At 46.2% G+C, this 144,179-nt stretch overlaps 2 protein-coding genes and 1 long non-coding RNA gene across 6 annotated transcripts; 2 read left to right on the forward strand and 1 right to left on the reverse strand.

Annotated features, from left to right (window-relative positions):
* Positions 1–37,357: 37,357 nt before the first annotated feature.
* LOC146172315 (monocarboxylate transporter 11-like) lies at positions 37,358–84,722 on the forward strand. 4 transcript variants are annotated; one of them, XM_084586078.1, is made up of 7 exons: positions 37,358–37,595; positions 44,425–44,683; positions 66,326–66,469; positions 67,470–67,771; positions 68,645–68,728; positions 72,434–72,896; positions 81,635–84,721. In XM_084586078.1, the coding sequence occupies exons 2-7, from the start codon at positions 44,455–44,457 to the stop codon at positions 81,784–81,786; spliced, it is 1,374 nt and encodes a 457-aa protein (XP_084442204.1). In that variant the 5' UTR covers positions 37,358–37,595; positions 44,425–44,454; the 3' UTR covers positions 81,787–84,721. The 4 variants fall into 4 exon arrangements, with proteins under 4 accessions (XP_084442204.1, XP_084442203.1, XP_084442205.1 ...); XM_084586077.1 differs by having other exon boundaries at positions 37,585–37,694; XM_084586079.1 differs by lacking the exon at positions 37,358–37,595 and adding an exon at positions 37,665–37,727.
* A 4,710-nt stretch (positions 84,723–89,432) lies between these two features.
* On the forward strand, positions 89,433–93,237 carry LOC146172316 (uncharacterized). Its single transcript, XM_084586007.1, has 3 exons — positions 89,433–90,024; positions 92,508–92,709; positions 93,068–93,237. Exons 1-3 carry the CDS (start codon positions 89,981–89,983, stop codon positions 93,131–93,133), a joined length of 312 nt encoding a protein of 103 aa, XP_084442133.1. The 5' UTR covers positions 89,433–89,980; the 3' UTR covers positions 93,134–93,237.
* A 2,141-nt stretch (positions 93,238–95,378) lies between these two features.
* LOC146172317 (uncharacterized) lies at positions 95,379–99,038 on the reverse strand. The gene is made up of 3 exons (XR_014702569.1): positions 98,933–99,038; positions 98,634–98,699; positions 95,379–95,628 (listed from the first exon to the last, which is right to left on the reverse strand). It is a non-coding gene; the product is annotated as an uncharacterized LOC146172317 (long non-coding RNA).
* Between the last annotated feature and the right edge of the window lie 45,141 nt (positions 99,039–144,179).

The following is a 144,179-nucleotide window of genomic DNA, read 5'->3' on the forward strand; positions in this document are numbered from 1 at the left end:
GTTTAAGGTTTTGGCTAGATATTCAAGGCAACTTAATTCATGCGCGATAGTGAAACGTCGTTTATTTGTTCCAATATAACGTATGTAAGTGGCGGTATAGAGGCCTGATAGAAATCTCCTTTAGATTACGCTTCAACAACCACAAAGTCCATGTTCAAACTCGTTCCAAGCGCTCCCGTATCAAGACACGTACATCTTCACGGTCAGTCCTTTGATAAGATATCAGCTTCTTTTTTTCGCTCTGGCTCATGAACTCATTATGGCCCGCAAATAAAATTTTTCCCGTCTAAAATTTGAATAAAGTGTCATCTGGTTTAAATGAAAGCAGATAAAAATTATGCTCCCTAACATGTTTATTTTCATGCCGGAATGGTAACCATTAATACTGCTATTTAATCCCCCGTTCCTTCTTCTTTGCATTTCTATGTTTGCACACAATGTGCGTCTACGTTTTGTTTTCACTTCTTGATTGCTCGGGCGAAACATGCTGAGAGTACCACGAGGCGCCTGTCATGGTGCAGCAATGGATATTCCCGCTTGCTTTGCGTTTCATTGCCACCGTGTTTTCCTTAGATCATGTATGAATTGTTATCTTGTGACTGATAGGATGCAAGTTGAATACCCAGCCCTTTAATATTTATCTCCTTCCACCGGGTTGTATAGCTTGGATACACAATACGCTATTTTCAGCGCAGCTCCAGTGACCGATACCGTCACCCGCAGCTGCGTGTCTGCCGTTCTTGTCCTTGTCTTTACTATTCTGCATGATTTTTTGTTACATGTTGTTTTGCACCTAGCTACATATACTGCGTCCTCTTCTTCGATCATGAGACTCATACGAAGGGCGATCCAACGACCGAAGCCTGAAAAAAGCTCTTTGAAACTTTGGTCTTGTTTTTCATCGAATGTAAGATGGATTAACACACAGTTTAAAAAAAGGAACAATATTATTTCGAACTTATCGACTAGGCGCCAGATGTTGGTCAAAACATAGGAAATAAAGCTAATTGTTTTCTTCGTTTTCTTTCTTTTTTTTTTTTTTTTTTTTTTTTTACTGCGCATCAGTTAAACTATACACAGTGTCTGTCCTGAAAGCAATGATGCAAGTCGTGGGGTTGCACGTGTATACATGAGTGCAATTGAGAAACCGGTTTCGGGGGATCGTGAGAGATCCCTTAACTTCCAATGTAAACAATTTAGTTGAATTATTTTATTCTGTGCTTGTTTTCGTGAAAACTGAATTGTGTTTAAGTGTCCTCCTGCCTGTAGGATCTCTGACTCTTCTGCAATCACAGAGGCACTTAAATGCCGAATAGTTTTCGGTAAAACACGCGTACTGCAGTAGTTATCGGTGTCCATAGCCGTCGTTGACAGGCCCCCACACCGTTGCTGGGCTGGATGCCTTCACAACCGTCACTAAATGCTTTATGCCATTTGAAAAGTCGCAATCAGTACACCGCATCATGACGAGTGCCTCGGTAGGGTACTTGCCCGGTTAATTGCAAGACTTCATCGCGTATTGCTCTTCCGACGTTGGGTCCAGTTTCCTAAATGCAGCTTTTAAACAGCGGTACACGCTCAAGCCCCCTCATTAGTTTCGCCTATCCAAAGCCAACTGAACTCGTCACTTTGTGATGTTGAAGAGTCCCCCACCATCCTTCGAATCCAGTTCTCCAATCGCGCTTATATGCGTGCAACGCCCACGACTTGTCTCATCGTGCGGGTGCATGTGTGTGTGTGTGTGTGTGTGTGTGTGTGTGTGTGTGTGTGTGTGTGTGTGTGTGTGTGTGTGTGTGTGTGTGTGTGTGTGTGTGTGTGTGTGTGTGTGTGTGTGTGTGTGTGTGTGTGTGTGTGTGTGTGTGTGTGTGTGTGTGTGTGTGTGTGTGTGTGTGTGTGTGTGTGTGTGTGTGTGTGTGTGTGTGTGTGTGTGTGTGTGTGTGTGTGTGTGTGTGTGTGTGTGTGTGTGTGTGTGTGTGTGTGTGTGTGTGTGTGTGTGTGTGTGTGTGTGTGTGTGTGTGTGTGTGTGTGTGTGTGTGTGTGTGTGTGTGTGTGTGTGTGTGTGTGTGTGTGTGTGTGTGTGTGTGTGTGTGTGTGTGTGTGTGTGTGTGTGTGTGTGTGTGTGTGTGTGTGTGTGTGTGTGTGTGTGTGTGTGTGTGTGTGTGTGTGTGTGTGTGTGTGTGTGTGTGTGTGTGTGTGTGTGTGCGTATGCGTGTGTGCGTGTGCGTGTGCGTGTGTGCGTGTGCGTGTGCGTGTGCGTGTGCGTGTGCGTGTGTGTGTGTGTGTGTGTGTGTGTGTGTGTGTGTGTGTGTGTGTGTGTGTGTGTGTGTGTGTGTGTGTGTGTGTGTGTGTGTGTGTGTGTGTGTGTGTGTGTGTGTGTGTGTGTCCCGGGGCTAATTTGTAGGGTTAAAAAGTTAAATATATAAGATAGGCCAGGGAAATTAGTTGCATACAGTTGCCAGCGGTCTTGCGCATCCCAGGCAATTTTTTCAATAATTGATTAGTTATGTTAATTTTGGTAATTTACCTAATATTGACTTTAGACTATAAATATGATTTGCGAGTTGGAGAGGAGATTCAGAAACCCCTATTCCATTCATTTGTGATAAAGTCACGCGTGTGTCTTTTCCGAGCTCCAAAGAGAGCCTGCTCAATCCTCAATGCACCGCTTCGAGCAGCACAATCGTGGCACGCGAATGCGCTTGTGACGTGATTGTTTTTGTATTTCGCTGCCTTTTTTGGAGCTTGGAAAAAAAGATGCACGTGCGTCGCAAATAAATGGGATGGGAATTTCTGAAGGTGCTTTCCGACTGTTTGCAAATCACATTTTTGTCTAAAGCCGATATTAAGTGAATTAGAAAAAAAATAACCTGATCAATTTATTCACCATTTCCGAATGAAAAAATCGCTTGTGGCACGCCAGACGACTGGCAGCTGTATGCAAATGGTTTCCCTGGGATCGCGGTGTGAAGCCGTACTGCAATTATTAGTGCTTCGTTCGTCTAACTCAGGACACAAAAATCTACTACTTTTCAGCACATCCTTTGGTATTTCCTATGGTATTTGGTATAAAATACCAGCACATCCTTTGGTATTTTCTATGGTATTTGGTACTCGTGCTATGGTCTTTCCAGTTGTGATGTATGGATGCGAGAGTAGGACTGTGCTGACCGCCGAAGAATTGACGCGTTTGAATTGTGGTGCTGGTGAAGACTCTTGAGAGTTCCTTGGAATGTCAGAAGATCAAATCAGTCGATATTGTCGACCATAAACCCTGACTGCTCATTGGAGGGTAAAATTCTAAAGGTAAAGCTCAGCTACTTTGGTCATCTGATGAGAAGAGAGGAGTCGCTGGAGAAAGATTTGATGTTGGGAAAGGTTGATGGTCGCCGGAGAAGGGGTAGGCAGCGAACGCGATGGTTAGATGGCATCCTCGAGGCACTGCAGATGAAGTTATGTGATGTTAAGAAGACAGTGAGAGACCGGAAAGCGTGGCGTGACATGGTCCATAGGGTCACGAAGAGTCGGACACGACTGAACGACTGAACTGAACTGATGGTATTTGGTATAAATACCAAATACCATAGGAACACCTACGGCGCCGCACACGTGCACTTATCCCTCCGTGTGCGGTATCCCTTCCCCGCGGTCTCGCCCGTGCAGAGGAGGTTACGCTTAGGAGGATCCGGGTCGGTGTTGCCCTTACACCAGCTGTCACTAGGACCTGTTCTTACTTCCGACACTTTTATCCCCGCCCAGGGTGCCTGATCTGTAAAAACGATGATGTTGAAGCCGAGATTCATCACTTGTTGTGGGACTTTCCAGCACTGAAACCGACACGAATTCGGCACCTGACGACAGCTGGCCTTTCAGCAACCAATCCTGCCTCATATATCGCTTGCACGCAGGGACCTCATCATCGCTCATTCCTGGACTTCATAAAATCAGCCAACCTTCTTCCATTCATTTAATCATTTAGTCATCCTTCATCTCATACCCTACTGATACCCTGAGGCAATACGTATCGATAAAAAAATAATAATTGGAGAGCAAATGTCTCGGCTACGCCACCGCACATTTACTTCTTATTGAAACCTATACGAACAGTAAAAACTTGAACTTCCATGAATAAAAACCGCGATGATTTTTCCCGTATATTTCTCTTCCCTCTGGTCGAATTTCGAATTTCACCCGTTTCTTGGTACTGGTTTGTTGTTGAATTTTCGCGCTGCCACATGGACCGAACCGGTAGCCCATACCTTCGCTGCCGGGTGCATGTCCTGCTACGGAGCCTTTTCAATAAAGATATGCAACGTTCAGGGATTCAGCGACATAAGCAAGCACGCAAAAGCCGCTTCCAACACCGGAAAAACAGGCGGCGTAGCAAAGTTCGCGTCAGGCTTTCACGTCACAGCAGAATAACAGGCTTACCGCTTCAGTTACCCGGTAGACGGAATGACCTCCGGTTTCGGCATGATTACAGCGCCTCGGCAAGGCTCGAACTCCCAACCTTGAGAAGGGAAAATTCTCAATACCTATAAATGTGTCCTTCCCCTTCAGCTGCGTACACGGAGCATATAGACAAGAAAGATACGGGCAAAACAAAGCGAGCGGCAGGTGGTCCCACCTGCTGTGTAGGGGGAAGCCTGTGAGCGGCGCGCGCGACAAACGGGAAAGCGTGGCAGGGACACGAGTCTGCTTGGACGCATGTTTTTCATTGCCAGAAGCGTTCATTCACGACGACTGCGCAGTTGAACGAAATGGGAAGGCATATGACGCATACAGGGCTCTTGTGGCGCAACACAGGAGGAATGGTATCAAAAGATGCTTCTCCGCCCAGGCGTCGACGCCATTGGCGGGCTTTCTCGCAGGTTCTGGCGCGCGAAAACATTTTGGAGCGGCTCTGGGGCATTTTTCGCAGAGCTGCGAATGTCAGCACCGGAACCTATATACGGGTGGAAATGGTTGGCCCGCTAAATGGGAGCGTCGTCATCGAGCTGGGATATCACGGCACTAAGGGTTTGAGCACCAATGCACCATCTAAATCTGGCACGGGAATCCCTCTAGCATGTTGTATATATCTAAATACTCCCATTGCAACACAGAACCTTATTATTAAATAACTGGAGTGTTGGAGACAAAACTGCAATAGCAAACGGGAACTACAACAACAAAATAAAAATATTAATTTAGCCATCTCGTGGGCTCTCTGACTTCTCCTGACGAGAAGTCAGAGAGCTCAGAATGAGTGTTCGTAACTTTTCAGTATAGTCCTTGTGCTTAGTCGACGTAAACATTGAGGTGTGCCGCATTAGTCTCGACCCACTAAGGTTTGTTAAAACTGCCTAACGAATAACATATCGAGAACATATCATTTTTTTTACCTCATACGTATGTTCAAATATCCAGAAGGCAATAAAATTGCAACATTTTAGTACAGAATGTTGATTTGACTTCACATTTCGGAATGATACCTATATTGATGGATGTTTTTCTCAGCACCGACTTATGAGCCTTTCTGCAATGTCGAATACGAGTAAATGCGCCCCATATTACGTGTGATGAAAAGAACAATAAAAATATGGACAGGATATGTTTAGAGCCTCTGGAGCAAGGGTCTCAAGCATGCGGCCCGCCGGCTCCGAAAATTTGATCCTTTGTTTTTGAAGCATGTGTAAGCTTCACGAGTCGGAATTATACCGCCAGACTCGTTTTCGAACTAAAGTCAACTAAAAGGTCTCGTTCCCAGAGGGTAAACATTCTTTGTACAAATGAAAAGAGGCATTCCTCCGTATGCGTATTTCGAACGTACATCAATTGCCCAGGAGTTAGGTGCCGGATAACCTGCCCTCTCCTTCACCTTCAAGTTTACTTCTTTTTCTTTTTTTCTTTTTTGATCATGAGTAACTGCGGTATTTAGTAACCGTCATACACTTTCATTGCCTCTCTCCTCAAGAATGATCTGAATCTGAGCTGGTTGGTGTATCGGGTCTTCTTGTCTCCCTTGTGCGCTTTTTTTTTTTTTCCTGTTAGGCTGTAGTTCCACATCTTGAAGAGGCGACCGTGCGGCGTTCAGAAAGAACGCAGCACTCGGTGCTTTTCTTTTCTACGAAGAATGGGAGGATGGTAACTCTTGGGAAAGAGACGGTCTGGTTGGGCTTAGTTTTGATTCTGTCTTTTTATTTTTCGGCTCAGAGCTACGTACATGAGAGGGCGCTATACGCCATGCGCAGCGCCTATAGGGGCGCCACTGAAAGCCGCGTAGCGGCGGCCGTCGGAACCCGAGACGGGCCTCACGCGTCAAGCGCGGCCGTGGTGCGCCCGTGCGATCTGCTGTTTGTGCGCGTCTCGCGGGCACTTCCGCGGTGTCAGCGTGCGCAAGGCGATCGCCCTTTATAATATTGGACATTTGTTCGATATCACGGCCGTCTGAAACTACATCACCTCCATAATGCATCAAGTGTCTCTTGCAGCTGCCATCAAGTACGAAGTGGAGCTCATTTTGAGTGCCCCGCTTTCATTACAACGCCACGCTAATTCGTTCATTCCTAGACCTATGAACCAATGTTCTTTCTTTGCTTAATGGTGCACGCTTGCTTCGTTTACATGCAATAAATTGCTACAGCAAACTAGGCAGCGTCGTCGAAACTGCGAGCGGTTTCGTACCGGTGCGACCGCAGCAAAAGCCAACGAGCTTGCAAACCAGTATTCTGAGCATCAGAAAATAGCGCATATTGGGCTCCTGTAGCAAGAGTTCAGATTTTCATGCCTGCGCTTTACCACTGCCTGTAGAGGATAGATTTCACCTATTCCGTCATCAAAAAGGCAGATCGGGTAGATAATTTCATGGGGGAGTGAGATATCAGCAGAGGCAATATCTGAAAAGCTGCATCACAGGTTAGTCAAGAGCATATTACATTTAAATTTTATATCCTATTTTATCATTGTAGTATCATCTTCATTTCATTTGTATCACTCTCGCGTCCAACTGCAGAATTACAGCGTACTTTATAACAAGCTCTATAACCAATATCAAGTGCAGCGACATGTTATGTTTTCGTATCTTGCCAGCCAACAGGAACACTGGCCCTGGTCTTCAAAGTAATTGCATGGCAAGTTTCAAAACGCATATTGGAAAATGTCTGTTCAATAACCTGCTGCAGCGGCTCAAGCTACTGAGAGAAGATCGAGTTATCGGGACTAAAGTCGACCGCGCCGCCCGCTTTTAAGTGGAGGCGAAAGGCAAAATGCAACCGTGTGCTGCGCGATGTCAATGCACGCTAAATATTTTCTGGCTAAGCATTTCATAAATATAATTCATATTGTATATTCCCTACAGCGGAGGCAACCAAGTTTAAACAAGAAGTGTGCACGGAAGGGGCAATGACAAGCAGAAAACACTGAAAACATAGTTATCACTCAGCCCTGCCACACGGCAAATTTAATACCTTTTCCATCGAATGACTTTCGTTCAAAATGATATTTGTTTGCTTCTACACGAGAAAGTATAATGACATTCGATGAAAACGACATTAGGTATCGAATACAGTTTGAGGTACTCATCCGCATGCGATCAACGAGGAAATGTGTTATTTCGAACCAGAGACTCGGTGAACTACAAACGTGCCACCTGCATTAAATACTACTGTGCTCCTATAATTGTGCAGCTAGATATGTTTGTGAAATATGCCAAATACCATCGGAAAAAAAAAGAAAAAAAAAACTGGCACCCATTCCTGCCAGCCAACCCGTAGCCACCGCACCCAGCGCGGGCGGAACAGGTCGCTCCTGCTGCCGCTGTCCGTCGGCGCAGAGTCGCAGACACGGCAAATTTCTTTCGCCCCTTTCAGAAAATCATGCTCTGCTGATTTTGAATAATAAGCGCTTAATTTGATGAAGGAATAAAAATATTTTACTACTTCCAAAGTGCTTCTAGCTACGGCTTTTATGCGAAACCGTTTAGGCGTTTAGGCATAGCGACGACTAGGGCCAGGGCGCCGTCGTCGGCCGCTTTCGCGGGCAGCGTCGTTGCGGTAAGCTCGCGGTATCCGATGTGGCAAGCGTTATGAATTTGCCATATGCTTTCTTGATGAGGCCAAACTCGTGCATTTTTCGCCGGGCCTTAATACGCCGAGCGAACGATCTGGCGAAAACGTCGAAACTCCTACGCGTTTCGCAGTCGAGCGCAGACGTGCGCACCTTCCGTGCCCTTTCCTAAACAAACGTCGCCGACACTGCCGCTAACTTCGTAATTGGTAGTCCTAATCAACAAGCTGGTTACAAGGCATGCAAGATATGAATGTCGATTTAAAGGCTGCTTTCGTTTACAGCGCAGTCATCTTCGCAACATATTGAAGGCGCCCCAACATTTGCATGTCCATCGCAGTTACCATAATTTAGAAACGGCATTGGCTTTCGTCGTGTAGCAACGCGTCGAAAAAATGGCAATAAACTGAACAAATGTCATTCGGTGGAATTGTTCGCTTCCTGCGTAATACAGCCGCGATTCACGGCCGCCGTCGTTCTTGTGAAGCATCGCTGGAAACTTAAACAAACCTGTTCCTGGCAATGTTTTATGTGTGTTCGAAAAACCAACTGCGCAGAAATTCTTTCCGGACATTGCTAAAGATTGACAGCGGCATATCTGTTAAACCACGACCAAAGACGAAAACACAACGCGCGCGCCTAGACGCTGACATGAACAACGCCCGACCGAGCCCGCCTACGCTTTGCGGCTTTGGCGACAGGCGGCGTTGTCGGCGTTTTGCGCATCGCGTATAGCTTTTACACAATAAACTTTCAACGTTACAACGAAAAGCTTGAATTAGACGCGAAGCTTATACGGGTCATGCTTACTCATTCCTTCTTTGCACCCTATCATGAATACAATTAGGCTTCGAGTGTATACTTATATCTGAGAATTGTAACACATAAGCAGAGATGGCGGCGTATTTCGCGTTATTCAAGAAGAATGGACTGAGTACCGATTAGGTTAGGTCTTGCTAAAAGCAAGAATACCAGCCTTCATGTTGCTTTTACTGACCTCGCGCACAGATTCCCTTGACGTATTTGGGCTAGTTTGAAAAAACAAAAATCAGCCTGGCAGATAGAAGCACATGAAGAGCGAAAACTAAAGAACACGAAGTAGACGAAAACAACACTGCATTCACGACTAAATTCCAATGCGAAGGGGACAGAATAAAGACAATTTTTTCTGCACGCTTCAAGAAAACTGCAAAAATGAAAGGGTCCAGAAGATGCAAAATCTAATGCGCGGAGCTATCAATGAAAGCCCCCTCTTTCGCGTGTTGTGAAAAAAAGTGGCTTGCTAACACACACACACACATCTCTACATTTGTGATTATGATATGCTTCCACCATTTCATTGGCACGCTTATGCCGATAAAGAGCTAATAATATTCGGAGGAAAGATCAGAACGAAAATCCAAACGATGGCTGTCGAGCAACGGAGCTACTTGCATGAGGCACAAATGCAAGAGAGGCATCCTATTAGTCAGTGCACAGTCATTTATGCTTCCACTGCAATCAATATACCGGCATACAATGAGATTTTAATGTCAGGTGGGCAGGGAATCTTCCAAAGTTATGCATAAAAATAAGTGAGGTACACAAAGATGAACGACCACTATTACCGAAACAGACGTGCACCACTAGCTGAAGTAAAGATATTTAAAAATTATGATACTGACAAAAGGCGAGGAAGTAAGTACGAAGCACCGGGAAGCGTAACAAAAAGATGCTAGAATGTTCATTTGAAATTCAGGTTTCGCTTCCCTAAAGTCCCCAGCGAGATAAGATAGCTTTTTGTTTGTTTTGTTGATTAAATTGTAGTCATTACAAATTTCTTGGATTGCCTAGACTTTATGCGGAAAAAAAAAAGACACTTTCGGAACAGAATTTCAAATTTATCTGAAATGTACAATGATTTCCCGTAACTTGTACCGCTCCTCACCGAAGTGCCTCACAGCCTCGGGGCATAGCCGAGCTGCCGCTGTGGCCTGCCTTGACTTTTGACGGATCTTAGCTGCAAATAAAAACGTCTTTTCTGAAAATAGACAACTTTTCCAACTGACGTGGTTTTCGAACGGTTACAATTCTTTTCACAAAGCGGAGCAGCTCTTCAAGGTCCCACTAGTTTTCGATTAAAGTTCTCTTTTTCCGCTGAAAACCGAAATTTCTTCGCAGATTTCAAGAAATGAAGTGCTGCACCTGCATCTGTTATTGTATTTTCAGTGTTGCCGTACCGTTCATTTCTGATGTTCAGATTGCAGGTCGTTTACGTATTCGGCATCCTGAAAATAATCTCCATATTGCTGCTCTCTCTTTCACGACTAATACTTTCTTATATTTTGTACAAGCGGTCCAACAGTAGTGGTCGCACTCTGAGGAATTCTTTCCGTGTGTTTTTGTTGGTGCATATTGCTAAAAATGCCCTGCGGGTGCAAAATGAACTCGGCAGCCTACATTTTATCCTTTTAGTTGTACCACCTCCGATACTCCAAAACGAGGGTGTGAATGTACCGCCCGGAAGCAGTGGTTTAAGTCGCGATGAAACTATGCGTCTTCAGCATAACAATACAGAATGTGAACAACGTCGTGTACGGGATCCAAAAATGTTTTCATTTCGCGATCATCTTGTAGCTATCGCGAAGAGAATGGTGAAAAAGTTCCACGGTAACCAAAAAACTCCTGGCCATTTTTGTATGCTTTGTTCGATAACTAACACGGCTACGGAGTCCACAAGCACACGTGCTGATAAAACACTAAGGATAAGCGCAAATATACAAATACTGCATGCATGTGCTGCGTCAGGACAGGCGTCAAAGCTGCAACGGACCCGGAAAAAAAGTTTAGTGAGTGTACGGTATCCCGTCGTGAGGCAGACTCGTGGTGTCAGCCAGTCAGGCACGCCTGTGTCTTGCAAGCAGAATACATTGGAAGCAGTTAAAGGCTCATTTTCGCATCTCTTTTTCCGAAGATTTTTGTCCGTCTGAAAAAATTGGGCAAGACAAAACACGTGGTCCAGTATGTTTTATGAAGATCCTGAACCCCCCCCCCCCCCCCCCCCCCCCCCCCTTCCCACCAGAAGTTTCAGTATGATGGGTGCAACACGGTGAGGTAAGGACGCCTGCGCCGACGCCAGCAGGCAGCGCTGCTGATTCTTTCGCCTATTGTTGCGACTGAAAGAATGAATAGAGAAGTGCACAGCCTGACCCCGGCTGCGTCACGGTCCCGAGGGCAGAGAGGAGAAAAGGCACGTGCGTCGCGTCGTAGCAGCCTCGCCCGCAAAAGCGATGACGCCGCACCCTCCAGCAACGGAGCCCCAACTTTCACTTGGCATGCAGGTCGTGCAAGCCTACGCAAAGGGTACTTGTCTACGTAATAATTCGCCCGCAAATAGCGCCACGTGAAAATTTGGCAGATACACTTCACTATGTGCATGAATTCGAAATCATTGCACTCCCACGGATGGCATGCTTTCGAGTGAGGTTTTCGACAAGTACTAAAGGTCTTTCTATTATGTATTGCATACGGTGTGGTTGTGAAGTATTCCAAGAAAACTACCATGCTTCAGCGGCTTCTGGGAGCCATAATCAACGAAACCTCGCTTTGAAAGCATGCGGTTGGAGGTGCATATGTCGTCAGATAGCCTTCAATATGATGTGTGCTATACACATGTACTATGGTGAGGCATCCCAAAAGTAAGGAAAAATAATATGCATCTGCCCGTACCGCTAGCTCTACACATACAGAGAGAAATCGTATGACGTCACTCGGAACGCTCTGCGAAGAACTGCTGCGTCACAACTTTGGTGCGAAAAGCGGGAGACTGGCGCCACATGGAGGTCGGCCAGTGGCGTCCGACCGCGATCGCAATACACTACCTGTAGCAAACAGCAAGTCATTCCATATCACGAAAGTGCGTGGTCACTTGTACAGCAGTATTTATAGTAACAAATTTGCTTAAAACATAGCGACTAGCTTAGTTGTTCTGCATACTGGACATTGCAGTGCAGTGGTAACACGGACGAGACGAGAAGGGAAACAAGCGCCTAGTAACAATGCTTGGGTCAGCGCTTTTGTTAGCGTTCTTCTCGTCTCGTCCGTGTTGCCACTGCACTGCGGTCTCCACACTCCGGTATTTATAGGTAGTCACGCGCGCCTGACGCCCACAGGACAAAAATCCGCGACTCCTCTGGGGCCGGTTCAAACATGGTGTTAAGCTCATTCTTACTGGCGATTTTGTTTTGGTTCGGTTTGTGGGGTTTAACGTCCCAAAGCGACTCAGGCTATGAGAAGCGCCGTAGTGGAGGGCACAGAAAATGTTTACCACCTGGGGTTCCTTGACGTGGACTGACATCACACAGCCCATGGGCGACTTGCTTTTCGCCTCCCTCGAAAAGCGGCGGCCGTGGCCGGGATTCGATATCGAATTCTTGGGCCCAGTAGTCGAGTGCCCTAACCACCGCGGCGGGACTTACTGGCAATATTAATTTACCTATACTCTTGATTGGAGTACGTTGAAAAATGGCAGTCGAGAGGTTAGTCATTCTGAACTGCTTTTGAACATGGCTGAGCTTTTCGTTATCTCACCTTGCCGACGAGCCAACAGGCTTTCAATGGCAGGTACACTCCATATTAGATCTGCTTTTATTTCCAACAGCTTAAAATAAGGGGCACTGAATATGAAGAGTTCGATGTCTGCTCCGATGTTCCACAGGCGTTTGTGCTGGGTCCTGTTCTATTCTTAATTTTCGTTAACGAAATTCACTCTCCTGCTGAACCTGCGTGGTATCATGGTAATTCTGTTTGCAGATTATTGAAATGTCTATATCACAGCGCACACCATTATCTACCAGGTACACCACTAAGCAAAAATGGAGAGACCACACGCTTTGACAAAAATGCACGGCAGCTTTTTCTAATGGTGGAGCGGTTGTTTCTGAGATATGCATAGTGTATCTTCCTAAATGTACTTTCCATCTTGTAGGACCAATTTCTCAAGCACATATTTCTCGACAAGACAAACATTAATCCTGTTCGGGTGTACATCTTAACTCTTCCTAGGCGAACGGAAATAAACATGAAAAGATCACATTCATGAGCATAACTCGAACGCGAGTTCCCCTAAAGTTTACATATCATTTAATGAATGAGCAAGTAACAGAAGTCGACACAGTTAACTATTTAATGGTGGCCACCACAAGCGCATTGAAGCAGGATGTTCACATCAATAAATATGCACGAATGCATACAGACAGTTTGGATTTCTTCGCAGGAAACGTGCACGGGCACCAGCCAAAATTAAAGTTACGAAGTATTAAGTCCCTTGCACGACCAGTCTTTGAATACGGCATTACAATCTATATAGAATCCACCCAAAGCGTACCTTTTCAATCAATTGCAAGCAATGCAAAATAAAGTTGTTCGGTTTGTTCTCTCACAGTATTCGCGTCACACGAGCACAGCCACACTACGTAACAGGGGGCCGACATTCAAACTCTGGGTAATCGGCGAGACGCTGCTTCTTGAACGTTTCTTTACCTTCTCTATTATGACTGCATGAATATCAATAAACACGGATACCTAGAACTACGATAGCAGAGCTCAGCGAGAACAAACCATGAAAAGACTATCACAGGGATTTTACATAGTCAAGAAGAAAACAAATAAGACAAGTGCTTAAGAAAACAAAAGATCAACGTTTGTTTTTGAATAATGAGTTTGGTTCAAGCGAGAAAGAATTCTAGCATCGAACACACCATCGTTGCTTATTTGCGAACAGTTATTTCATCAGTGTCATTTTTATTAAAGAGCAGCTACGTTTTATTCGAGACCAGTTGCAGTCATCCTTCGTGTAATTATAGAGGGCTTCTCCTCGGTGGACATTTGTGATCGATGTTGGCCACTCACAAGGAAGATATAGTAACTCTTTAACGGCGCTATACCACCGACGCTTGGTACACGGTCGCTGCCAACAAGCACCTTCTGGTTGTGTAATTGGCAAGAAAAATACACCATGTGTCCAGCCAACTGCTTGCGGTTTTATTCCCGTGGTGTTTATTATCTGTAGAGCTCGTGAGAGCAGCGCACTATGAAAAACATCACGGAGCTCTAATGGCTAGATTCCACTCCGGCTGTCGTCACACTGAGACGGAGTACAGACGACGCCACGTGGTGGGGCTATTATAAATGATCGCTGCGTTCCAGACAGATAACGTGCTTTGGCGAAATTACGAAACGGCTCACTATCCGAAACAGTTCATTAAAGTTGGGTCCGCATGCTTAGAGACGAAGGGTGCAGCGCTTTAATAAGGACAACTCGTAAATCAATAACACGGATTATGTGTTCTCACCACGTCACACGCAGCCTTTCACTCATAAGAAAAGTTCTGTCGCAAGTATCCAACAATCACAACTGCACGAAGTCATCGCTACACGGGTCACCTTCATCGCTTTACATTGGCTCCCCCGGTTAAATACCCCTTTTTACAATTTGCTGGCAGTGAAGTCGGAGGGACAGATGGTTCAAGCTGAGCATGGCCTGAATTTTCAGAGCCCTTCGCGAATTAGAACGCGATGCACGTGGTTATCAGCTCCCACTACTGCTACTGTACGACAGGCTTTCGCAATAGCTGACGTTACCGGCGTGAACTATTCAAGAACTTCTATTATATCCGAAACATAATGAGCAGTGGCTTCAGCAGAGCTCCAACGAAGCTTGAACCTGTGGCTATTTAATTGGCGTTTCGTTGCTATCTCGACCGTCTCGCTGCTATCCAACTTGGTAACTGCGAGCTTATGGCGTTCCGCAGCTCGGTACGTGTTCCCTAGTGCAACTGAAAAAGAATTTCTGTACAAAGCACGAAGAGAAACACAACATTCAGAGCCCAATACTTAGTGCAATCAGAAACACCACTTCGTATACCAAAGGAGCGAATTGATTAAGGCATCAGCCCATCCTCCAAAAGCGCCTGCCGTTAAGCGGCATGCGTTTATGCATGCGTACTTCATCTTTTTTTTTTTTTTTTTCATTCATCCATTCAAGATACTGGTAGAAGTATTGTGTGAGGGGGCGAGTACATAAATCGAAGGATATAAAAAGCAGGTCATGCGTCATGACATAAAATGTACCAACTAACAAAGGTGACTAAAGGTTGAATAACAACGTGCAATACAGCGTATGTAAAACAACTAATAAAACCATAGCAGTGCTCGCTCTTTGAAGACTGCAGGGTCATGAATGATAGCAATGAGATCAAGAAGATTGCATTGCTACTATTCATGGTAGCAATGGTTTGCTTGCTAATGCTAAATTGTACCATGGTAACCACTGGTAACCACTGACTACTGCGCCACCCGCGCCACCCTCGCCGGGGTGGCGCAGTGGTCAGGGCGCTCGACAACTTTGTCCAAGGGTGCGGGATCGAATCCCGGTCTTCGCGGTTGCTTTTATTAATACGCTCTGGGGCTGGTTGCTGCATGACTTTAAAAAAAAAAAAAACAGACAGCACGGAAGGAAGAAAGATTAACACATGCTTTTATGTGAAGGCGAAAAGTTAGGCGTCCGAATGCTGTGCGATGTCACTGGGGGTTAAATAAATACAGGGGGTAGGAAATTTCCCGAGCTCGCCACTATGGCATCTTTCATAGTGTGAGTCGCTTTGCGACGTCAAGCCCCATAAACTAAACCAAACCAACATTCATACGCTCAAGAAATATTTAAAAAATTTAACGCGACCGCTGTCAGAAAGGTGCCGGCCATCAGAAAAGTACCGAATCAGGTATGTACGTGGTGGCGCCCATTAATTGGCAGCTTCGAATCAACGTTCGTTATCCATTTTTTACGCGTAAGTAGCAACCTTTTTTGCAGCGACGTTGCGATTGCGGCATATTGAAAACAAAACTCTCCGTCCACTTTTTCTTCGTTTCTCTTTACAAGCGAGCAATGGCGGTGATATATCGATTGTTTGCCACTAATCGTTGTTGCGTGTCTCTAAGGCTAACAGCTTATCCCCTAGGGTTATAAAGTTAAAGAAAGGAAAGAAAATCACGCACTTCCTTAGCGCTGACCCTTTCAACTTCTCGCCAACCAGTGTTGAAGCACGTCCTATACATATTTATCCGCACGGTCAGTTGATCTTACTCGACGGTTCCTTTGTCGTGTTGTGAATAAGCGCCCACCCACCTCAGCACGGTTCTGCGCTTTTACTCTGGATGTAGGTAGCCCCTTGCGTTCTTAAGCGCCTTCATAGATCGTCAAGGATTTCCGCGAACCATGTTTTCTCCCGAAGAGTAACACATATAAGAAGCAGCATTGCTTGGCCTGGTTTGATTTGATTTATAGGGTTTTAAAGTCACAAAACGACTCAAACTGAGAGACGCCGTAGTGGAGGCCTCCGCAAGTTTCGGCCCCCTGGGATTTTTTAGCGGGGTGCACTGACATCGCACAGTACACGGAATATCGAAAAATGGCCGCCGCGGCCAAGCTTCACAGTCGAGCGGCCCAACCACATGGATTGTTCAGACTAAAACGATGAAAAAAAAAAAAAGGCAATTCTAGTAGCCTGTTCAAAACAGACCGATGCGAACAATGCAACACTTCGCTTACAATAGCGCATACGCGATGTGTGTGATCAAGTGCCTCATCCAAAAGCGGTGGTACAAATTACCTAGCTGCACCCATTGCAGCATTCATGGACAACAATGCATGAAAATCGCGACGAATCTCGCAACCCGGCTTCATACGAAACGCGCATCGCAATTTCGAGCTCGCTGTGGTGTAAATGACGGATTCGCGGGAGTGGCATCCTTTAACGTAATAACTATTTTTACGTCGGCAGTTGGAAGGACGCCGCTATTCTTGAGTGGACGAGAACGTCTCGGAGGCCCAGCCGGGCAGCCAGCGCATTGCCTGCAATGGTTCCAGGGGTACCATGTGCACATCCCCTTTCTGCGCGATTTTGCAAGCCGCTCCGTATATTAAGCGAATGGAGTTTAGTAAAATTAAAGCAGCTCGTTTATATGGCTGTCCAATGAGTGCTCGTTGCTGCCTTATTTATGATTCTATATTTTCATGACCTGCTGGCAGTTGCTGGCCGAACACTACGTGAAACCTTCCAAATAAAAAAAAAAAGAGGTTACCTTTCTCGTAACTGACGCAAACGGGTAGTTGAGCTGCGCTTTAGTTATGTTCGGTTTCATGTTAGCATATGAATCATACATCAAAACTTTATCCATCTGCAATTTGTTGCCATCAGAATGTTAGCATTTCAGGTTTTGGTAGCCTAACCAATACAGTTATCTCCTTGCCACACGTTTGTTCTTCTCATAGGCGAAGTTACTGCTCGTTCATCCGACGTAGCAGTGCTTACTTTTGCCATACTTAACCAGCCAAAGGACGAGACACAGGAAAGAAGAGGACTCGTCCTTTGGCTGGTTAAGTATGAACCCTTACCAACTTGCCCAGTCGTCAACGTTGTTGAATTACTTTAGCCAGATGTGGCAGCAAACGCAGTAATACGGCATCGGGGACCTAGTAGTTTAATCCTCCGCATCGTATGCCGGGGGGGGGGGGGGGGGGGGGGGGGGGGGTTCATTCTATCCCCAGTGATACCTGGCCCCCGTGACGCAGTGCGGCGCTATCTTTCCCCTGTCCAGGTGCTCGGCTTATCAGGGGTGAATTGGATGGCAAATCGATTTTTGGCACCGCCTTGACGCAACAGGCGATATGCTATATATGCCTTGGCATTCTGTGGAGTCAAAAGCTGCCATCGCGCCGTCAAAATTATGGAGGCTCGCCAAGCACAACAACCCGTCTTTCTTTGTTTAACTACGCTAGCTAGCAACGGAGGGCGCCTGTGCCTGCGCTGCGAACATCCGGCTCCGGAGAAAGGTGACCTGAGGTCTCTGGCTCGAGTAACTTGAAGCGCGCGTACAACCGCCCGCGCGCGGCACCTCTTCATTTTTTCTTTCTTTTTTTCGGGTGGATGCCAGTGTCGTGAAAACAAATCCCGCGCTCCCTTCGTCCGGCATCAGTGCATTGGCCTCGCCCAACCAGCTCAAACCTGGCCCGAGTGATTTTCGCTCGCGATTGAACTGGTGAGTCATCCTTGACCCTCTAGCGTAGCCCATCCTATGAAAATCTCCTCATTCGTCGCTAGCCGGTATTAATTGTTTCAGTAGTGATAAATTCCACTCGTGTCTGCACACTGTCGCGTATTCATTTCTTCCCACAAGCACGCGGTCCGCCGTTGTCACCTAGTATGCTGACGCGCTAGCAAAATCATCATGGTGCAACGGACCGACTTTCAGCCAAAGACGAAAATATTATTCATAGAGAACTACCTTTCTTCGTGCTATTCTAAAAACGTCACAAAAAGTCCATCGCCATCATGATCTCTAAAAAGTACAATTCAGAACCTTCTGTTCCCGTTGTCACAAAATTCTGCGTTTGTGCTCTGCTAGTTTTTTGGCTGCATATCTTCAAGTCGTACTCAACCTTCCAAATTTGGAGTTATACTATATTTATGTGCCACAAACGGCTAAAGTTTTACATTGATACATCTAGGTCTACTACGCATTTCATTTATTTTACCTTACGCGACTATACTATTCCCTGTTGCTGCGTTCCGATTTGGTTGGTTCTGACATATATGGTATAACGTCCCAAAGCGACTGAGGTTAATATAGGACGCCGCAGGGAAAGGCTCCGGTTAATTTCGGCCACCTGGGGATCTTTTCCGTGCTCTGCAGTACACAGGCGCCTTGTTTTTCACCTCCTATGACCAGCGGCTGCCGTGGACGAGATTCGATCCCACATCGTTCAGCAATCGAGCTCCATAATGATTGAGAAAGCCGCAGCGGTGGGTCTGTTCTCAGCTATTGGTTATTGAACTGTTGAAACTGAATCAGCTGTTGAATCCGTGTCCGTAACGGCCTCCTAATTCATGTTAATAACCTCTTGTTCATTGCCGGAAAGAAAAGATTGCGTTCGCTTTCTGCGCAGGTCACCGTATATCCCTGTCGGGATGGAATCTCATTAGCCTATTCTGCTATGTAGATCAGCCGCACCCCGCCACGCAACTCTGTGGTGCTTGGACGGAGTGCCCTTGCTTTCGTGAGGTAGAAGTATATCCTGGTCACAGGACTATTTTTAGAACAATTGAGACTGCTGCCGCGCGCTCAGAAGGTAGGTTTAATGTCGCATAGTTGTTGATCTCTTCTGGCGTGACCCGTATACCCACGAGGAGCGATTGTTCATAACTTTATGATTAGAGGAAAAAAAGGCCGTCACAGTAATTTAAAGGTAAAGGGCAGGGATGTAAAAGTAAACAGGGATTTACACGTGTATGAACAAGGTCGAAGGACAAGAAAAAGAAGTGGAGAATAAAGATAAACTCACAGAACTGTCTGGAAGGATAAAAATTATTGCAAATGAAAACGTGACGCCTTTTGAGACCGGTATTATGGCCGTCAAGAAGGGGATTTGTCGGTTGCAATGGTGAAATCGTGAAGTTACAAGCCAGACTCAACGCATAATCTGAGGCACTCGCATCGGAGGAGAGAAGAACCGGAAATGGGGGGGGGGGGGGGGGGGGATTAAGCCCATACCTTGTGCAGGGGACCTCCAGATAAGTCCCCCTCTGAAGTTTGACGCGCCAGCAGGTGCCCAAGTCATTGACTTCTTCGAATGGTCTTCTGAGATTTGCCATTTGTGAAGCGATATATCTGCAAAATACAACTGTAAGCCGAGGATTTTATATCGCAAAAAGGTCATAGACACCTTACACTGCATCCGATATCTTTATAAACGTACTATCGTGAAAAAAAGCTTAAAGGATGGCCCTTACAATACCCCTGCATCACGATCCAGTCGGATGTTGTCGATATGAGCGGAAAGAATATACAGGCCACCGCATACCTTGAGCTAATTCGAGAAGAACGGAAATCTGAGCTAGTTGGTGCATTGCAAGATCAAAAAACAGCGCGGCTACTTGGGACAAACAGAGAGGAGAATAACGGACAAGCGCTGACTAACAACTGAAGTTTATTCGAAAAAAGCACAGGTAATATGCACTTTTTTTCTCATGACACTGAGATTGTATATTTAGATTCCCATGATTAGACTGATGCTTGTTTGGGAGCGCGTGCGTCCTGGTTCTTGAGAAAAAAAGTGTATATTACCTGTGCTTTTTTCGAATAAACTTCAGTTGTTAGTCAGCGCTTGTCCGTTATTCTCCTCTCTGTTTGTCCCAAGTAGCCGCGCTGTTTTTTGATCTTGAGCTAATTCGAGTGACTGAATTGCGTGACTCCACGGAAATAAACAATTTTCGGCGCACTTGCGTTCCATAAATTTTTGCTGCCGATAGTCAAGAGCCCATTAAATATTGGATCACGGCATTGGGTTAAGAGCTCTTGGTAACTGGAGAGAATGACAAAAAAGCCAATCACGCGCGTTTAGAACGCCGAACTGATCATTCTTCGTATCAACTTCGAAAATATTTAACAGCAAAAACGGTCGCGTCTGTGCCCCATTGCATCTAACTTCGAAAGTAAAACGTGATCATGCGTCATAGGGGTTTTCTCGCGGTGTTTGTGCGGTGCATGATATACTGACGTTGTCCAGCCCTTTCGTTTCTTTCTCAACAGTTAGTATAGAGTTTGCACACGTCACGCCTTTGCTGCGAGGTGCGTGCCGTGCGCAAATGAGTCTCTAACAGCGGATGTTTATGCGACAGCATAGTACGAGAGCTCAGTGGCGTTGAGAAGTTCGAATAATCGTGGCAATTGCGGGACCGAATTGACAGAGTGATATATAGAATATCGAATAACTGCCGCACGTGTTGAGTTGTTGATCAGACGTATACATTGCCCATGTGTTATGAGAAGAATATCATTCCTCAAGGGTCAACTGATCACGTTCTCACGTTGCGCGATACGTCGTATGCTTGCCTTCACTCACATGCGCCGCGAACCGTTCAGCGGCGGTCTGCGTTCTCGGCTGACACTGTGGCGATCATACAAAGATCGACTCAGCGCGGCTCTAAGCCGTGTAGACACGAATGCGACAACTGAAACATTTCATTGCATCCTCTTTTTTAGCGTATCCCATTAGTATAAACAGGAATCCAGCACCGGAAGTCGCATCGCATTAATGCTCCAGGCGGAGGTGGAGTGAGACTAGCAAGTCGGCTTTCACCACGCATGTTAATCCCATCTCATCATTGCATAAGAAAAGACATTATAATGCGATTAGGGTACGCTCGCTGAGCACCGCGCGAGCAGTGAAACTATAGTGAAACCGTCGCCGGACCAAATTTCAGCTATTTTTAAGGCGAAAGTCTTTAATGCCTTATCGTTGCCAGCAGAGGCTGTAGGCAGGGGGTGTCACACTTTCGAGGAAGATAGTTAAAAATAAACCTTGTCTCCACCGGGAATCGAACCTCCATCCGTTGGATCCCAGCCGAGCGCTTTGCCAACTGTGTCACGCCCCGGATTGTGAAACATTCATCATAATTCCCCTTGTCTACCGTGAGGATGATAGCGGGATTCCGCGAGTGATAGATACTGCGCCTATAATTTCCTGTAAACGAATTATATAACGCCGCTGAACTTTGATCCGTTCAATCGAGTGCTGGTTGTGTTCGACAAGGGGCGCGCCATGTACCCTCACGACTGGTTATGACGTCACCAGGCGATTCATGCATAGACGAAGCTGACTCCGCCGGGCATCCGATCCAGGCGTCTGTGCGGCACCTTTCATTTGCCGCTTCCTCGAACGCCGCACCAAACAGCAAGCAGACCCAGATGTCTAGGAGTTGTTAGTACAGCAGGCATCATCGGCATTTCAAATTGATTTACAGGATAGAAAAGGCGCTGTATCTGTCACAATTCTCTGCGGACACATGTACCATGCCATAAAGGAAGGGAGGAAGGTGGGAGTGAACGAAGAGAGGGAGATAGAGGTGCCGTAGTGGAGGGCTACGATCCACCGCGCTCTAATGGCTTTCGCCTCATCGTACTTCGGTGGTCCAAAGTGCCCTCTAGAATTTTTGTTTTCTTCGTGGCTGCGCGAGCGCTATTCACGTCCCTTTTGCCTTGCATAAGAGCTCATAACAACCGAACTCGCCGCTAATTCGGGTGCGTGCAGGCAGAGAGTCTTTGCGGTTAAGTAACCATATGCGGCGGCGACGCTGCTAATATTGTATGCAAGTGACAGTGCTGAGAAGGGTGTGAACGCTCACCTATGCCGACAAACGCGGTTGAACATCCACATGCTCCGTTTCATTTAAGAACAGACGCGATGAAATAGGTTGTGCAATGTAGCACACCACATTACAAGGCCTCACAGCTGTCGACGGCCAGTCAGAAAGCACGAAAAAAAAAAAACTAAAATCGGTTTCCCAGAAAGTGCCACCTTCGCTTCCGATGTGCTATACCATGTGCCGCCTCCATTACACCAGACACGAGCGCTTCGCATGACAGTAGACCTAAAAGAGGCAGCTAGGGCGACGAAATAAGAAATCTTTGATCCTCACGTCCTGTATGAACCGTCATGCACTGCTGCTGACGATCCAGTGAAAAAAAGATAAGGACCTACATTTCTGCTTGTACCGACCTAGTATTTGCAAGCATCGCACAATGCTGCTACCAAATTAAGCGTGGGGAACCATGTGTAGTTCACAACAACCTAGGCGCGAATCTATCAGTTAGCAAATGTGCGTACGCGCAACCTAATAACCATGCATGTGTACAAATACGAATTGTTTTATAAAAACCTGATGATCAGCTGATGAGAAGCTCTTGCAGTACCAGTTTTCAAGGCCTGTGTGCGATGCGCACTCCTCCCAGCTACGGGCCTTCTGCCTTACTCTTGTTAAGAGGTTTGAAAGAGTCCTTCACTCAGAGATATCATTTGTTTTCAAAAACCACATACATGACTATCAGCTAGCGTGGCTTTCGAACAGGTGGTTCCGTTTAAGCTAACCTTGTCATTTATTAATCATCGGTTACTCCTGCCGCGTCCTACCATGAGGAGGTATACCTGCTATAGACATCATCTGATCTCGCTGCAATCACAGGACGGCCGGGCACAATGCCAGCTCAACTGGAGGATGTGGGAAAGGTTTTTGTCGGTAGTGGTGTAATGAGGCTCATTATAATGAGCGTCATGTTTGCTGTAGTAGGCCACCAGCTGCATCCTTTTTGAAAAACTGCCGAAGTGTGGTCTTTGTGAGGCCTATTGCAGTTGGTTGGCTGGCTACCTACACGGTAGACAAAGCTGCGTGAGCTACGGAGGACAAAAAAACTCGTCTCTCTTGTGTGACGTCTGAGATTTTCCGTGGATTCAGCTTAATTGGGACCCCTGCTACTTATTCTGTTCATCAATTACTGCAATGTAGGGCTTGCTCACTCTCAAATGTCCCAATATGCCGACGACCTAATGATAATCTACATAATATGCGCGCCCCTCATGGTTGCAGCTTAATCTAAGAGGCAGTGACGTTCAGGTGGTGTTCGTCAAAGAAGTTGAAACTGAATGCAGACAAGACTGGTTATTATATTGTTTAGACGCAGTACTTACCCCTTTGAGTTTTCACACGCTCTCGACAATCAGACTCTTACGAGGGTGTCTGTTTTTAGCGAATTAAGCGTCCACTTAAGATGCGTTGTCTCAGAATCCGGAGGTCAAGAGCAGAAGCCTGCGCGTGCTTGGTATCGTGATCCGTGTATGCAGTGCCCTACGCGGTGCCGTATGCCATGTTGCCCTGCCACCAGGAGCCTGACCCCACCGAGACTTGAGTACGTTTTCGTTGAAGAAAACTCGATCGGCCACGCCTCTTCTCAAACTTTCGAACTTATGCTGCAAATATTTGTGATGAAGGAAACGGGCCATGCAGTCTGCCTGTCTGCTCCCCGAGACAATTGCGGGGCCGCGCGCACGCTCTGTGATTAACCGACTTGGAGGCTAGACAGCAATGTCGGTACCACGTCGTTCCCTTCAAATCTTTACGTGGACACAGTGACTGCATTCACATAGCGTTCTGATCAAGCCTCGAACTCCTGGACGGTCTATGCGCAAAGTCCCTTCAAACTAAACCCCATTTTGCGAACGACTTGTGTACATAATGCCGTGGCACCATATTGGTCCTGAAATATTTCATTAGGCTTTCAAGTGTTGCCTCTGTGATCGTCTTCACCGTTTCCACTGATAGTTTATTATTTTCGAATTCTTTTTGTTGCTCGTGTAACCCTCACTTCTCTGAGTGCACCACTGTAAAAGGCCAATGTTAGGGGGCACATCACAATAAATAAACAAAAGTATGAATGATACTTACTGACACGTCTTCATCAAGCAGGCAGCAAAATCAGTTATGCATGGAGTGAAAAACTGCGGGTGAAAAGCAAACTGTATACCCGCTTCTCGCTGATTTACAAGTAAGAACTTATATAAACAATACGTGCCAACATAACCTTCTCTTTTGTACCACGCCGATGTAGCGTTTTTTGTTCACGGCAGAAAGAGAGAGAGAAACTTTTACTACGAGCAGACGTGAAATATTCTCCATAGGTGGGCAGCCTCCTCAGTCCAGAAAGCCGTGGGCCCGAGCCATCTCCCTCGTACAGTCGACGAATCTACGCTGGTCACCCAGGCTGGAGCTTGACAGCTGGGTCTCCCACTGATCTTCAGTTCGTGCCTGTTCATTTTTTTTTTTTATTGCGATAGCAATACTGCGCCAGGTTTCGAGCCATTGCGTGGTCCCGGCGAAGGCCACGCTTGACCTTGAACGGCCGAGGAAGAGGAGGAGGAAGAAGAAGAAGAGGAGGAGGAGGAGGAGGAGGAGAGGAGGAGGAGGAGGAGGAGGAGGAGGAGGAGGAGGAGGAGGAGGAGGAGGAGGAGGAGGAGGAGGAGGAGGAGGAGGAGGAGGAGGAGGAGGAGACTAACTTACGCTCTCGCGTCATACTCTTAAAGGATGAGCTTAAGTGTCCCCAATAATGTAGCACCTTACACTGATAAGGCATGATAGGGGAATATTGTAGCAGGCAAAAGAAGCTTCCGCCGTTGCTATCGCAATTCAACTAGGATTAACCAGAGTTAAACCACAACTAATTTTTTCTCAGTCATAAAACGGTGAAATTAAATCCTTTTCCGACAGTACGCTAGTGCCGAGTATACTCTAAGTGAATATTGAATACAATTGCATTTTTCGATTAACTCGTATCCCGTTGATGATTATTCCGAGAACGTACCTGCTGCATTCAAAAAAATAAAATTAGTAGAAAAAAGAAATTGACCCAAATGGAGTCGAACTCCGTACCTCTCCGCCCGCCAGCTACGATTCCAGGCTTCGGAATAAACCGTAGCGTCAGAGACGTTTTCTGCTTCGTTCTTAAGCTGTAACCACTGTAGTAGAACATTGATTCCGCTAGCAAAGTAGAAAAACAGTCTGCTCGGATAGGTGGCATTATCTCGTTCACTATGCCCACTAGAATTTCCGCTGTTATGCGAGCCCAACAATTATTCCGCCCTCAGAGGTGTCTTAGTAATTCGCGTGGCGTGCCCATACACTTAAAAAAACGTGCAGACTGCCTAGCCTTCAGGCTCGTCACACAAACTACTCGCATGTATAGAATATGTTCGATATAAGCGTCTCCTGAGTCACTATGCTCAAATTTATTAATTAATCGTCCACTAATTGCTGTTTACATCTTTGTTACAAATGCGACCTCGTTTGGTGACACCTTTGCTTGCAGGTGCCTTCCGCTAATTACATGAGTGTACCTATCGGGACTTCTTTCACGGGTATAGCTCGAAAATTACACGGTTGGCCACTTCTGCCTTGTGTGAAATTATCTCCGGTGTAGAATGGTTGCGTAATTAATACTCTCATCTAATAAATGGCAAAAAAAGCAACGTTCCCTGTGATTTCTTTGGTTTTGAAGGCTTGTATTCTTCCATATCTCTGCGAAAACCTTACAAAGGAAAGGGTGGGGGGAGGACGGGAAAGGTTGTTCTGCATTATGTGCTCGTTATGCATTACCGCTCGTTTATCACTGACGTCAACGACGTTGCAACTCACATGCGTGCAGACAGAAGTAACATCCAAGTGATGCGAGTGTGCGTATGAACATGTGCGCTCTCGAACACAGCTGACGGGGACATTATCAATGCACGCTTCGAAACATCTGCTGGACAAAAACAGAAAGCGAGCTCAAGTATACGCAATGGAATGTCTGTACGGGCCGCACTGCGGGGAACAGTTTGCGAAGCTCTACACTTTGACTGCAGAATATCTCCATTTTGCATTGTTCGCTTTCATTCACGGTCCTGTCCCACCCCTTGGAGATCCTCCAGACTTTCTCCAGAGCGGGTCAGCTTCATAAAAACAGCACCCAGCTCGAAGCATTGAGAAAGACCAATTAACGCGAGGCGAACGCGAGATTTAAAAGGACTTCGTCACGACGCGGCAGGTCTAGAGGTCAAGAAGCGATCAACGCAAACAAGACGCTCATCGGCCTCCTACGCCAGAAGGCATATCAGCTAGTCTCCGAAGGACAGTGCGTAAAGCCGCCGCTTATTCGGCCCGCTAGACGGAAAAAGACGCGGACGTGCAGGCCCGCGCAGCAGCGATTCATGCGGTCGTCGTCTAAGCTGCGGGCACTACTGCCACCACACTGGTGCTTGACAAGGGCGTGTTTCCAGCCGTGCCCAAGCTTCGCCGAATCTTGCCCGCCTTACGGCGCCACTGAAGACTTCGGTCCGGGTGAGCGAGGTCATCATATTTGAGGTGAAGCTTTCCTATAGTTTAACAAGCCTGGTTTCACCGTTGCAAACAAAGCCCAGCGGCGTTTCTGGAAACAGCACCTAAGCCTAGATAGATTTCTACATTACGTTACCGTATATTCTCCTTCTGGGCTGTCATAAGGGTGGAGTCTTAAGTAACCTTAGATCTGCTAGAGACGTACTCGTTAAGAAACTCACGGAAAGTAATACAACGCATGTTTGAAGACTTAAACGCGCAAAACAGAACCGTGTGTTGAAAACTTCTCATGAAGAACATTAAAATAACGGCCAGCAATCACGGAAGATTAAAACAGTTCACGTTAGCGACGAAGCACGGGAAGGATGACAATATAAGCAACGTTATCATTCCCAAAAAAATAGAATGGGGAATGGAAAGGGGTTATACGTATTATTTCTTAAAATACTTCAATAACGTTTGGTTTGGTTTGTGGGGTTTAACGTCCCAAAGCGGCTAAGGCTGAAAATACTTAAATAAGTAATGACGAAGATACGGGCATGGACAGGGCGCTCGAGACGAAATAGAAGATCACGAATGGTGGTTTATTTATTTATTTACTCATGTCGCCTCACAATCTCCAAGCATTGAAGCACTGTGCGAGGGGAGGGATTACACAGATGTGGGTAAATGTTAGGATCAGGAGTAGCATGATTATACAAAGCTCATTGACTGTTATTACTGGTTGCTCAAAAGCAAGAACATCATTATAAATCAGTTCGCGTTAGTCATTAGACAAAATGGCCGTTACTTGGCCCAATAACAAACTGGATCACGTCTGTTCACGGGGTCCGGCGAAAGACCACTCCAGTTTATGATAGCCAGCGGCAGAGCTAATGAATTAAAAGCAGCTGCTCTACCAGAAATGCATTGAAAGCTCGAATGATTCATTAATCGATTTGAGATATGATAAGATTGCGCAAGAGGAAGCGCTGAATGACAGGACCTTATGTTTTCACCTAGTCGCAAGTGAGTGAACATCGCGACTGGGAAGCTGTGCTTAGGACGAGAACTCGTGAGGCTTCAAATGTTTGCGAATTTCTGTGGAAGCAGTGCTTCCCGTGCTAAACTACTTGAAAGAATTGTAGCAAAAAAATTGCCCACTAGGTCTGCACCGGTCATTTGTATTGATCAGGAGACGGTATCTAATAAGGTCGAAAACGTGTTCAAACTTGGACCAAAATTTTTCATTGATCCCGAAGAGACTCCCGCTTCTCTTTTAGGTATTGTAAGAAATATAGCAAACCGTGCTAGCAATGAAGAAAAGGGTTGGTGTGTGTCAGATTCCGTTGACTGTTTCCCTTCAGGACCCCCAAAATCAGCAAAAAAATAAATAGCGGAATTAAGATAAAATTCTTAAAAGGTAACTCTCTGACTTTGTTCGTTTCCGATAAGGAAGGCGGTTTTGTTTTTATGCCTGGGTCAGTTTTTGGTCTGGCGTGCTGTCCCGTCGGTACCTTATTGTCGCTATCCCGTGTCAGTTTCCACGTTAGTTGCAATGTCGCAGTCATTTACTAAAACGCACCAACTAGCCCTACTGTCTTCTTTGCATTTCGACGTCATTACGGTAGCTGAATATGCACAATGATTATCTTCGTCACCTGTCTGAAAAAAAAAAGAAAAAAAAAAGCGCTACCGCCTTTGAATGGCTAAGTAGCTCATTCCATCGCTTCCGGCATATCAATCGAGTTTTGTGATCACGCTTTACGAGCAACCTATAAGAGCAAGAAAAGGAAGGAAATTAGCATGGACAAAAAGTGCGCCGTATTACTAATCAGCTCCGGTGCTCGTCCCGCAGCGATATCTGATGGGACCTTCGAAGAACCGTAGTCGCTCAACGAAACGCGTCCGCGGGTGACGTAATAAGCGGCACTGAACTTCGCATCATCTTTGAATCGCTGTCTGTTGCAAAACAGGACATTACGAAAGGCTTCGCTCTTTCTCGCCCTGGGAGGCGACAATTCCTTACTACGCTCTGACGTAGAACTGCTGTCGAGCCATGATAATACACCAGTGCACAGGGACAGAAAACTACGCAGTGAAGCCGGCAGGCACCAAGCTCTTTGCCTAAGCGCACACTTAGTATGCAGCGAAGCATCCCTGCAGGACAGTGAAGAGAAGGCCACACGGATGATGGCATCTTCATCCAGTGCATTGGTCAAAAACATTCGCGTCGCTGTCCCCATAGATCAGTTCTGCTCATTTCTGCTGGTTCCTGGGGATTGCACGGGCTCTCATATTCACCAGAGTAAAACTTATGAGGCGCGTTTTCTTTTCTTTTTTTTTTTTTTTCAGCAGTGGCGATCATGAACGACTGTGACAGCTTTGGTCGTTTTAGGTAATGACGGGCTTTTAACAACGTGTTGGTCGGATCTTAGTCGGCACCTCTAAACGCTGGTAATAATGAAAATCGTGGCTTATTAAAGCTCCCAGACAACAAATACTTCATAATGCGAATAGGTAATAACTTTTTACACTATAGGTCTGGCTGCTTCACATGCCTGTAGATATATATAGAACACCTTCACGAGAGCTACCTGTACGTGCCTGAATGCTCGAGCCGACTCGCGCGTGACGTTGTAAGCACTCACAGCTATTCAGGTTGTCGACTTCGTATTTAGCCGGCAGGGGTGCTCAGAGAACTTCTTTAAATTGTGATATCTTTCTTGAACCTCCGCGCAATTACTTTGAGGCTTCTCTCACGTGGCGCGTCTTGGTTTGGTTTGGTAAAACTATATTTCCCACAGTAGGGGTCCTGAAGGACACTCGGCTAGGCGCCAGGTGTAGAGGGCAGCATTCGCGGGTGAACTCGCTTCGTCACAGAAAGCAATAACTTCTCTTGGCGCGCACGTTTCACACCACATTGCAAGCGCTGTTCTCCACACCTTGCGCCGCCGGCAACTTTTCGGCTGGCATAAAACGTGCAGCCGCTCTCGTATACGTGTTTCACACTGGTGTGCAAAACGCGTTGAAGTGACTACATTTGAGTGGATACAGTTGCGCTGCGATACAGCATCACGTTTCCTTTCGCGCCGACTGTAGCTACTATTCATCGTAAAAATAACCGTGTAAGAATTTCGAAGAATTTTTCAACGCGGGTCCTTACTATTTCCACCCGCCGGGTTGGAGCCTCGATTTGGTCGGTCGATTAGCGCCCCGATCAAATCGCAATTTCATTCGAATAGGAGCCGGTGTTTGGCTGAGTAACCGGTTAAAAGCGCGCATTCCACCACTGGTTGTTGGTTTATCGGGCATTCCTACGCCTCTCTTTTCCCTCGCGAGAGAGACGTCGCCCTCCCCTCGGCGTGCAGCGGCTCCTCCTGCGGCTGTCGCCAAATGTCCAACCAAGCGCGCAGCTGAAGATGAGAGAGCGAAGAGGCACTGGCGAGTATGTTGCAGCGCGCTAATCCGCAACCTCGTCGGCCTTGAAGTAGCCCGCACACCTTCGCCAATCTTGGGCCGGAGGGCACGGGGTGCTAAAAGAAGCCCGTGCTCTGTGCTCCAACGGCGCGGGACATCGCTGGGCGGCGGACAAAGTAAGATGACACTTTCCTTTGGGGCATCTCCAAGGAGATGGTGGCGGATGCTTCTCGGATTATTCTAAAGTGTTTCCCGAGTCCCCCTGGCTTTCTCTCAGATAACTTGTGGCCTCCTTAGGAGGTCGCAGTCCTTCGATCGATGCTAGATTTAGTTCGCGTCAAAATGTGAGATGCAGCTCAGAGGCTCGCTCCGTTCCTCGTTCCCGCTGTCCAGGACATGGTTTCGCGCTCATCTTTGGGGGCATCGTTCTCTGGTGCTCAAGCAGTCGCCGTTCTATAGCTACAAGACCATGAGGACACCGCTTGCTTGCGCCCACTGTGCAGTGTGTTGGTCATCCCAAGTAACGGTTCCTGTTGCTTCTGGTGTGGCGCAGATGACCCGGCTTCGGACACTACACGCGCTAGGAACGCACGGGGCTGCCTGCCTTTGTCCGAATCGCCACGTGTGGCTGAAAGCCAGGGCTTCTAAAGAACCGTAGTGACGTCAAAGTGGAGGTGAGCTCACCCGGGCTCCCCCGTTTTCTCCCCTTCGCAGAAAAAGAAGTGCATCCTCTCTCCGTCACTGGCAGTCGTGCAAGCGTTCGACCAGATTGATTTTTCTTCACCTTTCAGTTTCCAAGCTTAGAGTAAAGCGCACAGGAAAAGTAAAATTATTTACCGCGCAAGTTGGCATATCCGTCGGCATCTTTTATCGGCAAAAAACAAAAAAGGCATTCTTCGCTGCTCAGCAGCTTCTTTGCCAAAGCTCAGCCTGCTGCGTTGCACTCTGATAGCAAAACATTCATCCGCAGCGTCGGCGAGGGCTACGACCTGAGACCAGAGGTGTCAACGACTTCGCCGGCCCTCCAATCCTGTTTCAAGTACACAGAGCTGGATCTGCTTCTGCAAGCACCAGCAAGCCGGACTGAATCTGTGGATTACCGCACTGCAATCGTGGAAGGCGGCAACCCGCTTTAGGTCCCCTCGCTTCGTGGTCATCATCGCGACAATCCCTGTGAGTGTGACAAAATAGACAACGAGCGTTCCATAATGGCACCTGGTTGAAAAAAAATTAACGATCGCTTTTTTTTTTTTCTTCTGCTTAAGCATGCATGTAACCTGAAAGACCACTTTTTTTTTTTTTTTTTTTTGCTTTTCGAATCTGTCCAATGACGATTGCCATATAAGCATGGTGCACTGGACCAGCCCTCATCTCGAGTTGTGTCCTGTTGTCTCTAACGCAAAGACGCTCTCTACCAAAAAAAATAGGCGCGCATCTCCGCGACTCTGTTTTACTTCGTTACGCGTTGCTACCTACTGTATTTTTTGTATGCTTCGAAGCTGCCTTTTTCTCGCGCTGTGCATAAAATAGAACGAGCAACCCTAATTCAATGTAGGGCAACTCGTTCTGAGCTAACTGCCGAGACTGTTCACAGCGAGTGCCGAGGTAGAACCTTTCTCCATAGTAGGCGATCAATGTTTCTACTACCTCTCGAACACGTTACCTGCTAAATATATCTACATGTACACCGCCACAAAAATGCAAATTTCGTTTACATAAAAAAAAAAGAATACTATCGAAAACTGCTATTTCATGCAGCCGTTTACTACATAGTTTCGTAATTTCCCTGCGCGATGTAGAGAACATTGTCATCGAAACCTGTGCATGACCTAGGAGTTGTTGCATCAAAATGCTCGTGGCTTTTCCGGTGCCATCCTAAAACTGCGTCAGCGTTGTCACTATGCATAGGGAACTCCAACTGTTCGCAATCGAAAATAACTGTATAAGCGGGTACGAAACCTAAAGGCTTTTGGGCGGGCAAGTAAACCTGCGTGCAGGTCGTCTAATAGCGGTGCAGGCATTTCTTTTTCTCCCGCCAGCAAAGACGAACGCGTGGAAAGAAACAACACAGCTTAAGCGGTGTCGTCTCCTTCCACGTTCTTAAAAGCATGGCGCGTAACTGTGGAACGATACCTTAACGACATGTGTATACCCGGTAACTAACTTCTGGTTTACTTCCGGCAATCCAAGCCAACTGTATTTTTATGCCTCGTCAGTATTCGCAGTTTCAATCAAGGACAACAAAAGGGAAATAGAAAACAAAGAACGAAGAACCACTGGAAGCAAAAAGCTATCCCGACAGAACCAGCAGGACCATCTTAAAAAAAATCTCACTGTCCCCTCTAATAAGAGTGACTTTCTGTTCTTACTGATGACCACTGCTATAGCAAAAAGAAAAGAATCGGTGACTCAGTGCCTTGTGCCACGCTGTGAGTGACTCGAGACACAGCGCGTGGAACATGTGAATGATGATAACTCCTGGCAAGCTTCTAGAGCCTTTTCCTTTTGTTTTTTTCTTTTAAGCAATGAAAAAGAGAACGTTAGTCGCGTGGATTGAATTAATTCGTCTCATTAAATTAAGCATTTGGTTCCACTTCTTTTTATTTTTTATTTTTTTGCGCAGCGGCTGACGCCACGCTCTCTCAGTTTACACACGCCTACCAAATCCAAACGGCGTCGATCTCTGTGGTAAACATTCGTGCTTCTGAACACGATGCGACATTCTTCGGACAGAAGGATGCAAACACAGTGCAACCACGTGTTGCCAGGTGACCTTGCAAACCTGGCGACACAACCTGGACGTGTTTTTTTAATCTCTCCACTTTTCCTGTCGGTTCTGTAGAAACCCCGCTCCTCACATATGCAGAACGTCGCTTCTTTACCGGGAACAGAGAGATCCTACATCGAGTAGTCTCGTTTTCCTTCACTCTTGCTTTGTTTTTCCCGCGGCTTGTTTTTAGGGGCGATTTGCTTGATGCGTATTCATTATTGTAGCAATATCTTTTTGGTTTCATGGGCATCCTTCTCACGATTTTCTACTTCTGTTAAATGGCGCTTTCATAAAGCTAGGAATGGTGACAGCGTGTGCTTTCCCCTTGAACTGCCGCTAAAGAGCCAGTGGGTAGCTCGGCGCCTCTGCGTTCTCTGTCCTTCTTTTCATTGTAGCTGCCTGCATGCGCTGTGCTTTGAGGAACTTTGCCAAACCACACGCAAATCAAGCCTCGGGGTTCCTTCTCAAATTTTCCTCCTTCTCAGAAGTGGAAAGAAACCTTCGACAGTAAATAGCAGGGATCGACAGATTCCCACCATTCTCTTTTCCTCTCCCTCGCCCTCAGCTTTCAAAGGATCGATGAAAACAACGAAGAGAAAATGAGGGCGAAGGGGCCAGTAAATTCCACGAAATGAGTGTGAGGTTTCACATGGTTTACAGGGTAGGACGACTAAAGACAATAAAAACAAAATTTAACGCCCTTTCTCTAGTGTTTACGAAATACTACTTAGGCCCGCAACAACTTCTCGTGTTTTAAGCTGTCGCCTCGTTGTGAGAGACACAGAGTGGGTTTTGTTTCGACGGATTGCGCGTGCTGCGTCATAAATGTATCCATTGCGGTAGTCCATTACGTTTGCAAGCCATAGTCTGCCCTTACCATACCCAGGAATCCTGCCCTTTTTAACCGGAAGTTGCTTGTGCCCGCAATTCTTGGTTGCTTGTGCCTGCAAACCATTCCAGTCAGTATAGTCTATCTTACTGCATTCTAGAGTATGCGACATCGAGGGAAGCTCTACTTGTCAACTGCTGGCGTCTGAAAGTATACCATGCTGGCCACATGGCTGCATGGTTTGCTTTTCATTCGTATTGAGGAAACCATGTGCTTCTCTTCAGATCATACTGTCTTGAAAAGCAAGGACATGAGTTCTTCTTGCCTCTAGAGATACCGAGCTGTTTGAAGGTGTGATAAGTAAGTTTTCCCATGTACAGCTGAGACGCAAACCACGCTGCCTGGTTACTTTTGGCAGCGATTATGATTGAACGTGATCATATATTTGAATGTTTTACAAGAGCTTTGCCTATATACAAGATAATTTTTGATTACCTTTCGGGAGCAATGAACGCGTTCTGCTGATATAGTCACAGAAGCAGAAATTTGCATTCCTATAAACCCAGACACGTATTCGGACCTTGCTACGTCACCGGTGAAATTACACTGAAGTGAAGCTTTGACGAGAATTTTTGGTCCATGTAATCCCCTAGGTGACGCTTGCAGAGCATGTATTCTTGTTTACATACATATAATTTTAAGTGATGGTCTCTGGCTCTTATGCGCAAGTGTTGTTTCATCTACAATCGTCGAGCCCTTGCGCATATTCGGCAGAGAAGAGCGACGTTCGTCTTGAAAGCGCCACACCTTCGACTCTCATTGTTGCGCGTCGTACAGTAGCCAAAAACAAAAAGCAACGTGCCACCATCTGCAGCTCACCGGACGCCTAGTTTAGTGTGTCGCCGGAGACACGACTGTATCAATCTTAAAGACGCGCACACTGAACGTCGACCAGTTTTTCGCGGTGCTGGTTCAGCTTTTAGTAAGGTTGAAAACTTGCTCCACCTGGCTAATGCTTTCCCGCTGCCGTGCAGCAAATTTAAGTTGGCGAACAAGACGATATAGCTGCGTTATTACCGACAGAAATGTGTCAAAGCTTCCGTTCAACAATGTAGGACCCCCTCGGGCAGACTAAACTTCGCTGACAGAAGAACGTGCAAATGTGTCTGTGCTCTGGGAATGTCACAGTGATCAGTTGTTGCAGTGCATCTGTTATATGTACGAGAGGCCAGAGAACGTAATCTGTCCCAGGACGGAATAGAATTCCTTAAATATACTGAACGCCATTTTTCTGTAGCCCAGTAGAGTAACAACAAATAAACAATAAGTGCGAAGTAACGAGTAGCTACATATAGGCGCTGTAAAACTTTATGCATTCAAAAATCAAAATATTTTCAGCACAGAACAAAATAAAAAATTAAGCTCCGCCATTAAGGATATGATGAGATAACATTTGACACACTAGGACGATGTTCTTGCACCGTTTTAATTTTTATTTCTTTACATACATTGATACTTGGCATCGTTTCTGAACAGCTGACGCCTTTGAACGCATCTTTCAATTTTTCAGTTATTTACATTAATCAATTGATCAATTACACACTCCAGAATTTTTTAATTTGCATCATCAAGCAGTGGCTCGCCATCCTGATCAGTTTGACACTTCCGAACGCATTTTTAATTCCTTAATCATTACAACTAATTAAGTAATCGGTTACACAATATTTCTTTTAATTAGCATCATCAAGCATTCCCATCTCCTTAGAGTGGATGACGGCTCCTCATCAGCTGTAAAGGACTGGATGTAAATTAAACAATACTACCGCAAGAAAAAAAGAGCGTGCACTTGACAAGAAACATCCTTCAACGAGTGCTGTAGCCGTGTCTCCTCCTCAGCGCCCTTCCTGGCCGAAGGGTACAGTGTAGCTGGCGACATTTCGTTTCTGTTATCCATTATACGACGCGTAACAGCAGTACTGGAAACGGATCATCGAAACAGTGCTCTGTTAGATACCAGAAGAGCACGATATGGATGAAGCAACACGCGCGAATAAAGGCCGGACTGCTTCGGAGAGGGTGCGGAGGCAGCGTCTGCGGTGTGAAATTAGTGCAGCGGAAAGCGTGGAAGGATTCAGACAGGGTTCCTTGAGAAAAGGCAAGGTCAAACGTGCGGTGAGTAAGTATACGTGCGTGTAAACCGCCCAGCGTAACGCGAACACGATGCTTATCGTGTGGTTAGTCAGCGGCTCTTGAAATGTATCTGCGCTCAAACTCATGGGGCTTTTTTTTTTTTTTTTTCACTTTCTCTAGTCACTCGTGACAAAGGTGGGCAACCTCATGAGGTGAGGTTGAAACCTCATGAAGGTGATCATTTCTGTTCATCGCTGTATCAGGGTTGTCTATAAATGTCAGTCTAGCAATGCTTTCTTTATTTGCCATTGAAGGCTACAGTTGCGCGGCCTATTGGCAACAGTCCAATGCCGTTCTATTGCTTCAGGTGACGAAATGGCTTGTTTGCCTCGTGGGCAATCTGATGAGGTTAGGTTGAAACCTCATTAAGGTGCCCACCTCTGCTCGTGGCTGATGGCGAGGCAGGATGGCATGTCTGTATCAATGGAAATGAACTGCAACTTCGGAGGAAAGGATGAACCAACTTATTCTACATCCAACAAGACCTACATGAGCAGCCGATGATAGTTTGTTTCACACATGATTCGCGAGGTCTACCCTTCTGTAGCTTACAACAGTCTTGCAATGCCGAAAAGAGACTCAAAGTCTCAGAGAAACATGGAAACAGAACCATTATCTAAAGCTAAAGCTCCTACAAGTATACATTGAAGCAGGGCGCTTAGGATCTCCTTGCGGTGATCTTGCTTCGAGTGACATCGCATAGAAGCCCTTACATGCTAATCGACGTTTGCTATTTATCAAAGAGAGTAACAAACAAGGTATTAGAGTTTTTGAAATTGTGGCGAAACCATATTACCATCACAGCAGCTTAGCATTTACAATTTTTTGTTTATTATTATATTTTTTTAAATAAACAACATAAGAGAAATCCGAACGGTATGTCGTCATTTCTAATCTATCACTTCTTTTCCCGTGTAGTAATTGTAACTGGCGCGTGAAGGCGCAAGCTCTTCAGCGTTTCTGACGGTAACGTCAGGTCGACTTTTTTCTTAGTATAATAATTAATAATAATAGTGCATAACTACTGTGAATGTGTTCTTTTTTTTTTTAATGCACCCTTCATGGCAAACTCAGTAATGCTGCCGGATGGAGAGCAGCGCCTGGCACCAACAGACGACGGACGTGTACACGGCACACTATAACGCAACCAGCACCTGACTGGTTCAACGGTCACCTAATTGGATTAGCATGCCGCCGCTGTACAGTGCAACGCTCAGTTTTTGCCCCTCGGAAAAGCGAGCCTGGCCTGTCTACACTCGTTATTCTGGTCTCGATATGCGCATTGCGTCGAGCTGTTGCGTGAAAGATAGCGACTAGCAGGCCGTTCAGTCTACATCTGTCTCTCAGCAGCTGCCCACGCACGAGCCATCCCGTGGGTCGCCGGTACTCAGGCCGCTCACATGCGCCCGAGCGCAGTGCCTGAAATCGAGCCGCCAGTATATGCCGCGCAGAAAGCGTCATCTATCCGCGTCACGGCGGCAGTCGCCGGTAGCGGCACCACCGCGACTGGCCGTACTACGTGCCCCTTGGCGCAGTGGCGAAAGGAGCCTGGAGTACCGATGCGTTCCCCTTACCGTCGTCGCTGGTCGGAGATAAGGGTTCGCCGAGAACAACCGCTTCTCAGGTTGGTCAATTTGTTTTACAAGCTGCTGTTTGCCCCCACTGCATGACGCGACGATGACACTCGCTCCGCCGACGCCTGGAGGAGTCGGTGTTCTCCCGGGTGAGTAGCCGAGCCCGGCGCCTGAACGTCACGGTGAGCGCCGGCGGCCTTTGAGACACTGCGGCGGCGCGGGTCGCACGTCTGTGGATGTCTGGGCGCGAGAGTTGATGTGGCGGGTTTAAGGCACAAGACATCTTTCAATCCTCGTCTTTCGTCTATGGCTATAGATCGCTAATGTTAAAATAATGGCTTCGTTCCACAAACTTTATTTCCATCGCGGAAAGGCCGCGCACGTTTTGTTTTTCCTTCCTTTTTTATTCCTAAAATGCGTATGGGGATGTATACATTTTGCTATTTTTTATGCTGTTTGAGGGTGTTTGTTAGATACCCTGTGGTTAGGAATTAACCACAGGGAGAAGGCATAGAAGGGGAGTTGAAAAAAGGTCTACGTTCCGAGACACCGCTTATAGCACATATGTTGGCATGAACTTAAGGAGTGTTTCGCATAAGCCCAAGAAGGTCAAGCAATGTGAGTCACCTTTGTGCGCTTGCGGATTTTCTTCGTATACTTCCTGACATCCCAGAGCTGAACACTTCAGCAACACATTGGCGACAACACAGTCTAGATTTTCATAGCTGCGACTGCATATATACATAATATGTTTATACCGTCGTGCGGTAGCCGCATGATAACGCCAGTTGTTTTATTGCTTCAGAGAGCATTCCAGAAAAAACAACCCTCTTCAGGGGCCCAGGTAGGCGAGGCGACGAGTTCATCTAGAAGTAGCTCACTCGACTTGGCCAATCGCCGCTTGACCAGATATCAAGGTTGGTTCCCGTATATGTCTGACTAGAACGGTGATTCTATTTTTTTTTTTTTCTCCGTAATTACTCCGGTATTAAGCTGGAGACGGCGTTTGGGATGTTTATAGATTACGCCAGTATGCGATTATACCACCGGTTTACTATGCTGCCAAGCGTTATAGGAATGTACTATCGGAAGAAAAAGTTAATTTTCCTTTTCTGCAAAAAAAAAAAAATCCAAGAAAGCTGTTCCGTACCGTTATAATTAGAAAATGACGAGAAAGACAAGCGCAGTCCATCCTGTTCAGCATTCACTGATAGAGCAAACCGTCACTGCTATGCCGAGTTTAAAAAAATAAAAAGCGCTTCCATGGTTTGTTTGCGGTAAATCCTATAGTATGTAATTTCATTCATCACTGCGCACAAATCCGCTTTGACCTGTGAATATTTTTACGATTGTCCGCGGATACAGCTTGCCCTTAGGCCTAATATATACTACGTAGTGACTACAACACCACTTAGAGATGCATCCCTGTCTGCCCTGCTCGATAGTCTTCTATCGTAGTGACTGCAGAAGTGAGCCACGCTTATAGTGGCATATGGTCTTATTTTGAGTATTCTGAAATGAGGAAAGGAGGCGTGTGAAAGTGTATGCCTTTCTTCCGAATTTCATAATACTCATAAGAAAGTGACGCTGTCCTGTAGTTACTTTCTGTAATAATTCAATCAGTCGAAAGTGCGTAGTGTATGAAGTCAGCACTAATTTAGCCCAGGAAGTTTAGCTGGCCATATGTAGCTTAAGAGAGGTTGGAGCGTAGAGCTGCGTTATTTCTGGAAAAAAAAAAAAAAAAAAGAAATGGGAGCCCCATTTTATCACAGTGTCGCGTTAACGAAACAGGTGTGCCCAGCGGTTAGAGTGGAGCCAATATTTCCATAAACGATACGCGAAAAGTTTCATTCCAGTATCCGACTAGCTGTTCACGTGAGACGCGCTAAGCGATACTTTCCGTACTATTCCTGCGAAAACGGGCTTGTTCACTCATCTTCTGTCACTATGAAAAAGTACAGTGTGTCGAGGTGATTATTTCTGGCCGGTAGAATACTGTACAACGCGACGTGAGAGCTAGTGCACGATAAAAGAACTGAGAATGCTGCTAATGCTTTTCTTTCTTTTATTGGGAGCACGTAAGCAGTTTATCGCATTAAAAGCACGTAACAATCAAGTATCCATGAATAATGACTTAATGCTGGCTGCCTTTACTAAATATCGTAGGTAGCCGCTGTTTCGCGAGACAGAAAGCAGCTGCGAAAGACAAGAGCGATGAAGTCGCGCCAAGCAAACAATCTTATCGAACCACTGCAGTATTTTAGAGAAGGAGAAGATTTGCAGGCTGAAGTACAAGTTCAAAAGCATTCGCAATTATGCTTGGATTCACAGAATTTAACATCGACTCTGCAGTGGTGCGCGTTGTGGCTGTTGTCATGGCGACCGTAACCGTGATTTCCTTGCATATACGTGGTCGTCGACCGATCGTGGACTCATCATGCACGAACAGGATTGATTCTGCCCTGTGCTCTGTTACCCGACTGTAAAATATAACATTAGTGCTCACGATGTTGCCAGCATGCATGTAGAATTTACTCTCCAAAATATTATGCTCTCATTTCGCAATAATGGGTTCATCGAACGATGCTGTTACTCGTGCGTACGGGTACACTTCACCAGGGTTCAGCACTCTCAGTTACTGTATCGTTTTGGAAAAATGGGGTGAAGAAAGGTACCCATTCTTTAGGAAAAAGCACGGAACGTTCCCGCACCAGGACTACCGAAAGGAAGCATCCGCAAATTGGAAGCCAACGCCTTTCTTTGCACGCACCTTCTCCGATGCAAATGGGTCTTGTACTGCCAAGTTTTCACTCAAGAAGATCTACGGCTCTGCATTGCTGAGAAAAAGAAAAATCTCGGAAACAATCGATTTCCTTTCGTCTCAAATAGATAAAGAAAATAAATCGTGCCTAGATGAAGTTCGCTATTGCTTAATCGGTGCATGTTTGCAAGTAGAACATTTTAAAAACCTAGACATGTGAGAACGCTTCGCCTGGAAACGTTTTCACAAATAGGAAGGCTATGAACAACAGGAACTTTTTTTTTTTTTTTGTGTGGTGAAAAAATGAGGTACTTCTGCCATGTTTATTCTACTTTTTAAGCTTTTAACGTCTTTGTGTGCATATATTTCGGCTTCGAGGCGGGGTGCCAGCAAAAATAATGGCAGCATGACAAAAGCAGTAACTGACGGCGCTCCTAATATGCTTGTCGTTACGACTGCAACAATGTCGACATGTCTGTTGCCCATGAGCTAGAGAATAAAACAATCATTAATTACATCTGGTTTTAGTAAGCTTCCACGAAAACACGATTGTGCAATAAGATAAATACGGTTGCGCAAGGTTTGCATACGAAAGTTGTGTCTCTCCAAGTATCTGTGTAAACAAACATAGAGAAGATGAGGAGCTCGTTATGAGGTACATACAAACGTAGCCAACAGCTACTGATACTGACACCTCCAAATTCGGATGTCACGAAATTGGATCCCACCGGAGTCATGTGACTTTTTTCTTCAATCTCTAATAATTAATCTCCATGACTACACTACTGTTTTGCATTGATCAACGACAACAAAATGTCCCCTATGCCTACGGTGGTTGTTGGCTGTTGGTTCGATGTCGGTGGCTATTGGCATTATATTGAAAGCGTCTGCGCAGCAATATCTGCGTACTGAGCAACGGTAGTCTGTCTGCGGTACAAAGGTACATCCAATCTGCCTCCAATAAAATCTGTCCAGGGCCAACTTCGACCCGTGCACCCTTGCGAGCTTCCACCTGCCAATCTCTCTGCCATGCACCCTCTGCTATGTTCGTCTTTTCTTGGCGCCCACTCGGTTAGCACGATTAAGAGATCAACGCTTATCTCCGAATTAGATGTCCAGGTTCCTTGCTCAATGTTTCTGCGAATGATTCAATATATTTGTGTTTGCTTTCTACTTTTCGAACTGTTTTTGTGCATTTATTCGTTTTGTCGTTATTATTATTCTTAATTACTGTATTTTATCGCTTTTCGAAACATGTATTATCTTTCAGCCAGTTTTTTTTTTTTTTTTCCCGCAATCATTGTTATCAGTTCTTGTAGACGTGTATATGTATTCGTTACCTTCTTTTTTTTTACATTTTGATTTTATATTTTTGTCCCACTCCTCACAATAATGCTCTGGGTGTATCGAAAATAAATAAATCTCTTCTTGATCTCATCTAGAGGGGATCGCCAACTGGCGTCTGTTTTCATAACTGCCCCCTCCCCCTCCTTACTTTCTTCCTATCTCTCTATGTTACGCCTACGCGATACGGTACTATACGCGGTACGGCACAAAAATAAAGACGCCATGAAGTTTGCCCCCAAGCCGTGTAGTCTGGTTCCTGTAGCGACCTCGGAAATCCTAATTCTTGGAGGAGTAAAAACGATAGTTCCTCCGACCTTCAAGAGGTTTGGAACACTGGCCAGCCACACAACGTACATAGCAAAGAAGCAGTCCCCTTCAACTCTGCGTGTACGTTTCATAAAAGCTGTACGTAACAACTTCCTTGTTATGCCTCCCTTTGCAAATAAAATACGGCGTGCATTTATTTTCATTTTCAAAGCACTGCGCCAACCTCGAAAGAAAACACGCTCACTGTGTCTCACAACAGGCACGAACATAGCGGCTTTGGCGTTGGGCTCAATACAGTGGCGCATGCCCCACCACGGTGACGATGATGGTGGCGTGCTTCTCTTTATGGGCCAATCGGAAGGGATACGCTTGGGCTGCACTGAGACTTTGTGTTTTTCCGCCCGAGGCGTCCTTATCAAATCAGGTGGCGACCGGAGTGCGCGGATAACGGGTCATAAGGACGTAGGGCCGTTTGCGGGCTCAACGCGAGGCATTTAGGGCGCCGCGACATTAGTGCTGCTCGCTGGCCGTTAATTACAGCGACTTTTCGTCGCGCGTTCTGTCTTCGCCTTGAGGAGAGACGACTAAGAAAAACAAAACAGGAAGAAAGCGATTCAAGCAAAGTTTCGATGAGGCAGCAGAGACATTTACTCTCGTCTCCGCTTAATTTGTGCGTTGCACTTTCGCTCGTCGTCGACCGCATAAACTGTTTACAACAGAGGCTATGGCGAGGTCGTGACTTGAGCAAGCATGTTAGAGCTTATATTCAATGGCATGCAGGAATGCTTAAGGTACAAAACTCCAGCTACAAAACTCAACAGATCACCCACACTCATTCGTGGAAAAAGTTTCTGTCGCAAGATATACTAAAAAATGCACCTCATTACCGTCCGCTAACGGTGGTCATAGTAAGTGCAATTTATAACTTTTTTCTTTGTTTATTCTCCTTCCTTCCTTCCTTCCTTCCTTCCTTCCTTCCTTCCTTCCTTCCTTCCTTCCTTCCTTCCTTCCTTCCTTCCTTCCTTCCTTCCTTCCTTCCTTCCTTTCGCTTATACTTCGACATGCATCCAAGCTTTTGCTAGTTTTACCAGGCTGATCGCATGACCTAATTACGAGGAGCCATCCGCTACTGTACTCCGGCATACCAAAGCCTACGCAAGAAAGCGTATATTGCCGCACGGATATAACAGGTTTTCCAACTAAATATAACCAAGGTTTTAAAAAGGTGGTGCGTTCAAGTCCACTGAAACCAACTGAGAGATTTTGAGAGCCGCTGGGCCTAGTGTATAGTATTTGACTTCTTCAACTTTATTAAATAGTCGAAAACTCATAACTTCCTTATTATTAATGCGAAAACTTTTAATGTCTCATGACTCGCCAGAGTGTTCGTGTGTGCGTTAGCGACAAGTGCCTGACTTCTTCGCGAGATCACGCGGGATACCGCGAGACTGTTACGTCATCACATTGTGACATCATGACCAGTCGTGACTTCATGACAGATGGCAGCATCAGGCGATCCACACGTACGAAGCTGGCCCCGCAGGGCATCCGATCCAGGCGTCCGTGCTGCACCTTTTATTTGGCGCCTCCTCGAACGCCGCACCACACAGCATACAGCGCGGTACAATAGACATCAGCGGCGTTCCAAATTGTTTTATACGAAATAGAAGGCGCAGTATCTGTTACAATTCTCCGCGGACACCTGAACCGAGCCGTAAGGGAAAGGAGTAAGGTGGGAGTCGAAGAAGAAAGTCGGCGTCTTGTGTGTCCCTTTCTTGTCCGTCGTATTTTTGCTCTGTTCCTATAGTATGAAGAAAGGAAGAGGTGCCTTCGTCATCGCACTTTAGTGGCCCAAAGTGTCCCCGAGAGTTTTCGGTTTAAGAACAAAGTGCCAATACATAAGTTGTGAATGGTCTTGAAAAAAGAAATATTGGCGAAATTTTTGCACCCAGCTACCTTTAAGTAAAGAAGTTTATTTTTTATTAGCAGCTTTAAAGACAAGCGCAATGAGAAGGCTTAAACCGGACAGCGATGCCACTACGACGTCCCCCAAGGCACGTCTCAGAAAACAAAAATTCGCTTTTCCCTGGAGCATCCTCCCCGATGTGGTTTTGCTGGTGCACTGGGTAATAAGCCGACAGCTGTTCATTTAACATCTTTCTTTGGAGGCGAGTAAATTAAGCTGCGTAAGTGGTACCGTGGCACAGACATTGCAGCTATCTGTATTTCAAGAGAATCTACAGCTTCTGGGTCATCACTTTGTTAATAATTGAAACCTTAGCTAATTACTCTACACTGTTAATTTTAATCTGGTGAATGAAAGAATCTGCACACTAGACCACGTCTTTCAACAGTCATCGGTCGGTTTCACAGACCTAAGGCATTGTCTTTTAAAACCCTGGTTACATTTAACTGGGACACCTGTTATATGCCGGATGCCTTGCATGGTTTCTCGTGACACCGCTAGAGATGGGTTCGATGCTAACCGCAGAACGTATTCGCAGAACCCAGGGCGCCCGTGACCGGAGACACCGATGGCCATGCCGCAGACCAAACCCGCCCGCAAGGGGGCAGCGCGCGAAGGCCCCGACTCCAAGAGGGCCTGGTACCTGGGCGTATTTTGCACCGCCTACGCCTTCTTTGGCTGGGTTGGCCTCAGCTCCACGCCAGTCCTCTACGTTGGGCTCATCAAGTACACGGGCGCCTCCAGGGAGACCGCCTCGCAGCCCTTCACGGCCATGATGTGCGCCTACTTCACAGGAAGTGAGTTACTGCATGCCGTCTGCCTGAGCTCGCTACTGCAGCACGGCGCGGGCATCCTGCGCTTAACACCGGAGGAAGAGAATATCTTTTTATTTCTTCCTTGCGCCATATTATCAGGCGTCTTAACACTTCCCAGCTTTCTAGAATCGGGGTGCCTTAAGCTTACAAACTTCTTCGTATCACAGGCACTCGGTGCATATACGTATGCTGTACTGGCTTCGTGTGAGAAGAACGAGCCGCGAGCGTATGCTTTAGCTGGATGTAGAGCGCGGAAAGAAATGCCGAAATGCATCCGACGCTGTAAACAGCTTCCATTAGATGCGCATAAAATGTGTGAATCGATGCCGCACATGATCATATGGCAACGCCGAATGACGCGCGAACTGCTTCTAGAGGTAGACACCACGCTGAAGTTATGCCTGCCGTGTGAAAATTTTGTACTGTGCACTGCTGCAAAATTACTGAGCCGTATCCCGATCCATGTTGTGGCTGAGTTAAAGGAAGCAAACACTCGCTTCGAATTTTTGTTTTTTTTATCAAACGCGTACACCTGTCAAATCCTGGAAATAGCATTTGATGATGCAGCAGTAAGACCCAATTGGTTCAAGACACAAATGGTTCAAGCCTTTTAAAATGAGCGGAAAGTCATCTTCAGTGGCGACCTCTTCATTTTTGCTTCAACTAGACCCGTCGACGCTGCTGGATGTCTAGTTATGTTGTTGTTTTTTGTTTGTTTGTTTGTTTGTTTTTTTTTTGGTTTTTTTTTTATGTCAAAACGCTTCCGCTGAATCGCCCCGCCGCAGTAGTGCAGTGGTTAGGGCCCTCGACTGCTGTTCCAAACGGTAAGGGATCGAATCCCGGTGGCGGTGGCCGCTTTTCGATGGAGGCGAAAATCAAGGCCCCCGTGTGCTGTGCAACTTGTTTTAATGGCCGAAGAGCCATGCGACCGAAAAATTGTATCCAGTAGATATCGCCGGCTACCGTGAAGGACATCGAAAAAGAAAGACTTTCAAGAGTGCTTTTGGCCATTAAAATTACACAGGGACTTGCTCATTTATGCAAACAAGACTACGTCCAATGGCATGGCCTAATCTGCAGTGTGTGCACGAACTTCTCGGCTGCCCTTCGTGCGGCTTGCTTTTATGCATATCCTCACTTTATTTTTCTAGTATGGGAGGCAGTTTAAGAGTTGCTTGTTGGGCTGACAGGCTGTTTCTCTTTCACGTGGTTTCTGTACCGCGCGTAGAAATTCAAAATATGCCGTTGTAAACAAAAATTAATCCGAAATAAAGGTCGAATCACAAAGAGAACAAATAGAATATTTTGCACCGGCCCCGCATCCGCCAACACTGTAAACGAAAGATCAACTCCTGCCTCTTACTGCACTACAGCGAGGCGAGACGAGCTTCGGTGGAATTCTGCCGGGAGTGCCACTGTTTACAGACACCTTGTGGTAGATGCAAAGTGTAAAGAAAAAAGGTCTGCGAGTAGCATAAGCGTCATCGTCCATTTCTCGCGGTTCTGTATTAGCCAGCAAGGTGCAGAACGAACGAGTGAAAGACAAGATGATCGTCAAGCATGCCGCTTTGCCTTGCCCTCGTATACAAAAAGTCGAGAGCTCTCCAATAATTCGGAAGGAAGTTAATCTTAAGTTAACGGAGATGGCTGAAATCTATTAGTCGTTACAAACCTGCTATCGGTGGTCATTAAGGGCGGAATGAGTGAATGCAATGTGTCTGAGCGTGTTCTGTCACTGAAGGTGAAGCACCATTGCGCCTGAAACACCGCAGCTATCAGCACGGCTCCTTAAAAACGTAGAATCATTGGCACTGCGTAGCCCGGGATGCTCATAGCAGACCTCAACAGCTATGAGCCCAGAAGAGGCAGTCATAAAACGGCAGGAGGAGCTTTAAAGACCCTTTATGCAGTTCATGAAAAGGGGCAGTTGAGGCTCATGGCGACCCTTGCGTCTTACCCTCATAGAGCATGTAGCAATGCGCCTGTTAATGACCATGTTTACGTCCGCGACTCTCGCACCGCGAGGTGAACAACTGCTGCTTAAGGGCGTGCACGAATACCTCCTGTAAAGCGAGTGTGTTAACACCTCTTGTGTCCTGAAACTTTCTGTCCAGCATCGAACAAAGATGCTGCGACAGCACCTTAAGGAATTCCCGTGAGTACCCGAGATTCAGTTGGCGTCATCGCTCTAGGACCAAATTCATGGCGCCATGCGATAACAAATTCTTCCTCGTGAATTGGCTCATCGAAGTCGTAATTTTGTAAGCGCATAGTTCTGCCACCTTCCGTTCGCGCCGTGTGGTTTCGCCACGGGACTTGGCGAGGCGGCAATCAAGAGACAACCGGGGCCATTTCCACAGAGAGCGGAGAGGTCACCCTCACCTTGAACCTGAGAGTCGAATTCTGGCGGCATTACTTGCCGGCGCGGCACGCCGACGAACGGCGCCGAACCGTAATTCACCTTGTCAAGCTGCCGCGCGCACAACGAACTCTCCTATATAGCGTCGCGCTACTGCGGCGGCGCTTGGCCCTGCTCCCGCGCATCAGTAATGCTCGTGTCGAGAAAAATTGGATGAAAAAAAAAAAAAAGAAAAGAAAGATCAACGCCGTTTTCCTCGAAACTCAAGAGGAAATGTGGGAGAACCAGTGTCTCCGGGCCACTCGGCTGCTCGATTGGCGAAGCGGCTCCAAGACTATAAAGCTGAACTCACAGACCGAACGAAGCAAAACAGTCGCATTGCACTGCTTTTAGTGTCAATCTGCCGCACAAAGCACCCCCTGTAGGCAACTGGCGCGAATTGCATCTCCAGTGGCTACATTGACGCACATGAGCTTATTTGTGAGAAATGTCTTTCCTTGTTCATGCAGCATGGCAAGAACCTGAACGAAGGGGGGGGGGGGGGGGGGGGGGGACTGTTTGAAAGGCATTTCTCACGGGGCTTGATGAAGTCAGCAGTGGGGCTTATTTAGGCTGCTAGTACACCACGGAGATTCTAGCTGCGTAGAATATAATGAGCATAAATAACTTCCGAAATGTCGTGCGCGAAGTTGCGTGACATTTATAGTGGCTGAATTCGCAAAGCTGTCCGTGCGCCTAAATTCGGCACGTGACGCGCTGAAACTCATGCGCTGGCCAATCTCGATCGTTAATGAGGTGCAACCGAGTGTCCCAGCCGATCACCGACCGACTTTACGTGCGAGACTCCTTGCGAATTTCAGCCCGATTCGCCAAAAGAGGTCGTTTCGTGCCTGAGATCCGTTTCACAACTTCCTCTTTCGGCGTTGATTGCACATGCGCGCATAGAAAACAGCGAATCCCAGGGAGCTTTTCAAAAATCAGGCAGAAAGTTTCTCGTTTCTAGTGCACTTCTGCAATAACTGTCATTTTCTACTCAACCAACCACGCAATGTGCTAGCATTCTTGAGTTGAAAATTATTCGAGCAGAAAACCTTCTTTAGGATTTTACTCTATTCACTGCGCACTAAAATGTGTTATTCGTGCGACATTGAACTTATTGTTGTTTTAATATTTGACTATACGTACAGCCAAATGCATCAATATCCTTCAGCTTATAATTAGATCTAATGGTTAGCTTCTTATGTGTGTAGCTAGAAAAAGCTTGAACAGCGGACTACTTTCGATCACACAGGAATTCTGTTCTGCAGGCTTGATTTCTATCAGGCTATGTGTGGGTATGGCAACTTGAATCACACCCGAGAAAGCTGATAAATGCGAACACCAGCACTCAATTCCAGCGCTTAGTCCGAAACGGTAACCCTAAATGAGAAATTTACCTTTTTACATATGCGTTCCTCTCTGCTACATGTTTTAGGACTGATTTTGAACGTCGGGTGAGTTCGCACCTACGTTACTCTGCACTTGATGGAAGAGCGGCACCAGCACTAATTATAATAAAGAAGCTACGATTTGATAAGCGAAAGCAGCCCGGAGGATATGTCATCAAGAACAGCAGATGCATTGGAAGCATTCACTATAGTCAGTGTAGTTTAATGCACTTTTAATGCACTGCATTTGTGATGCCAGCCTAAATAATTTCTTGTGTTCACACATGTTTGATGAATACGGTAATCTTTATGAAAGAGGCGGATAGAGAGAGAGAGAATTAGAGAGAGAGGGGGGGGGGGATCTTGGAAAAGTGAGGGAAATGCAGACTGCACGGTGGGACGTGAAAAGAATGCATGTTACAAAAGACAGTCATCCGCACGTTCTTCGGACCAGGACTGAAGTCAACACCCTCATATTGCACGCTTACCGGTGAGCTCGCGCATTATGGATTTGGCATGAGACTTTGCGTGCTTCTGCCATATGTTACAGACGAACTCTGGAGAAACAATCAGGTCGGGGATGTAGCAGCGACGAGTCTGCAACAGCTGTCTCGCGCAGATTTAGACACTTCAAAACGAATACATTATACTCAGTATCGAACGAAACCAACCGAATAATTTTTAATCCAAGCGAATATGCATATTTGCCTGGAAAAAGTTACAAACACTTAACTTAAACAAGGTATGCAGCAAAGGTGCTCCACTAACGATGTCATGTAAATATTTGGCATCAAATATAAATACGAAATGAACAAAATCAGACGCAAAATTTTAACAGTTTATTTCCTGCCCTCGCCAGCATTCGCGGCATGTAGGTACGTTAGAAAAGAGCAAGTGCAGTAGATGTGGCTCGAAAGCATCATAATTTATTTTCTCCTTGAGAAGTAAGCGAAGCAATCTTAATTGCATCAGTGTTATTTGCTAGGAAGGGTGCAGTAAATGCGACGACAAAAATTGGAATTCCCCCTGAAGATTATCAAAAAAGGAGACGAACTTACGAGATATTTCAGTATTGGCATGTATTGCTCAGTTTTGCCTCGTTCGTTTTCCTATCGTTCTCATTTCTGATCAGTTACACGCAGCGTTTAACACCCAGAAGCTGCACGTGCGACTACGAGGGACACCGGATAGAAAGTGGGTCAAAGGTTCCTTCAACTTGCTGGTGTTCTTAGCGTGCACTGACGTCACACTTCTCATCCATCCAAGCTCAGCCGCCAAAGTAAAGATATTCAGAAGCCGATCGCCGTGGCATAGCATTCGTGTGACCGACTGTGATTTTTTTTTTTTTTTTCATTTCATTGTGAACAGAGCAGCGATTTCTAGCGACTCCGAAGTTCTTCAAACATATCTCGTTTTATGCATTGCACATCTTTTTTTTTTAACTGAATCAACATAAATTTTGCATTTATTCGCTTGGATTGCCCGAAAGTTTTCGTGAGACGGCTGAGAATCAGCTATTAATGAATGATAATGAACCCGGCAATCAATTAGAACCTTTCGGCAAACGAGCCCTGTTGTCTCCAACGGCGATAGCATTGACGCCTCGTCACGTGATCGGCGCCGCCTACGTAATCCTGCGACCTGACGTCATCGCAAGCATTCAGCTGCTCAAGAGAACTCCTTTATTTCACACCAGGTGACTACTCAACGCTTGGTTGAAGAAATGAAGTTGGTTGAAGAAGTCAGCAACACGTTAAACATGGTCCCGGGGCCCAACACAAGCTCAGATGGCGACACGCAATATGCGCCGCAAAAGCAAAGTGCACAATTTTTCTCCCGTATCGTAGAGGAAGCTCATTGCATCATGTATTAACCAAAAATAACCGCTTTAGACTGATCGCACCTATGCGCTATAGTTAAGTTAAATGTGGATATTAATGATGAACCATTCCAAAATTCAGTTCAGGGTAAATTACAATAGTTAAAATGCGTTTCATAAGTGAGCTTCTTTCATATTTTGCGGACGGAAATTCTAATGGAAGCGCTTAACAGTTTTCTTTTCTTTGCGTATGTATCGCAACTTACCAGGCTCATCGAGGTGTTCATTGCGAAATGTGCCGTTTATTTAAATCAGCAATTTAACATTCTTTAGCTAGGGAATATAATACGAAATAATGTCGCCCATGGCTCACTCACCCAGCCGGAAGAAATCGCAATAGGCATCTTTTGCATTCGATGAAGGCGAACACACGACCGCACTTACTCTTTTTGTTTCCTTCTGGTCGCCAGAATGAAAAGAACTTGTCATCTCCTATTGGTTCCGATAAGGCATCCAGCGCGTGTATTATTTGCATGCTCTTCTCGTACGTATGACGCCGACGTTGGCACAGACGGGACGATTGCATGGCTGCATAATTAAAGAGCGGATGGAGTGCCAATTCGGACGACACGATGTCCCAAGCACGTGCTCGTGACAAGAATTCGGTGCATGTGGCGACTTTTGGCTCATGGTCACCTCTACGTCTGCACTGCAGGTATGATGACGCAAATGTAATTGTTGTGATTTAGTTGCTTACTCAAGGGCTCATTAAAATAAACTTTTCCTCGGGCGCGATCGAGCTCCACGCGAGGAATTTGCGCGGCTACCTCAAGCGCTCCCTCAAGTTCAAAGTATAGACAAAGAAAAACAGTTGCGTTCATAGGCGCGATACGCAAAACGGCCTGTCGACGCAAACCAATTTCCCATGTCCTTGTGTCGTGTCAAGGAGAACGGTGCACTGATTGACTTCATTCGTCGAGTGTGAAAGATTCAGGGTTTTTGCAAGCCGCCTCATCCGCTCTCTCTCACACTACCCCTCTCTCTCTGTGTGTGGCCCGTTTTGCTTCTGATCGCTGGAGAGCATTTTTGCTGAGCCAGTAATCTGAATTTCGAGCCACAGTGGCTGGGTCTCAGTGAAGTGTGAAAGCGCCCATTGATATTACGAGATATTGATGCGCGCTGAAATATGGCAAGCAGTAGAAATAAGCCCAAAGTTTTTTGCTCGGACGTCTGATATATCCTATACGGTTCTGATTCGCTACTTTAGGGATCGCAACTTTTGTCTGCGATGTATTCTGATCACGTCTTAGAATGCAGTGTGGCCGCACTCGAGACGGCCGCAGTTAGAGGACGCTTCCGTTGACGCGTCATCTAACTGACCCCATTGAGGATAACGGTGCGTGCGAACGATCGTTGATACAACATCCGGTTTGCGCTACGCAGGCACAAAAACTTGGCTTCAGCTGCCTCCGTACTGACGCTGGCGCACACGCAAGTTTGGTCAAGGTAGACTTGGTAAGCATCGCCGCGCTTGCATATGCGCCAGCGTCAGTCTGAAGCCAGGTGCAGCCAAGTTTTGTGCATGCGATTTTGGTAAATATCGCCCCGTGTTGGCCAAGACGCTCGATACGATCGCGAGGGCCCCGGAGAGGTGCAATTTAAAAGCTCTCAAGAAGCAGATGCAGAAGGATAGTGTGCCGTAGATCCAACTTCACTTCAGTGGATTGCGGCACCTGCAAAGAATGCTGTGCGAAAAAAGCCAAGCAGTACCGGCAGCCGTCGGGCTGCAATGATAACGTGAAACATGTCAAGGTGAGTCCAAGTAATGTAAAGGCTTTCGAGACCCTCGACGCTGCAAAGGGGAGATGTGACAATGATCAGACCGAAAAGTTGTTTGTATACTTAACAAAATACAGATCGAGCGTATCGGAAGTTGTCGCGTCCATTGCATCAGCCAGTGGGATACCCGACATAAGGAGCGAGGTGAAATTCAGGCTCAGCTTGAAGCAGCACTTCATCATGGCAGAGAAGAAGAACGTGGAAGCGGTCGCTTTTATCCTTTAGAAGTGCGAGGTTGAACGGAGGCGAATGTGAGGCCTGTACATAAAAGTCACAGAGGACGCATGCGAAGGAGTACTGAGGAGCATCAATACTGAAAATAAAAAAAAATCGAAGAGCAAATGTGAAGAAATATCAGAGCCAAAAGAAAGAAAATCTTGGGTGTAAAAAAAAAAGTAAAACTACCGCAGTGGCGGTAACCTCCTCGGGTACAGAGTTCCCTTTTGCATATATCTATAGAGGAGGGGATATGCCCTGCTACCTTTACAAGAGAATGACGCAGGTCTGCTGCGGGTTGAGCAGGTGAGCCGACGTTTGCCTCTACCCGTCTGTGACGAGATGTTGGACACGGGGTTCTGAAGAAGGACGTGAATGTGTAGCACGGATTCAGTGCCAATGGCCAACACAAGACAGAGTGGAGCCTTTGTGAGCAGCAATTCAAGGCTCTCTTATATTATTACGAAGGGGCAGTCGGGAAAGCATAATCTCGGAGCTGCAATGGATAGTGTGTGTGGGGGGGGGGGGGGGGCAAAGTACGGGACTCTACAGGTTTCAGGCGGGCGCAGGCGGCGGCCAACGATCAAGCAACCACTCGCTGTCGCTCAGTTTGGCGGCAGGCGAAACAAGCAGAACAGAAAAGAATGGAAAATGTGAACTTCGCCGCTCGAGTTACCTGGGGTTCTCGGCTGTTGGGAGGAAATGATGAAAGTGAAGAGCTGAAAAAAGAACTGGAATAGCTGAGGAAGGAAAGCAGAAAGCTGAAGGTCGGATGGGAGAAATTTAAAAGCACGCTGAAGCTGAAAAGGTTGCCGCAAAAAGCACCGACCCCCCCCCCCCCCCCCACTCCAACCCTCGGAGGGGGGGGGGGGGGGGGGGGGTCCGATAAAGTAGGGTTTACGAAAATATCCTCAGAGGAAAGTTTGCGTTGTAGCGAAAGAATGCAACTCGCCATCCAGCAGTTGCAGGTCAACCAACATCAGCAACAGAATAGTGGCTCTTAAGGTTAATATGGACAGGAAATATGAAGAAAGAAAAAACATAACACAGTGCAATCAAAAGGAGCTCGGTCAAGAATTGTGCTGCCAACAGAGTTACAAACGGCGATGATCATACCAACAAAATGTGCAATCATAATCAAAAGAGCAAATTAATTATTTGACACTGGAACTGCAGATGATGATGAAGCCCAATTACAGCAACACTTATATATAATTGGTCTAAAACAAGCGGTAATAGCGCTGCAAGAGAACAGCGTGGACGCGATTGCGAATATAATTGACTACAGACCTCCCACCTTCACCCAAGGATGCGCATGTTAGTGTGCAAGGAATACATAGCACAAATTATTGATCTGAAATTGGGAGGGGCAGTATATTCCTGCGTCTAATTAGCGCATATTTACTGAAAGAAGAAGTGCTAACACGCTCAAAGACGGAAGCATTTGTTATTGTCATTCTCTCGTATTTGTGTTCGTTGGCGCTTCTTCTTTCAGTTTACCCTCTTGAGACCGGGCTATAGGCATTTTATTTAATATATTCAGCCACTTCCGCCACTCGATCGTTAACTACTAATTCTACAGCAAAAAAAACATCGGCTCCGCCAAAAGCAAGACAACTCCCACACTTTTCGCCCAAAGCTGTGGTAAATCACGATAGCTGCATCCCTTCGGGAATGGCCTGACTGTAAAGCCCACCCAGATGCGATACTGCTACACATACGCGCATGACGCGTTATAAAAGGTGTCCACCACCCGGTCCACATGAATTAAATTCGCATTTTCCAGCAGGTCGACTCGCCAGTTCAGATTTATGACATGCTGCAGCAACACACGTCGTTGATCTTCGATATAATGGTGATAAAGATTATGATGGTGATGAGTGCTTTCCTTATGAGCACGGCAAAGTGTGGTGAACTGCTATCAGTTTGTAGGTTGCCATAATAAATGAGTTATCTCGTGATATTTTATATATGGACCGCGGATATCAATTGAGAATAAAGCATAAATGTCTGCAGCTAAATTTGTAAAAGCAAATTTGTAAATTTGTTGATGTTGTTCGACGCTGACTCAAGCTATGTTTCCACCTCTACCCTCCAGGCGGCATAAGGATAACTTGCCTTGAGGGTCCTCCGATGACTCAGGGATCCCTCTTCACGCTGCAAGAACGTGTGAACATAAGATCGACTAACAGCATCACTCCCTCAAAGGAGACCAGAGGGAAGCGTCTTCCTGTAGGCTCGGGCTGAACGGACATTACGCAGTTTATTTACTTGTTGATTGATTGATTGATTGATTGATTGATTGATTGATTGATTGATTGATTGATTGATTGATTGATTGATTGATCCTAACTAGCATTCCAAACCAGAGCGTATCACGAGCTTTAAAGCGGTGTAATAATTCTCGTGCGCAAGAATTCATCGCCAGACATTACTTTATACTTACAATTTAAATACTTAGTGTACGAACTTTTCGATTGTCACTTTTTTGAAATTTTGGCTACTATTTTTTTCAGTGCTTATGCCAGGACTCAAGAATCTGTTCTTTCTTTTTGGGGGAGGGGGGGGGGTGGTTCTCGGTTAATGAATTGCCAAATTTTTATTTTCAGGTCAAGACAAATCCTGGTACTTAGAAGTGCAAAGATAAATCCTATAGCACTTGGTGATAAAAAATAACGCAAATAAATTGAAATAGCCAGCAGATAAAATTCCCACTGTAAGTTTTCTTCTGGAAATTGGTTGACATGTCTGGTTGTCAATCTGGATTGAGGGAGAGAGTGAGGTTTCACATGTGGTGCGTGTTGACGTTAGCGATGTAGCTAACTTTCAATCCTAGCAGTATTCAGAGCATCAGATTTTTTTTTTTTCCTGCCGCCTATGCTGGGTTTCCCGTCAGTGTTCTACGTGCAACAGATAAACACGTACTTAATTGACTAACAGTGCTACACTGGTGGTGGTGATAGTGATAAAAGAGCGATTATCGTTTAGGTGGCGAAAAGGTGGTTCTTCCTGGCCTGCACAGGCATGTAATCCAATGACACGATACCTCAAATGACACACACGTACTGCTTACATAACAACACTACCAGCATATCCCGCTCCTGGCTTCTTTTATTTAACAGCATTTCGAAACCCATTGTCGGTTTTTATTAGTGTAAATCGAAAATTCCAATCTTTAAAATCAATCCAGAGCTTTCAAGAATTACATGTCTAGCCCCAAGTCCTGTCTTTAGCTTCTGTTCCTGCATCAGGCATTGCATTTGTCTGCTGTCAAGAAGGGAAAGAAGTATCAAGAAGGGAAAGAAGTAAATAAATAAACCCCATATACCGTGCCATACCCAAGTATACCATACCATACCATACCATACCATACAATACCATACCATACCACATCATACTACACCATACCATACCATGTCATACCATACCATACTACACCATACCGCATGATACCACAGCATGCCATACCATACCTTACTACACTATCCATACCACACGATACCACAGCATGCCATAGCATACCACATGATACCACCCCAAGCCATTCCATATCATATCAGCCCCATATGATGGCAGTGAATGTGTCTTCGGTAAGTTGCATAGATCAAGCTGGCATCGTATATTAGCTGTGAAATTTAAGGGGGAAATTCATCAAGGAATGTATCGTGTAGTTAATCATTCAATAACAGTTTCCATAGATTTATACAAAAAGTGTCACTAAACAGCATGTGCGTCATGTAGACCAGAGCACTGCGCAACCGACGGACGGAGCTCCTTAGCAGAGAGAAACACAACTTCCGGCTACCGCGCGAGACGACACAACACACAGCGCGTGTAGGAGCAACGGCCGAGCTGATCGAGTTAATTTATCCTGCTACTTTTAAAGAGGTCAATTTGTCCACTGGCGATAGCTTTTGAAGGCCCTTCTTTCACCAGCGTTCTGCGAGTACTGCTAGAAACTGCTAATCTGCATGTCTGCCCTTTGCACACCAATGAGGGAATACCTGCACAGATAGCAGGTCTCATATCGTCTCGTCGAAGTTCTCTCTAAAGCCCTGCAAGGCTGACATTTTATTTATTTTTTATTTGCAAACACTGTTGGCCGTGGGACCGTTACAGTAGTGGTACATAACACGAGTTTAATTCGAAACATTTACAAGGTGTACAAATTTCACTATAAATTTCAGTCACATTTTATGCAACAATAATACTTCAAACAATGTTTGTAACTGATTTTCTGACTTTCAACGCAAGTGTAGATAAATCACACAACAAGAGAACAAAAGGTGAGAGTACAGATAAATCGCACAAACAACGAAAAAAAAATGTACATTTCCTGTTTACATTTGCAAGGAACGTGACCAGTGCAATGTTCGACAATACGTTTTTCAATGTAAAGCAGAAATAGCTTTTTTCAAATGTTGTTAGAGTAGCGACCAGTGACAGAGATACTGGTAAATTATTCCATTCTGCTATCGTCCTCGGGAAGTAAAAGTTAGCATATACATTAATGCGCGGAATCGGGGCTTGGTAGTGATATTCATGGCTTACTCTTAGGTGCTTAATTTGTTTGGGGACTAAGTAACGGGAACTGTTGATGTTCAGCGAGTTTCTTGATATAGCTGAAACAGGAATTTCAATCTGGCCAACCGCCGACGCTCATTTAGAGGTGGCATATTTAGAAGGCGCAGCATCTCTGTGACAGAGTCGGTACGTGCATATTTGGATGTTATAAATCCAGCTGCACTTCGCTGTACACTTTAACTTTTTTAGTAATTGACTTTCCAAGGGATCTCATATAATGCTTGCATATTCAACAAGTCCGGAGATTAAAGCTTGCGATGCCAGCTTTAGTCTCCGACGCAGAAACCAGAGTTTCTTTTCAGCAGCTGAACATATTTTTAGAACATGATTTTTCCAATCTAAATCTTGAGAAATGAGGACTCCCAGATATTTAAGTGTATCAACTGTGTTAGGTATACGGTAGACGACCCCAGTTCATAACTGTAGTCAAGGACCTGTTTGGACTTGTTCGTTACTCGTAAAACTACTATTTTTTTCCTAATTTATTTTCATTTTCCACCTTTCACACCACTTTTCAACTGCTGCGACAGCATCATTAAGCATTTTCTGATTCTATGTATTCTTTACTACAGTATAGAGGAGACAGTCGTCGGCGAAAAGTCTTACTGTAACGTCTTTATTAATATCGGAAGCAAGTTCATTGATAATAAAACGGGACCCTGGGGTACTCCAGAAGTTACGTTTGATAATTCTGATTTGCTGCCATTTACTGAAGTAACACTTGTTGCTGGACTAGTTGGTTCGTGATCGTACGGGAGAAAAGTAAGCGCAAAAAAAAAAACAAACACAAGAGAGGAGACAGGACCTGTCTCCTCTCTTGTGTTTGTTGTTTTTTTTTTTTGCGCTTACTTTTCTCCCGTACGTTTCTGCCATTTATTTCAACAAACTGAGCTCTACCGGTAAGATATATGCTGCTATCCATTGTACTAGCTCGTTATTAATTCACATTAGTGCTAGCTTGTTAATTAACTTTTTGTGATCAACTTTGTCGAAAGCCTTGGAAAGGTCCAGGCATATTGCATCAATTCGCTTCTTATTGTCCAGTGCCTTGGCTAAATCATTAACTGTCTGAACTTGCTGTCTTACAGGAAAAAGTGTTTGTCGAAACCCGTGCTGGTCTGAATAAAAAGGGTTTGCTGCTTCAAGATTTGTATAGATTGCTTTTGATAGTATATGCTCCAAACGTTTGACACAGTTAAAAGGTTGGCCTGTAATTTTCAACGGCTCTCTGGTCTCCAGTTCTGTGCACAGAGAGTATCCTTTAGCTATGAGCCAGTTATTAGGAACCTGTTTCTGCTTAAGTGAGGTTTTAAATATAATGAACTGGATAATGACTGACCCATTCCGCATACCTGCGCAAAAAGGCGTTTGGTATGTTGTCCGGCGCGACAGACTTTTTTTTTCACTGATATTTAAAACAAGCGACAGCACTCCATCATAGGTTATTTCAATGTCGGGCATTGCTGCTTCTTTCTGAGGTGACAAATTCGATTGCAGAGAGGTTGTTGATGGGGCAGTGAACACAGACTGAAAAAACCTATTGTAAGTATTCGCTATCACAGAAGCGTCTGTAGTCACCTGGTCGTTGACGACAATGTTATAAGGGCTATCATCTCTTTGTAACAGGTGACGCCAAAATCGATGGGGAGAATATTTCAGGTAGTTAGTTAATGTCTCGTCGCAATATTTAGTTTTTGCTTTTCTGGGCGCTTCTCGCAAGAGGCTCGATAAATGAGATATTAAACCACAATTTCTTGGCATTTCTTTCTTTGCCGACTAATTCTCCGTTTAAAGTGAATAATATCCATATTAATCCGCGGATTATATTTGTTTCCTCTCTTTCATCTGGTTGGAATATATGTGTTGATGCAGTGGAAGACGATATCTTTAAACTTTAACCAAAAAATATTGACATCATCCTCCTTTTCAAATCTGTCTAAGGAAGAAGATAAGTAGTCAATAATACTACTGTGGTCCGCTTTATCAAAATCAGATATATAGATGACGTTCTCTCTTAATCTTTGCAATCCAGGCTCTGCCGCTATCTCAACAAAAACTAGTTTGTGGTTGGACACACCCTCTTCAACTTTCACTTCGTAATTGTTGATTCGCCCGTCAAGAAACGCTAAATCCAGCGTTGATTTAGATGGGCCTGCTACACGTGTACTACTTTCAGTCACCACCTGCTTCAGGTCATTATTAAAAGCTATATCCAGGAGCAGTTCACCGCTTTCTGCGTCTCTAGTTGTCAGGGTACCCCAGTCAGTGCCTGGAAAAATAAAATCTCCTGGAATAATTAGCCTGTGGTTCCTCGGCTTCATATTTTCTAGATACGAAAGAGGTGCATTTGGCGGTCTATACAGCGCTCGTACGAGATAAGAGGCTTTACACGTATTTAACTGGCACCAGACACTTTCATGATTCGGGATACCATTGATGGGTGAGAATTGGATGCCTTCTTTTATGATTATTGCGACGCCTCCTTCTCGCGTTCCCCGGCCACTGCGAACTATAGACAAGCGTCATGTTTGTAAACAAAGGTGGCGCTGCGATCGGCAGATACATGGGGTGTAGGCAAAAGCGCAGCGTGCCTACACTGCGCCAAGCGAAGCTACCTTCGAAACCATTTCGCGCATGCGAATATTCTGAAGCGTAAGTTTCGCTTGTACATAGAAATAGTTTAGTTTACGCCTGGAGAGTATTTCAGCACGTTATCAGCCGATTACTGCTGGAATTACCCGGCGAAGAGCGCTGCATTGGCTTCCTTCTACGTGGCCTCAACAGCGCGAGGCTACAGTACGTGATTAAGTTAAATAAAAACGAGAAAGCGCAATGTATAATAAAAACTGTTCAACTCCCAGTCCCATTCCTAGCGCATGCAAGGAGGACGACGATATGAATGACTGAAAGCGTGTTTTTCATATGAGGACTCTTTTGACTGGCGTGCTGCTTCAAGCACTTTCGCTCTAAAGAACAATATTATGGACTAAAAATCACATTTCTAGTTCACTGTACCGGCAACTTAAGTCATAGAATTTCATATTTAATAAGAAGAACTCAACCTTTTAGTTCTGTGTAACATATTCGCCCAGTACGCGCGCTGCCAACTTGTTTTAGCCTGCTCGATAAAAAAAAAGACGTTTGACGTCTGTCTCATCCTAAAGACGTAGCCAAGGTCATTCACAGGCTAATATATACATGAAAGCCCGTAAGAATGCTCTAATTTTGTTTCTTTTTCGCTCTATAGGAGAGACCCATGAGTGCAGATGCAACGTTCTCCACGATCGCTTACAGCGAAATTTGCGCGATCTCCTGACCTTTTTTAATATACTTGCAAATTTTTTATTCAAATGCGCGTCATCTTGTTCTGCTTATTTTTCACCCCTCATAGCCGATTCCACTTTAAGACGTTAAACTCCGCATACCATATACTTAAACATCCTGCTCGATCAGAGCTATAGGTTGTACGTGGATATTTAATTCGTTCGTCAGGACCTTAATAACCTTCGAAAAGAAAATTTAAGAATATGAGAAATAGCGCTGCGTGGCTGCCCGGATCCTCACGATGTTTACTCGCTTTCTAGAACCGGTGATGAAGAGTCGCTGGCGAAAGTAAAAAACAGAGAAAAGCTAGCTCACAAGTCAGGGCCTGTTATTTCGGCAATATCGCGCTGGAGTGACCGCTCAGGGTAATTGCAGTTACCTTCGCAGCAGCTTTTGTGTCCTTTTCTGTGTGAACATATGCACGGGCAGTACTGCAGGTGAATGGAACTCACAGTGCAGCTTCCCTGCCCGTGATCATACGCACAAGGAATGTCGCGTCTAAACAATTCCTATGACTTGATAGTATATACAACAAAACGGGCACGAGCTGCAAGTGTTTGCTATTGCGCTCTTCGTCGTGCGGCCGAAAAACAGTCATGACAATTAAGAGTTGCAAACTAACTGATCAAGCTTCAGTGCAGAAGTGCAACGCAAAGGCAGTCCGTCGTCGAAGGGTCTACTTGTGGCGCTCAACGCCGCTGCCCTTCGCTCTCGTCTCTGTCTGACCGCAAGAAACATATTTAAGCAAATGCCATTTTCTTTTCTGTGCCTCGTGGTGCAATCAACCGCACCACAGCTTGCAGAAATATCGAGAATTATGCCCGAAAACATAGCAAGCGGCGCGCATCCAATGCAGACAGCCCGCGCTTTTGCCTACAGCACGAAAGTCGCTGCTGTCGATAGCGCCGCCACATCTCCACTGATGTCACGGGCTGACGCTTGTCTATACTGTATCCTGGAAGCACCCATTCGCTATCCTTTATTTCTGGGCGTAACCAAGTTTCACTGGCAGTAACTACATGAGTGTCGTAATTAGCTAGTACATACTCTAATTCTGCAATTTTGTTGACCGGACTCCTAGCGTTGAGATTTATCAGCCGTAAGAAAGGTAGCTGCAGGTGAGCCTCAATTCATTCCTGATTTTCAGTAACCGGAAGCTTTTTTGCAACGTCTAGTTTAACGCGGCAGCCCTTAGACTAATCCCAGAGGAAAACGTCACAGTCTATAACCAGCTTGTCGTATTCAAGTCGAACCTTTTGCCCATCGTGTCGTTCTTTCTTGGCAGAATTCCATAGCTGTTGTCGTTTGCTCTGTGTTTCTTTGGAAAAATTATCGCCAATAGAAATTCCGGTTCCTTTTAGTTTTCTGAAATTCCTGAACAGTTCTTGCTTTTCCATATAGTCATAAAGCTTAAGGATAACCGGTTGAGGCTTCTTAGCTTTTGCCCAACCGATTCTGTGAATTCTTTCCACGGTTTCCACTGTGGCACCTAATTTATCCTGAAAGACATTTGTGACAACTTTGGTTTTCAGATCTTGCGTACTTTCTTCTTCGCTTTCTTTAATTCCGAACATCTTTAAATTATTCCGTCTGCTTCTATCTTGTACAGCAATTAATTTCTCGTTTTGTTTTTTAAGAGTGCTATCAAGGTGACTGTCTCTGTCAGCCGTTCAATTAAGCGGGCATGGTCCTTAATGGCTTTTAGGCTGGTCACACAGCTCCTTCAAAAGCGCCTTCGTATCAGGCCAAGGATTGAGCTCCACATCTCCTGACAGCAAAAAAATACATTGATGCAAAAGCAGCGAAAATCACTTTGGAGCACGGCAGCACTACAATAAAACGATTGTCACTTTTGTAGCCGTGACAACAATAGCAGTAATAGCCCACCTGTTCAAGAAGTAACAGCCGCATGTTTAGACGCATTGTGTCTATCGTGCCCACTGAAGCTGGCTGCCGGTAGTACGCAGTTTATAAGCCTAGCCAGAGCTGTGCTTGATCCCACGTGACGCCCGTGCTCGAGAATGTCGACGATCCGTGATGATGCGTTGATATCGGCCACGTTTGCGATAAGCCGGGTTTGCGATATCGAGAAGCCGGGTTTGCGAGGCACTTGTTCCTCGTATCTTCTTCAGTTGAAACACACATCAGCAGCACCTGTTCGAGAAGTAACAGCCGCATGTTTAGACGCATTGTGTCTATCGTGCAGCCGTGTCCACTATTGCGAGCCACAAATTGAGAACGCTCGTAGCCGCGAAGTCATGAACTTCGGGGTTTAGAATATTTCGTAGAGTCCTGACTAAGCGTCACCTACTCGCGCAAAACTTGAGCGCTCGAGCTACAAAGGCATGCAGACAAAACAGTTAAAGCGAACATGCGCCCACGGCGACCGTGGTCATACGTATTGCTAGCCACCACTCTATACTTTAGTGCGACCTTATATATAGATGCCGCTAACCTGTAAAATTGGGAAACCGATGGTGTAGCTGAGGGTTTCACGTGTCTTGTGCAGTCGAGAAGCAGCACATGTTACAGGGCTTCACTCGGACGGAGCTTGGCCGAGGAAATGCTCTGAGCATACTTGCATATTTTCGCAACACGGTCCCTGAGTGTTAAACATTATGTGATGGCCAGACAATTGGGTCGATCGTTACAAACATACTACTTACTCTTGCGTTAGTACTTAGCTTCTAATTCCATCTTTGACGCAGGACGGCAGTTGGCTTTCGTGAACTGAATATTGCATTACTGGCGTTTCTCCGGTCCTGCACCTCATTCAGTAAAGTATTGTCGCACCAACCAGTATGAGGTCGGCGAAATTGATACAACGGCTAATTCATTAAGTGGGGCGTTATGGCATGCTGTGGTGCCTTGTGCCTGCCACAGCTGAGAAATGCGAGATGGAGGCTCAGTTAGGCACTTCGGTGTCGTCGTCATCCGTGGCAGATGCCGCTTGGGCTGTGAGCACGGGACCGGTGCTCCTGCCGCAGTATTTTCAATGATGGTCCGTATTCCGCAACTATGTCACGATTCAACCAACCGGTGATGTCATGCCACGCGGGTTATATCTGGGCTCGGGCTATGAGGCAGCTATCAGAGTGCAGTCTCTGAGATGGTAATTAAGAGGCGTGCATTCTACTGAAAGCATTCTTAGTACGCGTTCCCACGAGCCAAGGTTTTTAAATGAATCGCTGTTATTTTAGATTTCGCTGGGGAAACACTTCTTGCGATACTCTGGCTATGTTAACTGGAGGAAAACGGGTTTTGGTTTTGTGGCACGAATAACTCGTAAACGGGCAAGTATTCGTGCTCCAAAGGCTCGCTTCTCATCCAGTATTTGTACGCACACCAAGAGACTGGCTGTTTCCGCCACATTTCATGCCAGCAATCGCCGCAATAGCGAGCATGCCTAAATACGTGGTCCAAACATCTTTTCGCTTCTATTCCAACTCTTCAAACAAAAGCAACCAAAAAACTGCCAAAATAACGTCACGGGAGGCAAGAACTAACACGCCTCACAGCAGAACGTTAATGGTGTTTAATTAAACGTACCACGTACATTTCTTTATTATTATTATTATTATCTTACGTCCGGTAAACAGTAAGCTCAGCAAAGGAAAATTCGCAACTTTGCTTCCGGCACAATTTTTTTTTCTCGCCGAATGAGAACAAGGACAAGCTACAGTGAAGTCAGGCTTGGTTTTCCAAAACTGGAGGTTCTGCCTGAAATTCTCTTCTCTTTCTGTTGATCTGCTTGGAACTTGTCCTTATTACCTTGAACTTTCTATTGCATTGATTGGCCACCTTCTACGGTGTTGTATTGAGACTAGCATTATTTTAAATAAATAAATAAAGGGCGGGAAAATATGTGAGTCCCTGAATAATGTTCAAGAAGGACTCGGCATACAAGATTATTCAAAGAATAAACAAATACATGTTGTTGTTGTTGTTTTTCTTGATTTCAACGATTTCAGGGACGGCAACCTGCACTCGGAAACAGCGGCGATGGCCAGTGCGTCGCAACCGTCGCGGTCGGTGGCAGCTCTCGTTTGGAAAACAGCAGGCGCGTGTTTAACCCCGACCAGCAACCGTTGCTCGTGCTAGAGGCCGCCCGTACAGTCAACCGGGTGACGGACGCCTAGCGCAGCATTCACTATGTTCAGTTCTGTTCAGTCGTTCAGTCGTGTCCGACTCTTCGTGACCCTGTGGACCACATATCACGCCACGCTTTCCGATCTCTCACTATCTTCCTAACATCACATAACTTCATCATATAGAGGTGTTAAAAAAATAAAAAAGAAAACTGTCATGCAGGCAGCAGGTCTGAACCGGCGAAGTGCTATGCACGAACGCTTACGTCCTTTCAGCTAACCGCAGAGACTAGTGGCGCTACCTTCCGTGCGTGGCTGCCTATATGTAACCGAGTTATGCCCTTCCAGTACTGTTTACATTGCTGCGTCCCAACGACATTTAGACACGCTTTAGACGCTCCCCTCTAGTTTGTGTTCGTTTTCTCTCACTTATCTGCTACTCGTCTTTCATCCGCTAAACGTTGTATATTTACACTGATGCTGTTTTGTTGCTACCTTGCTGGCACAGGCATGCTATTGAAATATGTATGCGTAAATGTGTGTGTTGTTTCCGAATACCGTTTTTGTCGTGTTATCGCTGCCTGCAAATTTGTTTTGACATAGAGGGCAATACATTCAATAATAAATATAACTATGCCGGAAGGGTGAGGCATGCTGAATTGTTTTTATATCAGAATCAGAATTTATTCAACACAGTGACTGAATACAAAGATTTTGGTAAATACAGGAGGATGTCCCAAAGCCAATGGCTGCACAGGGGACCTCCTTTTACAAGCATGCAAAACAAAAATGATTAAGTAAGGCATGTTGAATTGTTTTTATATCAGAATCAGAATTTATTCAACGCAATGACTGAATACAAAGATTTTGGTAAATACAGGAGGAGGTCCCAAAGCCAATGGCTGCACAGGAGACCTCCTTTTTACAAGCGTGCAAAACAAAAATGATTAAGTACAAACAACAAAATTGTTTGATAAGTAGCGCTGTGGGAAGAGGAAAACAAAAACGGAAAAGCGTACAGTTCATGGATAATGAGCTCTGGAAGGGGAGTATAGTTGGATAGGAGAAGGCGTTATATATCTATTTGTGCTCACCTCTGCGCAACCCCCCCCCCCCCCCCCCCCCTCCCACACGCACACGCGCGCGCGCACCTTGCGCTTTATGGCCCTGTGCGCGCGGAACCACGTTTCTTGCTCCATTGCGCAAGTGATCGGCCTGTTGAGACGTTGAGCCAGATTTTTGGCCTAAAAATGTATATTAAAGAGACTCATATCACTTGGATGATAGAGTCATCGTTGCGTCAACTTGAAGGAAGAAAAGCAAGGGGGCGCGGCCTCATCAGTTAAAATAAAAGCGACCATGACTGAAGAATTTTTTTTTTCCGGTTTTCCTCCGCAAGTGTCATGGCAGTCACCGGGTCTCGTTTCCCACTTAATGCGAGCAATTATACTTCTAGTTTTGTCATTTGCCCCCTGTGCACGAGATGTTTCATCGCCGATGTCCTAGATTGAAGCCACATCCAAACTACTCTGCTTTCGCGCCGGGTAGTTTCAAACGCCACACAGCTATTTCTTTCTAACTTCTTCGTTTATTTCTTCACGCATTCTAAAATAACGAGACTGTGTGGCTCACACGAGACTGGCCCTATTTAAGAAGAGACGCGACTTGATATTAAAACTAACAGACATGCTTCGAACTGTGCTGACCCCCGAAGCAGTCCTCCGGAGCGCCACCTGCGAACTACAAACTAAAGCCTTCATTCAACTTTTGTTTCCTTCTTTAGATTTTGAAATTCGTTAAATGGCTCTCGGGGCAGGCTGGATGTTCGAGACTACTAATCAGTCCAAGCTATGTTTGCATGTGTTTGACTGACTGCTGAAAATTGTTCACCTTCAGGTTAGACGCGGAGAATTTCACCTCACGGAGGGATGATCACGATCTCACTTCAGTCTTGTCTGCGGTGCACAGGTGTTTTGTACGGAGGGCTGGCCCAGTGGTTCAACGAACAGAAACTTATGCTCGCCGCCTCGATCATCATGTCTTCGACCTTGTTCGCAAGCTACTTCATCGTGGACATCACAGTTCTGACCGTGGTTCTGGGCGTGATTCACGGTAAGGGCGGCATGATCCTTGCGACTTGGTACAGCGCTGTCGTCACCCCGGTGCATATGTTGTTACACGCTGTGAAGGCGGAGGTTTCGAGCTCAGCCGAGCATTCATATCTTAACGCAGGAGCTTTACTTGTTGCATGAAAGAAACTGCAATTACTGTCAATTCAGTCGAGCACGAGATGCGAGCCATAGACTCTATCTTTGAAGTAAAATTTTCAAGACTTTTAAGTAATTTTGGCTCTCGTTATACAAAAAAAAATGATAATATTTTCTCGTTTGCGTCAGTGTTCTTGCGTTACCGAGCCAACGATGTGAGGGAACTTGTTCAGCAAATGTTATTCTGCAGCAAGCATGTCCTAGGCTGTCCCGTCCTTCCACGTTGCTGACTGTATCTCCTATAGTCTTTGTGTGCGTGTCCAATGCGAAAGCCAAATGGTATCTGCTCAGTATTCTGTGCCAAAAACACGAAGGACCTAAAGGAGGCATCTGAGGGCGCAAAAGTAGAAAATTACGCTTTATATGTAATGACACATTGCAGGTTGCTAACAGACACCACCTAATGATTTTGCTGCTATTTGTTTAATGAAGTTTTCTATTGTATTCTTTTCTAGTTTGACTGCAAACTTCTTCGTCACAAGAAGGTTACTTAAAACTCCTGACCGTGCAGATATATCAGTTTTTCATACGGCAAAATGGAATATCCAATAACGGCAGAATTTCGCGGCAAAAAAGAAAAAGAAAAATAATAGTAAACTCTGAAATATTCACTCGGAATTTGCCCAAAGTTAAACCCAAACTGCTGAATGCTACCTATGAGGCACACAGTACATGGCTTCTGACAACCAACCTGGACCATTCATTAACGTGCACCAGCCGAGATATCAATACACGAGTGGCTCCGCACTTCACCTTCTTCTATATTTCTTTTTCTTCCTCGTGAGCACGTTTAGAGGCGTTCTCGTGGTCCTTGTGACGATCTGTGTCGGCACTGCTGTGCGCAGGTCTAGGCGTGGCAGCGGTGGGCGTGGTGGTGGGCGCCCTGCTGTCGCAGTACTTCATCAAGTACCGGGCCACGGCGTTCGCGCTCATGTCAGTCACGCTGAGCCTAACGGGCGTTGTGTTTCCCCCAATGGCGGCGTACTTCGTCGCTGAATACGGCTACTCCACGTCGCTGTTGCTGCTGGGTGCCGTGTCGTTGCACCTCTTCCTCTGCTGCCTACCGCTGGCGCCGGAGCCGTGGCAACGGGAGCCGCCGGCGCCGCCGCAGCGGCCCGCCACGGTGACCGCCCCCAAGAACCCCGTGGTACGAGCACACGCTGCTGGTTCACTGGTGCTAGCACGCTTTGTGTTCACGGAGCGACAGATGGTTAAACAGCGGGGACGTACTAGCGTTTTCGCGGTGACGGTGTGAGCAGAGAAGGAAGGGGGGGGCTACACATTCATTACACGTAAAGCGTCTTGTAACCTCAGGTGGTCCGGCTAGCTACCACGGCCGTGGCTAGTGAAATCTTGTCATTTAATTTAGTGTTTGATTTAACAAGGCAACCACAGCCGAAAACAAGATAACAGAAGATAATTAAGTTAAAGTTTTGGTATGTGTGTGATTGTAAGCTGTTTCATTTGTAACTCTTTCCATCAGAGGAACAATAGCGACGTCTTTGGATCACCAAATACGGTGGCGAAGGCAGTTAGGGCGCATTCGGGCTAGAAGACGGTTGCGCGTCTAGCTCCCTTTTCCCTCCTACTCAAGCCCCAACCGAGACAGTTCCAGCTTGGGAGAGTTACGTGCGTGCTCCGAGCACTTTGATGGTAGACAATGGACGGGCAAAAACTGAATACATGTGCCCAAAGGAGCACTGAAATGGGTCGAGGGTAAGACAGGCCGATGGTGCTGATAAATATGAATTGCAAGACATTTTAAAGGTGACATGAGCAGTCATGAGCAACGATCCATTTCCAGTAAAGTACATGAGTATTAATTTGTCCCCCGAAGAGCACAACGCTATTGTGCTCTTCCATTGCGGTTGGTCAAATACTAAAGAGATTCACACAATGCATACAGCCACTACGCTTTTGAGAACATGTGTCAGCGCCCTTATCATGTGTAGATTATTTTCTCTTAAGTGCTCGTTTTGCTCCTGTTTTGGAAAGAATGAAATTACTCTCTCTCACGCAGGTGCGGGAAAATACGAACGGTCACATCCCAGCGCAAGACGAAAACAAACAAAATACTCGCAAATGGACAACCGTACTGAAAAAGGTAAGCAGATGCAACTTTGTTCCGGTCCTCTATATTTATCTAATTCAGCCCTCAAAAACAGTTTGGCTATACAGTTCTGCTGTTGTTTATTTTTTTCTTTATCCCGAAAGCAATTCCTCATTCGTGTATACACGCTTTATGCCCCTTCCTAGGCGGTGTAATTGTGACTAGTTTTTTTTTTTTTCGCACAGTTATACTCTAAGTCTGAAATGAATAAAAAAGAAAGATGAACGATTCTCGGAAATTTGACGCAGCTCTTCAAGTATTTTTGCTTTTTCGATATCATGAGGTAAAAAAAAAAATGGCAGAGTCGTATTTGTATGGGCAGTTAGACCCTGCTTTATATTATCCCAACTAACTGGCAGTCGATCATTTCCAGTTCTTGCTTGCTATAAAGGAGGCGCCGCCGCCATCTTTCGTCGACCTCATCCGAAGCGTGGGCGACATGGGGTATTTCGCTTCTGCGCAAGCATATTTAATCAAGGACAATTTGCGCATCCCTCAAGTTTTGCCATTAAGAGTTTGAAGTGACCCTCGTCTGTGGCTCCCCTTTTGGATTTACGTTCGCGTACGTGCTTTTCGCTACTCGCTTAACCACCGATTCTCCCTGAATCTGTGCCTCCATTACCTCGCACATACTCATGTCATAAATCATTTCAAACGTACATAGCGTGTAATGTTCAGCCACCAATCGTGTGAGAGACAGCCCAACACTGATATAAAGTCCCGCTTTGACTAATACTGCTGTCACACGGGCACGGCTGAACTCCTTTTAACTCCCTTCAACCAAGGTAGTCTTTATCTCAATCGAGATACGCGCCGTGTCACACGGCAGTCCTTTAAGAAAGGAAGTTTAAGGAAGTTCCTAGCGTAAGGAGTTCTGATCATCTCCCTCGAGCAGGTAAAGGGAGTACTCTGGTTCCCTGTGAGCTTCAGTGCAAGTGTTAAAAAACGCATATGCATTAATTTTGAGTTTATAACTAATTTTAATACTGTAGCACAACGCAAAAATTGGAAAAAAGTAAATGTGCAAATACCCAAGCATGCACGTAAGAATTTCGGAAGCACATTGTGGCCAGTAGAACAGACAAACCCGATATGCTAGTAAAAGTAACAGCGCATTCCTTTCACATGAATGAAGGTACATTTATATTTTAAAGTCAATTCAAACTGTTGAAAAGAAAGCAGCTAAAAATTATTTTACATGTTTTTTAACTTGGTTATTTTATATGCATACACAAAACGAACAGCGCCTAATGGGACCCCGACGGCGTCTCGGAGAAGCTGGTTCTTAGCCGTGTGACACGGCGACAACTTCTTTAGGGCTGAACTCCCTCCGTAGTCCTTTATGGAAAAGAAGTTCGAGGGAGTTGGGACTTGCCCGTGTGACAGAAGTATAAGGCGTCCAAACGTCAATGGTTGCACGCCCGATTCGGAATCCAAACTTCACGGGTTATATTCCCACTTCACGTTCCCATTTGGCAGCTGCCGAGTTGGGAGCTGATCGCGCGGGTATAGCATGTCTATGCCGCACCTGTAAACCATGGGACCTGCAAACTCTCACATTCCGGAGCTATGCTTGTGATTTTTAAGGCGGAAGCCGTTAATGATTCATTGTCAAGGTCATCTGCCGTTAGCAGAAACTGTCACAGCTTTCGGGCCTCCTGATTGGTCTCATCCGTGTCGTGACGTGACGTGAATGTAGTATGTGTAGTTCGAGAGGTGTAGCCATGGAGTACTGTGACTGCACTACAAAATTAAGTAGAAATAAGTCTGGGTGCTCCCATTAGTGTGCAACGTTCGGTAGGCTAGGGCTGCCCCCTCTTCTGTCTGCAGTTTACATACGTTTGACCATCATCAAAAACGAGGATGTTCAACGTTTCATGTTGCGGACTAGCGAAGTAAAGTTGCTTGCGTATGCGGGTGGTTTAGCGGTCCTTACTGCGAATCAGGATAGCATACGTGGAGCCGTTGTGTGTATTAAAGACTTCGCGGAAACAACCGGAAGCAAAGTGAACTGGGCACAGTGCCTGGGACCTTAGCACGGCGGTTCGCCATCGACGTACCTCTGATCCTTTTTCAAATGTGTACTGGGTAACTACTCCCTGAAAATATTTAGGAGTCCCATTAAACTCCTTTTGAGACAACGGTGCATATTGGAAAGAGTAGGTGAGCAGAAAGGTGGGGAGGGGAGCAGTTATCTATCTTTGCGAGAGCCCCAGTGTGAAACTTGTTCTGTTTAAAACCTCTAGTACATCATGCAAATTTTGCACTGTTCCAGAGCTAATCTACAGAAGATACATCGCATTTTAGCTGCCTTTATTATGGCATCGAGTTGGGAGTGGAATACTCCAAAATAATTTCAACCACCTGGGGACATTTGACCTCCACTAATATCACAGCATCAGCGCCCCCGTTCGAACTATGCAGCCTCCATACGAACGCTGTTCTTGGTGGTACCAATTCAAGTAGGAGTGGCACGAGCGGGCGCCAGATTTGATGGCCCGCCACACTGTGTGCAGTCGCTAAATTTAGCGCGTCACCTCCATTTTCCGGGTTCCTCCTCTATGGCAGCTCCTTCTCTCTTCTTTGAATCCCTTCTTCCATCCTTTCTTTACCGCACGGGTCAGGTGTCCACCCAAAAGTGTGACAGATACTGCGCATTTCCTTTATTCTGAACCAATTTATCATTTTACTAATAAACATAGAAACCACGTCAGTTTACTACAGTGATCTCAAGATCTGTTCGCAATCGTTACAACATGAAATAACTCAGTAAAGTGAGCATTGAAACCAGCATTGTAGCTATCGTTCAAAATTCGGGTCAGCAGCGTCGAGTCCATTTATAAATTCGTCTCACAAGATGTTTGCAGCACTGCGAAAGGTAAGAGGATCTTGGTCCATTCAGGATCACAGGCACTATAGGTAATTGTGCTTCTAAATGCCTCTCGTCCTTGCGCACCAAAATAAATAATTGTGCTCTTATGGTCCCCGCCATCAATTCGGGGGCCGCGACGCGCGTAGGACCACAATTCCCTATTGTAGGGCTCATGATCCTGATTGGACCAGGTCGCCCCAGTCTTTCACGGTGCTGTAAACAGCTCGTGAGACGAAGTATAGTTTTTTTGTCGTAGTCTGGCAATACAGAAAAAAAAAAAAAACTTCGTGGCCGTTGCGCTGCGGGCCCGCCTGCATGCTGAGGGCCTGCGTTCAGACCTACATTGGTGACAAGTTTATTTCATTGCGTTACTTCTATTTCCTGAAAAAAAAGAACCCTTAGAGGAACCCCCTCGCGAATTTTGACTTCATCTCGACCCCTCTTTCGTTAGCTCTATTTTTAATTTGGGGCATTTTGAAATCCCACGCAATGTCATGATTGTTACGTCATTACTCTGTGGGCCAATCAGAATTCTTCCCCTTCACCATTTACGGTTGCGGCCTCTTTTCGGCAGAACGAGCTGTGCACGCTGTAGCGCAATACTGCACGCGCACCAAAAATACTGGAGCACAGGCTGGTGCCGAAAGAGTGGCTACTGCCAAAGAGTGGCTACTATTGTAGTAAATAGTGCTATGCGAAATGGTCATCCCGAGCACTTTCTTCAAGTCGGTGTAACCTTCACTATGACCTCGCGTAGATATGCTACAGAGAGCTAGTTGCAGGCTTATACTAAAACGTCCACTGCGTCGCGGATGCTGCGGTTTCAGGTGCGGCCGTTCCTGCAAGGCATCTTCCCCATCTGCTGCACGACGAACGCGTGTGGCTGCTTCGCGATTTTCACGTACACGCTGACCATTGTGGACTTCGCGCACGACTGTGGATTCCAGGGTTACCAGGCAGCCATGCTGATGACGGCAATGTCCGTGGGCTGGGCAGTAGCGAGTGTGTTGTTAGCACCGGCTGTAGACGCAGGACTCACCACCAAGGAAACGGTGGTATTTACGAGCTTCGTCGTGCAAGGCCTTGGTTTCATCTTCATGGGGCTGCTGGGCGACCACTACGCGTGGCTGGTGACCGGCAGTGTTCTGGTTGGCTGGGGCCAGGGCAGCCGAGGCTTCCTACTCTTCGTGTTCGTGCCCGAGCGCTTCCCCAAAGGCCAAGTGCCGGTGGCCTTTGCGCTCATGAGCCTGTCATGCACGCTGCCCTTCTTCGCCCGGGCGCCCATCATCGGTAAGCGAACAGTACTATCACCCATGTAAGAGGTGTTAAGGGTCATACACGGGTCATACAACCGCAGCCTTCCGGCCACTTCAAACTGCCACATTCTATTAGCATATCTTTCCGCGCACATCTGAGTTGCATGCCTCAGGAGCCGATTAAGTAGAATAAAAAAATTACGGCCGATTTGCATAGTTCATCAAATGCGAATTAGGTGCGTAGTACGTACTGCTTATCCCTGATATACCTTTTCATTGCTTGCAGTCGCGCAGCTCGTTGTCCTGGAGTTTCTACCTCACGTTTGTTCCTCTTCGCTTCGGCATCCGTTTCAGGACAACGCTCGGTGTCCTGAGCAATTTCCTGAGCACGCTCGGCACGTTTCCTCATTATTTGTGCTTCTAGATTCTTGCTCCGTTTAGCTGCAATATCAGAATCAGTAGACTCGCGATCCCACTGCCTTCGTAACCGTCGCACTTCGAGCACGGCGAACCTGCGCCGCAGTGCCAGACGGCCTGGCTTTGTCCATTGCGATGCGAATCAAACGCTCGGCGCAGCCGCGTGCTCTGCTTTCCTTATACCATCTTAAGAAATCAGCAAAAACAGGCACAATGTAACCCTTTACAATGCACTGCTCTGCGGCTGAAATGTCTGGGGTGGGATCATAGGGAGAGAGAAAGAGAGGAAATTCGCTTGAAGGCGAGCGCTAGTTAAGACTGTTTCACATGCTAACGAAAACGCTAGCAATTTCTGCCACGGCGACGCAAAAACCTGTTTTCAGCTGTCGCGGCGGCTGCTCAAGCGGCGAGAACGACGCAGTTCCAACAGGTTGGGAAATTTTGGCTTTGCCGCTGCTGCTCGCCGCCGAGTACGCTCAATCGCTTGCATGTGAACCAGCCAAGGCGCGGAGGTGAGCACAAGCTGCTTCACGACGCAGCGAGCAGCTCGGAGCCGAGATCCAGGGAGCACCGCGTGTGAACGTCTGCTATCCGTGAAGGCTGAGGATTGACTGATGCAAGGGGAGAGATGTCGAAGTTGACGCGTGAGCGACACACGACTGCTCACTCCGGAGTAACACACACTTGTGCAACGCTGCCAAGTGATGGCCGCCACGCCCGCAACAACACACCCCTATTTCACGGTCTTACTCTCTGCAACAACACACCCCTATTTCACTGTCTTACTCTCTCACTAAGTGCATCTAAGCGGCCGCTGCCCCCCGCCCCTTAGGGTTAAGTCGCGTGATGCAGGCATTGCCACTTTCCCTTCCTCTTCAAGTTCACGGAGAGACGGATGGACAGAGAGAGAGAGAGAGAGAAAGGGCGGCTTCTGCCGCAGCTGTGCGGCCGCTCCGCCTCCTCAATTCTGAGCTGCGCGACGCGCGCGTCGCCACCTCCTCTTTCTCCACTTCAAGTTCACGAAAAGAAAATGAGCGGCTTCGGACAGACATCGGCGAAATTCGTTATTGCGGCTAGCAGTGCTACGCACTAAAAACCTCCGCTAGAACCACAGAGCGAAATCTTTCCTTCTTTTCTTCTTACTACTTTAGCAGTTTAGCAGTAGTAAGAAACGTAATTTTGGACACCTATTAAGCGTGCGAAAATCCGCTGCCTGCCTGCCACTGTGTCTGTCTGTGTGTCTCCTTGTCTTTCCCAGCCTGTCCGCCTCTTTTCCCTGCTTTCGCATCCCTGCTTTCTGTTCCTGTTTGCCTGCATGTCTGCATGCATCTCTCCCTGTGTCTGCCTGTCCGTCCTTGTCTGTCGCCTCCCTGCCTGCCTGTCTTTGCATATGTTTGTCTTCCTGTATGTCCATGTCTGTTGCGTGCCCCTCGCCCATTGGTTGCCTGCCCGTTTGCCCGCCTCCTGTCTGTCCGTCCGTTCCTCTACTCTCGATGCACCCCCACTCCACCTATCACCCACACAACTGTCGGCATCTTTAAAGATTCTCCACCCAGCAGAAACCCACGATGAAAGCAAATTCAAAGGTGCAATGAGAAGAGATTAATGTGAGAGCGAAACGTATACCACTGCCACACTGCACCTTACACATATTTGTCTCATTGCATCGCATAATCAGCTGAGCATTTCTTTCTTTATGTACGACTGAAGCCTGCATCACATCAGTAGACGTCGCCACGAGTCATTAGCCAGCTTCCCGAATGAGACAGAGGCCGGAAGTGCCGACATCTGTGCCAGATATTTAGTTGACCTTTCCAGCCTCCGCGCTATTACAGCTGCTTAAATTTTCAACTGATAATTATACACGCAGCAAGCCAAATGACTGAGATTAAGCCTCCACACAGTCTGCGTCTGCGCGATCAGGTCAGTATTGACGGCAGACGCAGCATAGAGCGCCTGTTATGATAGCTCCCTCTTTTCATGGCAAGAAGGAAGTGGCACTCACATTTTTTGACACAGTAGCGCTTCAAATTCAAATGTCAACGATCGCGGAAACGTATTGTTTATACTTACCACAATAATGTAAATATACGAAATTAAATTCTGCTTCTGCATTCGTCTGCCATGAACATGCGAATTACCTGGAAACTCTAACAGTTTCAAATACCCGGCATTCATAAATATGCTCATATATCCTGGATGAATGTTGTTCAGGTGGTGGTCAGCTGAAGCCTTATGCCAATAATGGCCGCGTTTGGGCGAGTTGTTTTACCGTGTTAATCGTGAAGTCCTTGTATTTCTTTGCGCTTTCACGATCAAGCCTTATGACGTTTCTTATGTAGGAAACCATCATGGCTGAGTAAAGTAAAAAGTTGGACTAGTTGGGCTCGTTGGTAACGATACATCTGGGCGCGTTGTGACACGTTTAAAGACTCGTTTTTTCTTAATGCAATAGAAATGTGGAATCCGTTACCAAGTGAAGTTATCACCATTGCTAACCCTGATGTCTTTTTCCAGAAAGTTGAACGCTTTTTCGCCAATGAAAATGATGTTATTTGACTATCGACGATTTCTAGTTCCATTGTGTTGCTTTTTGTTTGTACTGTTGATATGTACGAGTGACTTGACCCACTCCTGTATGAGCCTGAAGAAGGCTTACAGTGTTAATAAAAAAAAAATGCGCACATAAAATCCGAACACACAGAGAGTGCAGGGCGGACAATAGCGCACTAGCAGCTGATGCGTGGTCGAAGAAACACCTCTCAGCACTACGTATATGCTCACTGAGAGAGGGGTGTTCGACCAAGCATTAGTCGCGAGTGCGCTCTTGTCCGTCCTGTTCTCTCTGTTTGTGTTTTATGTGCACCTTTATAGATGGACGATCATGGTAGCTGCAATACTTCAACGTGTGACAGTGGATTGACAGCAGAAGAACCGCTCATCGTAGATAAATTGTCAATCGACTATTCAATGCAGAGAGCTACTAGGTCTTCCGATGCGTTAAAATCCACTGTGTATGATCTTTTAAGCAACCAAGCATACACAGACTGTTTTCCTCATTCAATTTGGCGGCTTTGCAATTTACGCATTACTCTGTTTGGGTGTTTTGGAGCTATCTCCGGCTGGAATAAAATCCTGCCCGAGCAATTTCTAACTCGAAAAGTGTCCTCCCCGTATTACCTGAAGACCAAGCGTACATTTGTTTCCAAAGGCCGGTCAATAAGAATTAATGAAGGGCCACCTTGAAATAATATATATATATATATATATATATATATATATATATATATATATATATATATATATATATATATATATATATATATATATATATATATATACCACTTCTAAGTGGTAAAAGACGGTATATCTACGAAAAGGTTCTGGCAAATCGCAAGGACTGTGGCCAAGAATAGGTGCCGCGGGGTGGTGTCATTTTGCGACATAACAACGCGTCTGTTCACACAGCCGCGTTGTGTTCATTGTGTTTCAGAGTCCACTGAACTTACAATTAAGGTTCGTCTCCATTATGGTGCCCACACTTCGCACTGGGGGGTTAGCTCTTTCCTAAACAGTAAAATTATCGCATGCGAGCTAAAACAAAAAGTTGTCAAACTCTGAAAAGGCTGTTCAGGCCAACAAGAGTGAGTTTTAAGCATTGGAAGCAAATCAGAGATAATACTAAACTCCAGAAAGATTCACAAAAATGCAAATGTGCCCGCCTCAGCAAGAGGAGGCGATGGAAAGCGACGCAGAGCCTAGCATGAAAAACAAACTAGAAGCTATGATGAGGAAGATACAGGAATCCATTCCCTCCATAGTATCACGACAGACAGCGAAAGCGATGACGATTCGCAAGTATGCTAAACAAGGAGACCCACGAATCCCGTAACTCACAACATGCGTAGGGTGATCAGTGAGGGTGAGAAGCTGCAGCAGCTCCCCCTCCAGAATAACAATCTTCAGGTACAACATGGCGGGACGAACTAAGGAGAGTCCTATAATTTTAACACAGTGGAATAGTCGAGGCTTTAAATCAAAGACTAAGAGAGCGGACCTTAGGATGCACCTTTCCACGTACGAGCATACTCCGGCAGTGGTGGCCGTACAGGAGCCAGGCGGGAACGCGAGCCTCACAAACTACAAAACGTTCCAACTCGACACCCTAACATGCATCTTCGTGCACAAAAATTTCACAGCAAATCTGATAGATCTGGAATTACAAGCCAGCTTTTCATACGTGATGGTGACTCTCCTGCCCATAAAAAAGGATGATCCGCCGCTCCACATTCGTGTACTGCCCACCTAAAGCAAAAAATGTAACCTTCTCCACACTCCTGAGTAGGGCTGTCAGGGAAGCGGGACGAGATCCGTTACTAGTGTTAGGAGATTTCAATGCGCAGAGCCTCTGATGGGGCTACAACCGAGAGGACATACGAGGACGGAAGCTAGCGGAGGCAGCGTCCACATTAGGCCTAACCCTACACACCGACCCGGCGTACCCCACGCGAATTGGGAACTCGGCGCAGAGGGACACTTGTCCGGACTTAACTTTTTCAAAAAACGCGAGGCGAGTGGAGTGGACGAATACGGAGGAAACATTCGGTAGTGACCACTGTCTGATCAACATAACGATCCGCACTAAACCCCTTACCAGGCCGACGGGGCAGACTAGGATGCCGGACTGGGCAAAATTTAGAAAAGAATATAATGTTAGTTCTATCCAGGAGCAGGGATACCAAGCCTGGACCAAACAGCTGCTGACCAGTCTCCGTTCGACGGAAACGCGGGTAAAGCTCTCTGAGGCGGTGACGGATGTGGACACCCACCTCCTCCACCTCTGGCAAGCCAGACGCAGCATGGTTAAAAGATGTCGCAGGCAGAAACATAACCGCAAGCTAAAAACCCGGATCGCGGCGATAACAAAAGAGGCGGCAGAATACGGGGCGCAACTCGCGGACGCTAACTGGGTAGAGAGGTGCGACGCGGCAGCTAGGCAGATGTCTGGCAAAAACATATGGCGTCTCTTCCGAGCTCTCACAGATCCAAACCAGACGCGCACCGAGTCGCAGAAACACCTGCAGAGAGCAACACACGCGTTTCAAGGAAATACGGCCCAGTTAGCGCTGAAGCTCCGAGACCAGTACTTGAGCACGACCCAAGACCCAAGGGGAGAAGCTTACAGGTACAGTGGAGACGAAAATGTTGAGCTAGATGAACCTTTCAAACTATACGAGCTCAAGGCAGCCCTAGCGAGAATGAAACGTGGGACCGCGCCAGGAAGGGATGGGATCACGGTAAAACTCCTAGCAAACCTACCAGACCACGCATACCAATCCCTGCTAGAACACTTCAATTCTATCTGGACGGGCGAAGTTCCTCTTCCCACCGAATGGAAGACGGCACTCATAACTTTCATCCCAAAGGCAGGCAAAGCCATAGATACGGACAACCTCAGGCCCATTTCTCTCACGTCGTGCGTAGGCAAATTGATGGAAACAATGGTCAGAGACAGACTTTCCGAGTATCTTGAAAATAAGCGAGTCTTCGCCGACTCGATGTATGGCTTCAGGTCAAATAAATCGGCTCAGGACGTCCTGCTACAGCTTAGCAGAGAAATATTGAATCCAATTGAACATCCGAACGGGGATAAGATATTGCTGGCCCTAGATATGAAGGGAGCCTTCGATAATGTGACGCACGAGGCCATCCTGACACACCTTTCGGAGACGGGGCGTGGAAAGAACGCGTTCGAGTATATAAAACGCTTCCTCTCAGACAGACAGGCCTACGTGAGGATCCAGAACGCAGACCACAGTCCCTTTCTATTAGGTACGAGAGGTACACCACAGGGAGCGGTGCTATCCCCGCTTCTTTTCAACATGGCAATGAAAAATCTCCCGGTCCACCTGGAGAAAGTCTCGGGTGTGCAGTACGCGCTGTACGCGGACGACATCTCCATATGGGCCACGCAGGGCTCTCTCGGAGAAATGGAGGCCAGCTTGCAGGAGGCAGCCACCGCTGTAAATGAGTACGCACAAAAATGCGGTCTTCAGTGCTCACCAAAAAAATCCGAATTCGTCCATATTCGTCCCTCCAAAAAATGCACAGACAAGATAGAATTGCGACTTGGATCAGAACCAATACCCGAGAGAGAGGAAATTAGAGTACTGGGCCTTTTCATTCACCAGCGTAAGCTAGCGACGACCACGCTCGACAAGCTAAAAAAGGTGGGAGACCAGGTGGGCCGAATGGTCCGCAGAGTCTCAAACAAAAAAGGGGGACTGAGAAGCAAAGATGCTCTACGGCTGGCCAATGCCTTTGTAACAAGCAGAATCCTGTACTCGACCCCCTATCTCCACCTCAAGAAACATGACGAGAACATCCTCGAGGTGATCACGCGCAAAATAGCGAAGAAGGCCCTCGACCTCCCTATAACCACGTCGAACCTGAGACTCCAAGGTCTGGGTATGACGAACTCGTTCGAGGAGCTGAGAGAAGCCCACCTCACGAGTCAATACACGCGACTATCGCAGACACCGTCGGGGCGTCGCCTATTAACCCGTCTACACATACAATAACGACTGTAACCGAGGAAAGAGTAAGGCTTCCCCAAGAGTGGCGATACGCCCTGCACGTAAAACCACTCCCCACTAATATGTCCAAGAACGACCACGAGGGTAGGCGCATGGCCAGGGCAGAGGCCTTAGCTCATCACTACGAAGGGAAACCCGGAGTGTACTATGCGGACGCGTCCGGCTCGCACCAAGGCGGGTGGTACACAGTGGCAGTGACCCACGAGTCCAGAACGGTAAACGGGCTCACATTTAAAGCCCGAAGCGTAACACAGGCAGAGGAGGTCGCCATCGCGTCAGCAGCAACACATTCCGATTCCAAAACAATCATAACGGACTCGCGAGGGGCGTGTAGGAACTTTCAACAGGGCTGGGTCCCGTACCTGGCCTACCGGCTACTAAAAAACAGCTCGGACCTGACCTACCGACTACTTCAAAACAGCTCGTACGTGGAAAGTCCATCCCGCCGCTTCATAGTCTGTGCTCCGGCCCATTCTGGGCTAGAAGGAAACGAGGCAGCAGATGCCGCCGCCCGCGCGCTTTCTAACCGGGCAACCTCGTCTCCTTCCTCCTCAGAAGAATTTACACCAGCCTACACTTTCAGAGAAATTACGCAGCTGTACTAAAACAGGCACAATATTTACCCCCCCCCCCCCCCCGTGTAAAGGGTTAAAAAGAGCGGAGGAACGCGTGTTTCTTCGCCTCCTTACGAATACTATGACGTGCCCGGCGTCACTTAAACACTTTGACAGTGCCTTCTCCGGGGAGTGCCCACACTGCGGGGAAATGTCCTCGGACCTTTACCACATGGTGTGAGCGTGCCCCTCCAACCCTGCCTTTGCACCTAACCAAAACACCACCCGGGAGGACTGGGAGGCGACCCTACTCGCCTGTTCCGACCTGAAAGCCCAAAAGGCCTTGGTCAAAAGAGCAATGGCGGCAGCGGAAGCCACTGGGGTCCCGTACTAGGGACTCCACCTAGTGTTTGTGAGGGGAAGGGCACTAAGCCTGACCCCAGAGCAACCTTCATGTAACTCCATATTTTATTAAACGTTTTCACCACCACCCACATTTTCACAGGAAGTTTTGCGAAAACTTCATGCTCAAAACTAGCTAGTTTATAATATTTAACGTTCCAAAGTGACTCAGGCTAAAGGGAGATAATTTCGGCGAGCTTGACTGTTTTTTAACGTGCACGCGTACACTGCGCAGTACGCGTGCACCTTGCGTTGCGCCTCAATCGAAACGCAGTCATTGAGGCCGGCTTCAAACCCGGGACTTTAGGCTTAGTAGTCGAGTGCCCTAGCTACGGAGCCACCGCGGCGGAGTCATGCTGATACTGTTTTACTGATTTTTTTGTTGTTGTTGTCAATCCCACGGCTTGCGCGGTGTCTTTGGTACGAGTAATAATGGAGCATCTTAACGACACGTTACGATGCATGTATGTAAAAACATCAAAAAGGAGGTCTGAAAGGTTTCTCTCTTTTTTTCGAAGTAAAAAGCACACTGAACTCATGGTAGGTGCTGACACCTGAATATGTTGTGTCGTTCGTCTGGCGTTCGGAAGCTCCGGAGAGTGGGTGAAACTGCCCATCTTAGCCATTGGCGCTTTGGAGAGCAGAAATGTTTGCTTCAGCTAATGGCATCGGCGTCAGCTTTGGTCATACGCGCAGTGAGCTCTACAGTTCCACAGTCGCACTATTTTTTGCCTCGAATGGGCTGCCAGAGTGCACTTTTCATCGCCATGTGGCGTTCGTTGACGGAAGGTTTATTTGTGCAGGTTACGTGCGGGACACGCTGGGCAGCTACGTCATGCTCATGGTGGGTTTGGCTGTCATGCAAGTGGTGCTGGCCGTGGTCTGGGGCGTCCTGGCCCTGCTCAAGTGGCGGCACCGGACGGCCAAACTGCGCATCGCTCTGCCGTTCGCCTGACAGCGCCGCACGGACTCTTTAGCGAAAGCACTGCGGCCGTTACACGTGCAGATCTCCTAAGGCGATACAAGCTGAAGCTCAGGGGATTCCCGTGCATGAAGAAAAAACGTTGCAGCTATAGGACGGGAAGATGAAAAAAAAAACAGTTCCCGGCACAATAGACTGCAGTCCTCCGATGCATGACCCGTCATTAGTTTCACATTTATTTCATAAAACTGCTACAAGAAGCGCGGGGCGCAACTAATTATTTTGCATCTTCAACCTAGGTCCGGCATATTAAATAATAAAAACTCCGCTGTTCCTTGTTTTTTTTTTTTTTTTTCACGCAACGGCGAAGCGGCAAATTCCCAGGCACGTGCATGCCGATAAAATACGGGCACATATAAACTCACCATATGTCCACTCACCGCACAGGACATGTATAAAATCCTTACCGCAACGCAAGCAGGACACCAAGTCACGCAATTAAATATGTAATTAAACCCTTCGCTTCACGGTTTATCATCCGCGTCTTCTCCTTGCCCGTTAATTCCCCTCTCCGGTCATTCGATCAGGCTCGTTCACGGTTCTTCACCTTTGTCCAATGTGCGTGCAGCGCGGACTCAATTGTTTTCTGAATCTGGACCTCGTTCACAAGACCAGGAGAGGGGGTTCATTTTACATACGATCATGTTGCTTTCCGTCACAGCGCAGAGGTTCTACCCACGATCCGAGCAGGAGAGCCACTGCGTTAAACGAAATGCTCTTCATACCGTGCGTTGCCGCCACGAACCGCTTTAACGCTTCGTCACGGCAGGCACGGATTCATAAGCCATGAAGGAACACCGCGAGCGAGCCCCTTCGGTCTTCTGAATGGAGTTTTATGCAGCCTGTGGTTTTGGGTTTCTGTTTGTTTTTTTCTGCACGGACACTGTGAGATGATGTATTGACAAATGCATTTGTCCGAACAGACGGCCGTTTCTTCCCAGTGATCGGCTATCAAGTGGCATCAGGTCTTCTACAACGAGCGCTTGGCTGCGTGGCATCTTGCACGGGGACCAAAAGAGACCGTGATGTTTTCATCCGCAAGTGCACCGTGAACGAAGAGAATTGTTCTCGAGAAAACGCAGCTTCCAAAGAGCTTGCATAGCCGGTCACAAAACTGAAGCCCGGGATTTGGAAGTTATCGTGGATAAGACCATGCCATGCAACGTCAAGGCAACTGATACGGGACGCTGACGGCGCGAAATCGGAAGTATCGACAAAAGGTCTTAATAAACTGAACCCTTACGTGCGACATCTGCTGGTATCCAAGAGTTTCGCTATATTTGTGGCCTTTGAAGGCGCTTTCAGGACTATCTATGTTTCAAAGACCTTGTGTAATTAAGACTTTGAACTGGCACATCTGTTGATAATGTTGCTGTTGCATTTCATGGTTTATAGTACCCCATGTATTCGGAATCACATAAGGTCACAAAAACAGAGGCATCAGGTAGATAACTCCATAAAGTTTTTAATGCTACTGTTTCTTTCACGTATGGCCATGATTGCAAATTGACAATGGTTCTTTTCATTTGTTGCTAGACAAAGGCCCGTCATAGTTCTAGTTTCTCTTGGATACATCCCACTCTTCGACTCTGAAACAACTCCTGCACCCTGCGACCGACAGTGCACAATGCGCAGTACTTACGTTTTAATACAGCCAGTCAATTTCTCAACCTCAAGAGCACTCGGTGATTCAGACCTGTGGGACGAAGACACTGAGACCGAGAAAACTCCCCCAGTGTTACAACCCCCCTGCCAATCCTTCCTCACCCCCTTTTTCACCTCCACGTCCCCGGATATTGAGGAGTGTTTCACAAGAGTAAAGGAAACATAATATAGCGTCTATAACACCCTCCCCCACCAATTTTCAAAACAAGTTTCTACGATGCCTGTGCGCCGCAGCCCCCCCCCCCCCCCCCCTGCACTTCTTCATCCGCCACCCCTTTTCGTCAGCATTAGATGGCCCAATCTGCGCTGGCCGGCGTAATCCAGGAGGCACACGCTGACCATAGTCGTAATAACATGTATATATGGCACATTCTACTTTCTAAATAATCTTTCTATTGGGAACCAGGCCATTATGAGCACTATTTTGTCGAAACGTTCAGCCTGTAGGAATGCTACTGGGATGCTCTAGTTTGAATTAACAAAGAAGTGAAGACACTGTCATCGCACCATTTTCACTTGACAGGGCGCTGACCTCAGTTAACAGTGTTATTGTTTTTTTTTTTGTAGCTGCTGTATAAAAAGGCGATGCTTGTCCAGTGGCAAAGAATCAAAAGATCGAATTGAACGCGTGGAATTATCTGCAGAAGCATCCTGTGGAGGAAACTTCGGTGTGGACTTGTTATGTGAGAGTCCGCGCTACGTTACAACCGAAAGCCTCGCAGAGCTCCACACAGAGCTATAGTCATGAAAGCTCTGCTAACCAGTGTGTGTTGCTGGACAAGTTTATTTGACTTTTCTAAGTTTTCAACAGCTTTCTTGTGCTCCTTGTCCTGCGCAGGATGCGGCTAAAAGTTCCGCTTGACGAAAACTATAAGCGTCAGATTGCACTACAGCTTTAAAGTAGTCCTGCCTGTATGGCGACTGAGCATAAAACGGCCGCCAGCCCAAAGATTCTCATTGCTACAACAGTGTATGTACATATGAGAGATTCGCAGCAGAACCAACAGCAACACAATGCCTTCACTAAGAGCGTATTTGGTGTATCGAGTACTACTAAAAAGAAACTTTCTGTAACTTACGCTACGATAATCCCTTCGTCTGTGTATCAAGCATGTGTGTTTAAAGTCCATGAAGTGGTCCACGAAGAAATCATGTTTCGAATGTTCCTATAATGTAGAATGTAAAAAATAATAAAACACTGAGGCAGACTCTGCGCTGTATTTTTTTATTAAACGGCAATGGATTTGATTCGTCTTGACCGCGTGTCTAAATCCAGCGATGACATGCGGGCTGCAAGGAATCCGTGCAGGCCGGTGACGTCGTCGGACACGCCTCGGAGTCTGTAACGTTCGGCTCTTGAGAATCGGCACGATTTCAACGGACGCACCGACGAAATGGAAAGACGCCCTTATGTGTCCAATCTGCGTCTTTGCATTTCGTCTGTACTTTAGCCCTTCCTCTGTCGGGCGTTTCTGGCCGTGACGCACCCCCAGTGTCGGCTTGGTTTCAGGGAACGAGCATATCAGGGAAGGAGCATAGCAATTTATTTTTGATTATGATTGCTATACAAATAAAATAGTCAACGAAATATGCACATTTCAGTGTTCTGCAGTTCAGTTCAGTTCAGGCGTTCAGTCGTGTCCGACTCTTCGTGACCCTATGGACCATGTCACGCCACGCTTTCCGGTCTCTCACTATCTTCTTAACATCACATAGCTTCATCTGCAATGCCTCGAGAATGCCATCTAACCATCGCGTTCGCTGCCTACCCCTTCTCCGGCGACCCTCAACCTTTCCCAACATCAAATCTTTCTCCAGCGACTCCTCTCTTCTCATCAGATGACCAAAGTAGCTGAGCTTTAACTTTAGAATTTGACCCTCCAATGAGCAGTCAGGGTTTATGGTCGACAATATCGACTGATTTGATCTTCTGGCAGTCCAAGGGACTCTTAAGAGTCTTCGCCAGCACCACAATTCAAACGCGTCAATTCTTCGGCGGTCAGCCTTTTTCACAGTCCAACTCTCGCATCCATACATCACAACTGGAAAGACCATAGCACGGGTTATACGGATCTTGGTTGGCAGACTAATGTCTCTGCTCTTTACTAGGCGGTCAAGGCTAACCATTGCTCTCTTTCCCAGAAGCAGGCGTCTCCTAATTTCATGGCTGCAGTCTCCTTCCGAGGTAATCTTGGCGCCCAAGAACAGAAAATCTGTCACAGCTTCCACTTCTTGTCCATTGATGCTCCAGGACTTGATAGGGCAAGACGCCATGATCTTCGTCTTTTTAATGTTCAGTTTAAGCCCAAACTTCTCACTCTCTTCTTGTACGCGCATCAGAAGTCTCTTGAGTTCCACTTCACTTTCTGCCATTAAAGTGGTATCATCCGCATATCTAAGGTTGTTGATACGTTTTCCAGCAATCTTCACTCCAGCTGAAGACTCGTCCAGACTGGCCTTCCTCATGATGCACTCTGCATATAGGTTAAATAGGCAGGGCGACAGTATGCAGCCTTGCCTCACCCCTTTCTCAATCGGAAACCAATCAGTAAGACCATGCCCAGTTCTGACTGTGGCCTCTTGCCCTTCATAAAGGTTCCTGAGGAGACAGATGAGGTGAATTGGAACTCCCATCTCTCGGAGAGCTTGCCACAATCTGCTGTGATCTACGCAGTCAAACGCTTTCGCATAATCAATAAAGCAGAAGTAAATGGGTTTCTGGAACTCTCTTGCTTTTTCCATGATCCAGCGAAGGTTGGCAATTTGGTCTCTAGTTCCTCTGCCCTTGCGAAACCCAGCTTGCACGTCCGGAAGCTCCCGATCCACATACTGCTGCAGCCTACCTTGCAGGATTTTTAACATCACCTTGCTAGCATGCGAAATAAGCGCGATCGTGCGGTAGTTGGAACAATCTTTGGCACTGCCTTTCTTTGGAATGGGGATGTAAACTGACCTCCTCCAATCCTGTGGCCACTGCAGGGTTGTCCAAACCTTTTGACATAATGTATGCAGTGTGTTAACAGCGTCGTGGTTGAGGTTTTGAAGCAACTCAGCTGGAATACCATCAATTCCGCTTGCTTTGTTCTTAGCAAGGCTGGCTAAGGCCCATTCAACTTCACTCTTCAGGATGCCCGGCTCGAGATCAGTAATCACAACCGTCCTATGTTGGGATTGCACATCCGGGTCCTTCTTGTACAGTTCTTCTGTGTATTCCTGCCACCTCTTCTTTATCTCTGAGGCTTCAGTGAGGTCCTTGCCTCGTTTGTCCTTTATCACGCCCAGCTTAGCACAGAAGCTTTCTTTGATATCTTTGATTGTCTTATACAGAGCTCTTGTGTTTCTTAATTGGCTGTTGTCCTCAACTGCTTGACACTGTATGTTCAGGAAGGCATTCTTATCTCTCCTTGCTATTTTCTGAAAATCCGCATTGAGAACCTTGTATCTTTCTCTTTCCCCCATACCTTTTGCCATCCTCCTTTCCTCAGCTATTTGCAAAGCCTCTTCAGATAACCAGTTTGCTTTTTTGCATTTCTTTTGCTTTGGAACTACCTTAGTAGCAACTTCTTGTATTATATCACGAACATCAGTCCACATCTCTTCGGGCTCTTTGTCTTCTAGATCTAATTCTTGAAATCGATTCCTCACTTCCACAGCATATTCTAATGGAATCTGATCCAGATCATACCTGAAAGGCCTTCTAGTTTTCTGCGTTTTCCTCAATCGAAGCTTAATTTTGGCAACAAGAAGCTGATGATCGGTGCCACAATCGGCCCCAGGCCTTGTTTTTACTGCTTGTATAGCGCTTCTCCATCTCTGCCGGCAAATAATATAATCGATCTGATTCCTGTACAGACCGTCCGGTGAAATCCATGTGTACAGGCGCCTCTTGTGCTGTTGAAAATGAGTATTCGCTATGGTCAGGTTGTTTTCTTGACAGAACTCTACTAGCCTCTGCCCAGCTTCATTTGGCTCACCAAGACCGAACTTGCCTGTAATTCCGGATATTTCTTCACTCCCGACCTTAGCATTCCAGTCTCCTATGAGAAAAACGACGTCTGATGATGGGGTGCGGTCTAAAAGGCATTGTAGGTCCGCATAAAATCTCTCAACGTCAGCTTCTTCAGCAGCAGTGGTCGGTGCATAGACTTGGATAACTGTTATGTTGAAAGGGTGACCTTGGATCCGAAGTGAAATCATTCGGTCGTTTTTGGGGTTGTACCCTAGCACTGCTTTGCCCATTCTTCTGTTTACTATGAGAGCGACCCCATTCCTTCTCTTGGATTCGTGCCCACAATAAAAGACATAATGGTCGCCGGAGTTAAATTCTCCCATTCCGGTCCACTTGAGCTCGCTGATACCCAAGATATCAATGTTCAATCTGTCCATTTCTCGCTTGACGATATCCAGTTTACCTTGCGTCATAGATCTTACATTCCATGTTGCTATGTGATATATCTCCTTGCAACATCGGACTTTCCGGTCGCTTCCCGACACATCCACAACTGAGCGTCCTTTTGGCTTTAGCCCAGCCGCTTCATTCGTCCTGGAGCTACTAGGAATCGCCCTTTGTTCATCCCCAGTAACATGTGGGACGCCTTCCAACCTGGGGGGCTCATCTTCCGGCGCCATATCGATAATGGTATTGTGACTGGCCATAGGGTTTTCTTGGCAGGAAATACTGGAGTGGGTTGCCATTACCTTCTCCAGTGAATCACATTTTGTCAGAACTCTCTGCCGTGACCTGTCTATCTTGGGTGGCCCTACACAGCAGAGCTCACGACTTCATCGAGTTTCGCAAGCCCCTCCGCCACGACAAGGCAGTGATCCATGAAGGGGCAGGTGTTGTTCTGCAGGTGTTGTTAATTAACATCAACATCATTATCAGCCTGATTACAATTAAATAAATGAGGATAATATAAGAATAAAACTGCTCGATACTTCTTGAGAATCCGAGCCCGGCTCGTATTTATAATCATAAAGACCATCGCTCCAGTCCGCAGTCGAAGGTTCCGCGCAGTCAGCCATCCGAAAGTAACCGCGCGCATGGAGAGCGCACTTTCGGTTGCCCGCACAACGGAGAGAAATGGCACATTGTGAAATCAAGATGACAGACGGGGATGGCAAGAGGCTAAAACAACCTCCTTTGCTGCTGTGCTGCTGCCAGCCGCAAGCAAGGGCGCGGCAAGAGAGCGAAAGCAGCAATCGAGTCATGTGTCGACCTATTGGAGAGGCAACGGCGCGAGCCCCTGAACGTGACCTGTCGTAGCAGACACGCCAACAGAAAATAAATAAAAACCTGCAAACATGTGCCGGATGGCAGACCAACCCTTGAACCCGTAACCGCACGCACGCGCCGCGAAACGCGCGAACATGATCGCTTAGCGCGATAGATTAGCGCGCGCGGAGCGACCTCGCCCCCCCCAGCAAAGGTGGCGGGGGTTGGCGATTAACTCTAGAGTTGGCGCGGTCCACCGTGGCGCGATCGCTCCTGGTCGCTCCATACTCTTCTGCACTATATACGTATTAACACAACGCGGGTCGAAAATACCAACTTGTAGAAAGATTTGAGAGATGGCGCAGCTTGTTCAAGTGCACCAGCTTCGCGCTCAGGCGCGGAATTTTGAACGCGCGATAGAGAACGTACCGGAACTTCGGTGACACTAGAGAGATTTAGCTTACCGGAGACGTATTACGTCTCCCGGAGACGTACAGACGTAGACGTATCGGACGCCTACTGCGCATGCGTGAAAATTGATTTAGACGTATTCGGCTGACACCGGGCAAAACACGTTTTAGCTGTACGTATCGCCCATACGTAAGACGTATCGCTAGACGTACATGCAGATGATGATGATGGCTATCCAATAAAAAAAAAAGTTACAAGTTATTTGTAATAAATACTTCAAATAATGTCACAAAAAGTCACATGCAGATCCCCCGAAGTCATCATGTTGACGTGTTAGCTGTGTTTCGAATAATTATTAATTTGAGCTCACTTTTAACCACTATGCCACCTGCAGCAAGCCTGAACAATCCAAGCCTAGTTGCATTAAATCCGTTTGTTTTGGTGCTCGCATGGAGGAAGAAAACAACTGCTCGTGTTTGCTGGTGTTCGGTCGTGTGCTAGAATTTGCTCCTGCTATCGGTGCAACCTGCCCATGTTACGTTACATCATGCCGACAGCATCCTTCACCCTTCACGACAGGCAGCTTTTAAGCACCATATATCATGGGATGAAATTGAAGACATGCATAGATTTCAACGGGAGCGCGATATTCCAAAGCCTCGAAGGAACTTACGTGAGCGTGGTACCCTTCAACATCGGCGCCAACAACAACACAGTGTTCAACAGGATTTTTAGATTCTAGAAAGAGGATTTCGGAGAGCTGCAGTTAGCCCTCCTAATTCCAAATGAGGTCATCAGTGCGCAGCGTGTCGGAGTCTCCGGCTCCGAGGCACCTTGGCACAGCTCGCTTTTTACTTCGGTCATCTACTCTACGATATGACAAGTGGCTTGATCTGCAAGCTCTTCAGCGATTCTCCGAGGTAAGTAGCGCATGGTGTAGTGGCTGTGGTGGCTTGACGGTTACAAGCCAAATTATTGATAGCAGTGCTTTCTGTGTCAAATAAATATGCCCGCCGAAACATGTAAAGCAAAGCTGACTGGCTGTGGCGTTTCAGTAGTCATCTTTGAATGCGAATTAGCGCTAATCCTGAGGTTCAGAGCTTATCAAAACAGTCTAACACTTGTGCGACCGCTTATAGCGCTTTCAAATTTAAAAAAAAAAAAAAAGGCCGGAGCGGATTTAAAGCGATAAATTCCTTGTGAGAAGCGGGGCGGGATGTCGTATCATCCCGCGTGCACACTGCTACGCACTCTCGCGCTACTCATTGCACATCATCCCCATCAGCTTCCATGTGTGCATGAACGCTACCGAGCCTTCTACTCGATATAACTACGTAAAAACCCTACCATTTTGTAGTCGAAAGGCACCAGCGCTCATGCTCCTAGGGATGATGGCATGGGGCCAATGCTCTGGCGCGTAACGGCGTTGTGTCGTTTCTAGCAGGCGAGCAGTTTTGGCTACTGTAAAACATAATATACATTAACGATTGCAGTTGACTCGTGCCCAGTCACCGAACGTCTGCTGTAATCATTCAGTTTTTTTTTTATTTTTTTATTATTATTATTTTTTTTTTACGTCAATTAACTTAGGCACACTTGTGCAAAGGCATATATGGTTGTAGAGCTTTGGGAAGGTGCTCTCTTGTCGACATCGAATTTAGTGAAACTGTTTAACGTCCCGAATGCAACCAGTGCTATGCTGCTTTTCGATCTTGCCTACTAGCACAGCATAAGGTCATCAACATAAACACTAGCACACTTACAAGTCAATATTTTTTTTATTAAATTAGGGAAGTCCACGGAAACACAAACTGAGAAATACGCAAAAGGTTGTTATCAGCACAAGTTATTTTTTAATTTGCTTCATGTATTAGAAATACTCAACACAGAAATTTTATAAAATTTTATGCAATAATTTAAACAATGTAAGCAATTTTGGATTTGGCCCTTATCGATATGAAAATCTATATTTGACCCTACTTTGACTGAAAATTTTTTTCAGAGTCATTTCTAGTCTGTTTGTGAAAATAATACCTGTAAATGATCATACTGTGAATACAGCTGATGAAGAGTTGTAATATTCATTGTCACACAATCAGCAGCACTGATTTGCTCTAAAGTGAGCAAATAAATGCTTAGTGGGCTTCTGCTTCAAGCAAAGATGTGAGGCTATTTTCTATTGGTAGAAATTAGTTGGAATGTGTTTAATGAAGAGCTATTTTAATTCAGTGCACCATTGTATTGCCGGGGAATGGTAGATGCACATAGGATGCAAAGCGACAAGACAGCGGCAAATATTGTTGTTTCTTGCCAGTTTCGGCTATTTGCTTATGTTGCTAAATGCAGAAAGCCGCTGCCAACAGGCTAAACTGAATGTAGTCTTTTATAAGTTATTTTGCGAGCTTTATGCACAAACTGCTTCGTCTGCTGCAGGCCTATGTTCCCAGTGTTTTTATCTTCTGGCTTCAGATTTTCCTGTGATCTCTTCGTATCCTAGACAGTGATAAGGAAGTAGCTATGGAGAAGCAGTAATTGAATTTACACTCGCAGTAGTCCACCCTATCATGCTAAAGCTGAGAAAGAAAGCTGTCAAGAATAAAATAGATTTGGCTCATTTCCATCTGCACATCAGCAGAATCTGGCTCATTTTTGATTTGGCACATGATTTCTGTGAAATTCCTGGTCTTTATTTACATCCTTACTGTCTCAAATCGTTTGCAAAAGTGAGATGTATATATGATCTTTCAATTACAAAAAAAAAAAGAAAATAACCTAGTGTAGGTTTCTGAATTTCGCTTGCTTTGAAAAAAAAAAAAAAATCAAGTGTCGATGATAGCGTTGAAAAAATCCGGGAGCACTGCAGAATCTACACTGCAGAAATGTGAAAATCTAAGCGTTGCTGGTGCACACGATGCATCACGTTTGCTCTCATCATTATGAATTAAATGCACTGTCATTATCATTGCTAATGTCATCACTGCTAATTCCAACTTCATTGTCATCGCTACTGTAGACAAGGAGAATTTTGATGTGTGTTTCACGATCCCGAGCGTTGCACAGTTGGCTAAAGCGCTCGGATGGGGATGCGAGGGATAGAGGTTCGGCTCCCAGCGGAAACAGGATTTCGATTTTTTCTGATGGCATCATCATGACGTCATTTGATTGACAGCTATAGTGTGACCAAAAACGAATGCCGACAGTATGAGCCATTAAAGATTTTCACCTTAAAATTGATGGGCCTGTACGAGGTAACGCTAGTGAACTCGTCCAAAAGCAATGCAATAAGTATTATGCTACGGCACAGTAAAGAAGGTGCACACTGAAAGATTATTTTCTCATGACCACTTTATAGGGACTCTATAAGCGATCGTTGCTTGCAGCCGCTTCAATTTTTCCTCCTCAGGCGGTGCACGCAAAGGAAGGCCCCCGTGCTCAACTGCTGGGGTTTCATCATGGCACAGCAAGGCAAATTTGTCGACCGTCTGTGGCTCAGAAGGAGGACTTCTCTGGGCACAAGTGGAGCCTGTGCAGAAATATCAGGCACTAATGTGTACCAATGCCATAGTCTGCCAGTGGGCCATTTAAAGGCAGGCGTCACGATGCAGGTAAGCCTGTTCAGTCATGTCTTCATTGCAGTAACTAGCTGTAATATGTTTTTCATATTCAGGGGAGTGCATTTCCAAATTAAAGCCTAACATCTCTGCTGCGAAAATTCCACAAGTACTTTTATATTTTTTGAGTGGTTTTTGGGAAAGGGTACTCAATGACCCACCTCATGAAAAACAGCTTTTCATCTGTAAAGAAACGTGGCACTTAAGTATGTGATTGTGGCATTTTATAAATTTGTAGGAAAAAATTGTATCTAAAAACTTGCAACTGTAATTATATCTCATTATACAAAAAGAACAGAGGCACCTGTGTAGACCCGCATTGGTTATATTTTTAATTCTTGTTATCTTTTAGGGATCCTCAAGGAGACGGTGCACTTTGAGAACCTGCAGAAGATCACCATGGGTCATAAATATGTGATCTATAGTGATGCAGCCTACCCCCGATGGCCTCTACTCTACAAGCTGTTTGGAGGTGCCGTACTGCAGCCTCATCATGTTGCCTTCAACAAGGCAATGAGCAGTGTTAGGAAATATGTAGAGGGGGGGTTTGGCAGTGTAGCACGGGATTTTGCTTTTATTGACTATTTCAAGAACCAAACTTTGAGATGGTAACAGATAGGGCGCATGTATAAAGTTGCGCAATGAACTTCTGAACATCTTTGTACAGCTGTCATGTGTCTATGTACTTTGTCTTGTGTCTGCCTCAGTTTGTCAGTACCTTGTGCCTTTTCAGACATAAGTCGGCCTACGTCCTGCGGTAAAAAAATTTGGAACATTTTTTTTTTTTTAGGCTGCCTTTCTCAGTAAAATATAGACAAGCATGGCAAGCAGTGACCTTCATAGTTGAGGCATTTGTCAACAGTCGCAGAATTCATCTCTGTATTCCTTATAGCAATAATTGCAGCATGCAGTGGTGCATATCTTGTAAACAGGGTAAGTGCACTAGGAAACTTGGACATTAGAAACAAGTGGACAGGAGGCTTGCAGACTCACAACTGGATTTACTAAGTAAAGATGACACATATAAAGTGCACAACACCGCATGCTCAACGCTATACTTTTGCTTGCTGTATATATGTCCTCTTTCGGTTAGTAAAATACAGTTGTGAGCCTGTGTACGTTCATGTCCACTTCTGTTTCTGTTGTCCGTGTTTTCTAGAACAGTTGCTCCATTTCCAAGATGAGCATCACTGAATGCAACAATGCTACCCAAAGATTTATGCTGTTCATTTGTTGACGCTGTTATGCCGAGATGCAGCTTTATGAATTTTTTTTTATGCGAGATGCAGCAATATTTATCTCGATTGATTGCAGCAGTGCATGACTACTTTCTCGTTGTTCTCATCTCACAGTGTTCAACATGACATGGTGTGTGCGTGGTGGCGTTTAGGGTGGCGTGTGATAGTGTTCGTGTTCAAATGCAGGGGTTTTTGCCTGAGTGTTGTGTGCAGCGATATGACAGCTTCGGTTTGCCATCTCGCTACTTGGCGAACTGAAAGGACGCGATGACTTTGGTTCGGCGTTGTCTCCCATGCTCCTTTGACTGCGTGACCGTCTACCGGTGAACACCTGACAGCTGCGCTCCGGACCAACGGCTTCACTTGTTCCCAACGCTAACTTCGAACTGTTAGTGGCACGAGATGCTTGTGACCGCAAATATGCACTAGACCACCAGTCTGAACGCTGTACTTGAGTTGTGCTGCGTGGGCCGTCTCTAGTGTTTCACCCGAACGGTTGTGTGTGCATTTGTGTATTGTCTAGATTAAGGAAAGATGGCATCTGAGTTATAAAAGTGTCTGTATGTGTGAAGTGCCATCTGCTTTGGCGAACCACCACAGCTTGTCTTTGTCAGGCCGTCTGACGGCTTCAGTGAGAACCTGTGCTACCAGATGCAAAAAGTGATGATGCCATTTTATGGTTTTTCACTTCATGCTGCTAATTCACAGCTCATGTATTCATTGATCGCATGTGCTGCTAGAGTCATTATTCAGAGTTTTCTGTACACTACTGAATTAATTGTACTCTCATTGAGCTGTCATGTTGTCATCATGCCCGAGACGCTTTGCATTGTAGCCCCATCCAGTAGTGCAGCCAGAGCTCGAGTTTTACCAACGTTGGCATCAACGAATGCCGCAGATGCCCTCTCCCTCTGTTTCTGCACTTTTTTTTTTTCATAAACTAAAGTCGCCTTTGAATCTCCTAGATTTTAACCCTGCAAAACTGTGTCTAGTCAGGCCAATGCTATCACGCATATCTTTCTTTTCTTTTTTTTTTGCAGCTGTGGGTTTCGTGGACCCTGAAAATCACTTCGTGAGCCCTTATTTGAGAAACACTGACCTATGATATGCTTTTAGCAATTACCACTATGTGACGGGACATTTTGAATTTCTTTGGGTGAAGTGGTGACCACAGGCCACTAACAGTGTTTTCAACGTTGTAGCTGAGGCTCACTTGAGAGAGGTTGTGCACATATTTTTTTTTTTCGAGTCATTGCATATGTTTACAATTCTAACAATGCAAATATTTCTTAAAATATGCAATTTAAAATTAGTGTAATGCCCTTTGCAGATAATTTTGGACCTTTATTTGCGAAACTGTAGCCTTAGCTACTTATGCACCATAAAATGCAAGAACAGAAACACACCGACAGCATTTGTGTTGCAAAAATGTATTTGGGATTTATTTGGCAAAGTGAACATGGTCAAGAGAGTTTTGGAGAAAATAAACTGGTGCTATCTGCAATGTGATATAGTGCCAACATAAATAACTTTCATTCTTTCATCAGCGCAATCAGCATCTTGTCAACTGATTGCCAAGATTTCACCAGCTGATCTTCATATGTCCATCTTCACACGGGGCAGTGTTCGTCACCATGTGCTGCATAAAACATCCGTGTTGTATTCTTCTACCTTCCTGGAATGAAAAGGCGCAGTGTTCACAGAAATTACTGTAAAATTAAAGCTGTTATGAGAAAGCTGGAGGTTGTTTAATATTGCTCTCCAGCTGGTATTGCAGTGAATAACTACGCACATGATTATTCATGAAATGTCTGGGCATATGGCATACCCCTATATCATGGCACAGAAGTGCACCAGTCTCCTCTTGTGAATGCACCTATCGGGGGTGGAATTGCCGCTCCATTTGCTCCATTCTGCTCCCAAACTGCTTTTCCTGCTCTATCCTGCTCCAAAATGCAATATTGCTCCAAAACTGCTCCAAACTGGCTGTTTTAATGTTCTACCATCAAATTTAGTGCAACACGCAAACAATATGTCTTTGCACCAGTGGCAAAGATATAACGCATCTAGCACTGGGCTTAATACAAACGAAATTTTTGTAAGGGAAGGAAGCATGTGGCATAATAAATATTTGTTTGTAAGTAAATTTAATATGAGTCACTGGCGATTGGAGATAATTGCAAAAAAACAATGCACTGTGCATGTGCCGTAGCACCTCCTCTCAGCCTTTTGAATCGCCGGTGGAGGGAGAAGCAAGAGCAGCAAGCGAAGCAGATAGGCGCAAACTACTGTGAGTCGTTCGGAAGGAAACTTGTACGACTGGAAAAACCACATGAGTTATTCTAATGGTTGTGGTCTAAGAACAAGCAGGCACTTATCGAGCCTCTTTTTCAGTAACAAGCTTGTCGGGCCTACGGCAGACAAAATCATACTTGAATCGTTATGGGTTGGTACTCCAAAGATGTCACTCACTAGGAAGCGTCTCAAGGGGAATAGGCCATGGTATATAGCAAGTACAAAAGGTTCATGGACAAGCAATTGGGTATTTTGATAATTATGAATCTTAAACTAGAATTTCATGAAAAAAAAAAAGAAAGGAAAAGAAAAGGCAGTGAATTCTCATTGTAGCAATCTACCTGGTGTGATTAATATAGCTGTGAACAGAACTGCACACAGGTTGTAGGGTATATCCCTTGGCACTTGCCCCAAAGGAGAGGAGAATAAACACAAATAGCATGCCTGAGTAATCACCATTTGAACGATTTACAACAGTCACTAACAGTGTTTCACAAGGAAGCCTGCTTTGGCCACTGTTGTTGAAAGTGTTCATCAAAGACATTGCCCACATCGACATATCCATTAAATTTGTCGTACATATATAGGGTGGATCTGGTACATATGATATGGGCGTGTCCAGAAATCTAAAATATAAATCGAGAGACAAAAAATTTTGGGTCGAGCTTACGCCCTGAAACTCTGCTAGGTCTAATCCGACTAGCTGACGTCGCCCATGTCCAAGGACTCCAGGCCGTCATCTTTGCGGATAAGTTGACACCTATCTTGCTCCTGTTGGATATTTATTAGTTTTGCCACCACCACATGCAGATGACTGTTCTATTATGACCGGCACAGATGCAGACACGTTGACAAAGTAAAGCAAAGCCTTCCTGTTAACATTATTGTTGTGGCTTCAATCAAACAAACTTAATATAAATTGCTCAAAGACAACGCTAATTATTTTCCCAGAAAAGAATTTTTTTTTTAATCGTGCTGTCAGCAATGAGAGCCGGAACATTACAATTGTAGGCTCGTAGAGAATACTAAGTGTCACGTTCAACAGCAATCTATACTGGGACTTGCCTGTTGCTGGCATATGCAAAAGACTTTCCATGGTATTTGATGTTATTTTATGTCAGTGAACGCTCCTTCTGATGCTCATTGAAAACAAATTGAATCATTTTTTTACATCAACCAATGCATTAAGACCACAGTGGAGGGTGGAGTAAACAATAATATAATTTTGCCATCCTTTTCTTGAGGATAAATAAAATTCACCAAATGGGTAATTGCGGTAGAAATGTCTCTATAAAATATTACTTCTGAGCTTTTGCGTTGATTACGCACATTATGCTCTTAGGTCATGGTGCAATGTCCTAAGAGCTGGAAATGCATCACGCGTCCAGGCAAACATCACACAAAAGTGTGAAGCCGCAAAAAGAAAAAGCATATGGGAACTCCCCACGCTTTGCCCAATGATGAATACATTCTGGAGAGGGGTGCCTGAGGGCACACTGCACAGGAAGATACGGTGGCTGTTTGGGAGAAGGGACATGGCCATAAATCCATTAGGAGTTGAGTTCTACAGATGCTGTTTTGATCCGCTGTTATGTGACATCAGACATGCCCTGTGTTTTTCTGGCAGACAGACTCCTTGTTCGACTATTGCAACGCTATCGAAGTGAAAAAGGAAGTTTCTATGTCTCCTCGCCTGTTCCCAAGGTATGACTGCAGGAACATTGCTTACCAATACTGTTTGATTGACTCGCTGATTGACCCGGAGAGATGTGCCGTGTTTTATTGGCCAAAGTTCTGTGAGAGGGCTGGATTGATTGTTTAAAGGTTTCTTGTGGAGTAAAAAAAAACAATACTGGCCCTGGGCAAGAGGCTCAATAGTCTATCATTGCTGTGAACTTGCTTTTGACCTTTTGCTGTTAAGACCTTTGAAGTATGTACATAAGTCTGCAGAAGTGCAATCAAATTTCATTGTTTTTGTTCTCTCATCTTCGAAACATCATTCTTCTCTCAAACCGAAGACTCAGTCATGCCACCAAATGGAGTGTAGGTTCAAAACAGTCTGAGACAAGCATAACAATACACAAAGCATTGCGATGGTCTCGTGAGTGTGCACCATGAACATGAAAATTTGTGAATAATTTGTTTTCCTACTCATTTATTTCGTTTATTGCTGCTTTCATAGACCATTGCATTTTGTATAATGCACTGTTGCTGCTGCTGGTCCGTGCATAGATTTGGCATGAATACAAAAGCTAACAACTAGGTTCTAGTGCAGTTGTACTAAGCAGTCTTGAGTTTTAAACTATAGTAAGTTGTTAAGGCATTGAGATAAATAAAACTTTTTACAAATTGGTACTGCTCAAAATAACGTAAATATGTCCTCACCCCTCAGGGGCACTGACTGCAGGCTTGGTGTTGATGGCAGCGGCTCCACACTGTGCAGACTTGTGGCTGTGCCATGGAAGCAAGCAAACAAATGAAAGAAATAATTATTTCTGCAGCCATGAGATCTTGGGCTGTTTTCCGGTGCATAACAACATGCACGAGCTTACTTTAGCACTCTGGCTAAACCTTGTACACAGCAGTAAGAGAATCAAGACTGAACGTTGCAGTGCTTTGTAAATAGCTGTAACATGTTCAACAAGAACATTGAAGAAAGTAATATAAGAAGTGTTGTCGCTTACTATTCCGGGAGTTGTCATGATTGCTTTCATCATCATGAGTCTCTCTGGGCACCATGTCATTCAGGCACTTGCAAGCTCATTTTCATCTGAAAGGGAATAACCATATGAGACACAGATGATTGGTAATTAACTTGCCAACATAATACAGGATCTAATTGTGCAGCTGAAAGTTGTGCCAGGACACTAGAAAAGTGCCACGACGCAGACACTGTTGCCTTCATTCAATGCAATGGTCCTTAACAAGGATCCTTTTTTAATTTTCAGGTGTTTTTATAACACAATGAGCAAACCAGTTCAGCCTCTACTGCGACTTGTAAATGCTAATAGGACTTCCAGTGCCTGAATGTTTTGTCCAACAGCATAAAATATTGGCGCACTTCATTTCACGTGCTGACACAGGGACACAAGTTCATAAGCTTGGAGCAAAAAAAAAATAATAAATGACCTCTTGCAATATTTGGCTTTGGCACTGCATTCAGCATGTGCTGTTAGCTAATGGTGCCAGACAATTGTCTGAGAAGATAAAGTAAATCATCTTGCAAACAATTTTCATTTATTGTGGCTCCTGGTGGCTGTGCACATTTACATGCACATGTAAACAAAAGCAGCTACACGACGTGTATTATATTATGCAACTCGAGCCATGCTCAGCAAAAATGCTGAAATATCATGTATCTAATTCGCACAACGTAAGTGGCTTTTTACTTTGCGCTGCTATTCCCCAGCAATCGACTAGGCGGTGTTCAAACGGGCGGGCCGTATGTATCGTGGGAAAGCATCATCCACCACCACTCCTACTCGGAGCGCACGCGATCGGCAGGCGCCGAGTCACTGCCATTCCGAGCTACTCGAAAGTGCCGTTTTCCTCACATATGATAACTAATTGTTCCGCTCGGACAGTCCGCTGTCCAGTCCGATCGTCTGAACAGAGAAGGTAGTGGGTAGTGACTTACCAGAATCGTTTTTTTTTTTTTTGTTTTTTTTTTCTGACGCTGGATGGCTTGCAAAGGCCTTTGCGAACGCCTTCATTGCGCAGCGGATCCCTAGAAATCGTTGCAACTTCTTTCGACGGCGCCTTCTCCCTGCGCTGTACAGTGTATGTACAGGATGATGGCGATCTCGAGCTACTTGCTGGTCGTCCGCCGCACTGAAACGCTTGCGCATGATGTTTTCTTGGCACGGCCGGGGCAAGGGTATTACAGCATTTGATGACGCCAATGTGAAAACGGGAGAACTATGTGGCCCGTTGCGCACAGCAGCACTCTACAAGCACTCGTAGCACCATCCCATCGGCGCTTGGCTTAGCTTGGCGGCTTGGCTCCATGGCTGCTGAAATCTCGTGAGATCTCGCGAGATTACGGCAAGCTGGACGTCACGCGGCATACGTCTCCGGAGTCATACCGGAGTACGTCTCCAGCGCCTGTACGTATCGGCAGTTTTCACGCATGCGCAGTAGGCGTCCGATACGTCTACGTCTGTACGTCTCCGGGAGACGTAATACGTCTCCGGTAAGCTAAATCTCTCTACTGTGAGGGGACGCGTGAAAACGTACCGGTACGTTGGTGACAGCGAAAGGATTAGTATCACATGCTGCGTGTCGACATCGTTCTCTCGTGAAGCCCATTTTTGGAACTGTTTTCATTCTTAACAATCCACTAACCGTAGGCTTTATATCATCATTTGCAAATATTTTTGCTCGTTAACCGTGTTGTGCCCAGGCTATGAAAATGTGAAATAAACCTTCTACACGATGGTAAACCGCCTTTTCTGTGCACCTATCCCTCACGTCTATACGTCGTTCGAGCCGTTGCTTAACAGTAACACTGGGATAAAAAAATTTGAACCTTCAGAATTTTTAAGTTTCCGGGCCACTCATCGCATCAATGGAAAAACGTTACGGGTTCATTTCGGAAATACAATATACTAGTGCACGATTTTAAATTAGCACACTCCTATTCCACCTAATTCCCCGAACAGATTCGTCAAATGTTTTTTTACGTTATAGTGTATTGGGCTCGTTCAGCCTAAAAGCGGTCGCCCCAGGCCTAGAATTAAGATATCATGAGAAAAACATCTAGAAAAGCCTATCAGAAAAAAATGCGTGCGTAATTTTTAACGAGAACTATGACGCAGCCCTTCTTGGTGTAGCGTTCACGGCGGTGTCAGGTTCATACCATTTCGCTTTCCGTTTGGCATTCAAATGATAGTCAAGTTGGAGGCTAGTCTGCGACTGGGATTTTAACTCACAACGGTACCTACTTCCAATTGTATGCATTTAATAGTAAGTGTAGGCGTCCACCAAGAAGTGAGACAGATACTGTGTCATCCTCTCCACAAAAACTTAAGCAAAATAATATTTTAAAAAATTAGGAGGATGCTTAAGCTTTGCCTTAAGAGAAGACGCGAAGCGCCGTTAACACCGCCTTGTCATTGCGCACATTTTGTTTAATAGCTTTGTTTAATTTTTCTTACTTAAGTAATTTCAATTTAAACATTATTCTTTCTCTAACATCAGTACACATTCCAAACACACGTTAGTAACTCATACGCAGCACAACGCGTTCACCAGGTGCCCATAACACGCTTGATACCAACGACTCTTCGTGGCCTATACGTTGCTTGCCTGTCTGGCATGCAGGTACCTGGGTTCGAACCCGAATGGTGAAAAATTTATATCATTGGATAACTTCTGAATGCTGAAGTGCCTTAATTAAAGGAACCTCCTAAACAAATTTGGCGTCATTTGGACCCTTACCCCAGTTCGTTATATCTTTATTATGAATGTGGGATGTTTGAAATTCCCGCCCAAGGTGATGTGGTTGTGACGTCATAACCCTGTTACCAGTCGAGATATTTAGCGCGAATATTTCCGACACGCGGTGGCCCAGTTAAGGTGACCCCTACGTCAAGAAAAGGAGGCAGTTACCGGGCCACACACCTCCCTTCTTACTCCCTCCCCACCAAGCATCCCCAATCAACAAGAATCTCTTATCTGCCGACTACTGCTGGTACTACGCCGACGGCTTTTTGACCGAACAAGCTTTGTACGCATCGCGAAAAATTCGCGGTATTAAAACACGTATTGTAAAAGCTACTGTCGCGCCTCCTGTTAAGGCGAAGCTGGAGTGTCCCCGCCATTTTTAGTTCATTTCACGCCTGCACCTTGAAGAGGTCACTTTTTGGTCATGATTGTATTTGAGGACAGCATTCACCGACCAAGTTGTGAGGAAAAGACTCTGGAAGTGTTGGTGTAAAATAACAACCTACTTTTAAAGGGCTGTTCAGGGAGTATACGTCAAGGTGACAGTAGGCCGCGCCATTAAAATGTCCTTCCCGGAGAGGAAACTAAATGTAGCAACCTCGGCTGGTCGATGAAGGGGTGCTGAGAATTATGATGACCTGAATTGAAACGCAGTGGTTCCTGCAGGGTTCACGGAATGTGTGGTCGCGTCGTATAAGACTGTGCGAAAAAAAAAGCTTGTCTTAACTACCAAATGCGATATGCGAGCAGAATAAAGGATAACCGTGACGGATCCATGCAGTCCCATTAGCGCGCCAAACCCGACAATGAACCTCCCAAGCAAAACCAGTAATTCTAATGGCAGTTATTGATACGACATTAGCATTCATTCCGGGATATATTAAGGCGAAAACCTTTAATGGTTCATACTGTCGTGGACAAGATGTGTCCCGCTTTTGCGGCGGCTCTGATTGGTCGAGACGGGATGATGTCATGGAGGTCATGGACGTCAAAGAGCACCACCACAGTATGCGCGAATGCTTGCCTTATATGGCCATATGGCAATCAATGATTGATACTAATTAATGGGTAAATAATTAAATAGACTAATGATCAATCATAAATTATTTTCCAATCAATAGCTAACAATGACCTAATTATCAATTATCAACGAGTAATGGACAATTACTAATTAATGACTAACTATATAAATTAATGACAAATTGATATAAGGACTGAATAATTAGGCATTAATAAATAATCATTAAATAAATAATGACCAGTTACCAACTAATTAATGACTAATTATTAACTTTAATATCTGATGATCAATTGCTAATTCATGCCTGATTAATTTAATTCATAAATAATTAATGCCTACATAAGGATCAGTTGCGTAGCAGAATGCGGCACTTAGGCTTTCGCCTTTCACTACTTTAGTCGCTAAAGTCCCTCGTAATTTTTACCCAAGCTGAAAAGGTCAAATGCGGATATGACGGACACATGTATGCGTCTTTTTAGACGAGCGCTCCTACAAACTGAGCTGCGACTCTGGACTAGATAAAGCTATACAGCTACCACTCTTAATGGGCATCAAGAGACATCAGATGTCACCGTCTCCTTAATTAAATGTTTGTATTATCCGCTTACTTCCAGATTTTTGCCTGTGAGCATAACATAGGCCCCACTTCCTGCCCGCTTTGTGCATCAAGCTTGGAAATCGGCCGGGGAATTAACAAAAACGGACTTGACATTGTTCATAAACTCGCCATTAACGTCTAGATTTTTTTTATTATGGGCAAAATGCATTACCCTGTGACAAGGACCACATTAAAAGCCGTCATTTGAACCCAAGCGTCATGTCCACAATCGCACAAAGAATTCAAAATTTTGCAAGCTATACAATAGCTGCCCAGAAGAACGAGATTTATATCATCAAGTGAACACGAAATAGATTGCAAAACAATGGTTTCACATACTGCCTGATCTTTTCAGAAATGGATTAAAGAGATGAGGCTAAGAGGACTGCAACCCAGGCGCACATTTCCGAGGACAGAAGAAGGATGCCCATGTATTCTAACCTACTAGATATATGGAAACACAGAAAATATGACTTTCAGCGTCAAGTATGAAAGTACAATGCATATAAAGTGAGTTTGAAGATGAGACTGTTGCTAGCCACAGCTGGGGTTAGCCTCGTGGATTCTGCCGGCAATTCCTAAACAGTGGCAAGACACCTAAATATTAAATAGGCGCATACGCAAAACACACGTAATATTTAATACATGAAGGAAAGAAGCCAACAGTCGGCGAGGCCAAGGAAAGCATTGGGGATTGTACTTTGTCTTTTTTTTTAATTTACTTCAGTAATCACATAAATTAGTAATGTAATCTGTTTACTGGAAAGATAATTAAACATAAAGTGGAAGGAAAAACAGCGCGCCAATGGTGGGAACTGAGCCCACGACCTCCGAATAACGCATCCGGTGCTCTTCCAACTGAGCTACATCGGCCGCTGTCCCACCTTCTACTTTCTTGGGTATTAATGTCGTCTGTATACGAACCTTGGATGGATGGATGGATGGATGGACGGACGGACGGACGGACGGACGGACGGACGGACGGACGGACGGACGGACGGACGGACGGACGGACGGACGGACGGACGGACGGACGGACGGACGGACGGACGGATGGACGGACGGATGGATGGATGGATGGATGGATGGATGGATGGATGGATGGATGGATGGATGGATGGATGGATGGATGGATGGATGGATGGATGGATGGATGGATGGATGGATGGATGGATGGATGGATGGATGGATGGATGGATGGATGGATGGATGGATGGATGGATGGATGGATGGATGGATGGATGGATGGATGGATGGATGGATGGATGGATGGATGGATGGATGGATGCAATATAGGAGCGTCCCCTTTGAAACCTTGAGAGTGTTCACCAGCGTCACCCTCAACCAAAGCGGTGGACGTGGAACGTCCTGTGTTACCGCCAGTGTCACGTAGAACGTGATCAAGAGCGAGGACGAAAGCTGTGCTAGAACCCTCTTACGCTACCTATGGCTTCAAGACTGCCAGAACCGAGACCCCCGTAAGCTACAAGCAGATAAATGAAGGGGAAATGAGGGTAGTCGTTATAATACATGAAGAAAAGAAGCCAACAGTCGGCGAGGCCAAGGAAAGCATTGAAGATTGTACTTCATGCCTTTTTTTTTTTACTTCGGTAATCACATTCTTTCCTTCATGTATTATAACGAGCACCCTCATTTCCCCTTCATTTATCTGCTTGTAATATTTAATAGTCACACCTGCCGTCACCATATCTGGACTCCAGATTCGAGCCGTGCAGGAAAATTAAAAGAAGGCTTGAAACCTCCTTTTTACAAGGCCGGTTTCAGCACGGGTTTACAATGTCATCAAATGAACTGTGGGGGACGCCTGTTTTCTTAAGGGAAGCGAACAGCACACTCCTTTCCGCGCTGTACAGCACATAAGGCAATGCTCTACGTATCCCCACACAGATCACATGTGGAACACAGCGGAGATGATGCCAAGCCCGTGTTATACATCCACGCAGAGGTACAAATAGAGCCCGTGCGATATAGTATAGTGGTTCGGAATATTTTTAGTCCTCTGTGCCCGCATGGCTTGTTGAAATGACTGATGACTGCTCCTCTGAAGAGCATTTCGCTGTTTTGAGGAATTCTCTTTGATGGATGCCGTGACGGCCGGCTGCTTGCGGGCTAGGCTGACCGACCGACACCTAACATCGCTGTCAGTGTTTTGCAACAGCAAATTTATTGATCTCATTATCTCGTTTTACCTTTGAAGGTAGCCAGGATCGATCCCTAGTACCGCTATACCCACTGGTTTTCCAAAGGGTACAAAATATCCCCCGGCCTGGTGCGCGGCTATTCTAGAATGTAATGCTTGGGAAAAGTGTTTTCGACCAAATGCGTAGCATTGGTGGGTCCGTGATTCGTCCCCGGCAATTACAAAAAAAAAGTAAAACGAAATTAATCGGTCTCGTGCAGTCAAGCCCAGTTGCAGTCGCTTTCTTAAAACGGCCCAGAAAGGAGGCTCAGAAAGCGGCTATCAGATGCGTGCATTATGTAGAGTAAATGCCACAGGGCGCACACGCCGCGTACAAGTCCTCAAAAGCGATCTGTGAAAATTACACATTTTTTTTAGAAATCCCTGCTTTCGCACTACGCAGCGGTCCGTGGTGCAGAAAGTTCGCCCGAGTTCCAGCCCATTACGTCGTCTGGCATAGGTGACGTCAAGGAGTGGAGCGCTATCAATGGTTCCCTGTGCGTCCATTCCATTCTTTCATCTACTGTCTAGATGGGAAAAAGAGGGGGGGGGGGGGGGGAGTGAGAGGGAGCCTAGGAGAGCCTGAGATAGGGCTACCATTTTTCCATTTTTCGTTATCCGGCCGTGCATGGTTATTGTGGCCGGCTCCCATCTAGTATATTGGTGAACTTCCTTTCCGTTTGGCTTGGTTTATGGGCTTTAACGTCCCAAAGCGACTCAGGCTGAGATGTCGTAGTGTAAGGCGCCGGAAATTGCGACCACGCAGGTCTGAAAGCGTCGCAAGCAAACCGCTTTGTGTTGAAGCAGCTAACGCTTGTTGTAAGCGCTTTTACAAACGCTTTCGTCTGCCTTCTACCGCAGTGCCCTGGGCCCTTTGAAGAACTTCATGAGAAACAACAGCAAGAAAATCCTGCCAATTTCAGGTCTGTAAAACGCTTCACATTCAGGCATGTCACGCTCCGTTCGCAAAAAGCCCCCATTGTTTCGCGCCTCTGTTATTTGTCTTTAGCATTACACGTACGCCAAAAGATAAAAGTGCGCATCGAGTCACTGCGAAAGAACTGAGTCGTGGTGACTGATGGTTGGCATCGTCTGCTGATTTTAGCTAAAAGCACATGATGGGGGGGGAGCTTGCAAGGTCATGTGACCATTATGCCGCTTCCTGTCAGTCCGGGATTGGAAAATCAAATATACCCATTACGTTTCCTGGGGCGCTCGATGCCATCGCACAGCATGTGCGTTCAGTGTACACGATTCCGTTCCTACCAAAGCGTCAAAGTAGCCCATCCTCGTCGTAGACAGCGAACTGATGCAGAGAATCACGAAACGCTTGAGCGACCTCTGCACAGCAAGGAGGGCGCGAAGTTGACACGGCCGAGCGGCCGCCAGGTTTGTGAGTACGAAACACAAAGCACAGTGAAGTTGTCTTACTTAAGACCACCAGACAGGCTGCCTGCACAAACACTCCGCAGCGTATGTGAAGTACGTATGTAGAGACATGGGACACACGGACGTGCTGACAATCGATGCAACGCTAGCAAGGACTCTAAAACTAGCAGACTGCGCATCAGACACAACACAACTGAATCGACGCAAAATGTTTGCTCAACAGCATTCGAAGAACAGTTTTTTAACACCTTTCAGACCGATGTGCCTTCAATTGTGAAAACATTGATGTTTACACCTATAATGATATTTGCACTGAAACAAAAAAAAAGAAGAAAATGCTGGTAAAAACATAGGCGACGTTGACAATTCACGCAGCGAAGAAAAATAAAATGCACATTGTGAGATACTTGAAGTATTATTCCGCATGAAAGCTAACATCACCAGAGTCACCAGTTTCGATGGATGGATGGATGGATGGATGGATGGATGGATGGATGGATGGATGGATGGATGGATGGATGGATGGATGGATGGATGGATGGATGGATGGATGGATGGATGGATGGATGGATGGATGGATGGATGGGATGGATGGATGGATGGATGGATGGATGGATGGATGGATGGATGGATGGATGGATGGATGGATGGATGGATGGATGGACGGATGGATAGATGGATGGGATGGATGGACGGATGGACGGATGGACGGATGGACGGACGGACGGATGGACGGACGGATGGACGGACGGATGGACGGATGGATGGATGGATGGATGGATGGATGGATGGATGGATGGACGGACGGACGGACGGACGGACGGACGGACGGATGGATGGATGGATGGATGGATGGATGGATGGATGGATGGATGGATGGATGGATGGATGGATGGATGGATGGATGGATGGATGGATGGATGGATGGACGGATGGGATGGATGGATGGATGGATGGATGGATGGATGGATGGATGGATGGATGGATGGATGGATGGATGGATGGATGGATGGATGGATGGATGGATGGACGGACGGACGGACGGACGGACGGACGGACGGACGGACGGATGGATGGATGGATGGATGGATGGATGGATGGATGGATGGATGGATGGATGGATGGATGGATGGATGGATGGATGGATGGATGGACGGACGGGATGGATGGATGGATGGATGGATGGATGGATGGATGGATGGATGGATGGATGGATGGATGGATGGATGGATGGATGGATGGATGGACGGACGGACGGACGGACGGACGGAATATAGGAGCGTCCCCTTTGAAACGGGGTGGTAGCAGTAGCTATTATGCTCATTTTTCTCCCTATATCTTAATTATTGATTTAGAATGGTTAACTAAACCATCATTCTATTTATTAAATTTTTGTTCCTACATTACTAACATTATGTCATTTCTCTGCTTTTAAGCCACCAATCTTCCAGTCGTTTTTTGCTCTTTTCCACCGCCGGTTTATTCACCCGGCCACTGTTATCTCTAAACCCCAGAGCTTCAGGAACTGTGATTGCGCCTGCATCAACTTCCGGATGGATTCCAAAAGCTTTACAAAGGCTTTACAAAAGTTAGCGCCATCTAGTGAAAGAAACAGAAACTGTGCGCGGCGGCCATGTTTTGTTCAGTCGGCCCGCGCCTCCCATCGAGTACGCTGTCAACGTGCGCCTTCGTAGAACCCGTGCATGCACCGAAAGGTGCATTGGAATGCTCACAAGCGATTGTTTCATTTTTTAACATCACATCAGTCGCTGTTAGCTCCAAGCTGTATTGTTGCGTACATGTTGTTGCGTGCCCTTCTGCAGCCAGCGCACCGTCGTAGACGCGCACGGAATCAAGGTATACGCGTGTATGCGACCGTTCGTTTGCAGTCCTAATCGGCTTTACAAAGGTCACTTGCATCATGTAAAGCATTACTGCACGTCCCTCTGACTGGGAGCTACCTCACAGAATGTGCTATCACCTAAAACAGCAAGGTTGTTTTGCGTGCTATGGAGCATTGTGAACTTGAAGGATAAGCTTATGCTGCGATGGAGGACACGGGAGGAGGAGCAATGCATGTATAACGATCGCTATAGTGCAAATACGTTCTTTGAAACATTATGTACGTAGGTTGCATTTACCATTCTGTATTGGGTTTAAAACACGGGCATGATTACCGAAACTACTTTTCACAGTCGTACGAAATGGTAGTGCTTGGTGCAGAGAGCAATACGGTTGTCTAGTGCGCCCGAGATGCGTGTTTCACGCTGCAAAAGCAAGCTGCTGCCAAACCCGGGGCGTCAAGAAAAGCAGGAAAAGATGACATCCCACTAGTGTGTTGTAACATGTTCACGTGCAGCCCGTTTCGGCCGGTCCACGTCCAGAGCGCGCAGCTCAGGTTTTATACCTGCCAGCGCGGCCGATAAAGTAACGAAGTGTGCGCTTCACTTTTGTGTGTTTTTTCGAGTCACCCGATGGTTCGCTAATTCACAGCTACTTGAAATTCAGTGTAATTTTTAAATATGTCGATTTCTTGTTTATTCCCTCTGTCAGAAAGTAAACATTTGAACCGTAATCTCATATGAAAGCGCTGACATTGGAAGCTTCGAGGAACTCGGAGGAGGAGGAACTCGGCTGAAACGAAAAGAAATTTGAAAAGTCAACTCACATTACAGAGAAGTGTTTGTGTTTTGTGCAACTGGCTGTGTTCATAAAGTCAGATTTATATTATATCATATCGTTATAGAAAAATTAGAGGGTCACTTAAGCTCCGCCGTTAAAGGTATAACGCGATAGTGTCTCTCTCTCATACACACACACACGCACGATGTTTTCTTTCTTCACGTGTTATATTTTAGCTCTTTTATTTATTTATTTACCAAATACTGCAGGCCCTAACTGGGCCCTAGAAGGAGGGGCGAAAGAATACAATGCGGTGAAATATGAATTCATCAAAACATAGTACACACAAGTGTAGTATGTTATATGTTGTTATGTATGTTATATTGCTGTTATGTTATATTTCTATCATTTCTTTATTTTTATTTTATTTGATGCTTTATATTTTTATACACCAATACGCATGCGTCAGCAACAATCGGCTTTCCATTCTGAGCAATTTGACACTTTTGAACACATTCTTCAATTATTACAATTAATCAATTACACATTCTAAATTTTCTTCCTTAGCATCACCAAGCACTGGTTTTTCATTCTGACACCTTTAAACCCTTAATTTCCAATATTTCCTTTTTTTCGTTTCTTTATTTCATCGCTTGATCAAATAATTACAAAGATTTTATTAACTCGTCATCGCCTATTGCACGCCAATCAATATTCTATCACTGGAAGCACAAATTACCATGGCACTTTTTTTTTACGCAGCCCCCGATTATTTCCGAGACACATGCAAACTACTGCGTTGACGGCATGGGAAGGAAAGTTCTAAGCGCCAGTCCAACTTACGTCAAATTACGCACAATCCTTTTATCATAAAATAAAATGCATCCTCGCTCATTTCACCAACCAAGTATCTACCAGTGGGTTAAGCGACGGTGATTGCACAAACCAAGCAAACAAACTCACGATCGTCTCTCATAGGCGTTTAAGTAAACAGCAAAGGCGCACAGACAAAAAAAAATCCACATTACAGAACTCTGGATACTGTACCTGGATAGGGATGACGCTGCGGATTGCCGAAGGGCCCATGCACGACTCGTAGAGCAATTTGTAACTGCGCTCGGCAGCGCGGCCGGTGGGCCCCGCCACGTCTCGGCTGTCAAAATACGCTTCTAGGCGTCGCTAACAGAAACCGCCAGGGACAGAAGAGAGGTCCAAGCACAGCACACTAGGTTAAAAGGTGAAAAGCGCGAACAGAACGGCGAGCGCTGACGGAAGGACACGAAGCTAACGAATGGAGTGAACAAAACATGGCGGCCAGCGCGGGATCAGCGTGCCGCTCACGGTTGCCAGACTTACTTTTGTAAACCCTCTATTGTGTGTTAGAAGACAAATGTCCATTCGTACTTGTGTTCAGGCCGTTACAGTAAGCCACAGTAGCAGTCATAAAACTAGCTGGCATGGAGACTGCCTTCATCACAACAGAGGAGTAAAATTTAGGGGTACACACCAAAAGGATCGTAAAAAGAATGGCGCCAGTATAACATTATACTTAAGCTTGATTATCGAGAGCGCCCTTCGCGGTGGCTAAGTGGTCGAGGTGGATTGTATATATACCGGGTGTCCCAGCTAACTTGAACCAAGGGTTACAAAATAATATATTTGAGGTACATCAGTGAAACCAGTTGCATACAACTGCCAGCCTCCTTGTGCACCACAGGTAATTTTTTGTTTTGCAATTGCTAAATTAGCTAATTACGTTAATTTTTCTAACTTACTAAATATTCACCTTAGACCAAAAATGTGAATTGCAAAGTTGTAGAACACCCTCAGAAACCCCCATTCCACTAATTGGGAAAAAGAAAGTCTCGCGTGTATATTTGTTTTTCCAGGATCAAAAAAAAAACGCGAAATACAAATAGTACCACGTCACTAGCGCACGATTGTGGTGCTCTCAGTCGTGGCTTGAGCGAACGAAATCAGCTGCGGCCGTAACCCGACGGTCCCGTTGCAGCGGCAGGCTGAAATATTGACGATGGTTGGAGCGAGCTCGAACTCGCCTGTCGCCACCGAGATCTTGGCAAGGCCTGCGCACCCCAGCAGCCTGCGTCACGACAGGCGGATGGCGATAAAGTACCCGCAAATGAAGGTGCAAGCGCGAATCTGATACCGGTTTCCATTGGGCGAACAGGAACAAGAGCAACGAGCAGCCAGGGCAGCGCACGAGAGCACTGGGGACGCGAGCGCACGAGAGCACTGGGGACGCGCGTTCTAGTCTCCCCAACGAGCAGCGTACCGAGGCGGAGCGCGTGACGTCAGGCGTCATGTGATCAAACTTTTCCCGCGCTTGCGTTGCCCGTATCTGCGGGCCGGACGCCACTCATGGAGGAAGAAAAAAACTAGGAGGGAGCGCCGCGGCGGAAAAGTGAAGCCTAGTCATAAAAAATATAATGGAAAGAATCATGGCAAATTAGCCGTCACGTGATACGGCAAACGGTGGCCGGTAGCTGGTTTCGGTTTCTCACGCTTCGCTCTGAAGGGATGTCTTCGCGTGGCCTTCGCTACGCGACGCCTGCACTAGAAACTTGAGGCGCACGCTGCTAGCAGGCGGTAGATGGAACTTTGGAATTTTAGACGGGCTGATCCCGTGAGGACTGCTGCCGCCGCGCAGTGCACCCGTGTATTTCGCGAAGTATGGCTGGGTTCTCTCAGCTGCGCCTATGAAATGCTTGCGGGGCTCGGCGATCAGACGAAGCACGCGAGAACAAGAAGAACGAGGGGACGAAGCGCTGATCATCGCTTCGTCCTGTCATCTGCTGTGTTCTTGTGCTCTGTCTTTGTGCGCTGAGTCCCGCAAGCATGGAATCAAACCAACTAGCCCAACAAAAAATACTGCCATATGAAATGCTGCGTGCCGGGATGCAAGAACTACACGGATATACCTCTCGGGGCTGTCGCTCCAACGGTGAGTATCCTGTTATGCGCACTCCTCGAGAAACGAAACGTTTGTTTGTCAGGGCAGGTGCATGTATTGTTCGAGACGAAAATCGTTTGATTCATTTAGGAAATGCAGACCTCAAATACACATTGTTACGCTGAAGCCAGTTCCCCAGGCATGCAAGGTTATGTCGAATTCGTAGTCTCCCTGACGAAACCAAAGATGAAAAGGCCACCTGCAGTTCTCACTAGTGTGCCTATAAACACGGAGTACAATGCAACAATTGTAAACAAAGTAGCTTAGGTGTTGCGAGGAGACGCGCAACTTTCGGCAGACCACTTCGGTAGGCTTTCCGCGGGGACATCCAAAGTCACTAAAAAATACCATGTACCCTGCTGTTTTTAAGTCTGGCAACTATGTTGGCTAAATTCCCAAGAATCATTGCGCGCAAGAGAGAGAAGGGAGCGGCGTCAGAGGAGGTTGGCTTGCGGAGGCTGCGCGCGCTCCCTCCTAGTTTTTTCTTCCTCCATGACGCCACTGCTGCCGTCTTCCGCCATTTTTCTCGGCCGTACTGCCCGGGCTCCGGGCGGCGAATAACCAGAAGCACGGCCGGTCTCGAGGGAGAGAGCGCGCGCGCTCTCCCTCGAGACCGGCCGTGCCAAAAGTGACATCAAAAAGGTCACGTGACTTCCTCCGTTCTCCCTGTACTCCGCCGCTGGCGACGGAGCAGCGAGGACTGCTCTCGGCTGCTTCCGGGACCCCAAAAGCGCGCCTCCTCTGCCAATAGAACACAACGCTACTGCTGCTGTTCGACCACTGGTAGGCGCTGAAACTCGCGAGAGCACTTTTAGTGCAGCTAAAAGTGCAGCTAAAAGTACTCCTGTTCGCCCAATGGAAACCGGTATGAGTCGAGTCACATGATGTCATCTCGCCCCTTTGCCCAAGCCTGTACGCGCAGATTCAGTGGCTGATACCTTGTCGCTCATACGCTTGTCGGGACGTTAGCTGATGGGAGAGAAGGAGGCCTTGTTAGAATCTCGGTGGTGTCGGCTCCCCGCGCTCTCTGCTACTTGCACCGTCACGTGGGCCGGCTTTCAGACGCGGGCGAAGAAGTCATCGCAAGCATATCGGCCTGCCGCTTTAACGGGGCCGAGGAGACACGGCCGCAGCTGATTTTGTTCACTCAAATCACGACTGAGAGCACCACAATCGTGGCGCGCGGATGGGCTAGTCACGTGGTTTTATTTGTATTTCGCGGGCTTTCTTCTGAGCCCGGAAAAAAAAAGATATACCTGTTGTTTTCGTTATCGCAATTGCTGGAATGAGAGTTTCTGAAGACACTCTCCAACTTTTCCATTCACATTTCTAGTCTAAATTCCATATTTATGAAATTAGAAAAATTAAAATCATTAGGCAATTAAGTAATTGCAAAACAAAAAATTGCTGTAGTGCGCAAGCAGACTGGCAGTTGTATGCAACTGGTTTCACGGACCTACCTCAAATATATTATTTTGTAGCCCTTCCTTGGTTCAGGTTAGCTGGAACACCGGTGTGTATAGTATATATATATATATATATATATATATATATATATATATATATAGAAGCCCCCGGGCAAGCAGTTTAAGGAAGGTGGCGTGGATGGAACCTTTTTAGCCGAGCCACATGCACCACCTGGGTCCGGCGTGAGCATTGGCCACTTTCGGTGCGGCGTGAAATTACATAGTTCACGTCACTCAGGCGCTCCACAACGACAGAAGGCCGCTATAGCGAAACAGCAGCTTCTAGGCTAAACCACGCTTGCGCAGCGGCATCTACAGCAACACTAAATCACCGGGCGCATAAGAAACATGTGGGCGTCGGTTGTCATAACGCTCCTTCGAGCGATCCTGTGAATCCAGGATGCGGAGGAGGGCAACGCGGCGAGCTTGTTCGGCTCATTATATAAAGTGGTGGCGATAGAAGGCTCGTTGTGGAGGAAGAAAGAAAGATTTGTATCAAGACAGCTGCGGGGAACTCGAGCATACAGGAGGTAAAACAAACTGTCGCCAGTCGTCTCATGCTATGCAATGTTATACGCGTATGTAATGAAATAGCTGAGGAAAGGAGGATGGCAAAAGGTATGGGGGAAAGAGAAATATACGTGGTTCTCAATGCGGATTTTCAGAAAATAGCGAGGAGAGATAAGAATTCCTTCCTGAACATACAGTGCTAAGCAGTTGAGGACAACAGCCAATTGAGGAACATAAGAGCTCTGTATAAGACAATCAAAGATATCAAAGGAAGCTTCTGTGCTAAGCTGGGCGTGATAAAGGACAAAAGAGGCAGGGATCTCACTGAAGACTCAGAGATACAGAAGAGGTGGCAGAAATACACAGAAGAACAGTACAAAAAGGACCCGGATGTGCAAACCCAACATAAGACGGTTGTGATTACTGATCTCGAGCCGGGCATCCTGAAAAGTGAAGTTGAATGGGCCTTAGCCAGCCTTGCTAAGAACAAAGCTAGCGGAATTGATGGCATTCCAGCTGAGTTGCTTCAAACCCTCAACCATGACGCTGTTAACGTTCTGTATACATTATGTCCGCAAATTTTGACAACCCTGCAGTGGCCACAGGATTGGAGAAGGTCATTTTACATCCCCATTCCAAAGAAAGGCAGTGCCAAAGATTGTTCAAACCACCGCACGATCGCGCTTATTTCGCATACTAGCAAGGTGATGTTGAAAATCCTCCAAGGTAGGCTGCAGCAGTATGTGGATCGGGAGCTTCCGGACGTGCAAGCTGGGTTTTGCAAGGGCAGAGGAACTAGAGACCAAATTGCCAACCTTCGCTGGATCATGGAAAAAGCAAGAGAGTTCCAGAAACCCATCTACTTCTGCTTTATTGATTATGCGAAAGCGTTTGACTGCGTAGATCACAGCAGATTGTGACAAGCTCTCCAAGAGATGGGAGTTCCAATCCACCTCATCTGTCTCCTCAGGAACCTGTATGAAGGGCAAGAGGCCACAAACTGGGCATGATCTTACTGATTGGTTTTTGATATAGAAAGGAGTGAGACAAGCCTGCATACTGTCGCCCTGCCTATTTAACCTATATGCTGAGTGCATCATGAGGAAAGCCGGTCTGGACGAGTCTTCAGCTGGAGTGAAGATTGCTGGAAAACGTATCAACAACCTTAGAAATGCGGATGATACCACTTTAATGGCAGAAAGTGAAGTGGAACTCAAGAGACTTCTGATGCGCATACATGACGAGAGTAAGATTTTGGGCTTAAACTGAACATTAAAAAGACGAAGATCATAGCGACTTGCCCTATCAAGTCCTGGAGCATCAAGGGACAAGAAGTGGAAGCTTCAACAGATTTTCTCTTCTTGGGCTCCAAGATTGCCCCGGAAGGAGACTGCAGCCATGAAATTAGGAGACGCCCGCTTCTGGGAAAGAGAGCCATGGCTAGCCTTGACCGCCTAGTAAAGAGCAGAGACATTAGTCTGTCAACCAAGATCCATATAACTCGTGCTATGGTCTTTCCAGTTGTGATGTATGGATGCGAGAGTTGGACTGTGAAGAAGGCTGACCGCCGAAACATTGACGTGTTTGAATTGTTGTGCTGGCGGAGACTCTTGAGAGTTCCTTGGACTGCCAGAAGATCAAATCAGTCGATATTGTCGACCATAAACCCTGAATGCTCATTGGAGGATAAAATTCTAAAGTTCAAGCTCATCAACTTTGGTCATCTGATGAGAAGAGAGGAGTTGCTGGAGAAAGATTTGATGTTGGTAAAGGTTGAGGGTCACCGGAGAAGGGGTAGGCAGCGAACGTGATAGTTAGATGGCATCCTCGAGGCGCTGCAGATGAAGTTATGTGATGTTAGGAAGATAGTGAGAGACCGGAAAGCGTGGCGTGATATGGTCCATAGGGTCACGAAGAGTCGGACACGACTGAACGACTGAACTGAACTGAATGAAAGGGAGGAAGTCATCCCAGTTCTTGTGATCAGAGTACACGTACATCGCCAACATAGTGGTCAGAGTGCGGTTGGTCCGTTCAACAAGTCCATTCGATTTCAGGTGATACGGTGTTGTATGATGGTAATCGCAGGTGCATACGCGGAGGAGTTCTTCGGTAACTTCAGCTGTAAATTGGCGCCCACGGTCACTGATCAGAACTCGTGGAGGGCCATGGCGCAGGACAATAAATCACAGAAGAAATAGGGATACTTTGTAAGCAGTGGCTGAGGGTATTACGGCTGTTTCTGAATATCGAGTGAGATGGTCAACACATACCACTATCCACCGGCTACCGTTCGAAGATCGCGGAAAAGGACCCAAGACGTCGATGCCCACCTGCTCAAAGGGTGCGGTCGGAGGCGCAATAGGGTGCAGCGGTCCCGGTGGACGGGAAGTAGGGCGCTTGTACTGCTGGCACTTGACACAACTGGCTGCATAGCGCTGAATGGCTTGACGCATTTTCGGCCAGTAAAAACGTTCATTTGTGCGATGAAGGGTCCGGGCGATACCCAAGTGGCCCGACGTGGTATCGTCGTGCATCATTTCAAGAACGGGAATACGGAGGCTTTCCGGCACGACAAGAAGAAAGCGTGCACCTCCAGGGTTGAAATTCTTCTTGTAAAGCAGGCCGGCACGAACGCACAAACGCGCATCTCTTGAATCATGAGCGGCAAAGAAAAGCGGTGCCAAAGTCTGATCGTTGCGTTGTTCTGTCTGGAACAGCTGAGGGTCAGGAAATGTAGCCGAGATAGGCGCCAGGTAGTCATCAAAGTTGTCATCATCACTACCAGTTGACGAAAGCGGCAAGCGTGACAGACAGTTAGCGTCAGCATGTTTACGGCCGCTTTTGTATGCCACTGTGAAGTTAAACTCTTGCAACCGCAACGCCCATCGAGCGAGCCGACCGCAAGGGTCACGAAGATTTACGAGCCAACAGAGCGAATGGTGGTCAGTCACTATGGTAAAAATATTGCCATATAGGTAGGAACAAAATCGTTGCACCGCAAAAACCACTGCGAGGCACTCTTGTTCAGTAACGGTGTAGTTACGCTCCACCTTGCTCAACGAACGACTAGCATAAGCTATCACGTGCTGATCGGTGCAATGACACCGGATGAGCACAGCGCCAACGCACACGCCACTAGCGTCGGTGTGAACTTCGATAGGGGCAGAAGGACAGAAGTGACGTAGGATAGGTCCTGATGTCAGAAGGAATTTGAGGTGGCGGAAGGCAGAGTCGCAATCAGTAGTCCAATTGAACGGTGCATCTTTGTGCAAAAGGCCCGTGAGCGGGTATGCGATGTCAGCGAATCTGGGCACAAAATGACGAAAATAGGAACACAGTCCTAAAAAGCTCCGAATCTGCTTCACTGATTTCGGTGCTGTAAAGCTAGTTACAGCCGCAATCTTCTGAGGATCCGGCCGAACACCATCCTTATCGACCAAGTGACCAAGAACAATTGTTTGGCGTTCGCCAAAGTGGCACTTCTTATAGTTGAGGACGAGGCCTGCTCTCTCAATGCAATCAAGAACGATGGCGAGGCGGCTATTGTGTTCTTGAAAGGTCTTGCCGAAGATCACAACGTCGTCCAAATAGCAAAAACAAATTTTCCACTTGAGTCCGCGCAGAATGGTGTCCATGAATAGTTCGAACGTGGCAGGCGCATTGCACAATCCAAAGGGCATTACGTTGAACTCATATAGACCATCGGGTGTCACAAATGCCGTCTTTTCTTTGTCGGTTGGGTTGATCGGTATCTGCCAGTACCCCGGTCTCAAGTCTACCGAGGAGAAGTATGACGCCGAATGAAGACAGTCGATTGCATCGTCAATACGTGGAAGCGTATATACATCTTTTTTGGTGACTGCATTAAGGCGACGATAGTCCACACAGAAACGTCATGTGTTGACTTTTTAACGAGAATAACTGGAGCCGCCCAAGGACTTGAAGATTCCTGGATAACGCCCCGTTGGAGCATGTCATAAGCTTGTTCGTCAATAAGCTGACGTTCGGTCGGAGACACATGATAGGGCTTCTGTCTGATCGGGCGAGAGATTCCAATATCAATCGAATGATGGATGCGAGAATTTGGAATCGGTGGCTGATGATCTCTGGTGAAGTCGAAAACCGAAACATGCTTGGAAAGCAGGTCAGTCAAAATTCGGCGCTCCTGTGCTCCAAAACATTTGTTTATCATTGCCTGTATTCGAGACTCTGCAAAATGGGATGTTTTCTCTTCAGGAGCATGGTTACTTAGTGCCTCCACGTAATTCGACACACTTTCCTCGTAATGAGCGAGCCTCATGCCACGAGGCAACACGGCTGGCTCGTCTGAATAGTTTACAGCCTACAGCAAGGTGTGGCCTCTGGCGACTGAAACTATGCAACGAGGCACCAAGACACTCTTCTTTGCACAGGTCAGTGTTGTAGGTTCCACTACGGCGTCGAAATCCTCGCACAAATTCGTAGAAGAAATACCTTGAATGAATTCTCCGGACATCGCCGGTACAACTGTATCTTAAGACACAGAAAACGCTCCTAAATCGAGCGATGAGGTTTCTACAAGAGCCGACATCAACGCAGAATTAAACGAGATCTGTCCACTACGGCAGTCTAACGTTGCACCACACTGTTGCAAAAAGTCTATACCTAGAATTACTTCATGCGTGGAACGAGGCAACACTGTGAATTCGGTTCGAAACACTTGGCCACCAATGACAACTTTCGCATAGCACACACCCAAAGGCACCAATGATTCACCGCCAACACCACGGAATACCACAGCTTGATTCACCCTAAACATCGCTTTATGTCCTAATCGATTCTTGAATGCTAAACTCATAACAGAGACTGTTGCTCCATTGTCAATTAGTGCCATGGTGTGGATGCGGTGGCCTTGTGGTAGAGCATCCGCCTCGCATTCGGGAGGTACGGGGTTCGATCCCCAGTACCGCCGGCTACCCACCGGTTTCCAATGGGTACAAGATTTCCCCCGGCCTGGTGCTCGGCTCTTCTGGGGTGAAATGCTTGGGAAAAGGGGTCACGGCCCAAATAGTTGCGCCGATGTGGCAGTGATAAATTCCGCCATCGGACAACAATAAGTCAGCCTCGCACGGCAAAAGCCCATTATGTGGCCCTTTTTTTCTGCACGGCCTTTGCAGGCCATTGTTGTTCGAAACTACGACCTCGAGGGAGCACAGCAGGGTTAGCATAGCCTCTTCCAAACGCACACCCCTGAAAGAGCCGGGCGCCGGGCCGGGGGACGCTTGTACTCAATTTTACCGGTGGATGTCCGGCGGCGGGTTTCGAACTGACCACCTCCCGCAGCCGAGACGGGCGCCCAAACCACTCGGCACCGAGTTTGTTCTTTAGTTCTAGTTTTCTAGTTACCGAGTTTGTTCTTTAGCATAAACACAGGCAGAAATATTGGAAACGTTGATTTTCCGGCGACCTCACCCCCATCAGCCGCACCTTCTAGTTTCCCGAAGGAGAAGAACGGTGCCGAGGAGACTGTGAACGTCGCTGTCTTTGGGTTGGCGGCGTCAAGCTGCGGTCCGAAGCAGGCGATCCCCTTCGCATCTGTGCCGGGCGGTATGTATCCAGAGTCGGTGTCGCATAAAATTCAGTGTCGAAATGATCAGAAACATTGGGCAGCGGGCGATGATCTTGTGGTAGCCGGCCCTGCCGACAGCAATGCCGGGAGATGTGTCCGGTCATGCAACAACTATAACACACAGGTTGCTGGCGCCAGCGGTCCGAGTAAATGCGGGCGGAAACTCGCTTTGGTTGGCGGTAGTAATCGGGACGGCGTTGCTGATGAACCACCTGGCGTGTGTAGGTGGTTCTTCGGCCCATCCGAGGCTGAGAAGTGCTTAAATCGTTATGCTGTCTGCTCTTGCCAAAGCGTGGCGCATTTAAAGCCGAAATCCAGAAAGTTGATGGGGTCGCGGATTCTGCTTGCAGCGCGCAACCGTCATACTAGTGTTCGTCCCGGCACGAAGAATCTTTGTCACGCAGCAATTCTTCCCGCACGATCCGGCGTATCAGATCAGCCATGGAGTGCGGAGCACTAAAATCAATGCTCGCAACAGGTGTGACGTTGGCGAGAAGCCCAATTTTAGGAGTGATGCGGCGCAACTTCAAGGTTTCTAAAGTGCGGCAGTGCCTGATAAAGTCAGCTGTAGAGTTCAAATTGTCTTTGCTGATAAGAAAATTATAGACATCTGCAGCGATACCTTTGAGCAAGTGCCCCATTTTATTTTCCTCGGACATTCGAGGGTTTATAATCTTGCACAATTTCACAATATCCTCGATATATGCTGTGCAAGCCTCGCCTGGTACGTGGGCCCGCTGCATCAACGTTTGCTCTGCGCGTTTCTTCTTCGCGGATCCGTCGCCAAAGCACTAAACTTCGGCCGTTCTGTGATTAAACTTCGGCCGTTCTGCGCTTCGTCTGGTCTGTGACAATATTAACAGTTTTCTTCACCTTCCTTTACTTTTTAACTTTCCTTTGTGTCAACGGTGGTTGTCTTCCTTTTTATATACAGAGTAACAAAGCACTTCATTTTTTTCTACATTTATTTGCTGAGACGAGTGTATTTATAATATTGAAGAAACGTGATTTTGGTGATATTACCAAGGGTAGAGACAACATAATATAATTTATGAAAGACCAACCAGCTTTCCTATATAAATTTTCGGCATTTGATATTTCGATCTACACCGCCGATTAGGAACATTTGAAAACGGGGCTCGCCTTTAATGTCGGCATAATTCAACTTTTCAGTATAACATTCCATCCTCAAAATGAGATTTAGGTAGTTGATTAGTTTATTACACTCAAAATATTCATCGAATAATCAAGCTTTATTAAGTTCATGGTGTCCGTTTTGCTGTATAACCACGGTGTAAAACCCACCTTCACAAAACAGCGCTGACGTACTTAGCATGTTTTTTAAAATCCATGTTTGTAAACTGTTTATAAATATAATATATTCGGTTACAAGACGTGTCTATGTCTAGCACCACAATCGTGGCGCGCGAATGCGCTAGTCACGCGGTTTTATTTCTTTTCGCGGGCTTTCTTCTGAGCCCGGAAAAATATATGTGCCTGTTGTTTTCGTTATCGCAATCCGCCTTTTGCGGGAGGATGTAGCGTTCATCATGCGGGAGCGGGCGAGAAACACATTGGACGGCAGTGTAGCAGACGACGCGAAAGCGCACCATACGAAAAGGCCACGCCAACGCAGGTAGAAAGCGAAAGCTTCCCCCCTTTTTTGGCCTCGGTGCAGAAAGTAGTGACTGATTGCAGTATATCATGCTCACGCAGTATGGGGGAATGTACAGCGTTTTCACAATACTCTCATAACGCACGCATATACTATCTTCGTATTGTAAGAGCGTGTAGCGCGGGCCGTAATTGACGTGACAAAATGAGACGCTCTCAGCGTGCAGGTTTTCGGCAGACAGGAGAGCGCGGAGGCAGAGAGACGGAGAGAGGAATCTCAAAGGGCAAAGCAGCTAGGGGTTTGTTGATGCTGCAGAGCTAGGTGGAATCGTCACCTGTGACTTCGAGCGGCGCATATGCGCGGGGTGTCTTGAGTTACCGAGCACAATGCGGTCGCCGCGGCGCCGGCATGGTGCAATGGGCGTCGCTTCCTCCTCGCGTCATCTACAAGCGTGCAGCTATAGGATTTCATCTACGAAGCTCGGCAGAGAGGCACTTATACACACCCCCTGAAAAGGGCATTGTCCCGGCCGGAATGCACACCTGCAGGAAACGCGCGGCATTTTTATGGCAACAGATGATTCAGCGCTGTAGCCGGTTTCGGCCCTCAGGAGTCAGAACGGATGTGGTCGCAGTGGTGAAAAGGTTCTCAGTGCACAGCGAATGGTCATTCTGTTGTGAAGGGATCCACAACCTTTCTGCCTCCGCCGCGATTTCTGCGGAATCAACGACTTGATGACACATGTGCATCTCCTACATATCGGATGCGCATCTCGGTTAGACTAGAAACGACTCTGAAAAAAATTTCATTCAGTCAAAGTAGGGTCAAATATAGATTTTCATATCGATAAAGGCCAAATCCAAAATTGCTTACATTGTTTAAATTATTGCATAAAATTTTATGAAATTTCTGTGTTGAGTATTTCTAATACATGAAGCAAATTAAAAAATAACTTGTGCTGATAACAACCTTTTGCGTATTTCTCAGTTTGTGTTTCCGTGGACTTCCCTAATTTAATAAAAAAAAAATATTGACTTGTAAGTGTGCTAGTGTTTATGTTGATGACCTTATGCTGTGCTAGTAGGCAAGATCGAAAAGCAGCATAGCACTGGTTGCATTCGGGACGTTAAACAGTTTCACTAAATTCGATGTCGACAAGAGAGCACCTTCCCAAAGCTCTACAACCGAGTTGGAGAGCAGGGGTATATATATATGCCTTTGCACAAGTGTGCCTAAGTTAATTGACGTAAAAAAAAAAATGAATGATTACAGCAGACGTTCGGTGACTGGGCACGAGTCAACTGCAATCGTTAATGTATATTATGTTTTACAGTAGCCAAAACTGCTCGCCTGCTAGAAACGACACAACGTCGTTACGCGCCAGAGAGCATTGGCCCCATGCCATCATCCCTAGGAGCATGAGCGCTGGTGCCTTTCGACTACAAAATGGTAGGGTTTTGACGTAGCTATATAGAGTAGAAGGCTCGGTAGCGTTCATGCACACATGGAAGCTGATGGGGATGATGTGCAATGAGTAGCGCGAGAGTGCGTAGCAGTGTGCACGCGGGATGATACGACATCCCGCCCCGCTTCTCACAAGGAATTTATCGCTTTAAATCCGCTTGAAAGCGCTATAAGCGGTCGCACAAGTGTTAGACTGTTTTGATAAGCTCTGAACCTCAGGATTAGCGCTAATTCGCATTCAAAGATGACTACTGAAACGCCACAGCCAGTCAGCTTTGCTTTACATGTTTCGGCGGGCATATTTATTTGACACAGAAAGCACTGCTATCAATAATTTGGCTTGTAACCGTCAAGCCACCACTGCCACCACACCATGCGCTACTTACCTCGGAGAATCGCTGAAGAGCTTGCAGATCAAGCCACTTGTCATATCGTAGAGTAGATGGCCGAAGTAAAAGTCGAGCTGTGCCAAGGTGCCTCGGAGCCAGAGACTCTGACACGCTGCGCACTGATGACCTCATTTGGAATTAGGAGGGCTAACTGCAGCTCTCCGAAATCCTCTTTCTAGAATCTAAAAATCCTGTTGAACACTGTGTTGTTGTTGGCGCCGATGTTGAAGGGTACCACGCTCACGTAAGTTCCTTCGAGGCTTTGGAATATCGCGCTCCCGTTGAAATCTGTGCATGTCTTCAATTTCATCCCATGATAGGGTGCTTAAAAGCTGCCTGTCGTGAAGGGTGAAGGATGCTGTCGGCATGATGTAACGTAACGTGGGCAGGTTGCACCGATAGCAGGAGCAAATTCTAGCACACGACCGAACACCAGCAAACACGAGCAGTTGTTTCCTTCCTCCATGCGAGCACCAAAACAAACGGATTTAATGCAACTAGGCTTGGATTGTTCAGGCTGGCTGCAGGTGGCAAAGTGGTTAAAAGTGAGCTCAAATTAATAATTATTCGAAACACAGCTAACACGTCAACATGTTGGCTTCGGGGGATCTGCATGTGACATTTTTGTGACATTATTTGAAGTATTTATTACAAATAACTTCTATCTTTTTTTTTATTGGATAGCCATCATCATCATCTGCATGTACGTCTAGCGATACGTCTTACGTATGGGCGATACGTACAGCTAAAACGTGTTTTGCCCGGTGTCAGCCGAATACGTCTACATCAATTTTCACGCATGCGCAGTAGGCGTCCGATACGTCTACGTCTGTACGTCTCCGGGAGACGTAATACGTCTCCGGTAAGCTAAATCTCTCTAATAGCTTTCTAACGAATTGCATCTGATTGCGTACACCAAAGGAACATAATCCGAATGCTTTGACGTGCACGAAGGCGAGCCTTTAAGGTAAAAAAAAATACTGTGCATCATGCAAGAGTGTCAAGTGCATCATATGCTCCGAGCGGAAAAAATACAGATACTACAGGTATGTATGCATCTAAAGGAAATATGCATGATGAAAAGTACCTACTGGAGTTTGCACCCAGCCTGTAACGCACCAGTGATAGCTGCATCGAGGATTTCTTCGGTGCGTGTTTGCTTTAGTTACGCCGGGGCCTGATGGCGATGTATTTTGTCGTTTCTTTTCTTTATGTGCGAAAGGGCTAGGTAGCTTAGATATCACAGGCGGCTGTGTGCGCTAGGCCGTAATATTTAGCATGCTTTATCGTGACTGCCGCCTGACTAACAAGAAAACAAAATACGGCGTTTTAATGCACTGCCGTTCGCGAGCCTCATGACCAGCTCAACCAATCGGCTCGCGAACGGCGGTGCATCACAACAAACGCCCAATTTTTTTTTCTTTTTAGTCAGGCGGCAGTCGTGATAAAACATGCTAAATATTATGTGTGGCGCACACAGCCACCTGTGATATCTGCGCTACCCCGCCCCTTCGTACATAAAAAAAAAAAAAACGACAAAATACATCGCTATCAGACACGCCGAACAAATGCTCATTGCGGGTATTACTGGTGGGTTACCGGCTTGGTGCAAACTCCGGTAGACACTTTTCATCATGCACATTTCCTTTAGATGCATAAAAACCTGTAACGAAATGTTTTTCGCACATTCGAGCGTACGCAGTCGGTTGCTAAGGTCGGCCATTCACATCTTGACGCTTGGTGGCCCTAATTCAAGCTTCACGTCGTTGTTGGTCGCGGCTCGCCAAAAAAAAACCTGAAAAACCGCGTCTTGCATCTCGGCACGCTTAGAGAGTGGCAACCGTACGCGGCAGGTGTGGTTGGCATCGCTTTGCCAAGCCTGTGACGGTCACCGTACCGCCAGGCGCCGCCAGCCCCCGTGCACTGGCGGCGCCGAGAAACGCCGTCGACGCCGTCCAATATGTTTCCATTGGTCGCCGCTACGACTTCGCGCATGCGCAGAAAACTTGCCCGAAAGGCGGATTGCTGAAATGGGGGTTTCTGAAGGCGCTCTCCAACTCTCCCATTCACATTTTTGGTCTAATGTCCATATTTATAAAATTAGAAAAATTAATATAATTAGCCAATTAAGTAAATGCAAAACAAAACATTGCCTGTAGTGCGCAAGGATACTGGCAGTTGTATGCAACTCGTTTCACTGACCTACCTCAAATATATTATTTTGTAACCCTTGGTTCAAGTTAGCTGGAACATCGGTATATATATATATATATATATATATATATATATATATATATATATATATATATATATATATATATATATATATATATATATATATATATATATATATATATATATATATATCGCAGTACCCGTGTTCAAACTCGACCACAGCGCCCTCCTTTGGATAAAGGCGGAGCACAAAGGCGTCCGTATGTTGTGCAATGTTAGTGCACGTAAAGACCCCTGGTGGCCGAAATTATTCCGTATCCCTCCACTGCAGCACTTCTCTCGCTTCATCTTTTCACTTCTACCTTCCTCTTTACCCTTACGGCCCGAATCAGGCTTCCATAGAAGTGTCACATTTACTACGCCTTTCGCTTCCTATAGACTTCAGCGCAATGTGTGCTTGCCTTCCCATCTGTACGTGTTTCTAGCGCTGTTTTAACATATTCTTCCTTCCCTTACGACACGGTTACAAAAGTAATCGAAAGCTTTGGTTTGGTTTATGAAGTTTACCGTCGCAAAGCGACTCAGGTTATGAGGGAGGCCGTAGTGGAGGGCTTCAGAAAATTTGGTCACCTCAGGGTCTTTAACGAACACAGATATCGCACAGTACACGGGCGCTTGCTTTTCGCCAGCGTGTAAAAGCGGCCGGAGGGGGCAGGGACTGTCCACAGAAAAATGCGACAGTTACTCCTCCTTTTCTTTCTATAAATCAACTTATATTGAAATGTATTGTTAGTCTTCGGGTGCGTGCTTGTTTTGGCCTGGTTTTCAAGTTCACTCAGTTAGATGCAGATGAAACTAGGGTGTACGTGCAATTGTAGAGCTTTATAGCATTAAAACTAGTGTTTCGCACCTTTGGCTCGGCTCTTCTGTACTCTTCTTCTAAGTGATATTAAACGCGATTATTTAGGGCCGCGGGGTTCGCGGTAGCAATACATTTTTTTCCTTTCCGTGCTCTCTACTTAAAATCTCCAGTTTTCTCATTTTCATTCTTTCTGTTTGGCTTAATTCTGTCGACTCTTTACTCCTCCCTATAATATTCGCCTTCCCACATTGTGGCTTCGCACGAAAACCAGCAATGACGGCTGTTTGTAAATCCCACTGCTGCTGCTATGCCGTAAATCAGAGCGCTCAATAAGCATCTAAGTAACGGAATATCTCGCAGCAAAAGCAATCCTCGGGTGAGCACCTATTGAAGACATAAACGTACGCAATCACAGGTGTTTTTGCGTGTCAAGGACATAGGCGGGTGTGGTTTGCCTTTCAAAAATCCAAGCGCGACCTCTGCCGTCCTCATTTTTGTCCAGCGCCCTAACGCTTGGCACCTGTACCCCTTAGCAGACGCTGCCACAGCGGCGGTAAGGGCCGAGGGTTAGAATCACTGCTCTAATTTATGCTGTGTTGTAGTGCCCTGCAAGTGAACAAACAGCTTGATACGGCGTTCATTGTAATTCGATTCGGCCTTCGGAATGAGAAAGCTATAAAACGAACTATGAACAGTGCCCGCATTGCTATGGTAAAAAGCAGCTTCATACAACTGACCAGTAGCGCAGTCAGGGGGAGGGCTTATGGGGCTTCAGCCACATACGAAATTTTTTCGTACTGTCATGCACCGCAGACCAAAACAACCACCAGAGCCGGAAATCAATCTAGACTTTGTCTCCAGTATGTCTTTTTCACGCTCAAAAAGAGATGGCGGGAATGAAAAAAGCGAAAGGTGCATTTAGTTTTCTGAAATCGTTCATTGGACCATACAAAGGAGACAAGCCATACTATCAAGCAAGCTGACAAAGCACGCCGAGATGAAATGCGTGGAGAAATAAAAAAAAAATAGCTAGGAGGGAGCGTGACTCCACATGCGCAGCCTCCACGGGCCAAACTCGGTCTTCTGACGCCGCACTGTCTTCTCCCACTCGGTCCTCTTGTTCGCACTGAATCTCGGTGTTTTTAGCCGCTATGCATTCTCCGGTAGAAAGTATGTCGAAGTGGCTGAGAGTCCTCGTCTGTTCGTAACACTACAGTTTGTTAGAGTGCAGATGCTGCATTATAATCAAAGTTATAAGCACACTGGAGAGAGTTCAGGCAACCATTTCATCTGCGGGTCCGTCAGAAAGACTACGTTTTCCAACTAATGTTATTTGTATGGCTGGAAAACAGGCTATGGTGAATTTCCAGTTCTGAATTTGCTAAATTAAGCAAATTATTTTCGTCTGAAACAATACATGCCCAGGATACTCGATGGAACGAAAGCCCCGGACGGTACTATTCTTCCGTGCAATCCTTGCATCCCGGCATGCAGAATTTATGGCGCATTTTAGAGGTGACATGTTGGTGATAGGTATCTCGATAAGGAGGAGGCTGAGCACCAACGTCAGCCCCCCTTGAAAGAAGGTTCTGGCTACGCCACTGCAACTGACAGCTTATATTCACTAAGACAGTTCAGCTACCATAAGCCTAATAGGTATACCATCCACAATCAAGTTCGTAGAATGCGTCTACGTGGCCTACAAAGTGCATGCGACGCTTAAAAATGCTGTTCTTGAAGATCACAGGTAAACTACCGACATATTCGGAGACTTGAAATCGGTTTCTAGCAAACGACTTCTTCCTAGAAAACGCAGAAGGTGGCTCATCAGATTTGACTACCTTTTAATAAAGACAGCCTGCCTAAAGAACAGGAATCAATACAAGTGAAGGACGAGCGATTATATCGCTATTTTTTCGTGCCGCGCATGAAGACATGATTGTGACGCCACAGCCATCTCTCGGATAACGAAACCGAAACTGGTGAGAAAAGAAAATTCAGTTATAAATTATTTTGCGGTCGTAAGCGAAAACTGCGTCCAGATCGATATACAGTAATGACTTACGCATCATTAACATGAAGAAAAATGTCATCAAAATTTGGTGTCTATAGTCCTTTAACACATACCACTGAAACGCAAAACGATTGGCGCAAGTGGCTCATTACCAGAGCAGAATAATGGCTCTATTGTTGACGTACGCCCTGACAGCGAGAACGCTGGGCGCATTTCATTTTCTAAAGCAGGGGGGGGGGGGGGGGGGGGGGGGGGGGGGGGGGGGGGGGGGGGGGGGGGGGGGGGGGGGGGGGGGGGGGGGGGGGGGGGGGGGGGGGGGGGGGGGGGGGGGGGGGGGGGGGGGGGGGGGTCGGAAGCCATCAGAAAAGCAACTCATCCCGACGTTGGTCCTGACGAAAGCCGGCATATTAAATGAAAGCTAGTACATTCCTTATCGGCAGAATCATACACCCGCGCGGCTGGTACTGGGAGTGACGCTTCCTTTATAACAGTATACCTTTTATAAAATGTGTTGGGTGATACACTGTCAGAAAGAACCTGCAGCAGTTTCCCTGGTTTTACAAGCAGCCCCTATGCCTCACTGCCCACGTTCTCTCGAAGTGTATAAGGCTGCGCGTCATTAATCCTCACTCGAGAGACACAAGCAAATTCGAACTGCTGTCTTCATTTGTTCCAGAGAAATAAACTCATATCTGGAATGCGCAGGTTCTTGTAGGGTGGCCTGAATTTCCACTCGGGTAGACTGCTTTTGACAATTCATAGTCCAGTAAACTGGGCTCTGGGTGGATGACAGCTATAAAGAAAATGCCACTGCTCGCACATCTGCTCAGAAAAAAAAAATTAAATGGACTCATGTACGCACCTACTTTTTAGCTTCATCCTAGCGATAAGAAACGCACAAGCTACGATTTAAAATGCTGCCTTTCAGATAAGCTGCTTTCTGCCAGCCACCAGCACTGCGCCTGACACTCGGCATCGGCGCCTAAGCCAACAACAGTGCCACGTCTCGCAATTTTTCCCCCACTGGTCAAGAATAACTTGTCGTTGAAGCCTAAAAAGCAAAAAGGTCCAGCTTGTCATGTATGCGTACATTTCAGTTGCGCCAGAAAATACTTGGGTACCCTGGTTCTGACGCATGCGGGTTATCGCTCTAACGTCCATAAATGTAATATTTTAGCGGCCTCAGTCTTCGCCACTCATGACGCCCATCACATCGGGAGTTCATTGCAGATTTTCAATGGCTTTGTCGGGGATACTTAACGGTGACGGGCAACTAAGGCAAGTGTGCACACATACGGCTGTGTCCGTAAGTTACTACACCATGCGCTTCGCAAATGGTGTGTGGGGCATTATTTCTGCAGCGAGCAGATATGGTCATACTTTACGTCGAAGGAAAGGTATCTCACCCGGCCTGACGTAAGATCGCGGACCCTTAGCACTTTGGGCTTTGCGCTTGCAGGAGTTCGATTTCGATGTTATAAATCCGGCCGAAAGCACACAGATGCTGATAGCCTGTCCCGCGCTCCCGTCAACCCTCCTCCGTCAGAAGCAACCGACGACGATAGCTTCCTCGGAACAGTCAGTACGTCTGAACTCGTTTCCAGACAGCGTGCCGACGCAGAGCTGCGACTGATTATCGACAATCTCGAACGTGGGCACCCTACAATGCCCCGGTACCTTACTCGAGGGCTCTCATCGTTCTGTCTCCGCAACGGGGTGTTTTATAAGAATTCTACGTCGAATGCAAAACCATACTTTCTAGTCATACCGGCTGATCTAAGGCACGAAATCCTCCTGGCCTGCCACGACGAACCAACTTCAGGGCATCTTGGCTTTACACGCACCCTAAACCGAGTACGGCATAACTATTACTGGCCACATCTTTCTCCGAGCGTTAGACGTTACGTGCAGACTTGTCGACAATGCCAGCAGCGAAAAAAACCCACGCTCAAGCCATCCGGTATGTTGCAATCTATTGAACCACTCCTCACACCCTTCGAGCAAGTGGGCATGGACCTTTTAGGCCCATTTCCTTTATCCTCGAACGAAATAAGTGGATCGTAGTCGCCACAGACTACCTGACACGCTATGCTGAAACAAAGGCCCTTGCCCGAGGAAACTGCCGGGGACGTTGCTCACTTCTTTATGAATGAAATTGTGCTTAGACACGGTGCACCGTCGACCATTATTACTGACCGAGGCAAAGCATTTACAGCTCGGCTACTGCGGGACACCTTAATTCTCAGCCATACCGATCATCGCACGACAACAGCCTATCACCCACAAACAAATTGCCTAACAGAACGATTCAAAAAGCGTTGGCGGAGATGATTTCAATGTACGTTGACTTTGAACATAAAATGTGGGTCGAGATCCTGCCGTATGTCACCTTCGCCTACAATACGGCGCTGTAGGAAACCACGCAGTTTACACCCTTCCGTCTCGTATATGGCAGGGAGGCCCGCACGATGTTGGACGCGATGCTCCCGTGCGGGGATGAAACGGTCGAACCCGATGCCACCCATTTCGCGGAACAGGCCGAGCAAGCCCGTCAGCTGGCCCGCTTGCACATCAAAGAACAGCCTGCCACCGACGCTCGATACTATCACCCTCGGCACAGGGAAGTCCACTACGAACCAAGGGACCAAATGTGGGTGTGGACCCCCGTGCGCCACAAAAACTGCTACACCGGTATTTCGGACCCTCTAAAGTCCTGCGCCGCTTAAACAGTGTTACCTATGAAGTTGTTTCATATGGAAGTGTGACCGTTAGTGTTCGGCGTCAGCGACCTGAAATTGTGCACGTGGTGCGCTTTAAGCCGTACTTTTCACGTGACTGAGCGTTGTGTCCACGTCGCGTTTTGTAACCTTGACGCTGCGAGACCTTGACTTATTGTACAGTTCACCTCACCCCTATTTTTTTTTTCTCTTCTCACCTTGACATCGGGAGGATGTTTCCCTTTCGCGGGGGGGGGGGGGGGGGGTAATAATGCCACGTGCCTAGCGCCGCGCGGCCGCCGTGCTTGGTGCCGACGACGACTAAGCGGTTGCTGGCTCGAGAGGCTTGCTGGTGCTGGACACTGTCATCGGAGCTAGAAGCAAACCTGACTCTCGTGTCTTACCTTCACAGTACCGTGTACTTTCACGACCCCCTGTGGCTTCAGTCGTGACAATATGACGATAATAGTGACCCCTTAAGTTTCAGTTCTTGTACCGTGCATTCGACGGTCGCTACTCGCCGTGTATTTGAAATCGCCCGCTAAGCGACACTTAACCCTTTGATGGATGCAACGAGAAAAGCTAATTTAGACGCTATTTTTCATCACCAGAGGCTTTCTGGGGCAGTTTTATTACAAACGTAAAACAAACGCGAGTGGAAACTGTCTGTTCGCAAAAGAGGAAAAAGTGGGTCAGCGTATGTCCCACCAACCACAAAGGGTGTATTCACTATGTGGGACAGGGTATATCCCATCATCCACTTCAGTCAAGTGGTCAGCAGCAGTGAAACGGGCCAAAGCAAGTGACACAAAGTGCCACACTGCACATTTTGCAGACATATTTGGTGCGCACTTCTTTCTGATTTGTAGAGCACCACCGGCACCGCAGTCGTTTCCCAGTGAGAACGGGGTGGTGGCCATTTCCGGCAAATCGGAGCTCATCAGGAACACCACTCATTGCCTTTCTTATTGTAGTGCACTTTCAGGGTTGTTTGTGATTTTCGGAAAGTGTTTTGGGCAATCAGGAGACGCCCAAGCATCAGACGGAACTGCAGATAGGTCACAGGCCTCATGGGGGAAATTTGAATGAAAGCATTGACTACTGCTGCGTCCAAAATGAAGTAAAAGATACGGCTCCACCAGCGCTTTGAACGGCGGTCTGCTGGATAGGCATTCCTTTTCTGGTCGAATTTATCAACCCCACCCATCCATGCGTTGTATTCTTCCACAACACATGGACAGTGCACTGCCTTTTTCTTGCCGTTTTGAAGGGTTCGCTGGACTTGCACAGCGCTTTCTGGGTCATGATAGTTGGACATGATGTGCACATTTTTAGAGTCTCGCCATCGGTAGGCTACCACGTCAGCCTTCTTCCGCCAAATGTAGGACCCTCGCTCTAGTTTGTTGTCGACTTTGACTTCTGGTGGCAGATCCCTCTTGTTCACTCGAAATTTGCCACAAGCAAGGATATCTTTCTCTCTCAACTCTTAAAGCAGCTTAGTGGAGCTGAAGAAATTATCAAAAAATAACTGTGAGCCAGCAGGGACGGCACCATCGGCCAGAGTTAGGACAACATGTTCGCCCAAGGTTCTGTCATCTGGCTTCTGCATACTCTTGCCTTCGTAGAGCTGGAACTTGAGGAGATAGCCTGTCTCAGAATCAGCTAGATACCATACTTTGTACCCTCGCTTGATTTTCGGTTTCTTTGGCATGTATTGTTTCATGCTTGAGCGACCTTTGAAGAGAACCATGCTTTCATCAACGGCGAGGTGACTGGATGGCGAGTAGTGGGCCTGAAATCTCCGTTCATCATCTCTATCAATGGCCGAACTTTGTATGCACGGTCAAAATCTTCTCAGCCGTAGTCCGGCATTTTTTCATTGTCGTTGAGGTGCAGGCAGTTTGTTATAAGGTGAAATCGTTTGTAGGTCATCACTTGGGCGATTTCTTTGACATGAAATAGGCTGTCTGAGCACCAGTACATTTGCAGGTGGCGCATGCGATTCACACTCATCAAAAGCAGGACTCCGAGGTAGGCACGAAGCTCCAAGCACGTGATTGTCGTCCATCCTTTGCGGTTGGTTGTTGCTGCATATAAGTTTGTTTGATCCACGATATTTTTGATCACGTCCTCATCGAAATACAGCATGAATGCTTCAATGGCAGTGCTTCTTTCCAAGATCTTCTGCGATCCAGATGCATTATGATTTCTCGGAATCGTCGCAATGAATTTGGACATGTCCCACTGGCTGGCTGTAACATCATCATCTAAGCCTTCAGGAAGCTCCTTGACTTTTTTCTGTTTTTTTCTTTTTCCTGAGTACGGCTTGAGCGCATTTTTTTTTTTTTTTGCCCTTGCTTGTACAGGAAACAGGCAGTGGTAGCGGAACCTCGTCCTCTTCGCTGCTCTCAGCGCTTCCAAGCACAAAGTCTTCATCATCAGAGCTATCGCAGTACTCATTGGCGCTGTCATTCGACTTGTCCGGTAAACTAAAATAAAGCTCCAAGGCTTCCTCCCGGCTTAGGTTTTTTTCGTTCTCCTACGCAAAAAAAAATGAATTGTGGCATTCAGCTCCAGGATCATATTTGCGCACACACTAGACTCGCTAACCCTAACACTACGGGCATCAAAACACACCACTGCCACAATATTCATACATGGAACGGTATTTTTGCCAGAAAATGATAACTTACACGCCATTCGTTTTCTCTAAACATTGTTATAGGGCAAGAAATAGGCAAATTTACTCACCAGGCATCCCATAGCAGTTCACGCAGCTTCCAAAACGGGAGAAAAACACGAAGTGGGGCCAAAAAGTGAAGCAAAGAGAACTGGCGAACTTTGTGGCTCCACCTGTTGCTAAGCATGAAAATATTTGTGAATGTTTTTTTTAAAGCCTCATAGAGGGAGCCACATAACCCAAATCCGTTATACGTTTAGATTTCGCGTTCAATGTAGAAAGAAAGTCAGCGCGTCTAGTGGTACCTATGTATCCCATCATCCATCAAAGGGTGTTGCAGCCGTTCAGAATAAGTGACAACCTAATACAGAACAGGCTGATGAAATGATCTGAACAAAAGCTGCCACGAGAATTTTATTCCTTGCATAGTTCAAGAATGAAATTAAATTTAACCATTTGTAACACATTTATGTTTGGTTTTCTAGAAACCAAGTAAAAAAAATTTATCGCACATCAGAAACTCGAAGATGCGACAGCACTTCCTTCAAACAGTACTTGTTCAGATTGTCAAACATTGCTACTTGCTGGCTCCTTTTACCGTGTGGTTGAACGCATACGACTTCCTCTTTAACTACCCCGGTAATCCGGAAGTAGTTATCCTCAACAAAACGTTCGGCCTCCCTTATCAACGCCAGTGTCGACGGATGACCACTGCTTGCTCCAGCCTTGCCCAGTTCTCGATGAAAAAATCCGCTTCCTTTGAATAATTCAAACGCTTCGGCTCCGAACTTGCCAACTGTGTGGGCCAAAACAAACTCAATGGCTTGCATCATTGAGTACAGGTTATGGCGGAGGCGTTTTCTGATTTTAAGCCCCGCGCTGCTGGAAGCGGTGTAGCCCAACTCAATCGTCTGAATCACAGGATTGTTCTCAATCCCCGCACTGAGAACACTGAGGCGCGCCTCGTCAGCGGACGGCCTGCCAAACTCCATGCAGCAGAGCGTCCTGTTCACCTCCAGAGCGGCGGCGATGGCTGTGCAGGCGATCATGTTGAGAGATCTACTCTGGGCGCTGAGCCGCCAGATGCTCTTATTCTTGACTAGGCCATCGAACATGCGGCAGAGGCATATGGGGCTCACCATCTTGACGATAGTCACCGTCCTGATGGTCGTGGTCACTTCGAAGAGCCGCGCCAACGCGGCGCCATCCTCGATGCTGAGCGAGCAGTCGATTTCAACCTCCTGGATGGACTGGTTCGTTTCTAGCGCAATGCACAGCGCATAGATGTCGCGGTCGTACAAGCAGACTGACAGGGACTGGAGCGTTTTGGTCAACACGAGCGAATGCGATAGCTGCTCAGTCTCCAGATAGTAGCAGAGTGAGAGTTTCACCCCTCGGAGGGCCGTGTTGAATCCAATGGTGTTCATGAAGACATCCACAGGCCTGCTGTCGTAATCGTACTCCATCATTGCGCTCACTCGTTGCAGAGTCTTGTTGTTTACCAGCACTTTAGCCAATGCGGCAACCCCGTTCTCGCGAAATTCGTTGTCAAAGAGCGACAAAACTTTGAGTGTTCTGTTGCGAAGTAGGGACTCGGCAATGGTTACAATTCCGTGGTCTGAGATACCATTACCGCACACATGTAACTCTTCGAGCTTGGTGTTCACGGCTAGCATCTCGGCGACCGCATACGCTCCTTCGTCGCCCATGGCGTTGTTTTGCAGGTCCAGAACCATGAGCGAGTTATTTATCTTCAATGCGTCGGCCAATGCCCGCGTTCCTGTAGGTCCAATGCAGTTGCTCGCAAAACACAAGGCAATCAGCGTGCTATTCTGTTCCAGTGCGGACGCTATAGCCATCACTGCTTTGTCCCGTAGTCTCGCACTCTGTACAGTCGCCGACCTCAGCCTCTTGTTCTGCTGAAGAAGCTTTGCAAACTGCTGCGCCCCGCGTATGCTCACCGTGTTCATTTCCAGCTTCAACTCCACTGTATTGCTGGGCTCGAGCGCCTTAAACAACGCGACGATATCAGCCGCTTTGAGGCCGACATTTACCAAGAACAGTTCCTTCAGCGACGCCGCCGACTCGACGTAATTTGACAGCGTCGTCACGTCACATTTGCGCAGTTGAAGGTTGGAAACTTGGATCGTGGCCAACTGTCCGCGTGCCAAGGCCTTGAGGAGGCCGTATGCCTCGTTCCTTGCCATCCTCTTTCCATCCAAGTGAAACTGCTCAAGCGCGGCATTGGGTACCAGGCGATCTAACATACTAGGTTTGAGAGCAAACAGGTGGCCTGAGTAGCCGCAGTGCACGTAGTCAATGCATCGGTGAATCTCGAGCAGCTCTCCCAAAAGTGTGGCGCATACATGTCCGTATTTGGTGAGGTTCGGGTAGCTGCGAGGCGCAAACGTGAAGACGGACAGCTTACCGGGCCGGTTTTGGCGGAGCTCAATGCCGATGCTCTCAAAAAAGCGGTTCCAGACGCTGGCTCTCATGATAAGCCAGCAGCCGTGTTGTCGCTTCAAGGGCCCTGCACCTTCCATGGCCTCCGAAAAGTCTGTATCTGAGCATTTCTTCCTTACGTCCAGATCGAAGCACCTAAAGTACGTCTTCAGGCCTTGCACAGTAGTCGGTCTCATCACATCCGTGTCGGCATTATACTTCTGGGGCCTTCTGCGTTTCATGTTGGCCAAGAAGAGTACTTTGGGGGTATTATGCGTTGACGTGCCCGAGATGACCGGTCATCGGCAGCAGCGAAGCTGTCGTGAAACGCAGCTGGTGGGGCTTGCGGCGTTGTTCTCGGGTGCCCCAGTCCTTTCGGCGGCAGAGTGATGGCGTCCGAACGTAAAGCGCGTTCGTGTCTTCTTCTTCTTCTGCCTTGATATATGGCACATACCCACGAAGGAGAATTGGCCCGGGTTGAGTGTGGACGGCCAAATGTCCTACACAAACTGGATTAGTGCATTAAAGTAATTGTCAACTAAACAAAAACATAAGATTTAAGATCACAAAATTGATTGAAAGAAAAATACGAAGCAAAAATTTGGAAGTTTGTAAATTTGGAATATAATTAGAAAGGGAATCCGTTCGTAGCTGTGATGTAGTTATGTAAGTACTAACAAATTTGAGGCAACGCAAATCCTTTCGCACTCGCACCGAAGGAGAGTAGAAGCGGCACCGACAACGTGAATCCCAAGCGTGCAATTGGAGTTTCTAAACGTACCCTCCTCTGATGTGAAAACCTTCGGCAAGCGAGAAGGATGTGATCAATATTTTCAATCTCACCGCAAGCCTCACAAAGGTTTGTGGGGCTGATCCCGCATCTACATAAATAAAGATTTAGGCGAGGAATCCTGCATCTCATGAGAGTCATCGTCACCTCACACTGCCGTGATTTACATGAACGAACTTTCCATGAGTATATGAGATGCTGGTATTCGGCTGTAGACAGTAAAGGATCATTGCATGAAGCGGCTAGGTATTGATAACGCTGGAAACGGGGCATTCAGAAAATGGTGATATTAGGGATGGTACATGAAACAGATGCATCAAGAGCTGATGTAGCCAGGAAATGTGCCACTTCGTTCTGGAAAATGCCGCTGTGACCGGGGACACAGATGAAGCGTATTTCTTTCACCCACCCCGGTATGAAATACTTTGGTGAGCGGCTCAACAGAGCATCCCGTGCTGACTCCAGTGACAACAAAACAGAAAGAGAGTCTGATAGAAAAAAAAATTTTGATTGACTTCAGGGAACTTTTAGTATTGCTAGCCCAATTGCCATAAATTCTGCTAAAAATATCGGTGTGTAATCCGGGACACGCACCGAAAAACTCCAGGAAAGAGGCTCTGAAAGAATTCCAATCGCTGCTTTCCGCGCGGTCACAGACGCATCAGTGGCAATTATAGTGTGATCAGGGAACTTTTCAAGGTGATCATATAGGAGACTGGATATTAGACTTGAAGGTAAGTGCTTCACATTAGATGGAAATATAGAATCATAATTTATATCCACAAAGGACGTTGAGCAACCAATAGGACATATAGAAGCAAGGTCCACACCAATTTTTGCTAAAATGCTCTGCGTGAAAACAACCTGGGGCATGCAGACCCTTGGCCGCTGGTGAGTGAGAAAGCGGGCGGGGTTTGACACAAAAATAGGTATACAGTAGCCACACCGGGAGTAGCCTCAAATGGTTGCAAGCATGATCTAACAGTTAGAAAGCGGAAACTGGAGCAAAGTTCCGGAATGCGGGCCTCCAAGTACAGCTAGGACAGTGGTAGACACTGACTGTGGAAGCCCTAGGCAGAGGCGCAGCGCCCGTCTTTCTAAAAGCAGCAAAGGATGCAGCTTATATTTTGGACACCCAGAAAAAAGAATGCAGCCAAATATCAGAATCGGTCTCACATAGGCTTTGTACAAAAGTAGATGAGTATCTCGACGCATACCAAATTTCATATTACTTATCCCTATGAACCTACCAAGGGCACGCTCACCTTTCCGCACATTAGACTTGATGTGAAGCCTCCAATCCATACTAGCATCATACGTAATGCCTAAATACCGCACAGATTCCACTTGAGGTATGACATCTGAGCGGTAGTTGAACGAAACATATAAGGGGGTTTTGGTTTTAAAAACTAGCACACTACTTTTGCACACATTTAAAACCAATTTAATTTTGTCCAACCAGACCTCAAGTGCATTTAGGTAAGCCTATAGAGAACGATAGAGGTCATGAATATATTTTGCAGATGCGAACAATGCTATGTGATCTGCATATACATATACATCTAGATGAACCGGAATATCACACATTAATATATCAAAAAGGAGTGGTGAGAGCACAGAGTCCTGGGGCACCTCTCTTGTCTGTGCATAGGTGTCTGAGATTAATGAGCCATCAATGCAAAAGAATTCTCGTCCTTTCAAAAATTCCCTGATCCACGCATAAATGTAGAACGGAGGACGTAATAACGACCACTTGTTTAGTAGAATGGAATGTTCAGTGTTGTCATAGGCCTTAGCAATATCGAGCGTCACAAGCGCTGATACCTCCTTGTTGCACATTGCAAGGCGAATCCTGCTTTCTAAATCTACATGTGCAGACCATATTGAGCATTCATTGCGGAAACCAATCTGGGAAGAACTCAAAGCATTAACCTTAAAGCGCAGCGCCAACGCTGTCTTCTCTCGGAACACGGACGTGACACTCGGTTGGAGCACCTCTCGCTGCCCCGTACAAAGTACTGTGGCGCCGAAAACGCTGCAAGCGCAGTGCACCGATGATAACCGCAGGTCAGTCGTCGTTTTGCTCTTCGATCAGTTCAACCCCGTGACAATCGCGCCCGCGACTAATGAAAAACACACACACACACACACACACACACACACACACCGTGGCACCAGTAAAATCCTGAGCCACGTACAAAAACACGTCATGCTACGTCATCATAAACTAAGCAAAAGAAAAAATGTGCGCAAAAGCAAGTGAAACATTTATAATACTACTTTATAACTTAAAATTTTGACTGTAAAATGGTTACTGTTCATTTTCTTAATAATTTTAACTTATGTAGGTATCGGCGGCGTCGGCGTTTGGCCGACGCCGCCGACGGCGAGCCCACAGTCGGCGAGCCCAAGGAAAGCGTTGGGGATGGTACTTTTATGTCTTTTTTTTTTCTTTTAATGTTTGCTTAGATACTCACAGAAATTAGTAATGTAATATGTTTAGGGGAAAGATAATTAAACACAAAGTAGAAGAAAAAACAACGTGCCGATGGTGGGAACCGAACCCACGACCTCCGAATATCGCGTCCGGTGCTCTTCCAACTGAGCTACATCGGCCGCTGTCCCCCCTGCTACTTGCTTGGGTATTTATGTTGTCTGTATAGGAACCTTGAGAGTGTTCACCAGCGCCACCCTCAGCCATAGCGGCGGACGTAGAACGTCCTTTGTTACCGCCAGCGTCACGTAGAACGTGATCAAGAGCGAGGGCGAAAGCTGTGCTAGAACCCTCTTACGCTACCTATGGCTTCAAGACTGCCAGAACCGAGACCCCCGTAAGCTACAAGCAGATCAATTAAGGGGAAATGAGGGTGCTCGTTATAATACAAGAAGGAAAGAAGCCAACAGTCGGCGAGCCCAAGGAAAGCGTTGGGGATGGTACTTTTATGTCTTTTTTTTTTCTTTTAATGTTTGCTTAGATACTCACAGAAATTAGTAATGTAATATGTTTAGGGGAAAGATAATTAAACACAAAGTAGAAGAAAAAACAACGTGCCGATGGTGGGAACCGAACCCACGACCTCCGAATATCGCGTCCGGTGCTCTTCCAACTGAGCTACATCGGCCGCTGTCCCCCCTGCTACTTGCTTGGGTATTTATGTTGTCTGTATAGGAACCTTGAGAGTGTTCACCAGCGCCACCCTCAGCCATAGCGGCGGTTCCTATACAGACAACATAAATACCCAAGCAAGTAGCAGGGGGGACAGCGGCCGATGTAGCTCAGTTGGAAGAGCACCGGACGCGATATTCGGAGGTCGTGGGTTCGGTTCCCACCATCGGCACGTTGTTTTTTCTTCTACTTTGTGTTTAATTATCTTTCCCCTAAACATATTACATTACTAATTTCTGTGAGTATCGAAGCAAACATTACAGGAAAAAGAAGACATAGAAGTACCATCCCCAACGCTTTCCTTGGGCTCGCCAACTGTTGGCTTCTTTCCTTCATATATATATATATATATATATATATATATATATATATATATATATATATATATATATATATATATATATATATATATATATATATATATTATATAATATGGAACAATAATGTTGGTGTACATCAACGATACTCAGGACAAAATGCAACTTTAGTGCCCTCAGAGATGGGGAAAAGAAATCATTTACCTTGGAAGTATATTTATTTACCAATTAAATGAGGCAATCCGAAATGTAGCGCCTGCAGTGTCTTGCATAATTTATTCTTAAGGGTGGCAGAACCAATTTATCAGTGCATCGGGTGAAGATATATTTCTTCTTTTGGTTTTAATTTAGCGAGGGACACAAGAAAAGCAGCTGCTGTGGGAGAAGAGAACCTCAGATAATATACTAGCTGGCATTTAGAGAGGACATTAATACAAATAATCTCATATTTAGGAAAAAAAATCTGCTGTTATGAGCTGTGTAACTCTCCTCGACAATTATTCTAATTACTTTCTTTTGAAGTATTAGTAACTTATTAATGTTAGTGCTTGATGTGGTGGTCCAGACCAAATGGCAATAGTTAAGAATGAAATATTGTGTTGTAGATTATCGATTTTAGATTTGGAGAAAATTCTGAGACATCTGCAAAGGACGCCAACAGACTGTGACACTCTCTTTGCAATATATGTAATCTGTTCACTTCACTTCCCTTCACTTTATTACCTTAAAGACCCCACATTGGGGGTATTACATAAGGGGTGGGAGTACAAACATTGATTGAATATGATTGCCTACATGATATTTATGAAGTGCATGTTTAAACTGTTAACAAAACTTGATGGGCAGGTGATGGCATCAACATCGTAGGGAAGGCCATTCCAGTCTTTTGCAGTGTGATGAAAGAATGATGAAGAAAAAGTGACTGTGCGGGCGCGCTGGCATGAAACTACTAGTGAATGGCCGGTGCGATGAGATATGCGAGCTGGCGGTGTGATGTAGGGTGGTTGGCAAAGAGAGCTGTAAAAAAACTTATGGAACAGATTAAGAGAAACAATGCGACGACGATGGGCAAGAGTTGATAAGCCTGATTGCCGTTTACGTGATACACTGATGTCATACGAATAGGCAGGATGAATGAACCTCGTGGCGCGATTTTGGACAGATTCTAGTGAACTGATGAGATATGCTTGTTGGGGGCTACAGATAGCAGATGCGTATTCTAGTTTGGGTCGGATGAGTGATTGGTAGGCAAGAAGTTTAATACTTTGAGGGACGTGCCGTAAATGGCGCTTCAAAAAACCCAATGATTGATTAGCTGATGCGACGATGTTCGTTACATGTGAGCGCCAGGAGAGATCCTGGCACAAGGTGATGCCTAAGTACTTGTATGAGCATACAGATTCTAGTGGAGTGTTAGCAATAGAGTAAGTGAAAACGCGGGGGTTATGCCGGCGGTGAAAAGATACGAGTTTACATTTATTAGGATTAAGCGACATTAGCCAGTCATCGCACCAGGCATGCATTGCGTTAATGTCGTTTTGGAGCTGTGATTGGTCAGAGGTGTTGGAAATTGTGTGGTAAATAACGCAGTCGTCTGCAAACAGACGAACACTGCAACCTAGGTTTGAGGGTAGGTCGTTTATATATATTAAGAATAGGAGGGGAGCTAATACAGAACCTTGGGGTATGCCTGATGTTAATGGAAGAGGGTTAGAACTGTGTCCATTAACGAGAACAAACTGGGAGCGGTTGGAAAGGAATTCTTTGATCCATAAGAAGACGATAGGATGCAGATTTAGCATGGTTAGTTTTATCAGTAAACGCCTGTGGGGAACTTTGTCAAATGCTTTAGCAAAGTCAAGAAAAATAGCGTCAGTTTGTAAATTTAGGTGGAGGTTGGAGTGAACGACATGAAGAAAAATAGCCATTTTAGTTTCACATGACATACCCCTGCGAAACCCGTGCTGTGAGGGATGAAAGAAGTTGTTACTGTCAAGGAAGTCCATGATTTAAGAAAAGATGCCCAACAATTTAAAGCTGTAGATAATTTCTATTCTGTTAATAATTTCTAAGGTAAATAAAATGGGCATTGATAAAGTTACTTTAAAGTTTAAAAGTCAAAAGAGATTTCTTACTATTGACAATTTTAACAAGTCCATTTGATCTTAACCGTGACTGAAGAACAACGTTTCTTCTTTTTAATAGGTTACTTATATATGGACGAATAGTAAGAAAAAACTTTTATCATCAGCATACAGAACATATATAACGTCGAAAGCAAGTTTATATAACTATATCATTAATACAAGCATTAAAAAGAAACAGACCCAGAAGGCTGCCCTGCGAAGCTCCACATTGTATACTTCTTAAACCAGGCAGAATACCATCAATACAGACAGCCTGTTTACATTGACTTAGATACGATCGAAACAGAATAAGAGGAGAGCCGCGGATGCTGTACCTTTCAAGTTTATTACGTGATATTTTATGATTGAGGAGATGAAGCGCTTTACTAAAGTCTAAAAACATCCTTAGCGTTGTATTCTTACATTCAAAACCCTGCAAAATAATTTCTTTTTGCAGCAGCAGAGCAGATTCAGTGAACCGTTGTTTCCAAAAGCCGAACTGACTGTCATTAATATTAAGAGGGTTTATTGAAGAGTTCTCAGTTTTTTAACTATAACTAGAGCTTTTGAAGAATCTGATAGAATGGATATTGGTCCGTAGTTAGATATTTCTTTCTTGTCTCCTCCCTAAAAAATGATTGAAACCTTGGCAGACAGGAATGAACAGTTCAGAAATTATGAAGATACAATTCGTCGTTCCTTTTCTTAAAGGAATGACCAGACAAATGAGTGCTCATCTTGTCGTTTGTTGCTATATGTGCCCCTATCCATTTTTGTGTTCTGTCATCCTGTCATGCAACACAAAGATGTTCAATCTGCTACATTAGTGAGCTTCATTTCTTGTCATATGGAACACATAATTTGTTCTCAAATTACTTCATATCTTCACATTAACACATTCTGGCGGTTGAGCTGACTGCTGTGTCGGCCACTATAGCTGACACAACAAGGTTGATGTGAGAACCCTCCTGCACTGGACATATAGTAGAATCCTTACAGTAAAGTCACGGGGAGCAGCAAAAGTCTTTACTATATCAGGGTCATTGCGTCGGGCTCGCCGACTGTTGGCTTCTTCCCTTCATGTATTATAACGAGCACCCTCATTTCCCCTTAATTGATCTGCTTGTATATATATATATATATATATATATATATATATATATATATATATATATATATATATATATATATATATATATATATATATATATATATTGAAACCTTATGAAAAGATTGGAATTGACCTGCTCGGTCCTTTTCCAAAGACTGTGGAGGGCTGCCGCTGGGTTATCGTCTGCGTTGACTATCTTACCAGATACGCGGAGACCGCTGCTCTCGCTA

This window comes from Amblyomma maculatum, unplaced genomic scaffold (genome assembly GCF_055883805.1).
Source record: "Amblyomma maculatum isolate TAMU_Amacu unplaced genomic scaffold, ASM5588380v1 scaffold_13, whole genome shotgun sequence".
Classification (NCBI taxonomy): domain Eukaryota; kingdom Metazoa; phylum Arthropoda; class Arachnida; order Ixodida; family Ixodidae; genus Amblyomma; species Amblyomma maculatum.

Bases quoted from the DNA above. Each gene is read 5' to 3' on its own strand.
- LOC146172315 (XM_084586078.1), top strand. From the start codon at position 44,455: ATGGCCATGCCGCAGACCAAACCCGCCCGCAAGGGGGCAGCGCGCGAA. The intron at 66,470-67,469 runs GTAAGGGCGGCA...TGCTGTGCGCAG, and splicing joins GGTTCTGGGCGTGATTCACG to GTCTAGGCGTGGCAGCGGTG. The intron at 67,772-68,644 runs GTACGAGCACAC...TCTCTCACGCAG, and splicing joins CCGCCCCCAAGAACCCCGTG to GTGCGGGAAAATACGAACGG.
- LOC146172316 (XM_084586007.1), top strand. From the start codon at position 89,981: ATGACAAGTGGCTTGATCTGCAAGCTCTTCAGCGATTCTCCGAG. The intron at 90,025-92,507 runs GTAAGTAGCGCA...TTTCCTCCTCAG, and splicing joins CTCTTCAGCGATTCTCCGAG to GCGGTGCACGCAAAGGAAGG. The intron at 92,710-93,067 runs GTAAGCCTGTTC...GTTATCTTTTAG, and splicing joins AGGCAGGCGTCACGATGCAG to GGATCCTCAAGGAGACGGTG.